Raw genomic sequence first — 135,119 nt, forward strand, 5'->3', positions numbered from 1 at the left:
CTCTCAGCCAACCCTCCCTTATCCCCCATCAGCCTGAACCTTTACTTCAGCCTCTCCATCTGCTACCCTCCTCCCTACTCCACCCTAATCCCAAGCGTGCATTGTACCCCGATGTGATCCTTGGGTCCTCTCCATCTTCTTGTCCTCATCCACCCTCCCCCACCATCTCCCTCTCCCACCCTGCTGCTCCTGCTCATTCATCCATTCATTCCCTCATTCGCTCACTTAACATTCACTGAGACCCCTGTGTAGCCCCTTTGCTCCAGGCACAGAGAAAGTCAGATCCCCTCCTGCCTTGGGGAGCTTCATGGGCTGGAGAGGGACCCACCCAAGGGTGAGACCCAAAGGATGAAGTCGGCGTTGTAGAGATACGAAGGAGGGAGAGGCTAGAGCCCAGTCTGAGGAATCCTCATCTGGCAGATGGTTAATTTATTCATCAGATTTTACCCAGCCCCTGCTGTGTGACTGAGCTGGCACTGGGCATTGGGACCCAGAGAGGAATCAGGCACAACCCAACCTGTGAGGAGCATCAATTCTGTGCCCAGCTCTGTGCTGGGCAATGCTGGGGGACTAGGGACTCAGCCCCAGTCCAATGGGGGAGATGGACTCCTCCATTGGACTGTCACCAGGCAGGGACATCTCAGAGTGCTCAAGGCTGTAATGAGGGAAGCTCAGGCAACATCAAGCCTGGGATGGGGGTGGCTCAGGGGATGCGGGAGTCCAGAAGAGGAGCCTGACACAACCTGAAGGGTCAGGGAGAACTTCCGAGAGGTGGGAACATGAGAGTTGAGACCTGAGGGATAAGTGAAAAGACAGGGTAAGGATGGGGAAGAGTGTTCCATGCAGCAGGACCAGCCTTTGCAAAGCCCTAGAAGGAAATGAGAAGATGGTACTTCTGTTGGACTCTTAGAAGTTTGAGAGCTCTGAGAGCAGAGGCAGTGGGAAGAGATGAGGCTGGAGAGGTAAACAGACCAGAATATTTAGACTTTAACTTTTTTCTTTTTTTTTGCGGTACGCGGGCCTCTCACTGTTGTGGCCTCTCCTGATGCGGAGCACAGGCTCCGGACGCGCAGGCTCAGCGGCCATGGCTCACGGGCCCAGCTGCTCCGCGGCATGTGGGATCTTCCCAGACTGGGGCACAAACCCACGTCCCCTGCATCGGCAGGCGGACTCTCAACCACTGCGCCACCAGGGAAGCCCTAGACTTTATCTTAAAGACAACAGGGAGCCATTGAAGATTCATTACCTGTGGAGAGACAGAGGCAGATTTGTGTTTTGTGAAAGTTATACAGGCTCTTGTTGTGAAGAAGCTGGCTGGGAGGGAGAGGTGGAAGCAGGAAGACTGATAAGATGGGAGCAGTGACTGTCCAGATGTCTATGAGAGGCGTGGAGAGGCACATACGGGAGATGACTGTACTCCGCTGGGGCTACAGGAGGGTTTTAAATGGGGAGAGATGGTACCAACATGCTCTTTCCCTAATTCACCCGTGGGCCCTGCTCTGCCAGCCCCCAACCCCAGACCACACACGAAGAAGCAGACCTACCCTCAGCCCAGCCTTTACCTCCCCCTGACCTACCCCTCTTCTCCCTGCTCAGGGCAGTGTATGGAGCAATTCGGGCCCGCAGGCCCAGGCTGACAGATAACAATGCTCCCGTTGTCTCTCTGCTCCCATCTCTGGGGGCCTCTGATTCTTCTTTCTGCTCTACAGGCTCGCAGCACTGACAGCCTGGATGGCCCAGGGGAAGGCTCAGTGCAGCCCCTGCCCCCAGCTGGGGGGCCCAGTGTGAAGGGCAAGCCTGGGAAGAGGTGAGAGGTGAGGGAGAGGCTCAACTTAGGAGGGGAACCAAGCGCAGGAGCCACTAGTGACCTGTCACCTGTCCCCCAGGCTCTCGGCTCCTCGAGGTCCCTTTCCCCGGCTGGCTGACTGTGCCCATTTCCACTACGAGAACGTTGACTTCGGCCACATTCAGGTATGGGGGCAGCACCAGGTGGGTAGGCAAGATCCCACCCAGCCCTGAAGCAGTATCAGCCACTTTACCGCTGAAACCTACCCTTGGGACTGGCTGCTCAGTGGCAGGAGCTGCAGGGCAGAAGGGGAGGGTTGTTCATTCATTCATTTGTTCCTTTATTCATTCAGCAACAACTTTTTGTTAGGTGTATGCTTTGTGCCAGGACCCTGTACTCTGACTAAGACATCACGAGGCCCTGCTTTTGGGGAGGCTTAGGAGGGGGACACAGACCCATCCTTAGATAATGCCGATCTGGAGAGGTCAGGGCTGGAAAAAAGTGAGACCCTCACCTGGACCTTTGTTTCCCTCTACAGCTCCTGCTGTCTCCAGAGCGTGAAGGTCCCAGCTTCTCTGGAGAGAATGAACTGGTGTTTGGCGTGCAGGTGACCTGTCAGGTGAGGCCACCCACCCCTGCCTCTCATCGAGCCTGGCGGACTGGTTGCCACAGTCCTCAGCTCAGGGTAATGGAACCATTGCTCCCTCCTGTCCTTCCCGCTCCCACAGGGCCGTTCCTGGCCAGTTCTCCGTAGTTATGATGACTTCCGTTCCCTGGATGCCCACCTCCACCGGTGCATATTTGACCGGAGGTTTTCCTGCCTCCCAGAGCTTCCCCCACCCCCAGAGGGTGCCAGGGCTGCCCAGGTAAACTACTTGTTGTCCCAGCCCCTACCTCAGCCAAGGTGTGTCCTCATCAGAGATGTGTGAAACCATCAAGGCAGGGGAATAGATAAATATTTAAGCACTGGTATGGCCCGAGTCCCAGCCAGTCAGAGGCCTTAGAGCTGCAGCAGGGTTCTGGAGACTCCCTTTAGTTGTAGGATCATAGGGAGTTCCCGGGGGTTCCATGGAAGGGTCAGAATGGCCAGACCAATGGGGGCACACGGGGACTTAGCATAGTCTATTTAACCAATTGATATAACAGCATTTCAGTACTTAAGAGCGAACGGAGCAGCACCCATGCGTACAAGTTGAATTTCGGCTCTGCCAGAGGCGAGCTAGGGCAGTATAGGAGGGCAGTGGGCTGTCTTGGGTGGGGTCGTCTCACATAGTCCACTCTGACCACCTGCCCCCAGATGCTGGTGCCGCTGCTGCTGCAGTACCTGGAGACCCTGTCAGGGCTGGTGGACAGTAACCTCAACTGTGGGCCCGTGCTCACCTGGATGGAGGTGGGCCCGGGCAGGAGGGCTTGGAGCTGGGAGTGAGTGAGGAATGTCTGGGGAGCAAGAACCAGCCTGGGAGGGTGTGTGTGGGCACAGGAAAGAAACGAGTAGGAGTGGAGGAGACGCTGGTATTTCAGTGTCTGTGTGGGCGCTTGCCTATGAGGAAAAAATGTGTGTGCGCGCATGCGCGCACAGGTGTTGAGCTGTAGGGATGTGAGAATTTCAAGGTATATTGGTTAGAAATAGGTTTGGCTGTAGCTCACAGAATGCCGGGCTAAGAGTGGCTTAAAGCAGCAGGGTTGGTTTTTTTTTTAATTAATTAATTAATTTTATTTTTGGCTGCGTTGGATCTTCGTTGCTGCACGTGGGCTTTCTCTAGTTGCAGGGAGCAGGGGCTATTCTTCGTTGCGATGCACGGGCTTCTCATTGCGGTGGCTTCTCTTGTTGCGGACCACGGGCAGGCTCTAGGAGCGCGGGCTTCAGTAGTTGTCGCACATGGGTTTCAGTAGTGTGGCCCACGGGCTCAGTAGTTGTGGCTCGCGGGCTCTAGAGCGCAGGCTCACTAGCTGTAGCGCACGGGCCTGGTTGCTCCGTGGCATGTGGAATATTCCCGGACCAGGGCTCAAACCCATGTGCCCTGCATTGGCAGGCGGACTCTTAACCACTGCGCCACCAGGGAAGCCCTAAGCAGCAGGTTTTTAGATAGCAGATGTGCAGTGTCTGCTATGGAGGACGAGGGTGCATGGGTGTATCAGAAAGACTTCGGGCAGGAGAGTCCTGGGACATGGAAAGGGCTTTGTTTTGGGAGGGGCAAGGATGTAGGTGTTTGACCAATAGCTCTGAGTGACAGGGGCTCTTGGGTGGAAGACAGGTGGTGGCCTCCATTGGGCATGGAGGAACCTTCTCTGTCTTTATTATTGCCTTTCTCTGGCCTCTCCCTGCCACATTCTCTTCCATCTCAGCTGGACAACCACGGCCGGCGACTGCTCCTCAGTGAGGAGGCCTCACTCAATATCCCTGCGGTGGCTGCTGCCCATGTGGTGAAGCGGTATACGGCCCAGGCACCAGACGAGCTGTCCTTTGAGGTGAGGCTGTGGAGGAGCAGACTCCAGCTGGGTCCCCGCTTCCCCTGCGCCTTCTGACCCTCCCTTCTCACACCTGCCCACTCCCAGGTGGGAGACATTGTCTCAGTGATCGACATGCCGCCCACGGAGGATCGGAGCTGGTGGCGGGGCAAGCGGGGCTTCCAGGTGAGCCTGGCTTGGGGTGGACACGTGGGGTTGGGGCACCGCGCCAGCTCAGATGGCCCAGTCACTGACCCCAAACCCTCCTCAGGTCGGATTCTTCCCCAGCGAGTGTGTGGAGCTGTTCACAGAGCGGCCGGGTCCAGGACTAAAGGGGGGTGAGTGTCTTGGGCAAAGTGGGGAGGCCCTCCTGCATCCTTTGTCTGCCATCCATCCTTTCCACCCCTTGTTCGCCCCACAGATGCCGACGGTCCCCCGGGTGGTGTCCCAGCTCCCCAGGGTATCTCCTCTCTGACCTCAGGTAATGCAAACGAGGGGCGAGGCCCCTGCCTCCCACCCCATCAGACCGGGGGCTGCACTGACCCTGTTTGACCCGCCTTTACACCCACAGCTGTGCCCCGGCCGCGTGGGAAGCTGGCCGGCCTCCTCCGCACCTTCATGCACTCCCGCCCTTCCCGGCAGCGGCTGCGGCAGCGGGGCATCTTGCGGCAGAGGGTCTTCGGCTGTGACCTTGGAGAGCACCTCAGCAACTCAGGCCAGGATGGTGAGGCCCGGGCCCACCTGCCCTGCCCGATCCTCCCAGCCAGGCTGCAACCTGCCCAGCCCTGACCCCGCTGTTTCTCCCAGTGCCCCAGGTGCTTCGCTGCTGCTCTGAGTTTATCGAGGCCCATGGGGTGGTAGATGGAATCTATCGGCTCTCGGGTGTGTCATCCAACATCCAGAGGCTACGGTAAGGACCCTCCACCAACCCCTTCCCTCTGCAAACATTTATTGAGCATCATCTCTATTCCAGGCCCCGTGCCATGTGCTGGGGACACAGAGTTATTGGGAGGGCACAGGGTAGGGTTGGACCGGGGTGGGGGCAGGGAAGGCTTCCTTGAGGAAGTGACACCCCAGCTGAGGTCTGAAAGGTGAGAGCAGAGCAAGCACTCAAAGCAGAGGGGTCGGCCTTCACTGAGCACCTGCCACATCCAAGCGCTAGGCACTGGGGACGCAGTGGTGAATGAGACAACCAGAAAATCCTGCCCTCACGGGGCCCACGTGCTAGAGGGGGAGCCAAACAAGGAAATGAGAGAGTTTACAATAGGTGACAAGTGGTATGGAGGAAAAAAGACAGGGGTAAGCAAGATCATAATAAGAAAACGGGGGGGGGGTATTGCGGTTTTCAGTAGGGTGGGCGGAGAAGGCCTCCTGGGGGAGAGCTCGCTGTGGAGGAGGTAGGGAGCGAGCCATGTGCTTGTCCACGTCGGAGGGAACAGCCAGCGGGAGGGGAAAGCAGCAGGAGATGATGTCTGCGAAATGATTAGGGGCAGAGCATGCAGGGCCTTTTTTTTTTTTTTTTTTTTTTTTTTTTTTTTTTTGCGGTACGCGGGCCTCTCACCGTTGTGGCCTCTCCCGTTGCGGAGCACAGGCTCCGGACGCGCAGGCTCAGCGGCCACGGCTCACGGGCCCAGCCGCTCCGCGGCATGTGGGATCTTCCCGGACCGGGGCACGAACCCGTGTCCCCTGCATCGGCAGGCGGACTCTCAACCACTGCGCCACCAGGGAAGCCCCATAGGGGGCCTTTTTGATGACTGTTAGGATTTGGGCTTTTACTGGGAGTAAGAGGGGAGCCACAGGATGGGTTCTGAGCCTAGGAGGGGCAGCATGCATAACAACAGTCAAAGAGGTGGGAAGCAGTGAGGCATGGGCTTCCAAGCTGACAGGAGGCTGTGAAGCAAGAGCGTGGAGCCTGGGGCAGTGAGAGGTGAGGCCGAGGTCACGTGCATAGAGCTTTTACCTGAGAGGGTGGGACACCGCCAGGTTGTGAGCAGAGGCCGCTGGGATTTCAGCTGCATTTTCCAGTGTGGCCTCTTGGAGCCAGGAAAATGGCACAACTTTGTGGACAGAGCCCTGTCACACTGTGGAGGCAGGTAGCCTTGGGTAGTTACAAGCAGGGCATCTCCCGCCTGAGCCTCAGTGTCCTCCTCTGTAAGTGGGGTGCCCTTGTCTTTGGCACGTAGGGTTGCTGGGGGCAGGGGGCTCAGTAAGGCTCTGAGAGCCTCTGAAGAGCCCAGCACAGGAAGAGGATTGCACCCACCTGGGGACACTTTGGGGGGCGGGGGAAGGACACGGCCAGGTGGGCTAGCTCTGACCCGAATCTTCCTCCTCCTTGACCTGGTGGCCTCAGGCATGAGTTTGACAGTGAGAGGATCCCTGAACTGTCTGGCCCCGCCTTCCTGCAGGACATCCACAGCGTGTCCTCCCTCTGCAAGCTCTACTTCCGAGAGCTGCCGAACCCCTTGCTCACATACCAGCTCTACGGGAAGTTCAGCGTGAGTGAGGGTGCTGGCAAGGTTGGAGGGTGCTGGGAGGCGTGCGGCCCCCCTCATTCATGCTCACACAATCTCAGGAAGCCATGTCAGTGCCTGGGGAGGAGGAACGCCTGGTGCGGGTCCACGACGTAATCCAGCAGCTGCCCCCGCCGCACTACAGGTAAACCAGGAGGGGCAGGGAAGGGCTGTGGTGGGCTCCCAAGGGAGTTGAGGCTCAGGCGTCCCCTCCGCTTCCACCCCCAGGACCCTGGAGTACCTGCTGAGGCACTTGGCCCGCATGGCGAGACACAGTGCCAACACCAGCATGCATGCCCGCAACCTGGCCATTGTTTGGGCACCCAACCTGCTACGGTAAGCTGGCAGCTCACCAGCCTGCCCCCCTAGCTCCCTCCCACAGGCTGGGCCTTGAGTCTCCCCCTCCCCCTCCCCCACCCCAGGAACCCACCCAGCTTTTGCTCTCTTGTTCATTTCACGTATTTCTTAAGTGTTGGATGCCAGTATGCCAGCCCCTGTTCTCAGCACCGGGGACACAGTAGTGAGCAGGAACCTGTGCTCTGGGCTCACATTCTCATGCGGGAGATGACAGTGAACCATTACAAGAAAAACCCAGAGCGCTGTCTGATGGTGATGAGTGGCAAGGAGAAAGATTACAAAGTGGGGAAGGGAGATCTGCAGGGCCATGGCATTTGAAATGTTTAGATTGGCAGTGAAGGATTCAGGAAGAAGTCTTCCATGGCCAGCAGCAGGGTAAGCCCCAGAGGATTTGATGGTGACCAAGACAGGCAAGTTCTCTGTTCTGGAGGAGTTCAGTTCTTCTTGGGAAACAGATAAGTAAATAAATAAAATAGATGGTACATGGTAGGTATAAGAACTACAGGAGAAAAAATAAAGACAGACCTGGAATATAGAGGTTTACAATTTTAAATGAAGTGGGTGGGGAAGACTCCATTGAGAAGGTAACATTTGAGTTGATACCTGCAGAAGGTGAGGGAAGGACCCATGTGGATATCTGAGGAAGAGCAAACTAGGCAGAGGGAATAGCAAGTGCAAAGGTCCTGGGGCTGGGTCAGGGCCTAGTGTTTTGGAGGAGCAGCAGAGGGGCCAGTGTGACTGGAGCTGAGTGAGTGAGGGAGGGGTTGAGGGGGAGGAGATGGTAAGGTCAGAGAGGTGATGGACCAGGTAGGGGAGGGACTTATGGGTTGTGGGTCATAGTGAGGACTTTGGCTTTTACCAGGAGTGAAATGCAGCCAGAAGAGGGCTCTGAGCCAGGAGGGCCCTGATCTGACTCAGGGGTTCACAGGCTCCCTCTGGCTGTGTGTGGGGAGCAGACTGTAGGGGCGGGATGGGAGCAGGGAGACCAGGGAGGAGGTTGTGTGATGGTCCAGGAGGGAGAGCATGGAGGCTGGGCCAGGGTGGGGGTAGTGGAGGAGCAGAGTTTAGATTCTGGATAGACTTTGTGGGTGGAGCCAACAGGGTCTGCTGAGACTGGATGTGGGTGTGAGGGAAAGACGGGCCAAGGACAATTCTAGGGTGTTTGGCCTGAACCACTAGAAGAAGTACACTGACTGAAATGGGATAGGCAGGGAGGGAGCAGGTTTGGGGAAGGGTTGAGAATGCAGTTTTAGTTTGACAGGGTCAGAGACATTGAATGATAGTCATTGCTTCCAAGGCTCCCTACCTCGCCTGGCCAGAACCCACCAGCTGGGGCTCGAGGCACCGGGCCACCCTCCCCGTCCTCCCATCCAGGTCCATGGAGCTGGAGTCAGTGGGGCTGGGGGGGGCAGCAGCCTTCCGGGAGGTGCGGGTGCAGTCGGTGGTGGTGGAATTCCTGCTCACCCATGTGGACGTCCTGTTCAGCGACACTTTCACCTCTGCTGGCCTTGACCCTGCAGGTATGCCCATCCACCCCCGATGTCCTGACTACTGCCCCCTCATTGTCCGGGCTGCAGCGGGAGGGCAGGTGGGCTCCCAGCCCCATCCCTATCCCACTGAAGCTGGACCTCCCTTCTGGCTCCTTGAGGACCCCGCCCCGGCCTCTCCCTCCCCTCCCCCCCCTTCTCATTTCAGCTCCTACGCTCAGGATCCCCACTTCTTGGCCCGGACATCGTTCTTCCTTCACCCCTTGTAGCTCCTGGGGGCGCTCGGGGCCTTGGGTCCACCTGGGAGGAGGTGGGAGGTCCCCAGACTTGACCCCGCCCCAGCCCCACCCAGACTCCCCGCCCTGCCCCGGACCCCAGCCCAGTCAGGATTCAGCACGTCGGAGGGCCCTCTGGCTCGAGGTAACTGAAGCCAGAGCCGCTGTCCTCGCTGGCTGCTGGGAGCTGCCTCCTCATCAGCTCGTTCTGCCTCACGCCTCCTCCTCACCTGCCTGCTGCCCACCCGTTCCCGCCTGATCCGCCCTGGCCCCCTGCCTTGCCAGCCCGGGTGGGCACGCTGCTGGGCCGGGGCTTGGGCTGTAGCGCTTGGCTTTGCCTGTGGCCTTGAATGGTCCCAGAGCTGACGGCTGCCCCCTTTCCCGACTTCCCAGGCCGCTGCCTCCTCCCCAGGCCCAAGTCCCTTGCGGGCAGCGGCCCCTCCACTCGCCTGCTGACGCTGGAGGAAGCCCAGGCTCGCACCCAGGGCCGGCTGGGGACGCCCACCGAGCCCACAACTTCCAAGGCCCCAGCTTCACCTGTGGAAAGGTGAGTGGGAGGCCTGGAAGGGGAGGGGCTCGCCGGGGGGCCCCAGCTCTCAGCCTGCCTCCTGTGTCTCACCCAAACTCCAGGAGGAAAGGGGAGAGAGGCGAGAAACAGCGGAAGCCTGGGGGTAGCAGCTGGAAGACCTTCTTTGCCCTGGGCCGGGGCCCCAGCATCCCCCGAAAGAAGCCTCTTCCCTGGCTGGGGGGCACCCGTGCCCGACCGCCACCTTCAGGTCAGAGGCCGGGCAGCTGGCGTGGTGGTCAGAGAGGCACTGCGTAGTGCCCCCCGTGACCCTTCTTCCTCTCCCTGCAGGCAGCCGACCTGACACTGTCACGCTGAGATCTACCAAGAGTGAGGAGTCTCTGTCATCGCAGGCCAGCGGGGCTGGTGAGCACAGGGCAGCGCTGCCTATGCCCAGGTGGAGCTGGGAGGGACTGGGGCCCTGAGCTGGCCTCCAAGTGGTGTTTTCAGATTTGGGGGTCTTGGGTTTTTTTCGTTTTTAATCTGGACATAGGTACAATAAGTTGGATAAAGCTTCACCCTTGTTTCCTGATGCACTATGATCACTGGTCCATGCAGCGTCCTTTCAAAGTCCTTTATTCATCCCTTTTGAAAAAAAATTAAATAGTATAATGAACACCCATGAACCCACTGGCCAGAACTAAAAGAGTGCCACTGTGTTACCTGCGAACTCTCCCCCCCCCCACCTGCTGCCTCCCCACCACAGGCATCCTCTAAATTTGATAGTCTTCATCCCTTTGCATTTACAGTTTTATCACATACGGGTGCAGGCGTCAGTAACATACTGGGAAGTTCTCGTTGTTTTGAAACTTTAATTAAAGGGTACCATTAAAAGCGGTATCGTGCTGTATGTGGATTCACTCACCACCACATTATAGGCTGCCGTCCGCGCTGCTGAGTATAGCTCAGCCTCCTCTCCGTCACTCTCTAGTGTTCCATGTGTGGGTGTCCCCTTGGGAGTTGCTTGTCCATCCTCCTCCTGATGGATCTGGGGGCTCTGATGAGCTCGCCCAGGAGTGGAGGTGCATACTGTACGGTATGCTCACGTCCAACTGTACAAGACAAGGCCCAAGTATTTCCCAGACGTGGTCGCCCCACGCTGTACTCCCAGCCACTGTGTATGAGATCTTGCTGGTCTCATGCTCACAGCCAGTGGGGTCGTCAGACTTCATTCTTGCCTTTGGGTCTGGAAGGATTCTCTTCATGGACTTGCCATTTATTTCCTTTATCACCCATGAGTCTGAACAGCTCTCCCTGGATTCCCAGCCATTGTGACCCTGTCCAGGGACGTGCCTCTTCATGTTATTTCCCCAACTTACTGGGTGGTGTGTCCTGTTCTCACTGATATATATGGGTATGTAAAGTTCTGACCCCTGACCCCTAACTGCGCCTCCCATACTGCCCTTCCAGGCCTCCAGAGGCTGCACAGGCTACGGCGACCCCACTCCAGCAGTGATGCTTTTCCTGTGGGCCCAGCACCTGCTGGCTCCTGCGAGAGCCTATCATCCTCCGAGTCCTCTGAGACCTCCGAGTCCTCCGAGACCTCCGAGTCCTCCGCAGCTGGGCTGGGGGCGCTCTCCGGTTCCCCCTCACACCGAGCCTCAGCCTGGCTAGATGATGGGGACGAGCTGGACTTCAGCCCACCCCGCTGCCTGGAGGGGCTCCGGGGGCTTGACTTTGATCCCCTTACCTTTCGATGCAGCAGCCCCACCCCAGGGGACCCTGCACCTCCCGCCAGCCCGGCACCCCCGGCCCCCGCCTCTGCCTTTCCACCCAGGGTGACCCCCCAGGCCCTCTCGCCCCGTGGACCCACCGGCCCTGCCTCACCCATTGCCCTGGACATCTCAGAGCCCCTGGCTGTATCGGTGCCACCCGCTGTCCTGGAGCTGCTGGGGGCTGGAGGAACACCTGCCTCGGCCACCCCAGCGCCAGCCCTCAGCCCCAGCCCAGGCCTGCGCCCCCATCTCATCCCCCTGCTGCTGCGTGGAGCTGAGGCCCAGCTGAGCGATACCTGCCAACAGGAGATCTGCAGCAAGCTGGCACTGCCTGGTCCCCGGGGAGCCCAAGGCCAGCATGGTGAGTACTGTCCAGCCCACCTGATCCCGCACCCTCACAGCCCTGAGGCTGCGCCCAAGACCCTGCCGACTCCTCTTCCCACTCCTCTCCTAGGTGCTGGTATGGATTCACCGCTGCTGCCCCCACCCCTGTCCCTCCTTCGTCCTGGGGGGGCCCCGCCCCCGCCTCCCAAAAACCCAGCGCGCCTCATGGCCCTGGCCCTGGCTGAGCGGGCTCAGCAGGTGGCTCAGAGACAGAGTCAGCAGGAGCAGGGCAGCACCCCGTCTGCTTCCCACTCCCCTTTCCATGGCTCGCTGTCCCTGGAGGTGGGCAGTGAGCCCCCAGGGACCTCAGGGAGTGGGCCACCCCCCCGCTCCCTAGCCCACCCAGGTGCCTGGGCTCCGGGACCCCCACCCTCCCTACCAAGACAACAAAGCGATGGGAGCCTGGTGAGGAGCCAGCGGCCCACGGGGACCTCAAGGAGGGGACCCAGGGGCCCTTCCCAGGTCAGTGCCCAGCTCAGGACAGGTGGGAGGTACAGGGATGTGCCAGAGATGGCAGCCCACTTCCTGTGTTCTGTCCCCCCACAGGTTCCTACCCCTGGCTTCTTCTCAGCCCCCCGGGAGTGCCTACCATCCTTCCTCGGGGTCCCCAGACCAGGCTTGTACCCCCTTGGCTCCCCATCCTTCCAGCCCAGCTCCCCAGCCCCAGTCTGGAGGAGCCCCCTGGGTCCCCCTGCACCACTGGACAGAGGAGAGAACCTGTACTATGAGATCGAGGCAGGCGAGGGGTCCCCTTACTCTGGTCCCACCCGGTCCTGGAGTCCCTTGCGTTCCATGCCCCCAGATAGGCTCAATGCCTCGTATGGCATGCTTGGCCAATCACCACCACTCCATAGGTCCCCCGACTTCCTGCTCAGTTACCCACCCCCCCCCTCCTGCTTTCCCCACGACCACCTTGGCTACTCAGCCCCCCAGCACCCTGCCCGGCGCCCCACCCGACCTGAGCCCCTCTATGTCAACCTAGCCCTAGGGCCCAGGGGTCCCTCACCCGCCTCTTCCAGCTCCTCCTCCCCTCCGGCCCACCCCAGAAGCCGCTCTGATCCTGGTCCCCCAGCCCCCCGCCTCCCCCAGAAACAGCGGGCCCCCTGGGGCCACCACACCCCTCACAGGGTGCCTGGGCCCTGGGGCCCTCCAGACCCTCTCCCCTACAGGGCAGCCCCACCAGCCTATGGAAGGGGGGGCGAGCACCACCGAGGGTCCTTGTACAGGAATGGGGGGCAAGGAAGGGAGGGGGCTGGTCCCCCACCCCCCTACCCCACTCCCAGCTGGTCCTTCCACTCTGAGGGCCAGACCCGAAGCTACTGTTGAGCCAGAGCTGGGAGAGACCTTCCTCCTTTCTCTTCTCCCTCACTGATCTTGGTCCAACCTAATCCCTTGTTTTGTATTTTCTTGAGCTCCTGACCCCTACCCCAGGTTTCTAACTTTGTAACTTGCCTCTGATGTGGGTCCCTAACCTGTTATCATAGCTTACCTACCCTGGGCTGAAGGGCATGCCCATCACCCCACCACCCTCCATCCTGGGGGCTCTTGCACAAATCTGAGAGGGTTAGGCTGACTCCCTGTCCTCCCTTTCTCTCCAGGAGTTCCCAGCATGTCCTGTCCTGTGCACAGGGGGTGGGGGGACAGCTCCTGCCATCTCCCCCCACATACCCCACTAAACCATCTGACAAAATTAATGAATAAAAATGGTGAAAATGTGGCTGCTAGTGTCATGCTGGGGCCAGGCTCAGTGAATAAAGAGGCAGTAACAGATGGGTTGCTTTCTCATTTTATCATTTCAGCAGGTGCTAAGTGGCGAGTCACTCCTGGGAGACTCTGAGGGGTAACATCTGCAGAGAAGGGCCATGGGTGCCCGGACAATTTGTGTCAGGAGTGGGATTGAGCCTGGGCCTGTCTTCAAGTTGGCATCCGCCTTGTAGCTCTGCTATGATCTCCAGCAGATCCATCCTGGGGGTGGGGGACGGGGTTGGTGGCGGGCAGGTGAGGGTTATCTCAGGGATGAGGAAGGGGCCTGTGGCCATCCCACCAGTGCCCCATTTCTCACTTCTGCAGGCTGGAGAAGAGACTTCCTCTGATCAGCTCAGGGCTGGGCGCCTGCAGGAGTAAAAGACTAGAGCTGCCACCCGGTGGCCACGGAGCTCAGGATGGCCCTGGGAGGGTGGGGTGGGGCAGGGGCTGGGCTCAGGGTCCTCTGCTTCACCTGCCCACGTGGCCTTCCCTGCCAGCAGTCTCCAGGGTGTGGGAAGCCTCCCTGTGGGTCAGTAGGCAGGGGGTGGGCTCACAGGGCTGGGGGTCAGCAGGGCAGCCCTGTGTGTGTGCCACCGCGGCCCCTGCAGGGCTTGGATCTTGGCTGAGAACTTCCTCTCAAACTGCTCCTCAGAGCTCTTGAGTCCCCAGCAGGGAGGCTGAGTCCTGAAGGCTGGAGTACAGGGCAGGGCCCTGGGGGAAGCAGGGTTGGTTGGGGGTCACGGGTCATCGAGTGGACAGTTGGGGGTCCCAGCGGGTCCCTGGTCAGAGGAGAGGCAGCCAGGGAAATTGGGGTTGGTGACAACTGGAGGGAGGGGTCACAGGTGAGCAAATGGTTGGTGGCACAGGGCTCAGGGCGTCCATACTGTTGATCTGGGCTCCAGGCAGCGGTCCAGGCTGACGCTGGCTGTGGGGCTGTGCCCTGGGCAGAGGCTGGGGCTGGGACTCGAGCTGCTGCCTAGAGAGTCCCAGGCTGCACCCCTCTGGACTTTGCTGTGGCCCGTGACCTGCAGAGAGCGACGGCAGAGAGCTGGCATGGTTGCCCAGGTGCCCCACAGCTCCCTTGGTCCTCCACATGCCTGTCCTGGCTCCTACCTGGGATGGGGAGGGGCCTGGGGACATCACAGGGGGCACAGGCCTGAGTGCAGTCTTGGCTCTGGGGGAACAGACCAGTTGGTTGGAATGGGGTGGGGTCACAGCTGACCTGTGCTTAGCACCTGCTACCATCCCCTCCTTGCCCTCTAACCTGGTGGAGACCCCTGGGGTGAAGGGCACAGTGTGGTCCAATCCATTGGGGAGCTCACCTCAGAGGCTGAGTCCTGTGGAGAGGAGGCTGGGTGTGGGACACGGGCCCTGCCTGAGGTTCCAGGGCTACCACCCACCCTGGCCGACCCGCCCTATACCTGAGCCATGGCCTTCCTCAGCGGGTATTGTGTACTCGGCAGGCTGCCCCAGTGGTCAGCAGGCCCTAGACCCAGCCCAGCCCGAACCAGGGCCTGGTAGGGGGCTGGCACCAGGGGGTCCAGAGCTGGGCTCTCACCGGTCTCCAGTTCAGGCCCTTCTCTTCCAGCCCGGGGAAGCTCTCTTGTGAGGAAGCATGATTGGGGGACCCAAAAGGGTGGGGGCCTCACTGGGGCAGGGAGCGGGGTCACTCGCTGACCAGTGAAGACCTCCTGGGCCAGGATGCAGAAGCTGTAGAGGTCTGAGGTGGCGGCAGGCGTGTTACCGCAGATGAGCTCAAGTAGCAACCACGGGTACAGTTCGGGAGGTGGGGGCAGCCCTGGGCCTGGACCTGGGCCTCCCCACGGGTAGCCCTGCTGTGGCCTGTGGAGGCCAAGGAACCTGGTGAGCCAGTGGCCGCCGGACAGGGACGCAGGGGCAGGCAAGTGAGGCAGGCGCTCACCTGGGCCGCAGCCAGGGTTGGTGCCCACCTTGGCCAGGCCTGGCTGCATCAACTGCACAGCATGGGAGCTGAGGCCTCCAGGAGCATGCCAGCGGCCTGCAGGAACAGCAGGGCCTCCAGCACCTGCAGCGGCAGGTGGCCAGGCAGCAGGCCGGCACAGGGCAGGGGCCCCCTCTCTTGGTCCCAGCCACACGGGTTCGAAGAGAAGGCACAGCCCCGACGGGTCGGCCGAGGGGCTCAGTGCCGTCAGCAGCAACAGGCTGGGGTGGTGCAGGGCTCTGGGCAGGCAGAGAGCAGGCCACTCGTGAGGAGGACCCAACCCACACGGGGCAGGGGGCTGCCCTCGGGCACAGATCACCACGCACCAGGGGCTGACGATCTGCCTCAGCCACCAGACGGAGGGGAAACCGAGACCCCGGGTCACACAGCCTGGCAGTGGTAGAACCAGCACCCTGTCTGTGGTATCCCTCCCTACGCCCGCCTCCTCTCAGAGGCCTACAAGACAGTGCACAGAACTGGGTACCCACTTGCCCATGGGGAGGGGTCACACCAGTAGGAGGGCTTCATGCCAAGCGCTGGCCCAGAGGTGAAGACTGTAACCGCGGCCACTGCCACACTCCCTGCGCTTCTGTTTCCGAAACACTTGAGTCGGGAGGACAGGCAGGAGACTGCTCTGCAGGACTGGGCTGGCCTGGCGGGAAGGCTGGGGTGACGTACCTGCAGTGCTGAAGGTCAGGCAACAGCACGTCAGGCTGGGCTCCAGGTGCCTTCAGCTGCCACACGGTCACGGTCACGGTCACGGGGTGGCCCCTCCACAGGAGGCTGGAGAAACGGGGAGGGGGAGAGAGTGTGGGTCTGAGACAAGGGGGTTTTCCCTGTAAGGGGAGAGGAGAGCTGGACTCTCCCCCGAGCTCTGCTGCACAGCCAGGCAGGCGTGTGGGAGGGGTCTCTCTCTCACTTGGCCATGAGGGTGTGGGAGCTGCTCTCATAGGTGCGGTCGGGCTCGCCCCGGGCTGGCAGCCGCTCCTCGGGGTCCACCTGTTACCAGCCCCAGTGGCCACAAGCTGCTCCGCTGGGGGTGGGGAGCGGGACCATGAGGCAGGAGGAGGACGGAGTGGTCCCCGCTCCCTCCAACATCTCCCGCTTACCTGGCCAAACCCTACGGCTGGGATTTGGGGGGTTCTCCTGATCTGCCCCGGCCTCCGTGCCCTGGGGTGAAGGGCCGTCTGAGAGTAAGTCCAGGGTAGCTGGGAGCGGCGGGTGGGCAGGCTTCGGGATGTGGGCTGTTACCTGTCGGCCTGCATCAGCCGCTCACCGCCACACAGGCTCTGTCCAGAGCTGGCCTGCAGCTGGCCCAGCGGGGCCGTGGGTGCCAGCTCACTGCCATGCACCAGTGCTGATGTGTGGGCACGGCAGAGCTGTAACGGCTCCAGCACCCGGACAGGGGGTGGCCCGTGGGGTGAGGCAGGGTGGGGCGCCCACCCTGACGCCCTCACCCCACCCCGGCCACGGCTCACCTCCCAGCTCTGCTTGGCACCGCCTTGCTCTGCCCACTCCCGAGGGGTGCGACCCTGCTGGTCGTGCAGACGCAGGTCACCCCCCGCCTGCAGCACGTGCAGCATCACCAGGCTGCGGCCCGAGAAGGCGCCCGCGTGCACAGGTGTGCTGCCGTCCAGGCAGCGGCTGCAGCAGAACGATGAGAACAGTAATGGATTAGGAAAGGGACAGGAGGTGGCAGGGTGGGAGGACTGAGGGATAAAGGGGTCACTACGATCATGGGAGGTGGCTATCAAGATGGGGGGCTCACTTGGGAACACAGTGGAGTCTGAGAGGGTGAGAGGATAGCGGTGAGCATGGGAGGCAGTGGGAGAATGGGAATAGTCACTGGAGGATAAGAAGGGGGGAACTGAGAGAACAAGGTGGGGGCTGGTCACTGGGGATGGGAGGGTCATCAGGGGATGGAAGGGGGTCTGAGGGAGAGAGGCCTCTGGGGAAGACAGCCCTGGCTCTCAGGTTCCCTGGGACTCAGACTCAGGGCGCTGGGAGTGTGGGGCATCACCACCTGTCCACTCACTGGTTGGGGCTGGCACCAAAGGCCAGCAGGAGCTGCACGGCAGAGCTGTGGCCCAGCAGCACCGCGAGGAAGAGCGCCGTCTGCCCAGCAGAGTTCTCACCATCTACCTGGACAACGGAGGGGCAGCAAGGTTGAGGATTACCCCTGCCCTTTACTCCGGGGGCAGAGGTCCTCTCCCAGTTCCCTGCCCCCACAGCCCCTCCTTGACTGGGTGATCCTTGACTCCAGGTTCCGTCTCTATGTCCTAGAATGCCCACCTTCCAGCTGCTGGGGACTCTGCCTCAGAATCCATCTCAACACAGTCCTCACCATTAAGTCCACAGAACTGGAACAAGGTGACATCTACCTGCTATGCCAATATCCATCCCCCATCCCAGAGGTGTCAAAATCACACCAAGGTACCCAGGGGCCAGGAGGAAGTGGACTTCATGGGCACTTGGGCTTATAGGAGCCTCGTGCACCGTCTAGGGCAGGCAGGCTCCACCCAGCTCTACCTCACTATATGAATACGGGTCCCATGTGGTCAGTACCAAATTCAAGAAAAGCAAACTCTCTGGATTTTGTCACGAAATCTCTCAAGTTTATTTTTGAACACTGCATTTAAGAGCTGAATCCAGGTAGTAACCTCCTCTGGATTCAGCCTCCATGCCCTTGCCAATCCCCTACTCACCGTCATCCTGCTCAGAGCCCCCCTCCCAACCCTTCATCTCCACACCCATCATGTCCCAAGCCCTGTTTCTCTGCATGCATCATCCCTGAGTGCCTCTTCCTCCAGACTCTATCCCATATACCCATGGTGTCTCTGTCCTTGCATTCCTATGTAACTGGCAGACACAGCTAATTAATCATGTACTTGGTCCAACCTAGCTTGGTCTCTGCCGCAAAATCCCTCCAAATGTGGTCCTTCAGGAACCTCTGAATATCATATTTACTGCATCCTATTTTACTCAGTAGCCTGCCATCTTTTGCAATGGCATCCTAACTGGTTTTCTGCATTTGTTTGGCACTGCAGAGGGACATCTTAAAACACAAATCATTTCACAATATAATCATTACGATAATCACTTCATTTCACATATAACCTTATACAAGTTGTTCCAAAACAGAAAAATAGAAAAAGAGGGCAAGGCTCATTTTTATGAGGCTAGTACGACCTTAACTCCAAAACCAGATGAGAATTTCCAGAATCAGAACTGAAGCTATATATCAATTCAATTTATGATCATATACGCAAAGCCCCTAAATAAAGTAAAAAGGGTAACCCAATCGATTTATTCCCAGAAAGCAAGGATGATTCAACAAAAGAAAATCTATCAATGTAACAAAACACACTCATGAATTAAAGGACAAAAATCACGTACAACTGCATCAGTAGAAAAAAGCACTTGATAAAATTCAATACCTACTTATGATTAGGGAGAAAAAAAACCCACCGCAGAAAACTAAGACTAGATGGGAACTTCCTTACTTGATAAAAATTACAAACCAAAACCCAAAGAGCAAGCATGGTACCTAGTGCAGAAACATAGGCTCTTCTCTTTAATATCAAGAACAAGGAAAGAGATGTCCATTGACAGCAAGGTTTGGGGGTTCTGGCCAGTACCTTATGACAGGAAAAAGAGATTGGAGTTTAAAGATGGAATAGCTGAGACCAAACTGTCACCGTCTGCAGATAACAAAAAAGGAAAAGAATCAACACACAATTACAACTATTAAGCAAGTTCAGAAGGTGGCTGGATACACAATCAACTTACAAAAATCAATGAAAAACAGAAACTAAATTTGATAGTGTTAATTTCCTGCCTGCAACTCCGATGGTTTCCAATCACACACAGAACAAAATCCAACAAAATTCGCACCCCTCTTAAGGCCCTTTCCTGTCTGTACCTGCTGCCCCCTCAGCTTCAGTTCTCTCCCTGAGTCCCCTTGCTCCTTGCTGCTACTTACACATACCCAGTGTGTTTTGACTTCAGGGTCTTTTCACTGGCTATTCCATCTTTCTGAAGTACTCTTCCCCCAGCTGTCTGCATGACTGACTCGTACTGTGGGACCCAGGTATCACCCTATCTGAAAGGCCATCCCCTTTACCTCTCCTTTCTACGCCATTCTCATCACTCTCTTAAATTCTCATATTAGATTTCATTCACAATGACCCAGAAGGTCATGTTTACCCATAAATCCCCATCGCAGACAACAGAGCCTTGGCACACGATAGGTGCCTGCTACACAATTGTTGACTGGCCAACTGAAGTCGCACCCTCCGTTCTGCCCCTTGATCTTGTCCCCCCAGGCAGTTCCAGCAGCCAAACTCTCACCTCTCGAAAGGAGCCAGGTGAGGCCCCAGCCTGGGCCCCTGGCCATAGCCAGGCGATGCAGACGGCCCACCTGGCCTCCTGGATCCCGAACGGAGCCCAGCTCCACGGGGAAGCGAGAACGCAGTGAGGGCATCTGTGGGCTCTGGACTCAGCTCCTGGCCAGGGATCAGCTAGCGGGTCTCATGAGGGCATGAGGAAGTGAAGGACTAGACCTCTGGGGGGCAATAAAGACAGAGCTGGCTGGGAGTCCAGGGGGGCAGACTGAGAAAAAAAGGCAATTCAGAAGGGGTCTGCTTGGGAGAGAGGCATTAGAATGAGAAAAGGGGTGGGCTCTGGGACAGCTACGGAACAGGTCAGGGGTCCAAGGGAGTCTGGGAGTGAAGAGGATCTATGGAAATCTGAGGGCTGGGCACTCCGTCTGGGAGAGAGGGTGTAAGGGCTACGGGGATAGGATTTGGGCCAGGGAAAGGAGTCTGGGGGCTTGGGAAGAGGGTCTGAAGACTACCTAGGGGCTGGAGGAAGAGGGGTCTGAGGGTTAGGACCTGAGAGGGGCTGGGGTCTACGGGCTGTGAGAGGGAGGAGTCCAAGGGAGGAGGACAGTCTGAGGGCAGGGTCTGCAGGCTTGAGGAGGGATCTGAGGGTCTGAGGGTAGTGGCTGGGGTCTGTCACCTGGGAGAGGGTCTGAGGGTTGGGGGCGTGGGCTGAGGTTTAGGGAAGCGTCTGTATGCTAGGATGGGGTCTGTGGATTATGAGAAGGGACGGAGGGAAAGAAGGGGTCTGAGGACTGCATCCGTGGGCCGAGGGAAGGGAGCGCATAATGAAGACAGGGTCTGATAAAGGGGTGGGTCTGAGGGCGTAGGAGGGGTGGGAAGGACGGGAGGAGTGTGAGGGAGGGGGAGGTCTGAGGGCGGGGGTCTGTGGGCTGGGGAAGGGGCCTGGTGGACAGCTGAGGGCCCAGTCGCTGCAGCTTTGTACCTACCGTTGGGCTCCGAGAGCGATCCCCACGTGGCTGCCACGTGACCCCGTGCACTAGTTCTGGCGTTCTGAGCGGGAATCCTAGGCTCCTGCGCACCAGCTGTCTCTGGCCACCTGTGCGCTTGCGCAGTAGCCTCCCTCCCCTGAGAGCTGCTCCTGCGGCCCTGAGGTGCCCCGGTAGGAGAGACAGCAGTGGCCACCCCAGAGCTACTGACTGCCCCCTAATGTTACCGCCTTCTTGTTTGGGCTGGCGGGCCCTTTATGATCCCTGCCCTTGGCTGTCTTTCCATGCTTTTCACCCACACCCATGGGCGGTTTCCTCCATCTCAGCCCCAGCCTCTCTTCTTTGCCCCACAATGTCCTGATACTCTGCCTCTCTCTGGACGTTCCCTGGGGCCCTCACACCCACTGGGTCCCACGCTGGCCTCAGTATCTCCCCCAAACTGCATCTCCTCCCAGATCCCCATCTCAGAGTTGGACCCACTGTCCCCTCTTTAAGCCAGAGCCCTGGGCCTGGCCCTGAATGTCTCCCTCAAATCCAGCCTATCAGCTCCACGGCCCTTCCGCTCAGCCTCCTGATTGCTCTTTCCACCAGCCCCCTCCTCCCTTCCCCACACCCTGCCCTGCTCTACCCACCTGCCAGGATTCCCTACCCCAGCTTCCCCTGGGCTCTCAGGCGGAAAGCTCGAGGTCCACTCGCCGTGCTGCAGCCAAGGGACTCTCACTAAAGCCCAACCTGACTCTGTCCCTCCCCTGCTTCAAAGCCTCCTTACTCCCCAGTGCCCTTGGGACAGAGTCGATACCCTGCAGTGTGGCACTAAAGACTGCATCTTCTGGCCCCCCAGTCTCCATCCTTGTCCCCCGACTCTGCAGTCTGTTTATGCACATGCCCTTGTCCTGGAATGCCCTTCTCAGTATTTACTTGGTTATTCTTATGAATTCTCTGGGACGCCCTCTTGATCACCAGGTGTCTCCTCTGGCCTCCTACAGCCTCCAGGCTTTTCCCAACGTTGCCCTGATACTCTGCCTGGGCTCCCCTCATCACAGCCCTGACCACCCTGGGCTGTTGCTGTCTGAAGATGGGTCTGTCTACCCCTACTGGACTAAGAGCTCTGTGAGGCCAGGCCTGGGGTTGTGTTTGGTCACTGTTGTGTCCCTAACACTGTTCACCTGGAAGCCTAGCTCAGAAGGAGATTCAGTAAATGCTTATTAAATGAGAGAGTGGCTTGGTTCTTCTCTCTGTCCCTACGTGGACGTGCGGCCTTAGCCCAGCCTCTAGATTTCAGTGCCTCAGTGTCTGCTCTTCATCTGTGCTCTTCACCTGGGCGTCCACTGGAGTAAAGAAAATTCCCACGTGAGTCACTAACTGGCTGAGTAGAGCTGACCCCAGGCCCATCGCAGGATCGTCTGCCTCAGGGTTGGTGGGGGAGCTCATTAGTCTTTGATCAATGCCCTTGCTATGCTCTAGGGTCATCTAAAGATCTCTCTTGAGCCACAGAGCCCCCTTAGCTTGGGCTGGCTGAGGCTGAGATGAGCCCTTCCCCAAGGAGGTAGCTTCCATACAGGGCAGCTGCCTGGGCAGCAGCTCAGGACCTTTATTGACCATATGACCCCTGGGGGTGCTAATGGGGTACCCTCAGGCCCCGCCCCAGCAGCCTCCGCCGAAGTTCTTGGCTGAGCAGTTCCTGTTCCCTGCGGGCACCCCGCAGTACACTTTGGTTCTCCTGGGCCCTCCGGATCAGGTAGGGGATCACTTCCTCCAGGGAGCCATAGGGGATGGACTTGTACACAGCATAGCCAGCCTGCCCTGGAGGGAGAGTATTTGCAGGGTGTGGGCTGGTGTTTGGGGAGAGGCTCCCCCAGGCCCCATCTGGAACAGAGATTTCCATTTCTTGAGAACATGGCAGACTAGGTGGGTTGGACAAAATCTCCCACTGAAAAAACTAAAAATCCTGGAGTAAACATTAAAAAAAAAATCTTCTCAAAGTTATGAAAATGCTGCCAAGAGAATAAGGAATTTACTAATCCAAGAATTAAGAGAAAGTGAGAATCCAGAGAAGGAAGGGTTACACAAGAAGCATTTCTATCCTGAAGGCAAAATTGAGCTGCTACTTAATGACTTCAAAGCTGAGGGGGTACAGAAATGGAGGCCCAAAGCCTGACCACGGTAAGAGTTATAAAGGAGAACTTCCCCAGATTAAGTTGGAATCCAAAAATCTAGACCCTCAAAGTAAGAGATAACAAGAAGTCAAACCTCCCACCCTCCCTCACTCCCGGGGAATGGCCTTGACCATGAGCAGAGCAAGGAAAAAAATAGAGAAATCCATCTCTGATAGGTTGTGGCCATGGGTTAGTCCCCTAAAATATTTGCAGCCTCAATTTGCATCCCTGGGATATCTCAAAAAAAACACCTCAAGCTGTGAAGTTAGGGTACACTGACTTTGTACCCCTTAGCACCTGGCAGAAGAAAACATAAATCTTCTGGTCTCAGGCCCTGGTGAAAAACACAGTAAAGATAACAAAGCACACAGGCGACAAGATACCATGATGAAGAACCAACAAAAACAACAGACCGCAGACACAGAGACACAGGCCCGCAAGGCCTTCAGCTATGGGACAGATCTATCTGGAAGGGTCTGGCGCTCGGGCCGGCTGCAGGCTCTGGATGGGAGCCTGGCCAGGCATTGTCTGGGAATGGAAGATGGGATCTCTTTGGGAGGGAATGAGGCCTGGGGCTGACTGGGTGGGATGTGGGAGTGGGGCTGGGAGGGACAGATCATTCACATACCCAGTGCCAGGGAGACATGGTCACACATCCCCAGAAGTTGTCCAAAACAGACAGGCCCATCCAGAGGAATGCCCAGCTCCCACATGCTACAGAAAAGGCCACATCATCAATCCAGACAGTGGCTGGATCCAGAGCTGAAAATCAGCCGTGATGCACTCGTATGGCTGTGCTAGTTATTCAAATGTTGAAGTACTTCCAAACTCACTGATAAATAACCACTGCCCTGGGCCCCCTGAAGGATCCCCAGTGAGTCCCCACTTCTTCCCTGGAGCCCTGGGACCTCCCCATGCCCCCAGCAAATAAGGGGCAATGCCTTGTTCAGCTGGGGCCTATGGGACCTGCAGGTGTAGCAGGAGTTAAATATTTTGAATATCCTCCCCAGATCCCCTTTGAACCTACTGGCCCACACTGTCCCTCCCCTTGTTCCATGTCCACCACCCTTTGGCCACCTATTTCCCAGTCCCCTACTTCATACCGCTTGGTTGCCTGGTGAACAGAGTCCTCATTGTGGGAAGCCACCATGAGGGGGCACATGGGGCCACGATGGGACACCTGGGTCAGCATCAGCTCCAGACAGCGGCTGTAACTGAAGGGAGATGAAGGTCTGGCATATGACACCTGGTAAGTGAGAGTTAGGCCCCAGGGACTGGGGATTTCTGTCCTTGGGAGGTGGGGTGCCTAAGGGCAAGGACCCTGAAGTCAGGAAGTACCTGCATCCCACCTGCCTCCGCTGCGAGAGACATCCCCTCTCTGAGCCTTTTTCTTCTCTTTAACAACCCACGTTCACCTAACAGTGTTGTTGTGAGGATGGAGTGAGATGAGGGTGGACATAAAGCCTCTGGCACAATGGCACTCTCACAGCAAAGGGCCACATCACACAAGATGACATTTATCCAAGGTCATTCACTGCAGCAGTGTCTACAGAGCAGGGTTAGTAACAACCCAAATGACTGTAAGTGGGGGACCGGCTAAATGGACACCCAGAGGAGAGTGGAGTGCCCCTGCGGGGGCAGGGAGACCCCGTGATTACATGGTGATGTGAGTGGACATGAGCTGTGTCGGTGTGTTCATTTTCGTATCATTTTGATGTTTGAATCATGTGAATGTATTATTTATTCAAAATCTCTATTAAAACATTAATGGTACTGTGCTGGAGAAGATGTGGAGAAATTGGAACCCTCCCACCGTGCTGGTGTGAGTCTAAAATGCTGCAGCCACTTTGGAAAACCATCTGGTAGCTCCTCAAAAAGTTAAACATGGAGTGACCATATGACCCAGCGATTCCAGTCCTAGAGAACTCAACTTTTAAGAGAATGAAAACTGTATGTTTACACAAAAATGTGTACGTGAATGTTCATAGCAGCACTATCCACAATTGACAAAAAACGTGGAAACAATCCAAATATCCATCAACTGATGAAAGGATAAATCAAATGTGGACTCTCCATACAATGGAATATTATGCGACCATAACAAGGAATGAAGCACTGACACATGCTACAACGTGGTTGAACCTTGAAAACATTATGCTGAGTGAAAGAAGCCAGGTACAAAAGGTCATATATTATATGATTCCATTAATATGAAATGTCCAGAATAGAGACAGAAAGTAGATTAGTGGTTGCCAGGGGCTGAGCGGGGGTGGGAATGGGGAGTGACTGCTAATGCATATGGGGTTTCTTTTTTTTTTTTTTTTTTTTGCGGTCCTCGGGCCTCTCACTGTTGTGGCCTCTCCCGTTGCGGAGCACAGGCTCCGGACGCGCAGGCTCAGCGGCCATGGCTCACGGGCCCAGCCGCTCCGCGGCATGTGGGATCCTCCCGGACCGGGGCACGAACCCGCGTCCCCTGCATCGGCAGGCGGACTCTCAACCACTGCGCCACCAGGGAAGCCCTGGGGTTTCTTTCTGAGGTGATGGAAATGTTCCGGAATTCGATAGTGGTGATGGCTGCACAGCCTTATGAACATACTAAAGGTCACTGAATTGTACACTTTAAAATAGCAAATTTTACGATATGTGAATTATATCTCAGTAAAAAAAAAACAAAGATGGTGCCAAATGATTAAGCCTATGGGACACAAATGTGCCTAGGAACCTTCATGGGCTTGGATGCAAGCTTAGCCTTCGTGGCTTGGCAACTTGCTCTGGAAGCTTGGTAAGTACTTGCAATTCTACAGACCTCTCCTTGGTCCACTGTGAAATGGAATTGGGCTTTGAAAACTCCATGAAGACAGGGCCTGGTGGCCACCTTGGTTGCCACTGCAACCAGGGTGCAACACAGTTCCTGATCTGAATCAGGTGGTCAGGGACTTCCCTGTTGGCACAGTGGTTAAGAATCCGCCTGCCGATGCGGGGGACAGGGGTTCGAGCCCTGGTCCGGGATGATCCCACATGCCGTGGAGCAACTAAGCCCATGCACCACAACTACTGAGCCTGAGTTCTAGAGCCCGTGAGCCACAACTACTGAGCCTGCGTGCCATAACTACTGAAGCCCGTGCGCCTAGAGCCCGTGCTCCACAACAAGAGAAGCCACCGCAATGAGAAGCCCACGCACAGCAACGAAGAGTAGCCCCCACTTGCTGCCTGAGCGCAGAAAGCCTGAGGGCAGCAACAAAGACCCAACACAGCCAAAAATAAATAAATAAATTTAAAAGAAAAATAAATAAAGTGGTCAGCAAGTATGCATTGAAAGAATAAATTCTTTTTTTTTTTTTTTTTTTTTGGCTGCGGCCTCTCGGCTTACATGATCTTAGTTCCCCAACCAGGGATTGAACCTGGGCCCCTAACAGTGAAAGCCCAGAATCCTAACCACTGGACTGCCAGGGAATTCCCTGAAAGAATAAATTCTTTCTTCCCAGGGCCATGGGATGGTGGCTCAAGGAACTCACAATGATTTGAGGTGAGTAAAAATGTGGGTTCTAGAGCCAGTCTGCCAAAAATCTTGGCCCTGCCACTCACTAGCTGTGCAACCGTGGGTAAATGATTCCACTTCTCTGTGCCTCGATTTCATCCTCTGTGAAATGGGGATGATAATAATAGTATCTACCGCTTGGGTTGTTTATTCATTCTTTCAACAGATCTGTACCAAGCACCCACCACACAGCAGGTGCAATTTTAAGCACTGGGGGTTCAGCAGTGAACAAATCAGAATGCCCTGCCCTCCTGGGCCCACGCTCCCGTGGGTGAGACGAATAATGAGCAACCGAATGTGAAACCTCAACTGCTGATAAGTGCCGGAAGAAAAATAAATCTAAGAAGTGAGTGGGTGTGGAAAGTTCTAGTTTTTGATAGGGAGGGCAGGAAGGTCCCCTGAGAAGGTACCAACAAGTAAAGATCTAAGGAGTGAGGGATTGAGCCACACCACTGTCTGGAGGGACAAGGTTCTGGGCAGTGGGAACAGGAAGTGCAAAGGCCCTGGGGGTCATCAAGGACGCCAGTGTGGCTGGAGTGAAGTGAGCGAGGGGACAGGATTGCAGGCCGCTGCAAGGATCTGGGGTTTCTCAAGGGTGCACTGGGAGCCATGGGGGGATTTTGAACTGAGGAGGGACAAGATTTGAGGCAGGCTCCCTCTGGCTGCACATGGGGACCGAATGGGGAGGGGGGATAGAGAAGGGAGCAGGAAGCCCAAGGAGGAGGCTGCTCTTCAGGTGGGAAGTGACGGTGTCCTGGACTGGGGAGAGGGAGTGTTGTGTAGACCCACACAGGACACTCAGCACCCTGGGGAGTGAGCTCTAATGAAAGGTTAGATGCTAATATTATTTGTCTCAGAGGCCAGCCTGCCCCAGTCCCACCTCTGACTGGTAGCCTTGTAGTCAGGCTGAGTGGGATCTTCGGTACCCTGGAGCCGGGCCACCTCTCTCTCCTTGTCCAGATATGCCCCTCGTACCAGCTTCACCCCGAAGGCCAGGCCAGCCCTGTCTGCGGCCTCAGCATCCCGCCTCAGCTGCTCGTAGGTGTCCTGGCAGAGCACAGGGGCAGCTTCGGGTCAAAGTGCTGGGACCCCGGCCTGCGGTCCCCTCCCCCGGACCCCCCCCACCCGCCCCAAGTGCACCACACACCTTCAGATAGGCCTGGTAAGTGTTCCACACCCAGGGCCCGCCTTCCCTGGGGCTGTTCCAGCGAGTGGCCAGAGCGGCCACCAGCAGAGAGAGTGCAGGGTTCAGGGAGGTATACTCAGCGTCCACCAGGAGCCTCACATGCTGGGCCCGGGCGTGCTGAGGGTGAGAGGGACTGTGGTCGGGCCCCCAGGAGTGACCAGCAAGCAGGTGCAGTGGAGCCAGACCGCGGCCGCAGGTGTTACCTGTACCACCCGGTGCAAACGGCTCAAGGAGGCCTGGAGATGCCGGGTTTGCTCGACATTGAGGCAGGAGACCTGGAGGTCCTGTGGGGGGTAGGGGGTGGCAAGAGCAGTTCAGGGCTACTGGACCCTTCCAGAACCTAAGTCTTCTCTCCCCCACCAGCAGGAAGGGAAAAACAGTTCAGAAATTGTTAGAAATCTGAAAAGTAGCTGTATCACATTGATATTATTTATCGAGGTATAATACAATGGTTGAGAGCTCAGAATCTGAGTTTGAATCCTGGCTCCACCACTTACTGTGTGGCCTTGAACAAATCATATAACCTCTCTGGGCCTCAGTGTTCTTCTCTGTAAAATGGGGGTGATAATAATAACTACCTCATGGAGTTGCTGTGTGGATAAAAATGGGTTAATATATGAGATGTGCCTGGACATAAACAGGACAGGACAGTGCCAGAATATGGTAAGCACTCAATACCTGTTATAATAACAGGTGGCTTCAAATGCCATCTTACGTATTTAATCTTTACAATGATCCTAGTAGGCAGATGTTATTCCAAGCTCCATTTTCCAGTGGGAGAGTGACGTGACTTGGAATTAGCATCTAGAAAGTGCCTGGAACAGTAGCTAGCTCAGAATAAGAGCCATAAGTGTTACCTCGCATTCGTCTCTTGGGACCTCAGTTTCCTCATCAAACTTTGAAGGCCTCATTGCAACTCACTAGGCTCCCCTGGTCTGACCCCTCTGCTCTCACCTCCTCCCACCCTCCACCTGACTTCCTGCCCTCCAGCCTCACAGGCCTCCCTGCTAGTCTTTGAACATGCCAGGTACCTTCCCACCTCAGAGCCTTTGCTCTGGCTGTTCCTTCCGCCTGGAACACTTTTTGCCCAGATGTCTACTTACTTCACTCCAACCTCTCTGCAGGGTCTTTATTTCAATGCCACCTTCTCTATGAGGTTTTCTCTGGTTTGAACTTGCAACTCCCTTCCTGGGGCTTTCCTTTCCCCTTCCTCAGCCTTATTTTTCCCTACAATGGCTGTCTATACTTGTAACATATCGGCTTTGTTTTACTATAATTAAACATTTATTACATTTTTTCACACACTTAGGGATAGAGTAAAGAGAGGGCAATGTTTCTCTGTGTCTGTCTCTGCGCCACACTCCCCACCTGAATCCAAGATTACTTGATTGTAAGGGAGCAATAAACAGAAACCTTTCAAAAGAGCTCAAGTGAAAAGGCGGTTTACTAATATGGGGAAGCTCTCAGAGCCCAATTTCTTTTTTTTTTTTTTTTTTTTGCGGTACGCGAGCTTCTCACTGTTGTGGCCTCTCCCGTTGCGGAGCACAGGCTCTGGACACGCAGGCTCAGCGGCCATGGCTCACGGGCCCAGCCGCTCAGCGGGATGTGGGATCTTCCCATACCGGGGCACGAACCCGCGCCCCCCGCATCGGCAGGCGGACCCTCAACCACTGCGCCACCAGGGAAGCCCTTGGAGCCCAATTTCAAAAGCACCTACTTTATCTGCATTAATAAATTTGATTCCCTAAAACAATTAAGTAAATATTATTCCCAATTTCCAGATTAGGAAACTGAGAGCCCAAGGGGTACTAGAACCTAAACTTGAAAAAGAATGATTTTCCTGGCTCGGTGCGCTGCCCACCCCCCCCCCCCCCCCGCCGCCCTGGCACGAGGCCCTGCAAGCCCCAACTGGTCTTTGGTTTTAACAATTGAGTGTCTCTTGCGCCTCCCAGACTAGCAAGTAATTACCTCGAGGGCAGAGATTTTGTTTATCTTGGTCATCATCCCCACCCCTGGCACAGCACCTGGAATGTGGTAGATGTTCAACAAACGTTTAGAGCATTGTTACATTTGTAATGTGGAAATAATAACTATCCCTAGTTCAGGGTCCTCTTATGGGGGTTCAAGGGTGAATGTGAGCTGCTGGTGACTCAGGGAGTCCAGCTGGGTTCAAAGAAATTGGGAAGTTAAAGAAAGAGGAACAGGTGGAATTTAGGGCTCCAGTATCGTCAACAGGATGGATATGGATCCCATCCTGGGGGAGAAGACTCTCCAGGAGAAGGGAAGGGTGAGGGGCACCTGCGGAGTTCTTCTCCTCAGTCAGAGAATTGTCTCCCTATGGGGCATCATCCCAGGAGAGTTATGGGGTGTGAGCAGCTGGTGGAACCACCACCCTCACAGAGGGTCGACAGGGTGCCACATGCAATTTCAGGTCCTCATTTACCCTTCACCACCCTCTGAAGTAGGGACTATTGTCATCCCCATTTTACAGAGGGGGAAACAGAGGTGAAGGCATAGAGAGTTGAAGTCATTCGTCTAAAATCACACAGCTTGGGACTTCCAAGCTGTGTCTGGTGGAGAATGGTTAAGAATCCGCCTGCCAATGCAGGGGACACGGGTCCAAGCCCTGGTCCGGGAAGATCCCACATGCCATGGAGCAACTAAGCCCATGAGCCACAACTACTGATTCTGCACTCTAGAGCCTGTGAGCCACAACTACCGAGCCCGTGTGCCACAACTACTGAAGCCTGCATGCCTAGAGCCTGTGCTCCGTAACAAGAGAAGCCACAGCAATAAGAAGCCCACGCACCTCAACGAAGAGTAGCCCCCGCTTGCCGCAACTAGAGAAAGCCCGCACGCAGCAACGAAGACCCAACGCAGCCAAAAATATAAATAAATAAATAAACTTATAAAATCACACAGCTTGACCTGGCATTTAAACCTCAGCATCTTCAGGCAGAGAGTAAATGCTTCCCTTGAACACATACAAACCACTTAGGACAGTGCACGTGGTGAGTGGTAAGTTCTCCACCATTAATTTTCTGTTTCAGACTCACTTGCTCCATTCATTTACTCATTTATTTAACATATGTTTATCACATCTTGTCTAGGTGCCATGGCCTGGGATATGGCCGTGAACAGGACAGTTATGAATCGTGCTGTGGAGCCCGTGGCTGTGAAGACCAAGGATGGGTGGGGTCTGGGATCGGGATGGGGGTGGTAGGACTGCTCTGAGATGGGGACAGGAGGAAGGGGCAGGTTTGGGGAGACACAGGCCAGTGTGGGACCCAGTTGGTGTGAGGGGTCTGGGGGACGACCAGGCGGAGGTTCCAGAGGGACTGGAGACAGAAGGCAGGCATCATGAGTGCAGAGCAGGGAAACAGGCTGTAGGGGTGGGTGCGAAGGTCCCTCGGAGGGGAGTAAGGACTGAGAGGGGAGTGAGCCGGCACCTCGCCCTGAGGAACCTCCATATTTAAGAGTCAGGCAGAATAAAATCTAACAAAGGTTGAGAATGAACTGGCAGAGATGGAAAAGGAACACCAGGTCTGATGGTGCTGGGGAAGCCAAGGGAACCTAGTGACACAGAGGGATGAGGGCCCCTCTGTCATCGTGCAGATGCCAGCCTGGCAGGGGCTTTAGTCTTTAAAACCACCCTGGGAAGCAATTACTGTCACTGCCCTCACATGAGTAAACTAAGTTCATGAAGAGGTGAGATTCGGTACGCTCCAGAGCTGATCCTTTGAAGCACTAAGTCCTGCTTCTATGTGTTCTGTGACATATATTAAAAATTACGAATTAAGAAAAGAAACCTCAGCAGGTCCCAGGCAGCATTACTTGGGGTGACGGAGACTCAGAAACCACCCGGATGTCCATCCCAGGAGAGGTAAACCATGTGGCCAGAAGCAGCCATTAAAAACAACGGATTAGGGACTTCCTTGGTGGTCCAGTGGTTGGGACTCCACACTCCCAGTGCAGGAGGCCCAGGTTCGATCCTTGGTCAGGGAACTAGATCCCACATGCTGTAACTAAGAGTCCACATGCTACAACTAAAAGATCTCGCACGCGGCAACGAAGATCCCGCGTGCCACAACTAGGACCCAGAGCAGCCAAACAAATAAATAAATATTTTAAAAAATGGATTAGATGTACACAGAGATGCTTGGAGGGATCTTAAAATCAGAATGCTCAGTGAAAAAAGTAAGAAACAGAATGCCATAGATAACATAATGTTACTTGTGTGCGTTTAAAACTATACCCTCCACCGCCCACCCAGCCCCATTGATGGAGAAGGGCACAAGGGAACTTCCTGCAGTGATGGAAATGTTCTATACCTTGATAGGGATTTGAATTGCTCAGGTGTGTATTTGTCAAAGCTCATCATCAAAGGGTACATTTACAATGTGTGCATTTCATTGTACGTAAATTTTACCTGAAAAGAAATAAATACAGAACTCTAATTAGTGATGTGCGTTCTGAAGCATTTGGGGGAGAAGTGTGCTGATGTCTGCAACTTACTTTGAAATGCATCAAAAAAATGTGGATTGATGGATGGATAGAGGAATGGATAGAAGGATAGATACGATTTAAAGCAAGTATAAGCCCAGTGGCATGGACATACATACACTACCAAGTGTAAAACCGATAGCTAGTGGGAAGCAGCCGCATAGCACGGGAAGATCAGCTCGGTGCTTTGTGCCCACCTAGAGGGGTGGGATAGGGAGGGTGGGAGGGAGGGAGACGCAAGAGGGAAGAGATATGGGGATATATGTATATGTATACCTGATTCACTTTGTTATGAAGCAGAAACTAACACACCATTGTAAAGCAATTATACTCCAATAAAGATGTTTAAAAATAAATAAATAAATAAAGCAAATATAGTTAAATGTTAACGGCAGCAGGTATATGGGTGTTCACTGTAAAATTCTTTCAACTTTTCTGTATGTTTGAAAATTTTCATAATAAAATGTTGGAAAAATATGCCCCCAAAGAGCATATACTTGGCAAAACAAAATCACAGTAACAAAGAGATACATGCTGCTGATGGCAGGGAAGGTAGAAATAAGATATGGAAATAAAGAATAAATGAAAGAGGGACTTCCCTGGGGGCGCAGTGGTTAAGACTCTGTGCTCCCAACGCAGGGGGCCCAGGTTCGATCCCTGCTCAGGGAACTAGATCCCACATGCATGCCGCAACTAAGGGGCCTGCCGGCTACAATTAAGAGCACACGTGCCACAACTAAGGAGCCCACCTGACACGACTAAAACCCGGCGCAACCAAATAAGTAAATGAATAAAGTAAATATTTTTCAAAAGTTACAGTTAATTAAAAAAAAAGAATCAGTGAAAGAACAAATGAGTGAATGAATGAACCAAAACCCATTGGTCTAATCATAGCTTCCATCTAGTTAGCACACACTAGCATAGCTGAGTCGATTGATAAAATATTGATTACTTTCTTCTAGTTGGTAAAGAGCTGCTGTCTCAGTGTCTCCTCTGAGAGCTCCCAGCCCCCAGGCCCCTCCCCTAGAGTCCCCAGGTGACCCATATTCCATTTATTCCAGCCATGCCCCAGGTCTGTAGCCACACTTATTCTGATCATTCTAAGCCTGGAAAGTAGAGGTAGTTAAACATTTTGAACATGCCGCTGGCGGGTGCCTGCTACCTCCAAGTCCAGGGGGCTCTGCTTCCCCCACATTCCCCACCAACCATTCAATCTCCCCCAGCCTGAGCTCCTTACCCGCCCAGAGTCCATGGCTTCAGCCAGTCTTTCGGGGCTCAGCTCCAAGGAGCCCCCTGGCCTTCGGACGCGTGAGGTTAGCTCCTTCTGGAATGGGGTGGTAGGTGGGGTAGCGAGGGGGACCTGGGGGGCGCCCACCCCCTCCCCTCCCACCCTGCCCGTCCCTTACACAGAGCCGAGTGCTCATCAGAGCCGTAATCTTCAGCTGCATGAGGATGTTTCCAGTCGGGCCGGGGCTCTCCAGGAGGCCTCGTGACAGGTCCACACATCGAAGCATAGCGCTGAGGTTCCCCTCATACCAGGCCTCGCTGCCCAGCCAGCAGGCGTCAGGGTTTGGAGCCCACTAACCCCCTTCTTGCAAGCCTCCCGGCCACCCTGGTCCCTGGCCCCCTACTCACCCGGTCTTGACAGCTGAGTCTGGCTCCTCCTCAGTGGGCACCGCCAGCAGGGGCCGGAGGCCTAGGCTCTGCAACTGTTGGACACAGCCCCTCACCTCCTCTGTGGTCTCACCAGCCACAAACTGCCCGTAGATGGATGCTCGGAGAAGCGCGCCCGAGAGCTGGGACCCCAGGAGTCGCTGAGACCAGGCTTGGAGCTGGGGTGACAGGGAGAAAGGGCTCAGAGCCTGGCCCTGGGGACCCCCTGGGCCAGTCCCCACGGTCACTGCTCACCGCCAGGCCGTGGGTGACCAGAGGGGGCCAGGCACACAGCCGTAGCACCAGCAAAGCCCGGGTCAGTTCTCCTGTGCCCTTGAGGTGGAAGGCCCCACCATCAAAGCTCAGGGGCTTCCAGCCCCCAGCGGAGGACCCCGCTTGGGAGCAGAGCACACGACAGGTCCAGAGCATCAGGAATCCTTCGCCACTTCCACACCAGGTCAGGGGGCTTCGGAGGCAGCTGGTCCACCTAGTGCCCCTTGCCCGGCCAGGGCCAGTGACTGATTAACCAGACAGTAACCAGGGAAAGGTAAATCTTTAGGATCACAGGCTCCTTGAGGGGCAGTTAATTATTAACTTATGGGGACATAGTTCAGAATAATGGGGACAGGAAAGGAACCCCCCCAAAACAGCCCCCAACGACCCTCAGAATAACAGCTCACAATTATTAGGTGCCCATCATATGCCAGTGGGTGTTAAGTGAGAATGTGGGCTCTGGGAGCAAGGCTTTGTGTGGCTTTGTGACCTTGGGAAAGGTATTCACCTCTCTTGTTGCAATTGCTTCATCTTAAAATGGGAGAGAGGGTAGTGCTGCTGAATAAATTTGAAAATGCACATAACCTTTTACCTATCTGTTCCCTATTAAGTATATATCTTAGAGAACTTGAACATGGGCATCAGGAAACATGTACAGGAAGAAATGTTCCCAGCAGCATTGTTTGTAATAGTCCCAAATGGGAATTTCCATCAACTGGAGAATGGATAGATACATTGTGGTATCGTCATACAACAGAATACTACAGAGTCGTGAAAGGAGCGTAAACTACTGATACGTAAAAGCACATGGATAAATCTCACACACGTGGTGTGTGAAAGAAACCAGACATCAAACAGCCAAACAGGACATGCTGTCCTATTCTATTCAAAAAACTCAAAAGCAGGGATAATGAAATGGCAATATAGTATGGGGGATACATACATCGGTGGTCAAACTATAAAGAAAGGCAAGCAAGGAAATTATTATCACGAAAGTCAGAAAGGTGGTTACCTCAAGGGATTAGAGGAGTTGTAGCTGGGTAGGGGCTCATGGGGACTTCTATGTCCTTTTTATCTTAACCTGATGAAGATTCACAGTTATTCACATTATAAGTATTTTTTAAAGCCATACATTTATATTTTACACTCCTGAATGTACAGTACATTTCACAATAAAATAAAAACAAGAAATTAATCATAGTATCAGCCTCACGGAGTTGTTATGAGGATCCAGTGAGCTCGTGGACACACACAGCCTGGTATACAGTATGTGCTCAATACATACTGGCTGTGATCATTAAGTTTTGTGTACGTACAACCCCATTGGTGTCTATGCCCCTGAAGAGGTATATGACATTAATCACCCCTGTGTTTAGGGATCCCCAAAACCACATCAGGCTCACCGATTTGCTGGAGGGACTCAACTCAGAAAAACTGGTTTACTCATGGTTATGATTTATTACAGTGAAAGGATACAGATTAAAAATACCAAAGGGAAGAAGCTATGGGACATAGGAGACATACGACCTGGAGACACCAAGACAAGACATAGGTCCTGGAGACACCAAAGCAAGCTTCTCATTGCCCTTTCCCAGCGGAGCCCAGTGAATGGTGCTCAATTCTCCCAGCAACAAAACATGAAAACACACATGGAGTGCTACAGCCAGGGACATTCACATGAGCTGTGGTGTCCAGACTTTTATTGGGGGTCAGTCACATGGGCATGGCCTACCTCCCACATGACTGACCTTAGTCTCCAGCCCCTCCAGGGGTCAAGCTTATACTGCACAGCCCAAGGACCCCAGGTAAACAAAGATACTCCTAACAAGCAGGATATTCCAAGGGATTAGAGGTTACCTCCCAGGAGTTGGACAAAATTAATCCTTTAATGCACAACCTCCCATTCACAGATAGTAAAAGTGGAGCCTCAGAGAGGTAAAGATGTCTGAAGTCACACAGCCAGTGGCCAAGTGTGGATTTAATGTCCTTGTCCCCTAAACCCCAGGAATAATATTTTAACCACCCTTTTTGCAGTCTTTTCCTCAGTACCTAATTCACAGAATCAAGGGACAAGAGTCAGACTATAAATCCAGAAAATCCTGGGTTAAAAAGTCTTTAAACTTTTCTTATTACATGCACAGTTCATATTTTAAAATTAAGATAATACAAAAGGAAAAGGAGTGAAACAGTTTCTCCAACTCCTCAATTCACGCCTCTAAAGCAACAGGGTATCCTTGCAGAGGGTAGTTTGTGCATAGAAACACACCTATATAGCTATTTTTTGTTACATAAATGAGAAAATACTACTTGTCCCTTTGCACATTGATTTTTTTACTTAATGTATTTTGAGGGATTGTTTCCATCTGAGCACATATAGCTGGATCTCAGATTTGAAAGATTTTATGTTATTTCTCTCTTTAATCTTTAATAGATTTCACCAGCGAAGCCATCTGGGCCTGGAGCTTTCTTTGTGGGAAGGATTTTAATAATAAGTTCAATTTCTTGAATAAATATATTTTCTATTGCATCTTGAGTTGCTCTCATATGTTGCGTTTTTCAAGGAATTGGCATTTCATCTAAATGGTCAAGGCCTTGACACAAAGTCGTCATAATATTCACTTTACATCCTTTTAATGGTGACAGAATTTGTAGTGATAATCTCTCTTCCAATCTTGATATTAGTAATTTCTGTTCTCTCTTTTTTTTTTCGTGATCAGTCTAACTGGGGATTTTATCAATCTTGCTGATTTTTTCAAACTTTGTTCATTTTCTCTATAGTTTGCTGATCTGCCTCATTTTTAACATTTGCAGATCGTTGTGTTGAGTGCATTCCCATCACTGATAATTTCTTCACTTTCCCTGACATTTTATCATGAAAATTTGCAAACAAAGTTTAAAGTTGTCTTACAGAATGTCCTACATATTGTATTTGCCTGATCATTGTGATGTCATTTAATGTGTTCCTTTATCTTCTGTATTTCCTGTAAACCAGAGTTTGGGTCTAAAGTCATAAATTTTTAAATTTATTTTTTTGAAGTATAGTTGATTTACAATGTTGTGTTAATTTCTGCCATACAGCAAAGTGATTCAGTTATACATATATATACACATCATTCTTTTTCATATTCTTTTCCATTATGGTTTATCACAGGATATTGAATATACTTCCCTGTGCTCTACAGTAGGACCTTGTTGTTTATCCATTCGGTATATAATAGTTTGCATCTGCTAATCCCAAACTCCCAACCCATCCCTCTCCCACCCCTTGGCAGCCACAATTCTGTTTATGTCTGTGAGTCTGTTTCTGTTTCATAGATAAGTTTTTTGTGTCATATTTTTGATTCCACATGTAAGTGATATCATATGGTACTTGTCTTTCTTTTTCTGACTTATTTCACTCAGTATGATATTCTCTAGGTCCAACCACGTTGCTGCAAATGGCACTATTTCATTCTTTTTTATGACTGAGTAGTATTCCATTGTATATACGTACCACGTCTTCTTTATCCATTCATCTGTTGATGGACATCTAAGTTGTTTCCACGTGGATAAGATCAACTTCTTGAGTCAGTGCTGATCCGGCAAGAAGTAGAGGAGGCCACAAGAATCACTCCCTCAAAAAAGTCATGATCTGACAGGGGATAGAGTAGGGGGCAGCTGGGAGAGGTAGAGTTGCTCTAACAGTGGTTTTACTGACAGTGGCGCTGCTTACCAAGGTGCCGTGGTGTTGCACTCATCGCTCCACTAGAGGCGGTGCCAAGATCTTCCCCTCCCTCATGAGAGGCTCTCATGACAAAATTAGTTATCCAGGTGTGTTTGACGTTTTCCAAGGATGTTTATGCTGGAGGGTAGGCAGGCAGGCCCTGACTGCTCTTTAATTAAGTTACAAGGAGATATATAGCAGTGGGAAAACTCAGTTCTGGGTGGGAAAGGCACCTTAGTGGGATTTGGAGAAGATATTTTTTATTTCTCAGCTGGCAGATCTTACATTTTTCCCCCCTTGCTTGTTCTTAAGGAGATAGAACCAGGACTTCCCTGGTGGCACAGTGGTTAAGACTCCACACTCCCAATGCAGGGGTCCCGGGTTTGATCCCTGCTCAGGGAACTAGATCCCACAGGCATGCTGCAACTGAGAGTTCACACGCCACAGCTAAGGAGCCCGCGTGCCACAACTAAGGAGATAGAACCAAGCAGCAGCAGGTGAACTGCTTGCATTTAGGGATCTCAAAGGTTAATGGGGATAGAGGGAGATTATTGAAGGGAGAATGAATTTGCTCCTTTCTCAAATTAGGCATAGGTGAGCCACACTTACACTGAACTAGTGATGTGTGTGGTTGTATCAATTTCCCATAGTAGGAGGAAACTAGCCTGCTCCCTGACCTCTGACAATGTGTTAACCAATCGAAGAATTTAGTTCTTCTCCCAGGGTAGAGATGTGGGGGGTGAACTGGGGCGTGGTGATGAGATTATTATCAGTCTGATGTTGATATTTACAAATGTGAAAAGTACAGACTGTCCCAGGATGGGGCCATCCAAGACTAGGGGTGAGTTCTTTAGGGTTATCGAGTAAGAGGGATGAGAAATGGGAAATCTCATCAGTAGTTAACTTTGAGGTCTGTCCTAAAAGAGAAGATAAATCACTCTAAAATAATGATGTTCCAGCCTGGTAATATATAGAAAAATAAAATCACCAAGCACACAAGAAAGTAAGCCACTGTGAGTGAGGGTTAGCAGAAGCAACTGCTCCAGTTAACAACTGTTGCAAAGTAAACTACCCCTAATATTGGTAGCTTTTAAAAATAGCGATAATTTATTTTGCTTACAATTTCCCAATTTGGGCAGGGCTCAGTTCCATTGTTTGTTTCTGTTCCATGTAGTATGAGCAGGGTTGGCTCAACTTGGGGCTGGAGGATGCACTTTCAAGATACTGTACTCACGTGCCTGACAACTTGGTGCTGGCTGTTGGCTGGAGATTCGGTCAGGTCTGTGGGCTGGGGGCCTCAGTTCCTCTCCATAGGATGCTTGGATTTCTTTGCAGCATGGTGGTGGAGTTCTTAGAGAGAACATGCTAAAGGAATCAGGGAGGAGTTGTACTGCCTTTTATGACCTAGCTTTGGAAATCACAATGTCACTTCTGCCATAGTCATAAACTTGCCCTGTGTCAAGTCATGTTGTAAAGAGCAAATCTTGTTTTGGCCATCTTTGGAAAAATACAGTATAACACAACAACAAACAAAAGATTCGGACCTGCAAGAATTTCAGATATTGGAATTGTCAAAATCAGACTACAGACTAGCCCTTTGTAAAATTTTTAAAGAAATAAAATATACAATCACAAATGTAAGCAAGCAACAAGAGAGTATCAGGAATGAAAAAAGTGGATTTGAAAAATAAAAGATGAAACTTTTAGAGATTAAAAATATAACAAATGCAATTCCCACAATAAAAATTAAAACAGTGGATTAGACATAGCTGAAGACAGAACTTTTGAACTGAAAGATTTATCAGAGGAAATTACATAGCACAAAGAGACAAAGAGATGGATATATGAAAGAGAGATTAAGATACATCAAATATCTAATAAAAGACCAAAAAGCAGAAAATAGAACAGAGGAACAGCAATCTTTGAAGAAATGATGGCTGAGAATTTTCCAGAACTGATGAAAAACATGAATCCACAGTTCCAAGAAGCAAGTATATCCTAAACAAGATAAATAAAAATAAATTCATGCCTAAATACATCAAAGCGAAATTGCACAACATTGAAGACAACCAGATCTACTATTTATCTCTGCATCCTCCAGAGTACAGCATGGACTAGATGCCCCACAAATTCTTACTGAATAAAATGGGTGGGCATACCAGGTCGAGATCACAGACGATTTAAAGACAAGGAGGTAAAGCATTTCTTCTTAACTACCTGAAACACAGAACTAGGATTGGTAGAAAGTGAAGTTGAAAATGACAGTGCGGTGGGGGGCAGAGGCTAGGTGGGGAACCTTGAGCTCCTGGCAGAACAGGCAGAACACAACAAGCCGCTCAACAGTAGCTAGGGAAGGTTCTTGAATGAAGTTTCCAGATGGTCCTTCTGTGGGTGACCACCCACTTCCTGCTGAGAGTAAAAGGGGCTTTAATATTAGCTCAGAGGCAGGGCAGAGTTCTAAGGGGGAGAACAACTGCGGGGGTCAGAGTCCTCTCGCTGGTTCTGACTGGGTCACCTGATGACCCGTAAGCCAATCACTGGGCTTTAGAAAATAAGACGCTCGGGTTGGTCAGTTCCCAGGGCTATCCCTATTCGTGGAGCCCCAGGTAGAGTGGGCTACATACGAAGCACAAAGCATATCTGAAGTAGGAGACCAGGCACCAATGCTTCCCGAGGGGAGACTGCAGGTCACCAGGAAAAGGGTGAATGAACTCTGGATGACAGAACAACTGAGCTCATGAGTAATTCTGATGGTTCCGGAAGAGAATACATAAAAAGAACTTAGAAAAGGGGTTGGCATGTGGAAACAGCTAATAAATGCTGTCTGTCCGTTGTTGCATTTCAGCTATTTAGTGGCTTCGTATCACCCATAGGATAAAGTACAAACGCCATAAGATGACCTTCGTGATATATCTTTGCCCATCTCGCCAGCCTCAATTCCTACCTCTCCCTGCCTTGACAGTTATTCTCCAGCGACAGTTTTAAGAAAATCCCTCCGCACGCTGTGCTCCTGCCGTCCCCTATGTCTTGATGCCCTGCACAGCTACTTAGCCTTTAATATTGGGGCTCAGTGACCACTTAACATGCAGAAGACACTCCCACCACCACCACCAAGTTATTATCTCCAGCACAGACCCGTCCCCTGAGCTCCCAATACACAACAAATCTGGTAGATTGGTTCTTCCCAAAAGGGAAGTGCCGCCCCCTGGTGGGAGTTTTGGAAATTTGCGCAAACGTTTTTGGTTGCCGCGTTGACGGAGGGCGCTACAGACATTTTTTTTTTAACATCTTTATTGGAGTATAATTGCTTTACAATGGTGTGTTAGTTTCTGCTTTATAACAAAGTGAATCAGTTATACATATACATATGTTTCCATATCTCTTCCCTCTTGCGTCTCCCTCCCTCCCACCCTCCAGACATTTAAGAGGCCAGCGTCAAGGCATGCTGCTGGATATTGCGTCCGCGTCCTGAACAACTTGAAAACATCGTTAAAGGCATTCATACGGGTAAAAAGATAAGTTTATAATTATCTTAAATTAATATAAATACGCATGTATGAAAAATTTTGGTATGGTTTAAAATATACGAACTTTTTTTCTGAAATGAAACTATACAGTAAATAGAGTGACAATTATAATTTATTTGTTCAGAACGGTACCAAGCATTATTAACCATATCAGAAAATTATAATTCCAACCATAATGCCAGATATGAGATATAATGTAAAAAATTTAATGATATATAACACACATAAAGAAATGTGCCCATATCACAAGTATTGTGTGATAAATTTTCAAAAAATGACAACACCTGTGTAACTAGCACCCAGGTCAAGGAGCAACATTATCAGTCTCGTAAAAACCCTCCTTGTGTCCCTTTCCAATCACTGTCTCCCTCTCCCCCAAAGGTAACAACCACTCTTGCCACAAATCAGTTTTGACTGTTTTTAACTTTAAAGAGATGAAATCATACAGTATGTTCTCTTTTGGGTCTGACTTTTAATTCAACACTGTCCATGTTGTTGCTCTAGATAGTCTTCATTTCCCTTATGATCTCCTTTTCTTAACCCAGCTTGAGCCAATCCGATTTGATCTGTCTGAAATTTGGAATAAAGGCACTACATTTCAGAGTCAGGCAAGGGTGTGGTGCTCTAGAACTGGGGCAGTCAATTCCTGGACAAGCAATAATTATGGACAAAGAGGGAAGCTAGGTATCTACAAGGAGAGAATGGAGGAAATCTGCTGAGGGATGTAGACAAAAGATGATGGGACCAATGAAAGATAAAAAGAACTGGATAGGGCTTCCCTGGTGGCGCAGTGGTTGGGAGTCCGCCTGCCAATGCAGGGGACACGGGTTCATGCCCCGGTCCGGGAGGATCCCACATGCCGCGGAGCGGCTGGGCCCGTGAGCCATAGGCCGCTGGGCCTGCGCGTCCGGAGCCTGTGCTCCGCAGCGGGAGAGGCCGCAGCGGTGAGAGGCCCGCATACCACAAAAAAAAAAAAAAAAAAGGAACTGGATAGATTTGCACAACCCATGAGACCCAGTTGTACTTCCGACTCTTTTCTTCCATGACATTGTCATGCACCTTTACAATGCACTTTTTAAAATCAACTTTTATTTTGATGTGATATCAGGCCTCCAGAAAAGTTCTGAGAAGGATACAAAGCATTTCAATACAGTTCACCCTCATTCCCCAAATGTCAACATTTTACCTTTGTTTTATCCTTTTCTATCTCTCTGTATAAACACACATTATTTTTCTCAGTTGTTTGAGAGTAAATTGAAGACATGATAACCTTTTACCCTAAACGATTAAGTGCACATTTCCTAAGAACAAGGCATTCTCTTACCCAACCGTAGTGTAATAGAATTAACATTGACACAATATTGTTATCTAATCTACAATTCTTACTCAGTTTTGTCAATTGTCCCCATAATACCCTTTATAGAAAATATGTGTTGCCCTCAGTTGCCATGTCTCTTTAGTCTCCTTTAAGCTGGAACAATTCAGTCTTCTTTTGTGTTGTATGACCCTGACATATATGAAGATTACAGGACGGCTATTTTGTGGAATATCCTTCAATTTCAATATGTCTCCCTCATGATTAGATTCAGGTTATGCACTTTAGTCAGGAATATCAGTGACATGCTGTTGTACCTTCAATATTTCATATCAGCAGGCCCATGATGTCAATTTCTTACATGCCTGGTAATGTTAACTTTGATCATTTGGTAATTACTAATTTTCCCTTAGTAAGTAATAAAGTAAATGCCTTTTAGCTCTACTAATTTGAGTGAGTTTCTTCCCCTTGTAAATTATTCATTTCTGTATCAGTTTACTAAAGACCCCATTCAAACTGGCTTAAGGGAGAGGGTAATTTATGGTTGCAACTAACTAACTGAAGACGCCATTCAGATTTACCTAAGGGAAAAGGGGAATGTATAGTCCAGGAGTGGCTCTGACTTTGGGTATAGCTGGATCCAGGGGCTTAGCATAATTAGGAACTTGTCTTATTCAATGATATCTATATAAATTAAGAGGGACTCGATTCTGGGCAGACAGAAGCAATAGATATCTGTTACATTGATTCAAACAGTAGCAAAGAGGAAGTAAAAAGTCCGTGAAGAGACCCAACCACAGCCTGAGGGGTTCCTTTGGTGAGCCTTACCCAAGTGGTTTATGTGGTTCTGAGCAACCCAGGACCTGGATTATCCACATATTTTGTTCCCTGGCCATAATGATTGGTTCAGGGATGGACGTAAGACTCAAGCTGGGCTGATGAAAGACAGCCCCAAGACCTTCCAGAACTATTGGCAAAAGATGTACTCTGGCTCCTGAGCTTCTGGAATGCCAGCCTAGAACGGCAAGTGCTCATCTTTGTCCCCAAATGAAGGCTCTACCTGAGAATGAAGTCAACACAGAGAACAGCAAAGCCAAGAGATACAGAGAGATAGACCCCTCATAGTTTTGTTTCAATAAATTCACCTTTTCTCCTTAGCCAAAGTGGAAACAGAATGTTGTATGTTTCTCCTCCTTCTCCTCCTCCTCTTCCTTCTTCTTCTCCTTCTCCGCCTCCTCCTCTTCCTCCTTCTCCTCCTCCTCCTCCTCCTCCTTCTTCTTCTCCTCTCTCTTTTTTTGGGGGTGGGTGGGTGGGTGTGGGCCACCCGGCTTGGCTTGTGGGATCTTAGTTCTCTGACTTGGGATTGAACCTGCGCCCTCAGCAGTGAACGCGCAGAGTCCTAACCACTGGGAAGCCAGGGAATACCCTGTAGTTTTCTTCTTTGAACAGGAAAAATATACAATTAGAAAAATTCTATTCTTAGGAATGGAGTATTTTTTTAATTAAAGGGAAATCAGTTGGACTCCAATGTATTTGCGTATTCAAGTGCTGTGGTATAAAAACTTATTTTAGCCTATGCTGATAAAAAATAATATGTGGACAAACATTTGTGGGTTTTTAAAAAATATTTATTTATTTATTTGGCTGTGCCAGGTCTTAGTTGCGGCACGCGGGATCTTCGTTGCGGCATGCGAACTCTTAGTTGTGGCCTGTGGGATCTAGTTCCCTGACCAGGGATCGAACCCAGGCCCCCTGCATTGGGAGCACAGAGTCTTAGCCACTGGACCACCAGGGAAGTCCCTGGACAAATATTTGAACTAAACAGTTTTGACAATATGATTAATAAAATAGAACTGGGGGCCTAAAGAAAGATTATTCCTAACTATACTCTGTTCTCCATGGAAATAGACAGCTTCTCAGTTATCTTTTCCTGCTTTTCAGTACAAAAAAAATAAGAGACTAATAGGAACCTGCTGTATAAAAAAATAAATAAAATTTAAAAATATAAGAATTCTCTTGCTGGGCTGCTTTACTATAGTGCCTTTTTAAAATAGATTTATTTATTTTATTATTTATTTATTATTTTTGGTTGTGTTGGGTCTTTGTTGCTGCGTGCGGGCTTCTCATTGCGGTGGCTTCTCTTGTTGTGGAGCACGGGCTTTAGGTGTGTGGGCTTCAGTTGTTGTGGCTCGTGGGCTCTAGAGCGCAGGCTCAGTAGTTGTGGCGCACGGGCTTAGTTGCTCCGCGGCATGTGGGATCTTCCTGGACCAGGACTTGAACCCATGTCTCCTGCATTGGGGGGCGGATTCTCAACCACTGCACCACCAGGGAAGCCCCTATGGTGCCTGTTTTTAAAGTCACTTTTGTTGAGGTGTAATTTATGTACCATAAAATGCAACGATCTTAAGTGTAGAGTTCAGTGAGTTTTGACAAATCTATACATTCATATAACTACCACCACAATCATCATAAAGAACATTTCTATCACCCCCTCAAAAATTTCCTCATACTCTTTTTTCATCAGTTCCTTCCCATGGCCCCAGGCAACCACTAATCTGGCTCTGTCACTGTAGATTAGCTTTGCCTGTTCTAGAATTTCTATAAGCGAAATCACATAGCATGTATAATTTTGTGTCCAGCTTGTTTCAATAAAGGCTGTTTATTTTCTATAGAGTCTATTTATGTTTACATGTGTGTCATAGTTTATACATTGTGTTGTAGATAACTATGGAAAAGCATAAACCAAGCTATTTCAGATGCAGTTGAACTCAAAATGAACTGAGTTTTTAACATGTCTTTTCCCACTTCTGAAATGTTTACTTTAAAAAGCATGAAGACCCTCAGACTACCTTTTCATTATTGAGATGTCTTTTACAATTCATGTGTCCCTAGGAGAACTCTAAATCCAACCCCAGGAGGAGGCTTGTTTATACTTTGACACCAGCTTGAACCATCTTCTGTCACTTACACACACCCCTCCACTTCCCTTTCTGAAAAAGTCCAGTCCCTTTGTGTCCAATGGAGATCACTTAACAAGCTCAGCCTAGGCTGGAATAAAAAGGACAATTGGGATATTATGTCTTGCAGGTGTAGGAAAAGGGTGTTGAGAAGCCTCTCACACCAGCTGTCCCCTCAGCTCAAAGGGTAGAGCATCAGGTTCCATAGGGTCCAAATCTCCTGCCACCTGATCATAGATTCCTCTTGCATCTTCATACCTGTCTTCAGGCCAGTAGAGGTCACAGGAGCCCTGACAAGCAAAGGTGGAGTTAGAACCATAGAGAGATGCTCTGTGTGTCATCATTGCAGCTCTGGGGGATACAACCTCCTGCTCTACTTCATAGAAAAAAATGTTTTAGCTTCTAATTATTGGGGAAATTCCAACATAAACAAAGAGGAGAGTGATTATTATGTACCCCCGTGAGCCCATCACTTAGTTTCAACAGTATCAACCTTTGGTCAATCTTTATTTATCTATATCTCTATCTTCTCATTCCCCACCCCACCCCCAACTGGATTATTTTTAAGCAAGTCCAAGATATCTTGTGATTTACTGTCAAAAAAGTAATTTAAATGTCAGACATGTGAAACTTTTAGTTAGCCCACGATATCAGATATGGGAATTGTGGAATGTGAGTCTTGATTCTGTCAGTCTTATGAAGGTCCAAAACATTCCCTCATCAAAATAGAAGAGATAAAAGACCATGTAGGGTGGTCGCTACTGGGGTTGTGCTTTCCCTAGATTTGGGAGAAAATGGTTCTTTTTGATCAGCAAACTTTAGAGCAGACTTGCCCACGGGCCAGATATGGCCCACTGTATTTTTTTATTGCCTAAGAATAGTTTTACATTTTTTAGTTGCTGGGAAAATATCAGAAAAGAATGATACTTGTGACATGTGAAAATTACATTAATTTCAAATTTCAGTGCCCCAAAATGAAGTTTTATTGGAACTTAGCCACAATTGTTTGTTTATCTATTGTCTATTGCTGTTTTTATGGCAGAGTGAGTAGTTTCTAGAAAGACACTATATCCTGCAAAGCCCCAAATATTTACTAACTGCCCCTTTTCAGAAAGTGTGCAGACTGCATCTGTGCTTTAGAGGGCTCGTGTGGTTCAGCACCATGGACAGCATTGTGCACTTTATTTCCACCTTTGTGGGGAGAACAGTTCCCCACCTGGACAAAGTTACAGAGGGAAATCTTTGGCCCACTGTAGCCAGAGCATTCGTCAAGGCCACACAGAAAGTAGGGGTTCTGCCCCACCTCCCTTACTGTGAGGCAGTAGGTGGGGCTTAGTTTGTGGCCAAGGTCCCTGTCGGCTGCTTTTGCCTGCCCAGCCACAATCTTCATTTCCCTCTGGGCTCTCCATCCCTCTCCCACGCTCAGCCCAGTGGATTGAATGGGGCTGGCCCCTACTCCCTGATGCCATGGGTGGGCACTGATTCAGACCTGTCCGATTAGCATATTCTACTCCCCACTTCAGTGGTTCAGCAATGAGTATGAGCAAAACTAAGCCAATAAGCACCTGCGTTGGGGCTTTGGAGCTACTGAAAAAGAGGCATTCCCTTTATTTGAAGGTTTCTAGAGGCATTCCCTTTATTTGAAGGTTTCCAATCTAATAGGATACGAACCTGAATTTGTTAGGGACATCTTTAGAGAGGAAATTCTGGGTGGGCCTGAAGACATTTCTATCCCTTGACTTTTCCATTGAGTAGGCCAAAAAATTATTTCTCTATATCTCTCTGCTTAACCAGTATAGTGGAGATGGCTAATTATCCAACCAAATACATACCTTCCTCCTTCCACAGTAACAGAATTGTAGTAGGGGATATAGCTGCCAAATAGGCTGCATTTCTCGGACTCCTTTGCAGTTAGGTGTGACTATGTCCATATTCTCACCAGTGGAATAAAAGCAGAATGCACCGTTTCTGGGCCTGTACCATGAGTCAGGGTTGTGCCTCTACCATGCTCTCTTTTTCCCTTTCCCACCGGTTGAAACCCCCAGGGAACTGTCCCATCCATGTAAACTTGGTCAACTTACTAGAGGATAGCAGAGGAACACAACAGAAAGAACTTGGGTTCCAGAATAATTGCATGCAGCAGGGCCACTCACCTCTGACTGCTATGTGAGAAAGAAATAGACTGTCTCGTTTAGGCCGCTGGATTATGGCCAAGGCCTCTTTGCTACAGCAGCTGGCTTACCCTAATTAATACAAGCAGTAGGAGGTGGGTTTCTAGCACTGGCCAAGAAATATTTCTGCTGATACAAATCTCCTCACCACTGGTACTTCATCGTAGAGGGGTCCCCAGGCCCCAGACGGGGCATACAGTCTTTCCAGCTCATCATACACGTGCCCAGGAAAAGCCATATTCTCCTCCTTAAGACCTGTGACACCTGGAAGGGAGAGATGATCAGGACACCAGGTCCAGATGTCAGGGTTACTTATGGGGGGGGGGTTCCGCTGTGCTCACCACTCACCGTGGGGATAAGACACCTCCTCCAGCGTGGGGGGAAGCTGGGGGCTGAAGTCCCTCATGGAGTGGTAATATGGCTCTACATCTGTTGTGCTAACCTGTCAATGCCCCCCCCCAATAAAAACAGATAAAGTCTTTTCCATACTTTGACTCCATCATTCCTGGAAAGGGCAATGATTAACGTGAAGCTAACACTGGAATTTTAGTCACTGTCGATTCCCTGTCAGGGGAGTGTCAGGACCACCCCCACTCACCATGGAGCTTCGAGTGTCACGGTCTCCAGTCCACTGGCTCTCCTCGTATTCGTTCCTGACTCGGTCTTCCTCCGACCTTCCAGGATGGAGGCATGGGGGCAGCTGGGTGTTGACCCTCTGACAGCTGTCTCCCTCAAACCTCCTCCCCCAGAGGCTTCCTTACAGAAAAATATACCCACTTACCCTGCCTCTGTCTTCTCTGAGATGCCTGAGGGAAGTAGGGAAAAAAAGGGTCAGAAACATGCTCCTGGAGCCCACTTGGCCCTGGGATACCTTCAATATGCAGCCAACCCAGGGCTCCCATCACCCTTGGGCCTCCGTCCCGGCAGGGGAAAGGTCCCTCCTCACCCTCAGCAAGACGCTTCAGTCTCCGCTGCCAGAGGAATCCCCCGACACAGGAGGCGTTAGAAAGCAGCAGAAGACCCCCAACAGCAAACAGCACAGGCAGCAGGGGCAGCCTTGAGGGTCCTGTGGGGACAATTGGTTTTAGACTTCAATTGGGGTTCTCTGGAAAAGCCTGTCCCTGACCAAGCAAAGTCCTCCCCCTAGGTCAGGAAAGCAGATAGGCAGGGGTTTCCATGTCCACTCCTTTTGCCACCCCAGGGAAGGTGGCTCCTTTCTCAAATCAGGCCATTAGCAGTGGGTCCTACCTTTGCCCAAGCCCCTTGTATGGACTCAAGCAGGAACTTCAGCTCTTTAGCTGGGCATTCAAGGCCTTCTATGATCTGGCCTCTTTCCATGTCCCCACTCTTGTTCACCAACTACGGACCCTCCAGCCACACAAAACTAACAACTGGCTGTTTCCAAAATCACTGAGACAAACCCACACTTCTAAGCTTTCAAATAGTCAAGTGTCTGTCTTTAAATGTCCTTTCATCTCAAGCAAACTTCTCTTCTCCCTTCAAACTCCGTCTCGAATGACTTCCTCTTTGCACAAACTTCCATCCCAGACAATATCAGAATCCCCTGCTATATCCCTGAGGACAGGACTAAGTCCCTCTCAGCAGACATCTGCTTAGCACTCATTTCCCCAACTTCTGCTAACAGGACTCATTTTCCTTTGACGGTGGTTACTCCCTGCTCTCCTCAGTCTGGATGGCTCCGCAGGACTCCGTGGAGGACACGTGGCCTGACCTGGCCAATAAGAGCACCCATCCCTCTTCCCACAGTGATCAGTTCAGAGACTGGCATTTAACCTAAGGTGGATTTTTGCAAGAACATCTAGGACACTCTTCTGCTAGCTGCTAAGAAGTGAAATAAAAGCTGAAGGTGTGGGAGGATTTCTTTGCCTCCTTAAGAGAAGAATCCGAGAAGGAAGTCATCAGAGTTGAAGGCAAAGTTGAGAGAGTGAGAAACTGATCCTTGGTGAAAATTTTGAGCACCTGAATCCAGGCACACTAAGAGGTTTCAATTTCATGAGCCAAGCCATTCTTTTTATTGTCAACGACAGCTGAATTCCTGTCACTTGCAACCTTCTCAGACTCTAAAGGGGATTATTTGCAAAAATGATCATAATTGTCTCCCTATATGCGTACCCTTGAGATTTTCCCTTCCACACTGACTCTGAATTGAGCCATGTCACTTACTTCAGCCAATGAGACAGAATCAGAAGCTTGAAGAGTGCCTGTAAGTTGGAACTTGCCCTCTCCTGCTGCTCTTGGGATTCCAGTGACCACCTCCATGTGAACAAGCCAAGGAGACACATGAGGCCCACTTACCTCCATTGTCCCAACCAAGAGCCAGATTGTCAGATGTGCGAGGAGGGCCCCCCCTAGACCAACCAGTCCCAGCAGAGCTGCTACATGACTATAGCTCAGACCAGAACTGTTCAGCCACTCATAGAATCACAAGAAATAATGTTTGTTGCTATAAGTGTGCATATTTGGAGTGGTTTGTTACGCGGCAAAAGCCAACTGACACAGGCTCTGCACAGGGCATGGAATCAGCTAGTTTTTCGTTTTGCTTTGTTTTTCAGAATTAAACTGAATTAGGAAGAGAGAAAATTGATCACATCCAGGTAAGAGGAAGAGCTAAGGATATGGGTGAGGGCCTACAGGGCAGACCTAAGTCTTAAAAGGCTGTGGCCACAAGGAAGAGGAGGTGGGGTTAGAGACCAGAACGTTTTTTCCGGGAGAGAGAGGGTGTTTGGGGATTGAGGACTTGCCTGCGGGCTGCTCTGTGGGCAGCTGGTAGTCAGGTTCTCCAGAAGGTTGGTCTAGACCTGGGAGGTGAATATAGAGAGTGCAAATTAACACCATTAATCTGAGACAAGCCTTAAATATTTCTCAGCCTCCTATTAAGCTTTGCAACCCATTTTGAGACTCATGGGAACTAATTTATGACTTCTTAGGAATATTTCAAAGAGAACTGGAAACTGCTGATGACAATACTATTAATAGCCATTCTAACGCTAATGCTAATAATAATAATGCTAATAATAAAAATAATAATAATAAATTATTGATGAGAGCTTTATGGTGTGGAAGGTTCTTTTAACCTGAATTGTCAAATTTGGGGATTAATCAAAAAAGATGCTGGGTTCTCAGGATGCCTTAATAGAGGTATAAGTTCTAGAGCAAGGGAGGTAAGTATAGTACTACTTTATGCTTTAGTGCTTAAAGGGAAAACTGGAATGGAGGTGGGGGGAAGGGGAGGGAAGATTGTAGGGATGGGAAAGAGTCCTTACTTCCAGGAGGAAAAAGGCTGCTCTGTCAGGAAGGGAAAGACAGAAAAAGGGAGCTTTCATGGGGCAAAGTAAACAGAAGGTGAGCAGGGGGCATTTCGTTAAATTAGCATCTACATAGCACTTACTTTGTACAGGGCCCTGTTCTAAGAGTTTTAGATATATTTTATTTAATCCTCACAACTGTCTAAGATAGACCTTATTTTCAGAAACTGAGATACAGAGGCTGGAGATATGCCTTATCTTTAGAGCCTGAGGCTCAAAGATTATACTGAGTCTTAAGTGACTTGCCTAAGGTCTCACATCTAGGAAGTTGCAGAGCTGGGACTTGAACCCAGGTTTGTCTGAACCAGGCTCTGTGTGATTAGCCACTACACTGTAGTGTCTACCAGAGTCAAAATGTTCTCAGTCATATAAGAATTTATCCGTGTCATCAAGTTGCTGAATTTATTGACATAAAATTGTTTGTAATACTTCCTAATTTCCTTTAATGTCTGTAGGATCAGTGGTAATGTCCCCCTTTTCATTCCTGATATTGGTTAAGTGGTGTCTTCTCTCTTTTTTGCCTTGATTAGCTTTATAAACATTACTGATCTTTTCAACAAGTCAGCTTTTGGTTTCATTGATTTTTCTTTATTGTCTTTTGATTTTCTAGTTCATCAATTTCTGCTCTTTATTATTTCCTTCCTTCTGTCTACTTTGGATTTGGATTTAATTTGTCTTTGTTTTTCTAGTTTCTTAAGATGGAAACTTAGAGAGACAATTTGAAGTCTTTTTAAAAAAACCTAATATGAGCACTTAATGCTATAAATTTCTTGCTAAGCACTGCTTTAGCTGCACCCTACAATTTTCATGTTTTCATTTTAATTCAATTCAAATTCTCTTATAATTTCCCTTGTGTCATCAATCACATTCCAACAGTAGAGTCTAGTGGCAAATACTAGTCTTTGGAGTTCATCTGCCTGAGTTTAAATCTGAATTGAACTACTTCTCTGTAGTTCCTTCCACCTGTGCAAGCTTTGACAGTTTGTTTAACCTCTCTGGGCCTCAGTTTCTCCATCTGCAAAAAGGGAATAATAGTATTGACTTCACTATACCACCCTATAAGTTCTCTGAGGAATTTTGCAACCTGCCCAAGAATGTCCCTTCCCACCTGGAGTGGTGACTGAGATCTGGGACCCTTTGTCAGCTATTCCACTGTCGCCCAGGGCATTGCTGGCCAGCAACCAGACCCTGTATCGTGTAGAAGGCTGCAGCCCAGTCAGTGTGAAGGTGGTGGCCTGGGGTGGTAGGACATTCATGTAGAGGAACCCTGGAGTCCCCAGAGCCTCATACCTGCATGAAAGGGAGGGCAGTCATTCAGGGAGGTGCCCCAGTCCTATTGGCTACCACCCCTTCCTGCCATGACAGGGACCCACCTGACTTGGAAACTTTGTGGCAAGCCCCCATCAAAGCCAGGCTTCCACTCCAGCCCCACCGAGTATGGGGTCATGCTCACGACCTTCAATCCCAATGGCGGATCAGGGCGGCCTTTGAGGTAAGGGATGGGGGACATAGTCAGAGGATACAGAAGGATTCTGAAAGATTCCTTCCAGATTCCTTAAGCATGATTTTAAATATACAGTCGATTCTCATTATTCATGGTGGTCATGTTCTCTAAAATCACTGTGAACCCTCAGCGAGCAAATACCAAACCACTGCTTCTAGGGGAAATGCAGGCGTAGATTCCCATGAGCCTCTAGTCACATTTTCATCAACCAATTAATACATGATCTTGTGTTATGCATGTTTCTGCTTAAAGACATCTTATTTAATATATCTTGTTGATTCATTAACATTGAACTCACAGCCAGTGGTGCTATAACTCACACCTGAACGAAGCTTATCCAAAACAAGTATTTTCTCCAAATGGCACACCACAGACTTCTTGAGCTTAGGAACACCAGACAGAACTTTAGTGCTGTGCTTGGGGGCCATTTTATTTAGCACAATCACTAACAAAAAGCACGAAGGTGCAAAAATATGAGAGCTGTAAGAAAGCAGAGTGTTGTCTTGCTCCACCGCAGCTGAGAATGTACTCATTGGGTGACTCAAAGTTTTCACCCGCTCTGTACAGTCCCCTGAATGTCTGAGAGAGCAGCATGAGTATTGATTTGAGGGTTATGAATAAATTTTAGCAGGCAAACGTGCAAATACAGGCTCCACAAATAAGGAGGATTGACTGTATAATATATGTTTCTTGTAGTGGATTTTTGTGCCTATCTCATATCCATTGCCCTCATTTCTTCTGGTTACAGAACCCTGAATATCCATTGGAGAACCACTTGCCCACGTTCTCAGGCCACGTGCTTCTGATGGAAGTGGCTCCACTCCTTGTAGGATGGACATGTGACTAGGCCTAGCCAACGGGAGCAACAATCAGATCAGGTTGTCTTCCCCTCACCACCTGATTGGATCAGGGATGGGCTGGGAGCTAAGTGGAACCAATGGATCTTAATTCTAGCACTTTCACACCACTGTTAGGAAGCCTTACTTTACTGTAAAGCTTCTCATAGTGGTTGTTAGATGTCTAACAGACATCTCACAATAAGGCCAACACAGAGAAAAGCGGTCCTGAGAGTTGAGGAGTTCTTGATGACGGCTGAACCTAGATCCAGCAACTCCTGAAAATCTACTTTTCAGTTACTTGGGCCAATAAGAAACCCCCTCCATTTTTTCCTTTGTTGTGGGTTTCCCTAAAAATCCAGTCTCCATTGGGATTTCGGGGCAGGCAAAAACTCCATCCTCATTCCTAAACATTTCTCAGGTTTCAGGAACACTGCCATTCTGAGAGCAACCAGAGACTTGGGGACTGACCTAGGGGAGCACCCTCCCAACACCCTCAGAGCCCCCTCCCACCATACTGATGCTGACGAGTTGAATATCGGTGTGGTCCGAGCCAAGGGGGTTGGTGGCTGTGCACGTGAAGAGGGCATAGTCCTGGGCTGCGGACACGTTGGCAATGGTCAGGAGGCTGCTGTGGACACCACTCTGGTGGTATGTGTGCTCTGTGTACCTGGAGAGGAGGTGTGGCAGGGACTCAGGGAGGGTGACTGGGGCTGGGGGATCAAAGTTAGGGCTGGACTGTTACCTGGCTGGGCCTGGGCTCACCTGGGATCCTGGAGATCCAGAGGGACCCCATTTTTGGTCCAAGTGAAGACGATATTGGGGACACCTCGGGCACGACAGTGGAGGGTGGCAGAACTAGTGCTGTCTCCAGCTGCAGCCACCTTAGTTAGAGGAGAGGGATGCTCCACGTGGGGGGCAACTAGAGGGGTTGGAGGTCAACACGAGGTGTATGGAAGGACATGATATGTGGATTTAGTGGCAGGCGTTGAAGTTAGGGCTTTGGTTGTTACTCACATCTAACAACAAGACGGACCAGCCCTCTGGCTGGAGGTGCCACCCCATTGTCCACAATGCACTGGTAAGCACCAGCCTGGGTCAACTTGGCATGGTGAATCCGAAGACGCCCTGTGGACCCCTTTGATATCTTCTCCATGTCATCCAAGCTCTGGTCCTCCTCCTCTTCTCCCTGGAGGCACAAGACTCAGGAGATGGTCCCCAAATCTGGCCCCAGCTCCATTATCCTCCAAACTGGGTCCCCTCTGTAGCCTCATTCTCCCAGCCACAATCACCCTTTCTAGCAAAGAAAAAATTTCTGCTCTCCTCCACCCATGCACCCATCCATCCATTTATCCAAACATTCATGCATGGATCCATCCATTCATCCATCAATCCATCCAACCACTCACCCAACCATTTATTCAACCATTCATGCTTGGAACCATCTACCCACCCATCCATCCATCCATGTATTTAACCATCCTACACATCAACCTCCCATTCCATCCATTCATCCATTCACCCATTCATTCATCCAACCATCTGTCTTCCTTCTACCTGTCCATTCACCCTTCCATCTCTCAACCCATCCACCCCATCTATTTCCTCATAGACACACACACCAATAAATACATGCATCTGTTCATCAGTGCATCTAGCTACCTATTTATCTATCTGTCCATCTCTCCATTGACTTGTGCACTCACCCATCCATCCATCCATCCATTTACCCATTATCCTTCCACAGACATCTTTTCCACTGATGGTGTATCTATCCATCCATCTACTCTCTAGTCTAATCTACTCATTTCTCTCATTCAATCATCTAACTGCCCATTTATTGATCCATTTATCCAGTCATTCACTTGTTCATTTGTCCATCTGTTCTTCCATCCACTCATTCATCCATCCACCTATTCATCCACCCATATACCTATCCATCCACCCATCTACCTATCCATCCATATATCCACCCACCTGCCCACACACTCACCTGGTTATCTATTTACTCATCCACCCATCCATCTGCCATTCAACAGTTATTTCTTGGAGCATGCCCGGACAAGTACATAGTTATAGAAGGTCATGTAGACGTGACCCCTCCTCCCAAGGAACTCACAGTCAAGAAATCACATCCCCCCAGGCCCCTCCATTTACTAAAGGTTGGATCCTCACCAGCCTCTCCCAGTTGAACATCTCAGGAAGGATGGGATTGGCATCAACAGTGCAGACTATGTCCACAGAGCCCCCAATATTCACTTCAGTGGGGTCTTGGAGAGCTCGGATGATGGGAGCATCTAGGGAAGGGAGGAGCTTGGGGAAGGCACTTGGGCCCAGACAGGCCATGGTGGAAGAGGGCCCCAGGTGGGTGAGGTGTCTTAGAGGTGCCCGAGAAAGTCATGGGTGGGATAAAGTCTGCCTTTAGAGTAAAGTTCTCAAGGTTAATGAGGTTGTCCCCACCCTTTACTATACCACCGTAGTGACAAGAGTAGGTGCGGTGGACTTCCAGAATTGTGTGGCAGTGGGGCTTCCACAGTGGGCTTGGCTTCCTGATGGGAGTAGGTGGGCAGAGATTCTACATAGGGTCTCTCTAGTGGGCAGATTTCCCGAAGTGGACGTGGCTCCATCACAGTGGGGGCTCCCAGAGTGGGAGGCTTCCAGGATGGGTGAAAATCCCTGGGTGGGTGGAGCTTCCACAATGAGGAGACTCCACAGTGGGCAAGATTCCCTGGGTGGGTGTGGTTTCCATGGTGGGCGGGGCTCCCTAGTTGCCTAGGGTGACGAGGGGGCTCACAGTGTACGTCCAGCCTCACGAGAGCTTCGGCGGTGCCCTCTGAGTTCTGGCAGTGCAGCTGGTAGAGGCCATCGTCAGCGCGGGTCACGTTCCATAGTTGCAGAGCTCCACCAGACAGGATACGATGCCGGGGGCCGCCAGCTGGGGGAAGTAAAAGTTGAGGGGCTTACCAGACCCTCCCGTCCCGGAGTCCCGGAGACCCGCGCTCCTCTTCATTCCCCTTCCCTGTACCTGGGCTGAGGCGGTAGCCGCGGAAGGTCCAGTTGAAGGCCTCCGGGGCGGGGTTGGCAGACACGGACACGGGTAGCAGTGCCTCGCCCTGCTCCACCGCGGTCACCATAAGCACCTGCTCACCCAGGAACTCTGGAGGGTCTGCGGAGGAGGCGCCGCTGGGAGTCAAGATTGTTAAGGTTCGGATCCGGGGAGGATTTGAGATCAGGTGCAGGCATGAAATGTTAAAGTCGAGATCATGACTAGATTTTAAGGTTGTGGACAAGGTAGCAATTAAGTTCAGAGCTGAGATGGGGGTTAGGTTCAGGAGAAGCCAGAGTCAGCTTTAAGGATGGAAAGAGGGTTCGGGATGGGGGTGATGGTCAGGGGTAAGGATAGAGGACAAAAGGCAGGATGGGGGTTGGGCAGGATAGGAGCTGGTGCAGGGACGGGTGTGAGGATAAAGGTCAGGAAAGTTTCAAAGTTTAGGATGGAAGTCAAAGACAGTATCAAGATGAAGACCCACGTAGTATAGGGTCAGGAGGGAATCAAGAGGGATGCCACGCCTGCGTACATACACAACACGTTGAGGCGGTAGAACGCGCTCACAGTTTCCCGTAGCTCGGTGCTGTGGGCACGGCAGGTCACGCGGTGGCCGTGGTCGCGGGATGTCATCCTCAGAAGGACGCTCCTAGCGGCAGCGGAGCCTTTGAATGGAGCACTCCGGGGCGTGGCGGCCACACCCTCCAGCCTGTGGACCGGGCAGGGAGTAGGACCAGAGCCAGAGTCTGGGTACTGCGCAGGGTACTGGACAGAACGGCAAGTCGGGCGGGGGCGGGATTCTGACTGTCAAGGAGCGTGGCCAGAACCAGGGAGCGATGGGGCCACTCGCACTCTCACCTCTCCCCCTCCTTGTCCCACGACAAGTTGACCGGAGGGTTGCTGCTAACGCTGACGCACGTCAAGTTTAAGGCATCCCCGGGGCGCAGCGCTGACGCGTTGGCCAGGATCGTCACATTAGTTGGGGGGACTTCGAGAACCGGTGGGAGGAGCGAGGCTCAGAGGTGAGGAGGGGGCCCGGCCTGCTTCCGCCTGGCAGTGACCCAGGCCCCGCCCAGCCCCGAGCGCGCCGGGGCTTTGCGGCATTCACCCCTCCCCCAGCCGCCCCCCATCCCCAAGCCACCAGCCACGGCTCCGGCTCAGTTACCCGCCGCGGCCCAGCCCTCGCCCCCAGCCCGGCCGTGCGCCCCCTCACACTGCACCACAAGCTGCGTGGACGCGCTGAGCTGGCCGGCTTTGCACGTGAACTTGGCCTGGTTGTCCGACGGACCGGTGATCAGTACCAGTTCTCGGGAGAAGGTGCTCCCGGACTTCTCCAGACTTCCCAGCTGCACCCGCCGTGGCTCCTGGGGCGGCCGCGGCTCGGTCACTGTGCGCGAGTCCTGAGGGCCGAGACTGACTGGGGGACGGCGGGTAGCCCTGCCATTCCCCGCGAGACGCCCCACTGGGTTGGCTGCCAGCCCAGATAAAGCTTTTGTGTGATGAGGAAAAGGCGCCCCCTTCCGTGGGCACCAGCTAGGGTAGAGGAATGGGGACTGGAACTGAGCACGTCCTACCGGAATCTCTCCCACCGACTGGGCCCCCGGAGCCCCGAGATTTTGCTGTCTGATTCCGCCTCCAGTCCCACGCCTCACCACCCCCGCCCCCCGCCTCCTCTGCTCTCTGGATGCCCTTGGCCGACCCTCAGCCCCGCTCCTCAAAATTCATTCCAACTATGTTTACCAGACACCCTACGCCAGGAAACTCCCTTGGAATTCCCAAACCTTTCCCAGAATTCCTTCACTTTTGCCTATCCTTAGTTCTTTTTCTTAAACTCCCCACCTTCCTCAAAGATTTCCTTTGATCTTTCCCTTAATTCCATTGGCTGGTCACAAATTTCTAAATCCTTCCCCAATATTCTCTTATTATCCTAATCTTTTACTAGAATCCTTTGTATTGTCCCAATTCGTGGTATTTCTCCAAAATTCCATCCAATTAAATGGAATTCAATTTTGTTCCTATAATGCCTAGTCTTTCCCCCAGAATTTCCACTAGATTCCTAATTTCCCGAAAGTCTCCCAGAATTCTGCCAGAATTTTAAAATTTTAATGGAATTTCATTTTCTTACCCCCAAGTCCCAAGAATTCAATTTAATATTAATGGATTTTTCAAATGTGCTGGAGAATTACTAGTCTTTCCCCCCAAATTTCTAGGCTTTGCCCACCATTGTCTTTGTTTCTGGAATTCTTAGTCGTTCCCTAAAATTCCTGCCATTTCACCTGAATTCCAAGGTTTCACCAGAATTTCCTTTAATTTTAATGAAATCAATTGCCTTATCTCTAGAATTCCCCATCCGGATCCAGAATTCTTTCTTTTATTCTAGAATTCTCACTGTTTTCCCAGAATTTCCTCACTTTTTCTAAGGTCGCATTTAATTCTCATGGCGTTTGTCTTTTCCAATTCCCTGCCGAAACTCAAAATCTCCAGTATTTTTCAAGAAATTCAGGTTTCCCAAGATTTCCCAAGAGGAGGAGAGAAGGGGCTTCATCTTTCCCCCACATTCCCAGCCACCCCACAACCCTTGCTTGGCACCAACCTTGTACCAGGTGAGGGAAGGGTCTGGATTGCCTCCAATGGCCAAACATACCAGCCTCACCCGGGTCCCAGCCCGGAGACGCTGCCCCTCTGGGGGGCCCTCAATCCATAGCTTCTGGGCAGGATCTGTGGGGAGAGCCAGGAAGAGTGAATTTTCTCTCCCAGCTGGGGCCTGAGGGTGGGGGTCTCTAAGGCATGGGGCACCCCCGGGTGATGGTGGAGCCTCACATTTCACATTCAGGGCGAGTGACTTCTTGAAGGTCTCCTTGGTGAAGGCCTCACTAAAGGCCTCACATGTGAGGGTCAGACCATTGTCCTCCCGTCGCGCCAGGAATGTCAGGTTAGACATGGAGATGTAGCCACCATGCAGGCCCTGGCAGGGAGCAAGCTTCAGACTGGGGGAGTAGGGCACCCCCATCCATGGTACCAGTGACTTGGGTCCACCCCAGACCCCAGCAGGGACACATGAATCATCTCCACCCTCTCCTCTGTTAGACCCAGGAGGCCCTGGGCCCCAGTCCATGCTTGCTCCCCAGGCACCAAGGCATCCCAGCCGCCAGACCCCTCCTCTCCCAGATCCAGGAGTTGTGCCCTCAGCTCCCTCCTCCCTCAGACCCAGAAGCCCGGCCCCCGCCTCACATCAATGACCGTCTCCTCTGTGGACAGCAGCTGCCGCCAGCCCAGCCACCATCGCAGTAGGACCCTTGGGCGACTGGACTTGGTGATGCAGGAGAGTGTCACGTTCTTGTTCTCAGACTGGGATGCAGATCCCAGGATGGTAACGGCACTGGGGGGAACTGCAGGGATGACCGACGGAGGAGAGACACTAAGCTGGGCCGCACGGCTCACAGATGAGCCCAGACAGAGAGGAGACCGGGGACAGACGACGAGGTTTTTGGCATCAGACAGGCATGATTTGGGGGCACAGACAGATGGTTCTCCGGGGCACAGACTGACAGATGGGCAGCTGGCCCCAGGACTCACAGGTGACCTGCAGCGTGACCCCGCGTTCCTGGGTCCCTGTAGATACGCTGTTGTAGGCCTCGCAGCTGAGCCTTGCCCCATGGTCTTCCGGCCGCACGATCATCACTAACATACTGCGGGCCACTGCCTGAGTGTGCTCTGTGCCCCAGGCTGTGGACACTGGCTGGCCGTTCTGGAGACAGGGACAGGCCTGGCCAGCTCAGCGCCGGCTCCTGGCCCTCGCCCCTTCCCCCATCTCCAGACCTGCCTCTGCCCTCACCTTCAGCCACTGCAGTGTGGCTAGCGGATTCCCCCCTCGGGCCATGCACAGCAGCTCCAAGTTCTGCCCTGCCCTCGCGTGCCCCTCGTCCAGGCCTGGCCACTCGATGACAGGGGGTCCTGGGGGGACTGGGCAACAGCAGTCACGGGCCTGGGGACCCCATGCATTCTTTCCAGGCCCCACAACCTGCCTCTGAACCCCTATGTTTCCCCCTTGAGAGTCTGAGCCTTCCATAATCCCTGTGCTCCCCGGGCCCCCCAATTCCTGCTCCCCATTCTTAGTGCCAACAGTTGACTCAGTTCCCCACTTACACAGAACATTCATGGTGACTGAAGCCTTGATAGGGGTGTCCAAAGCTGGGCTGGACCCCTCACAGACCAGTAACTGCCCGTTATCCGAGCTCTGGGGTGTCACCCTGGGGTGGGAAGTGGGGGTTCTAAAGTCAGGGTCATCATCTGAAATTTGGGCAGTCAAGGTGAAGAGGTGGGCGTGCCAGCTCCCCACACCTGGCCTAAGTCTCTATGATGATTTCCTTTAGGATTTGGATAGAGTTCCATGGAAGAGATTTCAGGGTCAACAGCGAGAACTGGGGTCCCAGAGGCCCACACCTGGCCAGAACCTTTGTACTTGATCCTCTGGAACTGGGATTCCATGAAGAAATTTTAGAGTGTCAGGGTGAAGAATTGGGTCCCGGATGTTCCTACCTGACCCAAGTTTCCATGCTTGAACCCCTAGGATATGGGGTTTTCATGCAGAAATTTGGGGATCCGTCTGCGGGGAGGGCACCCCAATTTCCATACCTGGCTGTGGCCTCTGTGGTGAAGAGTTTCTCCTGGGATCCCTCATTCACATTAGCAGAGATGTCAGAAATTGTTTGTCCACCTTAGGGTAACAAGAAGGCTGCAGGGGTGCCAGGTTTCCCCCAAGGTAGATCCTGGGAGCATGGCCTGGAATTCCTCAGGGTGGACATACAACCCCTCCCTCCTGGTTCTGGAGGAAAAACACTATATCCATTCCCTCCACACATTCCAGCCTCCCTGAATCCTGGAGTCCTCACTCAGGGCTGAGTCCTGGCCTGGGCCTCACCCCTCCTCTCTTTTTTTTTTTTTTTGGCTACGCCATCTGGCTTGCAGGGACCTTAGTTCCCTAACCAGAGATCAAAGCCATGCCCCCTGCAGTGGAAGTGCGGAGTCCTAACCACTGGACCGCCAGGGAAGTCCCTCTCCCCTCCCCTCCTTGCTGGGCTGTATTACCCACCCCCATCACCTCAGCTTCTCGTTGCTGCACCAGAAGGACACCCGTATCTCTGTCTGGAGCCTCGGCCTCTCCCCTGAGTCCCGGCCTAGCAGTCCTGTGAACTCCTTGGTACCTTTCCTGGATGTCCCCTCCCATCCACTGGGTCCCACAGTGGCCTCAGCATCTCCCCAAGCCTGTTCCTGCATCCCATCTCAGGAGAACCCTGGGCAGGGACACATCCCCTCCCCACTCCAGGGGCTTCCCGCTGCCCCCGTCAGTTCACCCACACTCACTCAGAAGGAAGGTGATGTCAGGTGCTGGCTTTGCATCCCCAGACACACAGCTGACCAAGTACTCCTGCCCAGCTACCCACGTGACCATGCTCCCTGCCTCGGGGGTCAGCTGAAGCACCTTGGGGGGCACTGGTGAGAAAGGGTCTGGGATAAGCCAGAAGCACCCAGAAGGATATGAGGATTTGGGCTTCGTGTCTCATTGCTCAGGAAATGAGTTCTGCACCCTGGGTCTAAGGAAGGGGGTGGTGGGGAACTGGGGGCTTGGACTCCTGGACCCTGGAGCTGGCGAGGGTGGAAGTCCAGACTCATGGGTCCTGGAGGTCTCTCACCCGTACCCAGGATGGAGAGGATCACTCTGGGCGACACGAGCTCAGGACCTGTTTCTGAGCGGCTGACCTGGCACTCATACCCTGCGTCGTCGCTGAGGTCACATGCTTCAATATGCAGGTGGAATTCACCTGCAGGGAGGACCCCAGATCAGGGCCGCGGTCAGCCTCTGCTGGTGGCTCAGAATCTCAGGCTCTTGTCCCTTACCTTTCGTAGGGTCCCCTTGCAGGCGATACCGTGGGAAACTGGGGATCCTAGGATCGGGGCCTAGGAGCAGCCCATCTTTGGCCCATTGGACTGTACTGCCAGGGGCGCTGACCCCACACCACAGCTCAGCGGCAGCCCCCTCCACCACCGTCAAGTTTTCAGGCAGAGCCCAGAAGCCTCGCGGGGCTGAGGCAGGGACTGGCACCTGGGCCAGGCCTGGGGACACAGAGGTATCAGTAGGAGAGGGCAGAGGGTCTGCCTGGAGAATGTGGGTGGAAAATGAGGGCCACCTGGCTCTGGTCACCGGCCAGGATCCCACTCACCTGTCATCAGTAGCCCCAAGAGGAGCAGCGACGTCCTGATGGGGAGCCTCAGAGCCAGCCCAGGTCCTCTGCCTGTGGCTCCCACAGGGACCACTGCCCGCCTCCTGCGTCTGCCTCTGTCTTTCTCTGGGTTTTCCATGTCTCCGTCCCTTACTTTTCTCTTTGTTTCTCTTTTTCTTCTTCTCCTTCTCTGTTTTTCTCTCCTCCCAGGAGTCAGTCTCCCCTCCCCCACACTGTCTTTCTCTCTCTCTCTTCCTGCCCTAAGTCCCCTCTGATCTCCCTCCTGTATTCTCTCTATCGTGCTCTCCTGGTCTAAAGTTCCCTCTCTTTCTCTCTCTCTCTCTCTCTCTCAGTCTCTATCTCTTTCCCCGAAGTCAGTGTCTATTTCTCTTTCTTCTCCTGTGCCACTCCCACCCCTGGTCTCCTCTCACCACTCATAGCCCCTCAGGGAGGACCCACTGCTGAGTCGCGCAGGCCCTGGGAGCCCAGGAGAGCGAGGATGCGGTCAATGGCAGAGCTGCGTCCAGTTCTCAGTCGAATCTCGTCCTCACACTGTTACCTCCCCCAGGCACCCTCCTGCGTCTCCAGCTTCAGGCCTCTGCCCAAGAGGCTCCTTCCGGCACAGCTGGAGCAAGAAATCCCCTGTCAGCACATGCCAGGCACATTCCTCGGTGCCTCCCCAGCCCCCACGACCCCAAGGGCCTGGCTTGGGCCAGGGGTAAAGGAGGAGCAGTTCAGACCCAGGAGGCCCCAGCTCAGTATGGGGAGCTGAGAGCTGGACCCAGCGTGGGGGTAAGACTCTTCGACTCTTCCCACCCTGGTACCTGACCTTCAAGTCCCTTCCTTCTTTGAGTAGACGTCTCCCTCTCAGTGTAGACGTCTCCCTCTCAGTGACGCCAGGGGTCTCTGCTGAGGACTGTGCAACAGTGTGTGAGAGGGGCTGGGAGAGTGCCGATATCTGTGTGCACACATATGTGTGAAGTGCTTGTGAGTGTGTGAGCATGCGTGTGAGCCTGGGGAAAGCGAGAGTGAGCTGTGATCTGTGGAAGTTTGTGCAGTGTGTGTGTGTAAATGTCTAAGGTGTTAAGTGTGCCTGGCAATCTGAGTGGGTAGGAGTGACAGGTAGGGTCCGAGGCCACAAGCACTGAGCCCAGTGTGGGAACACTTTGGCAAGGGCCTTGTGAGTTCTAGTTCACGTAGCTTCCCTCTATCTCTTTCTGTCTCTTCTTGCCTTCTGGGTGTCTGTCTCTCTCCCTCCCTCAAGCCATCTCGATTTATTTTCCTATCTTCCTCCATCGCTTTGAGACTCTCCCTCTCTGACTCAGTGTCTTTCTCCCCCTCTCTCTCTCCATTAGGTGGTTACATGTCAGCCAGCCTTTAACTCTGTCACTGTCTGTGCCTGTATGTTTCTCTGTTTTTCACTTTCTGTCTCTGTTCTCATCTCTATCTCTCCCCCACCCCATACTCTGTCTCTCATGCACACCAGGAGCTCAATAAATATTTGTTCTCAGTCAGCCTTTGACTGTGTATCTTTCTTTCATTTGTTTCTTCATCTCTGAGTCCACCTGATTGTTCACATCTTTGGATTTTATAACCATATGCTGGTTGGCCTGCCCTCCCCACTCCAGTGTGTGCATACACACCCACATGGCATAAGCTTCTTCTGCCCGCTTATCTCCTGCAGGAATTGGAACTGCTCGTTTTCTCTCTCTCTCCCCCACTATGACCCCCATCTGGTCCTCATCCAGAAACAAGATGAGGCATCTGGCCTGAGTCCCCACACCTCCATCCTTGATGCTCCCTCTAATCTTTCTTCTTGCCTCCCATTCCTGACTCCTTGCCCTCCTCCCACATTCCCTCTCCCAATGCCCCCACGCCTCCTGGGGAATGGGCTGGATGCAGAGCTGGAGGTTCTCTCACAGCACCGTCACCAGATGGTGTCCCTCGGGGCCAGGGCATAGAGCTGTCCATTGCTGGGACCTTTAATTAGCACAAACCTTCCACCCTCCACCTTGGATGTTTTCCTTCTCTGGATATTCCTGGGACCTCAGGCTCTCCATCTTTCCATGCTTGTGGCCCCAGAGAGCCAGGAAGGGGAAGTGATGTCAGGTGTCTGGAAAAACAGCCTTACTACCTGACTTCCACCCCAAGACTCAGGAGTCCTGGACCCAAGCTCATCCTGTTTCAAAATCCAGGGGCTGGATCCCCAAAACAAAAGCCAAGAGTTCTAGAAGTCTGGGCCCCCAGGATCTACCCTCTCAGACTCAGGAGTCGAGGCCCCTTCTTCCCAAGGACCTGGGAGTTCAGGCCTCCAATCCTTCCCACCCCCCCCACCCCCCCATGCACACACAGGAGTTAGGGCAGATGTTCACTGTCTGCTGATTTTCAAATCCTTCTGGGCCTGAGTGGGGGTGGGAGAGAGATTGGTGGTTAAATCCACTGACTCTAAGATTTAAGGCCAGATTTTCTGACCCCAGGTCATCCTTTCCCAACTGCACTCTTCTGTAGGCAGGGGACCTAGTTGAGTCCCCAACTCCTCAGAAACTTGGCGTTCAGGCCATTAGCTTCTCAGTCCTCAGAGGTCTGAACCCCTAGTCTTAGAATGCTGGGGATCCATGCCCCTGCTATTTAGGGACACAAGAATCTGAGCTCAGGAACAACGGAGTGTGGAGCCCCAGTCCCTACAGGCTCAAGAACGTCAGACCCAGGGTCCCAGGCCCCCAGTCCCCGCTCTGTCGGCTCAGGGTCCCTCCCACCTGCCCGGCCAGCTGCGCAGCGCACCGCGGGCCGGCAGCGTGGGAACGCCCCAGCTGGGCGGCATGTAGCCGTCAGGACAAGCTGCGTGGTTCCCAGCCTCCCCGCCAGACTCAGCCCGGACACCGCCGCCTCCCAGCCGTCGCCCGGCAACCACGGCCGAGTGGGGCGAGGGGGTGGTCCCGGAACGCAGGGTCCTGGGAAAGGAGGGGCCGGGGGCCTGGATTCCTGGATCTTAGGACGTGCTATGGTTTGCAGCGGTAGCAAGGCAGGCAGAGGGATATTTTGAGAAGGGGTTTTGAGGTGGGGAGAGCTGAACCCCCCTTCTCGGAGGGTCCCAGCTGCCCCCCAGGCAAACACGGCGCCCTCTTCCTGACCCACCAGGCCCAGAGGAGCCCCGGGCCCCGCTTCTCCGGGGCGCGGAAACTAGCGAGTCTCCAGGGGTTCCCATTTATAGCTCCGTTTCCACTCAGCGCGGTCCCTCCAGGACCCGGGCTGAGCAAGTTTCTTCCACTCCCTCCCCTCCCTCCTCCTCACCCCCAGCTACCCCCCAACCCCGGCAGGGTGCAGGTGTCCAACCCAGCCGGTACCCCCTCCTTCAACCCAGGTGTTCCAGCTCCCAGACTGAAAGGGCGCTGGGGTGTCCTCCCGCTGGGGGGACCCGGCCCTGCATGCCCCCATTCATCCGCTTCTGGGCCGCGGGAGTTTCTCAGCGGGAAAAGGGCGGGTCTCCCAGAAGGCGGGCCGGGGCGGGGCGAGGGGGATCAGGCCCTCAGTGTCTCTCCGAGACCGAGCGCGCGGAACTGGCCTGCGTTTCAGAGCCGCGGAGCCTGCGGCGGAGCAGGCTAGAACTCCGGGCCAGAGACAGGGGGTGCTGCTAGCCTGGAGCGAAGAGTTGGGAGCGAAGGGGACTCCAGGCTAGAGTGGTGGGAGGTGTGCTGCCGAGGAAGGAGCTGGCAGGGAAGCCAGTGCAACAGCAAGTCTGCTGGATCTTGGGGGACACACACTCAGGATGCTGGTCCCCGCACTCCTTGTCCTTCTCTTCTGCCTCAGAGGGCGTGCAGGTACCGCGAGGGGCAGGGGCAGATAAATACAAGAGAGGGTTGTTTGCCAGTTGTCGCTTTACTGTGGTAAGTGCAGCTGAGGGTTCAGACTCCTAGATCTGAGGGACCCTGGGCTTCTGGATCTGAGGGCAGAGGGGATTGGGGACTGAACTCCCTCCTGAGTGAGGGAACTCTTGAATGTGCTAAGCTCTGCTCTGCTCCTCCGCCCCATTCTCCTAGGCCTGTCACCCCACTTCCTGCAACAGCCAGAAGACCTGGTAGTACTGCTGGGGGACGAGGCCCGTCTGCCCTGTGCCCTGGGCGCATACTGGGGTCTGGTTCAGTGGACTAAGGATGGACTGGCTCTAGGGGGCGAAAGAGACCTGCCAGGTGAGGCTGTTCTATCTATTCAGGGAGGGGCTGACTCCAGGGTGAGGGTGTTGGGCTTGGGCTATAACTGAAGTTTCTATTTTGACGTTTTCAAGTTTGGGAAATGAATGGGCTCAAGGAAACATTTGGGAGTTCAGAATTTTCAGCTTCTTCTTTAGAGGTGACCCAGGGTTTGGGAATTTTAATTTTTATTGTAAAATATTGCATAAGTGCAGAAAGGCTCATAAAGCATAAATGGAAGATTTGCCAAATAATTCTAAAATAGACAGCCATATAACGACTACCCAGGTCCATTGCCAGCTCCCCAGAAGCCCTCCTTATTCCCTTCCCCTATCATAGCCCACTCCCTCCTCACCCAGGAGGTAGTATCTAATCTGACTTTTATGACAATTGTTTTCTTGCTTTTTTTTTTCCCCTGAATTTGTCACACACACACACACCCCACCCCCCCCCCCCGCAAGTTTGCAGCGACTCTGGATTGGGAGAGGATTAGTGTCTCTCTGGCCCAGCACCCACTTTTGGTAGTGTCTTTCTGGTGTGGGATGTCTGGGGTTGGAGGCCTGGGGCCAAGAACTCAGAACCATGGTGTGACTGCCTTTTCCCTGACTCCAGGGTGGTCCCGGTACTGGATATCAGGGAATGCAGCCAGTGGCCAGCACGACCTCCACATTAGGCCCGTAGAGATAGAGGATCAAGCGTCCTACGAATGTCAAGCTACACAAGCAGGTCTCCGCTCTCGACGAGCCCAACTGCACGTGCTGGGTGAGGACCCAGCCCACTTGTCCCTGGGGAGCCCAGGCAGACGGCCAGTGCTAGCTGGGAATATGAGAGTCTGGGGAGAACGGAGGAGTGGTCGGTCGGAGCTGGGAAGATCAGGGTCTCTGGGCCCAGGATCCAGCTCTGACCCCAGATCCACCCTACAGTGCCTCCGGAAGCCCCCCAGGTGCTGGGTGGCCCCTTTGTGTCTCTGGTTGCTGGGGTTCCTGCGAATGTGACCTGTCGGAGCCGTGGGGATGCCCGCCCCACCCCTGAGCTGCTGTGGTTCCGAGATGGGGTCCGGCTAGATGGGGCCACCTTCCGCCAGGTCAGGTCCCAGTCTCTATGCCAGCCCTTGCTCATTCAGGGAAATTTGGGGGTCCACTCAGACCACAGGCTCATCCAGAGGAGGCATGGGAGGGCAGGGATTCAAGGCTTGGGATCCTTGGTACGTACTTAAGTATAAGGGCTCTAGGGCTAGACTACCTAGGTTCAAATCCTGGCTCAGCCACTCGTTAGTTGATCTTAACTTTTCCGTCCCTCAGTTTACTTATCTGTACAATGGAGTTAATAGTAGTATGCACCTCTAGGATAGTTGTGAAGATTAAATAAAGTAATATTTATAAATGCCTAGAAGAGCGCCTGACATAAAGTAAGTACTACCTAAGGGTAGATGAAATCATCATTATTATTCATAACCTACAGACCCTGTTGAAGGAAGGAACCACTGGGTCAGTGGAGAGCATCTTATCTTTGACCCCTTCCAGCCACGATGATGGAGCCATCTTGGTTTGCCGGGCTCGGAGCCAGGCCCTGCCTGCGGGGAAGGACACAGCTATCACACTGAGCCTGCAGTGTGAGTGCAGTTGGACACTGGGCCTTGAGCCTGAGGTCCTTGGGGAAAGAGGCAGCTGGGGCCTGGACTTCAGGGTATGAGAAGGGAGAGGGCTGTGGACCTCGGGTCCCTGGGGGAATTGGGTACTGGAAGCCTAGACTCCTAGCTGAAAGGGAAGAGGGGACTGGGGACTCAGACTCCTGGGGTGGAGGACCTGAGAATTAGATCACTAGGTCATCAATGGAGGTGCTGCATGTCCTTGCCCACCGCTGACCATTGACTCACCTCTACAGACCCCCCAGTGGTGACTCTGTCTGCAGAACCACAGACAGTGCAGGAGGGAGAGAAGGTCACTTTCCTATGCCAGGCCACAGCCCAGCCTCCTGTCACTGGCTATAGGTGAGGACACAGATCATTTCTCCCCAGCCGGGAGAACCGGCTTGGGGAGGGCTGGGGCTAGGACGTGAGTAGGTGTGCTTCGGGAGCAAGGACAACACAGCCCACCACCTTCGCAGGTGGGCAAAGGGGGGCTCCCCTGTGCTTGGGGCCCGCGGGCCAATGTTGGAGGTAGTGGCGGACGCTTCATTCCTGACTGCACCGGTGTCCTGCGAGGTCAGCAACGCAGTGGGTAGCGCCAACCGCAGCACAGCGCTGGATGTGCGATGTGAGCAGGGGCGGGGCCGTGGGTGTGGCCAAAGTGGGGTGAGAGAAATGGGACTGGGGCTACGGTGAGGCGCGGCTCTGACGGACTGCGGGAGGTGGTGGGGCCGAAGTAGGATTTAGGCGGGATTTGGCTGTGCTGGATCAGTACCAAAGTGGAGTAGGGGCGGGGCGCGAGCGGGGCCGGGGCTTGTGAGCCGGACGTACGAGCTGATTTGTGAACCGGGGGCTTAAACCCAATGGCCCTTGGGAGTGTCGTTTCTGAGTGGCTAATCCCAAGTCAGAAGTTGCATCCCTCCCTGGTCATGTGACCCCTCCTCTGTCTCCTCCAGTCGGGCCGATTCTGCAGGCAAAGCCGAAACCCTTATCCGTGGACGTAGGGGAAGACGCCTCCTTCAGCTGTGTCTGGCGCGGGAATCCTCTTCCACGGGTAACCTGGACCCGCCGCGGGGACGCGCAGGTGAGGCCAGACCTGGGGCTTGTGTAGATGGGGCTTTCTCCCATGGTCGTGTCCCTGACGCCCCTTCCCTATCCCAGGTGCTGGCCTCCGGGCCCACGCTGCGTCTTCTCGCGGTGGGGCCGGAGGATGCAGGCGACTACGTGTGCAGAGCCGGGCCGGGGCTCTCGGGCCTGCGGGGTGGCGCTGCGGAAGCTAGGTTGACTGTGAACGGTGAGAAAGCGGTGCTTCCTAGTGGACCTGGCATGTCCTGGGATAAGAAGTGGGCAGAGGGGGCGAGGGCTAATGGGAGTGGGCGTGGCCTCGAGAAGGGGAGCTTAGCTGACGGCTGGGGCCCTTGGATTGAAGCGGGACCTAGGGAAGGCAAGCCTCAGAGGGGTTCGAAGTTTGTTAAGAGGCTTGGCCTAGTTGGTCGGGGTTAGTGGGGAGTGCCCAGGCCTGGCCTCGCCTGCTTGAGAACGGGCCTTGGGTGGGCGGGGCCTCTCCTCTGATTGGTCCACAATCTCCAAACCAGCTCCCCCAGTGGTGACCGCCCTGCACTCTGCGCCCGCCTTCCTGAGGGGCCCCGCCCGCCTCCAGTGTCTAGTCTTCGCCTCCCCCGCCCCAGAAGCCGTGGTAAGGAAAGTTCCCACTCTCATGACCCTTCCAGCGGTGATCCCAGACCTCCTAGCCGGACTCCCAAAACTGCTGGGATTATCTGTGACTTTCCCGACACCTTGACCTCCTCTTCCCGCCCTCCTTCTTCTCAGTGACCCTCCTCTTCTGTGCCCCCAGGTCTGGTCTTGGGATGAGGGCTTCCTGACGGCGGGGTCGAGGGGTCGGTTCCTGGTGGAGACATTCCCAGCCCCAGAGGGCCGCGGGGGACAGGGTCCAGGCCTGATCTCTGTGCTGCACATTTCGGGGACCCAGGAGTCCGACTTTAGCCGGGGCTTCAACTGCACTGCCCGGAACCGGTTGGGCGAAGGAGGCACCCAGGTCAGCCTGGGACGTAGAGGTGAGACCCTGGGCCCGAAGACCCCAAATCTGAATATTTCAAGCCCCCAAAATGCCACAACCCCCAAACAGAGGACCCTCAAGTGCAGAGACCCCCCAAACCTTGGGAGCCTCAAAACTATGAGTCCATTGAATCCTGAGATCCCCAAACAATAATTTCCCTCAAATACGGAATCCTAAACTAAGAGACCCCTCACACTTAGGGGCTCCAAAGAAGGCAACCTCCAAATACAGGCAAAGTAAAAATACCCTCAAAGTCTAAGACTCTCTAAAGCCAGGGAGTTTAAACTTGTGAAACCTCAAGTTCATGAGTCCTTAAACCCAAGGGACCCCAAGCTAGGGGACTGCAAAACTTGGAATCCCCAAACTTGGTGACCTTTGAACCCAGAGATTCCCTACAAAAGCCCCAAGCCCTGTTCCCCAGTTCCTGCTCAGCATCCTCAGGAACCCCCTCTTCTTCCCACAGACTTGCTGCCCGCTGTGCGGATTGTGGCTGGAGTGGCCGCTGTGGCCATGACTCTCCTTATGGCCGTCACTGGGGTGGCCCTCTGCTGCTGGCGCCACGGCAAGGGTCAGTACCTGAGCCCCACCGCAGGCCCATACACAGGCCCTGCCCACTGACTGGCCTGGCCTTTGGACCTGGTCCCAGTCCTGCCTCTCTAGACCCTCACTGGCCTTGGCTCACATTTAGGACCTGATTCCCTGCTCAAGCTCTAACTCCATCTCCTCAGGGTCACACACCCCTTACTCTCCTAGGCCAGGGTTCTCTCCCAGTCTCCCGACCTGATTTGCCCCAGTCCTCTCTCTTCCTGCGCACTGGTCTCCACAGACCGTGATCCAGCCCCATTGTTTACCTCTGCCCCCACCCCCAATGTCCCTGGCCTCAGCCTCTTTCTCCAAGCAAAAGAATCTGGTGCGAATCCCAGGGAGCAGCAACGGCTCCAGTTCGAGGGGTCCCGAGGAGGAGACAGGCAGCAGCAAGGACCAGGTAGGATGCCAGGGTCCCCAGACCTGATGGTACCTCAAGACCCAAATAGTAACCCAGTCCCAGTTGTGATCCCAGTCGCAACTGGGTGCCCCAAACTCATAAAGAGCCGTAGTCCCAACAGTGATCCCCAGATCCAAATATTCCCCAAATCCAAATACACCCAATATGACCCAATTATTCCCTAGACCCAATATGTCCCTAAGGCTCCTTGTTGTCCTGAGCCCAGACCCCAGCTCTCAGGTGCCCTTGGTCCCTCCTGCCTGGCCTCAGATGTTCAACTGAGGGTCTCTGGGGTCTGGCACTGGGGCCAGAGGGTCCTCTACACTCCCTTTCACTAAGCACCCTACCCCAGGGCCCCATCGTGCACACAGACCACGGTGACCTGGCTCTGGATGAGGACGGAGCTCTGGAGACCAAGGTGAGTGTTGGGAAAAGAGGGGCTCCCTTCACTGTATCTCCAACTCTCTCTCCACTTCTTTTTATTTTTTATTTTTTTATTTTTGGCTGCGTTGGATCTTCGTTGTTGCGCGCGGGCTTCCTCTAGTTGTGGCGAGTAGGGGCTACTCTTCCTCGCGGTGCGTGGGCTTCTCATTGCAGTGACTTCTCTTGTTGCAGAGCACGGGCTCTAGGCACGCTGGCTTCAGTAGTTGTGGCATGCGGGCTCAGTAGTTGTGGCTCTAGAGCACAGGCTCAGTAGTTGTGGCACACGGGCTTAGTTGCTCCGTGGTATGTGGGATCTTCCCAGAACAGGGCTCGAACCCGTGTCCGCTGCATTGGCAGGTGGATTCTTAACCACTGCACCACCAGAGAAGTCCCTCTCTCCACTTCTGTTCCCTCCTTTTTCATTCTGTTGCCCCCAGAGCTGGCACCTAACCCCCTCCACCCACTTCTTGCTGCCTCCTGGGCTGTCTCACCCACCTCCAGTCTCAGTTTGTTTATCTGCTGACTGTGCCCACATATCAGCCCCAGCCTTGGCCTCCATCTTGAGCCCCAGATCAAAGTTCAGTCTGCTTGTGCTTTCCCCAACACAGTCATGTTTCAGGCCTCCTAGATGCCTCTCCCTGGTTGCTTCACCCAGGCCCCTTCTACCTACCAGTTTCCACACTGGCCTCACATTTCCCCAAACTTGTACATCCTTTAGGGTCCCATCTCTTTTAGGCCCCACTGACCCCAGTCCCCAATCCAGAGCCCTTCTCTCTCTTCTCTGTACCTGGTACATGCTATTCTCTTGGCCCGAAACACTCCTACCTTTCTTCCCATACCTACCTAATTCTCTCCATTATTCCTCTGGTCTCAACTCAAACATTTCTGGTTCCAGAAAGCTCATGCTTCCCTCCTCGTAGCCCTGATCATTCTGTCTGTGTTTCACCTGTCATAGCCATGACCACTGTGAGCTAGGCTTTCCCCATCTCAGTCTGAAGATCCCCCCATAGCTGTCCCAGTCACTTCCTCCATCACAACCCTGACCTTCCTGGCTCTATCTAGTGATTCATCATTTCTCCTTTGGCCTGGATCTCCATGAGGACAGGGCTAGGTCTATCCTAGTGAGAGATGTCTAGGCATGCAGCACAGGGCATGACTCAAAATCAAAGCCTCAAGGCTGCTGGGCAAATGAATGAATGACTGTCTTGATCTCCATTTCTCTCTCTTGTTCCCTCTGCATCTCCTTCCACACCGCCACCCCTCAGCAGGCCTATATCCTTCTGTCTCTGTCTTTCTCTGCCCATCTCCTCTGTCCCTTCATCTCTTGTCACTGTTTTTCTGTGTCACTTTGTTCTTCTACCAGTCCATATGTCTCTGGGTCTCTGACTGCTCCTGTTTCTATCTTTTCGTCTCCCCCTAGGTCTGGCTCTATCTCAGTGTGTCTCTCCATCGGTGACCCTCACCCCGCTGTACCCTTATATACCTTACCAAGTCCCATTTTGTCCCCACAGGACCCAACCAATGGTTACTACAAGGTCCGAGGAGTCAGTGTGAGCCTGAGCCTTGGAGAAGCCCCTGGAGGAGGTCTCTTCCTACCACCCTCCTCCCCTCTTGGACCTCCAGGGACCCCTACCTTCTATGATTTCAAAACACATGTGGGCATTGTCCCCCCCTGCAGGTTATATAGGGCCAAGGCAGGTTATCTCACCACACCCCATCCTCAAGCTTTTACCAGCTACATCAAACCCACATCCTTTGGACCCCCAGATCTGGCCCCCAGCACTCCCCCCTTCCCATATGCTGCCTTCCCCACCCCCAGCCACCCACGTCTCCAGACTCATGTGTGACATCTCTCCAACTGAAGAGTCCTGGGATCTTCAACTTGCCATAATGGATTGTCCTGATTTCTGAGGAACCAGAACAAGTTGGCGACCTTACTCTTCCAAAATTGAACATTGAGGGGAGGGAAAGATCGTTACAATTGTCTGGGTCATTGATATACAGTCAGCTCAGCCAAAGGGGATGCCCCAAGTGGGAGCAAGAAGGCCACTGTGCCTACCTCTTCCCCTGTGTAAAAGAGATGCAAGATGGCACATGGACCCTTTGCAGAGGGATGGGGGGGGGGGCAGGGGGTGATGGGAGTTAGGGGCAGAGAAGGAAGTTGTTTCCCAACACTGAAAGAAGATATTTCAAGATGACCACCTGCATTGAGAAGAAAGGCAACATAAGGCAGATTAAGACGGAGGACCTGTCCTGGCTCTCCCCAAGGGACACTTTGCTTCACCCATGGAATTGCAGCCAAAATGCCCATTCACTCCCTGGGAATCCAAGATGGTCACTATCTTGATTTTTTTTCCCTTCCTTAAAGGCCCTGGAAGAACTGGACCCAAGGAGTAAGGATAGGGTGAGAGCTGTTGTGGGGTTGGTGGGGGTGAGGGGGTGGTGTTGGAATCTGAGAATGAGAATATTTATGTTTAATAAAAAAAGTTGCGAAGTGAATGTCGTAGAGATTCTCCTGGCATTATTACTGTCTATCAAAGAAGGGGTCCATCGAAGCTGCCCCAAGGCCCTTCTTCTTACCCTAGACTATGAAGTGGCTGTAGAAAAAACCGTGAGCCACCCCCCAGCCCTTTGCTACCCATTGAGCACTCCAGGCTCTTTTAAGATACATCTACACAAACATACATGCACAGATGCACACACATGACAGGACTGCCCCAGTCAGCTTGGGGAAGACAATTCTACACTGCATTTTGAGGAGACAAAGAAGTGAGCCCTGAAGGGGAGGGGGCGAAGGAGAGGCTAGGGGTGGGAGAATAGAAATGCCCTGATCCTTACAGCAAGGATGGGGGTCAACTCTTATCTTGAGGTGCTGGCTACCTGACTCAGCTCATCCTTAAAGAAAGGGTCTGGGGGCTTTGGTTCGTGAATCCTTGATCTAGGAGTTAAAGGTCTAGATGACTGGGGTTCCTGGGAAGCAGAGCAGAAGGCCTGGACTCGTGGGTCTTAGGGAGAAAGGGCTGAGAGCTTGGTCTCTGGTCCTGAGAGAGAAGGTACCTGGGACCAAGACTCCTGGATCTGAGAGAGAAGGGGACTGGGTCTCAAGTGCTATGTTTTTTTTGTTGTTGTTTTGTTTTTTGCGGTACGCGGGCCTCTCACTGTTGTGGCCTCTCCCGTTGCGGAGCACAGGCTCCGGACACGCAGGCTCAGCGGCCACGGCTCGCGGGCCCAGCCGCTCCGCAGCATGTGGGATCTTCCCGGACCAGGGCACGAACCCGTGTCTCCTGCATCAGCAGGCGGACTCTCAACCACTGCGCCACCAGGGAAGCCCAAGTGCTATGTTCTTGATTGGGGAAACTTTGGAGGCCTGTATTCCTGGGACCTCAAGAGACGATTTGGGGGTGGGGGCCGCTCTCCAATGCTTGCATCCCTAGAGGAGAAGGGAGATGATTTGTGGCTATCTGTATCCGAGGGAGGGGAACACTGGTGGTGAGAGTCTTGAGGGAGAACTCAAAATCCCCAACCAGGAAGCCCGTGACCCAGACTCCTGGCTAGGCGCTTGCATGGGGTGGGACGCCTAGAATCTCAAGGCGGCGGGGGCCTGGCGCAGGTTCCCACCCGGGGTTTCCAAGCTTCTCCGCTGTGCGCAGAGCTGCCACGCTATTGTCCTGACCAGGAAGGCGGGGCCAGCGCGGGGCGGGGCTGGCGGCGCCGGCGCAGCCCGGGGGCGGCGGGAGGAGGAGGAGGCGGCGGCGGCCGTGGCGCTGGGAGCTCCTGTCACCGCTGGGGCCGGGCCGGGCCGGGCGGAAGTGCTGGGGACGTGAGGGCGCGAGGGCCGGGACATGGGACCCGCCATCCCCGCCGCTCGCGGTCTGGGCCCGCTGCCGCTGTTGCTGCCACTATTGCTGCTGCTTCTGCGCGCGCAGCTCGCCGTCGGGAGTCTGGCCGGTGGGAGTCCCAGCGCTGCCGAGGTGAGGCCCGGCCGGGTCCAAGGGGATGGGGGAAGGGGCGGGACCGGGCCTCTGGACCCCGATGCGGACAGGTCCAGAGCAGAAAGCGCAGTCTTTCCAGCTAGGTGGCCGGGCCCCCCGGCGCCGCTAACTGCACTAGGCATTCAGAAAACCGCAAGTCCAGGCCCCATCTCCTTCATCATCTATCGTCCCAGTCCGCTCCAGCCCCCAGCGTAGGAACTGGCTTTTCCAGAGCCCCTGCTCCCAGAAGTCCAGCCCCCTCAGACCCTCTCGACCTAGGTGACTCAGCCCCAGACCCTTCCCACCTGAACAGGACCCACCAGGCAGCAAGGCACCTACAGCCAAGAATCTGGGCCCCCTGCATCCTCTGGATCCATATGAGGCCTCCCGCAAGGCTCCTAGGACCCAGAAGTCTAGGCCTCCAGCCACCGCCCCCCAACCCAGGATGTAGCTCTCCATCCCTCAAGGACTTGGTGTCCAGGCCTGCGGGGCGCTGAAGCCAGGCCTTGTGGTCTTTGCACCCGAGAATGCGAGCATGAGCTAGGGATGGAGGGAGGAGGGGCCAGAACGCCTGGGTTCTGACCTCCTCCCCCGCCATTCACGTTTAACCCTTTCAGCTCTAGTGCGGCTGAGCTGGGGTGAGGGCGGAGCCTGTCTCCGCGGCAACAAGGCCGCGAGAATCCCGGGGGACCCGGGTCGCCATAGCAACGGCAGAGCTGGGGCGCCCCCGCCCTGTGGGAGCTGTTTCCCGGGGAACCGAACGTCTATGGAGGCGGTGCGCGGTGCTTGGTGGAGGGGGCTGGTGCTGGGGGTGTGAATATCTGGGTCCTAGGGAGCAAAGGACCAGGGGACTCACATGCCCGCGTCCCCCGTGCCCTCGCTGACCCCTCCGTCGCCACCCCCAGGCCCCAGGGTCTGCTCAGGTGGCTGGACTATGCGGGCGCCCAACCCTTCACCGGGACCTGCGTACCGGCCGCTGGGAACCAGACCCACAGCTCTCACGACGCTGTCTCCGGGACCCGCAACGCGTGCTGGAGTACTGCAGACAGGTAGGCGGGACCTACTGGGAGGGGCGTGGCCAGCAAGAAAGGGGATCCAGCTTGGGACCGTGTCGCGCGTGAGAAGCTAGTCGTGCAAAGGCAAGGTCCAGGGAGATGAGGGATCCAAGAAGGCATGGGAAACTAGGGGACGTGGCCAACAAAGAGGCGAAGTTAGGATAGGACAGGACCTGTTTCTGAGAAACTAGGTCAGGAAAGGGGAAGAACCGTGCAAAGACGGCCCGCTGAGGAAAGTGTCCAGTGAAGAGACAGAGTTTAGCAATAATGTGGTGGACTTCTTAAAGAGCAGGTGTAGGTGGGCGTGACCAAAGGAGACGCGGGGCTAAGACAAAAAGACCTTTGGACCGGCGTGACTGGGAACGGGGTGGAACCCAATGGGAGAGTGGAAAGCTAGGAGGCGTGGCTATGAAAGCAGGTCTAACACAAAGAAAGGATACTTACTGAGAGGCCAGAGAGAGAGCCGAGGATTAACGAAGGGAGGAATCTATGGGGAGATAAACCTGATAGGGGGAAGGGGCAGAGGCGACTACAAGAGAGGTGGGCTTAGAGGGATTGAGTTTTTGGGCAATGGAGGGACCTTCGTAAAGAAACTGGACAGGCAAAGGGGCGGAGCCTAAGGATGGCGTGGCTTAAGGGAGAGGTACTAGGGGGCGTGGCCAACGGGCTTGAGGGGCTTAGATATCTAAGACCTGTTCTACAGAGAAGCGGGGCCTAGGGAGGAGAGGTCCTTATGAATGCTAGAGACTTGAAAAGGGACGTGGCCAGTGCAGAAGCGCAGGCGGGCCGTGGGTTGATCACCCCCACCCGGTGCCCCCAGATGTACCCGGAGCTGCAGATTGCGCGTGTGGAACAGGCGACACAGGCCATCCCCATGGAGCAATGGTGCGGGGATGTCCGAGGTGGCCGCTGTGCCCACCCCCACCACCAGGTTGTGCCTTTCCGCTGCCTGGGTGAGTCACAGGCTGGGGGAGGGGAACGGAAGGAGGCGGGGGTGGGGGGGGCGTCTCCGAGGGGTGAGATTCTGGCCCTGGTTTCAGGCTCACATTAGGGAGATGGATGCCTGGGTCCAGAGTGGGACAGAAAAGCCTATGAGGATAAGAGATCTGGATTCTGAGGAGGGTAGGGCTAGTGGTTTCGGCAGTGTCTCACATCGATGACCCCCATTTGCCAGAGGGTGAATTTGTGAGCGAGGCCCTGCTGGTGCCTGAAGGCTGCCGGTTCCTGCACCAGGAGCGCATGGACCAGTGCGAGAGTTCAACCCGGAGGCGTCAGGAGGCACAGGAGGTCAGGACCCAGCTCACTCATTCTCGCCGCCCCCCAGAACCCAGGGATCCAGTCCTCTAACACCCTCCTCCTCCAGAACCCAAGAGTCTGGGCCTCAGCCTTCTCTTCCCAATGGGACAGAACCAGGAATCCAGGCTCCCAGCCCCATCAGCCCCCAAGACCCAGGCATCCAGGCTACCCCCTACCTTCTGTTACCCCACAGTCCTGGCATCTGGGCCCACTCTTCCCGCAGGCCTGCAGCTCCCAGGGCCTCATCCTGCATGGCTCGGGCATGCTTTTGCCCTGTGGCGCGGATCGGTTCCGAGGTGTGGAGTATGTGTGCTGCCCCCCTCCAGTGACCCCCAACCCGTCTGGGACAGCAGTTGGGTGAGTGGGAGGGAAGCCTCCATGCCCAACCCAAGACTCCTGAGGCAGGAGATGGAAGCCTGGGGGCCTGGGCCCAGGTTCTCATTGCCTTGAGTCTTCTGCTCCCTCAGGGATCCTTCCACTCGGTCGTGGCCCCCCGGGGGCAGAGTTGAGGGGGGTGAGGATGAGGAAGAGGAGGAATCCTTCCTACAGCCAGTAGATGATTACTTTGTGGAGCCCCCACGGGCTGAGGAGGAAGAAGAGGAGGAAAGAGTCCCACCCTCAAGCTCCCATCCCCCTGCAGGGGTCAGCAAAGGTGAGGCAGGCTCTGAACCCCCAGTCCCCTCCACCCTTGGGGGAGGATGATTTAAGGGAGCCTTGGTATAGGGGCCTCTTTGGGAGGGACCTGTGGGGGAGAAGCCCTGTTGGGGAAAATGGGAGGGATGGGAATGGCTTTGAATAAAGTAGAGGTGGAAGGGGCAGCCTGTGAGGAATGCAAAGGGGGGAGGGTGGTTTGGGGGTGCCCGCAAGTGGAGGAGTCATTTGGCAGGTCTGAAGGATTACTGGGGGGAAAGCTTAGAGGATAGTGTAATGGATTCCTAAGCTTTACAAGAACAGGCCCAGTTCAGAACCACATTTCGCATGATGCCAGGCAGCAGCTATGGCTGAAGTGAGCACATGAGGGTCTCCAGTGCGCTCTAGGAAATGCAGTTCTCTGGGAAGGGAAGGAGACCTGGAGCTGAGCTTCTGGCTGACTCCCTGGTTCCTGGCCTTGCAGTGACTCCCACCCCAAGGCCCACGGATGGTGTGGACGTGTACTTTGGCATGCCTGGAGAAATCAGCGAGCATGAGGGGTTCCTGCGGGCCAAGATGGACCTGGAGGAGCGCAGGATGCGTCAGATTAACGAGGTGATGGTGCCGGGGGCCCCAGGACCCCCCATAACGCAGAGCTCCCTAAATACCAGGAAATTCCTCAGGGACACATTGAGACTCCCTCTAAAGAGTCCCCAAGTCCCCATTAACCCCCAGTCCTCAACACCACCCCTAAGAGGACCAGGGATCTCTGACCCACCTAGAATCCCACTGAGATGCCACCAGATTCTATGGAAACTCTGATGCATGGTACCCTTCCACTTTAAATTCTCTCTGAATCCTCTCGGGAATCCAAGAGGCAGAGGGACTTAAGGGATCTGGAGACTCTGAAGAAGGATGGGGGCAGGGGAGATTCAGTGGGTAGAGCAGGGTGGATTCTAGGATCCTGAAGCTCCCCTTGTCCCCAGGTGATGCGTGAATGGGCCATGGCGGACAACCAGTCCAAGAACCTGCCTAAAGCCGACAGACAGGCCCTGAATGAGGTAGGACAGCCTCCAGGGTGTCCTACTCAGGCCTGTCCACTACCTGGGGCACACTGGCTTTGTCTGGCCTCATCCAGTTTCACCCCTTCCTACTTGCACGGGCCTCTCCGGGCCCCACCCTTACACTTGGCTTGGCCCCTCTTGGCCTACATCCAACCTGACTTTGCTTCCCTCCTCTTCCCACTGGCCATGTTTTGCCCTGTCTTAACTTGATCCTAGCCTCTGAGGGCTGGCTCTGGAGGCCTCTCCCACGCTGGGCCCCTGCAGACACAGCCCAGTCCTTCTCAGCCTCTCTTTGATGCTTGGCCCTGCTCCCTGACTCTGATCCTGCCCCTGTAATCTCCCTTTTACTCAATCCCTCCTCAGTAGTCCCAGCCTCATGACTCTCTGACCCACCTCTCTCAGCCTCACTTTAGTACAGCCCTACCCTGTGTAGATCCCACTTGGCTGCGCCCCATTACTTGACTCTTGCTCCTACCCAGCTCAGTCTTATTTAGTTACAGCCTGTCTCCGGTGGGTCCTGCCCAGGCCTGAGCCCTACCTTTCCTACAATACTTGGCTCCTTTCATCTCAACACAGGCCAGCTCTGTGCCTAGATTGTTCCCACCCATGTAGTGAACACCTTCAGCGGGGCTCCCAGCAGGCCTAGCCCTGCCCCCACTCTACCTGGCCCTGCAGCCCCAGCTCCACCAGTCAGTCTCCTGTCATCTAGTCCCACCCCAGGTTGACTCTGCCCAGGCCTGGATCCACTGCACGCCTCCCTCTCCCCCGCCACTTGACCCTATAGCCCTACCCTTCCAGACTGCCTTTAACCCGGGTTTCACCCCACTACGCCTCTCCTGGCCCTGTGCCCACCCCCTCGCCAGCACTTCCAGTCCATTCTGCAGACCCTGGAGGAGCAGGTGTCTGGTGAGCGACAGCGCCTGGTGGAGACCCATGCCACCCGAGTCACTGCCCTTATCAACGACCAGCGCCGGGCTGCCTTGGAAGGTTTCCTGGCGGCACTGCAGGAGGATCCGCCTCAGGTGCGGGAGCCGTGGGGGCAGAGGGCAGGGGGTGGAAAGGGCTGGGGCAGGCCTGGGCAGCCTTCATCGCTTCCACAGCCAGAGCGTGTCCTGCTGGCCCTGCGGCGCTACCTGCGAGCAGAACGGAAGGAGCAAAGGCACACGCTGAGGCACTACCAGCACGTGGCTGCCGTGGACCCCGAGAAGGCCCAGCAGACGCGCCTCCAGGTGCTCAGGTTCTTCCAGTTCCCAAATTCTCAGCTAGCCCTCAGACCCCGGCCTCTGGGACCCCATCCCTCAAACTCTTCTCTTGCCCCTCATACCCTCTTTCCATCCCTTGGACCTCCTTCGTATCCCTGGAACCTCCCCGTTCTGTGCTTGGGACCCACTCCAGTCCCTCAGATCCTTACTTCTTGACCCTGGAATGCTGCCTCCCCGACCCCTGTGCCTTTGACCCCTTTCTTGAATTCCCACTCTCTGTCCCTCGACCCCACTTCTTGTCCCTTGGATTCTTCCTTTCCTAGAATCCCCCTCCTGTGCCTTGAACCCTGTTCCTGCCCCTCAACTCTCCTTTTTCCCTAACCCCACTTGTTCTCCCTGGAACCCTTGCTCTGTGCCCTCAGATCCTAATTCCTGTTTCTTGGATGTCCTCTTCCTGTCCATTTAAGCCATTAAGAATACTCCATTCTATGCTCTTGAACTCCAAGTCTTGCCCTTGAACCACATCATTTCTATATGACCCTCCAATTCTTCCTTCTTCAGAACCTCCTCAAGCCTCACTTCCTATTCCTCAGACCCTACTCGCTGCCCCTCCTACCCACTTACCATCTTCTATACCATATTCCTTGTACCCTATACTTACCTTGTCTCCTGTGCCCCACCTTTCCTAGCAGCTACTCCTTTTCCTTCTTCCTTACTTTCTTTCCCAAGACTCTCACAGCCTGTCTTCTGTACATCTTTTCCTTTTCATTGTATTCCACTTCTCCTTCTCCAGTTTCCTTCCTCCCATGGCCAAGTTCCTGCCCTTGTACCCTACTTCCTGTCCATTGTGTGTGCTAATTTTGCTTGGACCCTCTTGACCTTCCTCCTTCACCCTGCCTCCGTTTCCCCATCTCTAGCCTGCACTGCTCAGTTCATCCCTCGTACTCACTCCCCCACAGGTGCAGACTCACCTTCAAGTAATCGAGGAAAGGATGAATCAGAGCCTGGGGCTGCTTGACCAGAACCCCCGCCTGGCTCAGGAGCTGCGGCCCCAGATCCGTGAGTGCCCAGTCCTGACCCCCAGCCTTTGACTCCCCTGCCATTTCAGCTATCTATTCCTGTGTAACAAACTGCAAAACTTAGTGGCTTAAATCAACCACTTTCTTTTCTTTTCTTTCCTTCTTTTTTTTTTTTTTGAGTTTGGAAAACCAAGGTTTATTCCAGCCTTTCTTTAAATTTAAATGGTCCACAGTCCTTCAAGGACCTTCATTAGCATCACTTGAAAAGTTTGTTAAAAATCCAAGTTTAGGGACCTCACTCCACACATAACGCATCAGAATCTTTTGAGACGTGGATGGAAAATTTGCATTTAACAACTTCTTTGAGTAATTCAAATGCACACTGAGGACAGGAAATCTTCATCCTCTGCTCATAGGACAGCTTGCACCAGGTATTATAACTATTAAATCAACCATTTTCGTTGCTTATGATTCTGCCGTCTGCTCTGGGTTCTGCTGGGTGCTTCTTCTGCCGGTCTTGTCCGTAGTCAAGCGTGTCACTACATTTGGCTAGCAGGTCAGCTAAGGGCTGGGACTCTGGCACGAATGAGCCTCTCTCCCTCTCTGTGTAGGCTCGGGGCCTCTCTTCTCCGTGGAGCCCCTCCACGTGGTCTCTCCAACAGGGGAGCTGGACTTCCTACATGGTAGTTCAGGCTCCCCATACCGTGCAACTGGAAACTGCCGGGTCTTCTTAAGACTTGGGCCCACCTTCTTCTGTAGGTTAAAGCAAGTCACAAAGCCAGTCCAGATTCAAGCTGCAGGGCCTTCACAAGAGCATGAATACCGGAAAGTGTAACCCCCAGATCTACTGCGACTTCCTCCTGGATGTCCCATGCCAAACCCTAATTCTCCTGCTCTTTAAGGAGGCTGTTCTCTTGAACTTCAACCTCCATCCTCCAACACTCAGCTCCACTTCCCCGGGTCACACGTATGGCTCCCCCACCCCGATCACTCTATTGTTAGGGTGCCATCCATTCACCCATTTTTGTTTTGTGGATCCCTATGCTCACAACCTCACCACCTTTCTGCATGTTCCCCTCAGAGGAACTCCTCCACTCTGAACACCTGGGCCCCAGTGAATTGGAAGTCCCTGCCCCGGGGGGCAGCAATGAGGACAAGGGTGGGCTGCAGCCCCTGGATTCCAAGGATGGTGAGTTAACCCAAATCTACATAATCCCAGACTTTGGGGTACAGGTCCCCAACCTCAATTCTAATCCCCTAAAATCTGGGGGTGTCTTAGCCACCACAGTGAGAGGAAGAGGGTGGGAAGGAATGTCTGAGGTTGTAGAGGCCTCTGTAGGATCCTCGATCCTCCTTCCTCAGCCCCTGGGAGGGGGCTTCCCCACACTATCTTTGGTGATGCTCTCCTCTCTTCACTGTTCCACCTGTCTTGCCTCCTCTGGCTGCCAGCAGACACCCCCATGGCCCTTCCAAAAGGTGAGTATCTCACAGAGTAGCCCCCAGCCACCAAACCCCTCTGAGTCCTTGAGCCCAGAATGGAAGAGGGCCCGTACACGGGGAACCCCAGGCCTCCTGGGGTGGAGTCTGGTGCCCCTTCTGACCCCCTCTTTAGGCGGGGGTAGCACCATTCTGGGCTCTCAGGAATGAGATAGGATTTGGGGGGTAGGGTCCACAGAACAAGATGCTGCATCCTCTGAGAAAGAGAAGATGTCCCCCCTGGAGCAGTATGAACGAAAGGTAAGTTAGTCGGACCCACGGGCATCGGAGGGAGGATGGGCCAGGGGGCCTGGACTCCTAGGTCTGAAGGAGGAGGGTGCTAGGGGTTTGGGTTCCTTGGCCTCAGAGGAAAGAAGGGACTGAGGACATGGACTTCAGGGTCCTAGGGAAGAAGAGGGCTGGGGGATGCCCTCTTGGGGCCCAGGGGAGGGGGAGGCAGGGGCCCAGACTTCTGGGTCCCTGACACCTCCTGCTCCCCCAGGTGAATGTGTCTGTTCCAAGGGGTTTTCCTTTCCACTCATCGGAGATTCAGAGAGATGAGCTGGTAAGAGGAGGAATATTGTGGGTACTTAGGGGAAGAGGTCAGAGGTCAGTGGCTAGGCTGTGACTCCCAAAGCCACACAGGGCCCTGGTGAGCCTCCAAGATGACCCTGGCCCCATCTCCTCTCCCTGCAGGCACCAGCTGGAACAGGCATGTCCCGAGAGGCTGTTTCTGGTCTGCTGATCGTGGGAGCAGGTGGTGGCTCCCTGATCATCCTCTCCATGCTGCTCTTGCGCAGGAAGAAACCCTACGGGGCTATCAGCCATGGAGTGGTGGAGGTGAGAGGCAGAGACCTGGAATGGGGAGGACTTCCAGAGCCTGGGAGTAGAGTGGCTGTGAGGTCTGCGGTCAGGCCCCTGTGGCCCACTCTGCCTCCCCTGCCCCTATTGCAGGTGGACCCCATGCTGACCCTGGAGGAGCAGCAGCTGCGTGAACTGCAGCGTCACGGCTATGAGAACCCCACCTACCGCTTCCTGGAGGAACGACCCTGAACCAGCCCCCTTCACCCCTTTGGCTGAGCCCAGACCTTCCCTCTTCCTGGAGCCCCAGAACCCCAACTCCCAGCCTGGGAGAGGGGTCTTGAAAAAGTTCATTTCACACCCTTTGTGAGGGGGCTGGAAATTCTTATTTCCCCTGTCCAATTCCAAATTTAATCCCTAAGAAATCCCCAGGTATTCCCAGCTGCCTCCCCACTTGGGACCTCCTCACTTTAATTTATTTTGTACATTTATGTATTGTTCGTTAAGGTGACCACCAGTTGGTCCCACTGTCTGTTGTTCCCTGGAATTCACCCTCCCACGTGTGCCCCACTAATATCCCAATAAAGTCCTCTTCCCCACCAGGCCATCCTCCGTCTCTGTGGGGGAATCAGGGTGCAAGCCCGCCCAGACCTCCTTCCTCTTTAAACTGTTGGAGAGATCTTTAAATCTGGGCGGGGCCTTGGGAAGGGGCGGGGTCCAGAGATCTAGGCTAGGCTCCCACCCAGGAGCTTTCCGTGGTACTGAACGGGCAGCCACTTCTAAGCCTGTATCAGCTGGGTTCCAGGGTGGACTCCAAGGAGGCTGGGCTCTAGCAAGTTTCCCCTGCCTCCCACTCACCCTCATACACAGTCACATACAACATCCACCCCCAACCTGTGAACTCGATGAGGGACAGGGAATCTTGAACTGCTCTTCCCATTCTTGAGTCTTAAGCCCTTCTGGGGGAGGTGATAAGAATCCCCTTGGAGTGTGGAAATCCAACCATGTGTCCCAGAGAGGGTTATGTGATGTCTGCAAGTGCATCGCATTTTGTGACATGTCAGAGTTGTCCCTCTACACATACTGTTACCTGTCTCAAGAGGGTTGTTATGAGGATTAAAAGGAGTGATATTTGTTGGGACATTAGAATTGTGCCTGGCACTTCGCAAGTACTTGTTGAATAAATTCTAAAATGACATGGCAGCAAACATTCATATGGCACCCTGTGCCAGGAACTGCTCCAAGGGCTTTCACGCACTGGCACACTTAATCATTATTTCTACCCCGTGAAGTAGGTACTATGACTATTCTCATTTATAGATTAGGAAAGGGAGGCAAAGAGAAGTTATGTCACATTCCCAAGGTCACCATCTAGGAAGGGATGAAGCTAGGAATCCAACCCAGGAAACCTGGCTCCAGTGCCCATACTCTAGGCCATTTTGCTAACCTCCTGCCTAATAATTCATGGCCGTCCCATATGGTGTTTGGGTTGCTCACTGCAAAATTTTAAGTGATACCATTCATCTCCTAGACATTGTAGATTTGCATTTTTACCACAACTTCCCAGCAGACAGCAGTAGTGTGCCATGTTCTAATAATATCAGGATAGCACAATTTTCTGACAGATGGCTAAGGGAGGGAGCACGTATTTTTAATTCTTCCAACGGACCGATGAGCTCACAGTGATGAGCTCTACATAATATATACATGAATTATAGGTCATGTATATTAAATATAGACGTGGTAGGTATTGGGAGGAAGATGCCTACATGATGCAAGTTGGATACAATGCCACAGCTTTATTAAGAACCCAGTTTGCAACATCATTCTGATACTGGCTTTACCATCAGGTATACTCAGACCATTCTAGTAGAAATCTATAGCTAGCACCACAAGCAGGGGAAAAACTGCCTTTGTATTTTCACAGCCAAGGGTGATTAACAGGCTAACAATAGGTAAGGCACTCCAAGCAGGTGGGATAGGAAATGAAAGGCCATTTGGCTCAATACGCTCAGTGCATGATTCCCTAATAATATTTGCATTTTAATGGCAATACTTAGAGTAATTAGTTTAAAAACACTGTTTTTATTGAAATTCCAGCAGGAAAAATAACTTTACTATTGCTCATTTGATGCTCTTGTGCCCCTAAACCACTCTTCTTTTCCCACTGAATACGATTTAATTCTTCTTTTAGTAAAGCAAAGTTTCCTAGAGACTTGTTATCACGTTAGTGGTGTGTGTGTGTGTGTGTGCGTGTGTGTGTGTGTGCGTGCGTGTGTGTGCGCGCTGATACGTGTCGGGAAACACATCTTATATGTCAACAGAATCTAAGATGCCATCAAAAATAAGAAATACCGGGCTTCCCTGGTGGCGCAGTGGTTGAGAGTCCGCCTGCCGATGCAGGGGACACGGGTTCGTGCCCCGGTCCAGGAAGATCCCATATGCCGCGGAGCGGCTGGGCTCGTGAGCCATGGCCGCTGAGCCTGCGCATCCGGAACCTGTGCTCCGCAACGGGAGAGGCCACAGCAGTGAGAGGCCCGCGTACCGCAAAAAAAAATAATAATAATAAGAAATACCACTATTTTATGTACCACAAGGAAAACTACGCAGACATTAAACTATGCCACCTAATTGTAAGATGAATTCCAATTAAGTTCTCCCTAGAATTAATGAAATACAACATACTATTATGAATTTTTCATGGGTCAGCTGCCACTATGTGAGTACCCACAGAAGAGCACACTCATGCTGGTCCAAGGCAGCTGAGGCGGGAGACTTGTGCTGGCACCACCAGTAATTCCACCTCCCAATATTCTTGTTCTAGTGCAGTACCTTCCTCCCCACTGATTCTGGGCTTGGCCACATGGCTGACTTTGACCAATGGGGTATCAGCAGACATGATGCAAGCAGGGGCTTTTTCTCTTGGAATATTCCCTCTTGGAGCTACTGCATGAGGAGATCCTCCTACCCTCCTGGAGGGACCACAGGGAGAGGGATGCTTGGCTCGCTCTCAGAAGTTCCAGCCATCTCAACTGAGCTATCAGACACGTGAGTGCTGTTGTCTAGGCCAATCGGGCCTCCAGCTGACTGCAGCCACGTGTGTGACCAAAGCAAGATAGCAGAACTGCCCAGCTCAGCCCAGCCCAGATCGCAGAATCATGAACAAAATAAGTGGTGCTGGACTTCCCTGGTGGTGCAGTGGTTAAGAATCCACCTGCCAATGTAGGGGACACGGGTTTGAGCCCTGGTCCAGGAGGATCCCACAGGCCGTGGAGCAACTAAGCCCATGCGCCACAACTACTGAGCCTGCGCTCTAGAGCCCACGAGCCACAACTACTGAAGCCCGGGTGCCACAACTACGAAAGCTTGCATGCCTAGAGCCTGTGCTCCGCAACAAAGAGAAGCCACCACAAAGAAGCCTGCGTACCACAATGAAGAGTAGCCCCCACTCGCCACAACTAGAGAAGGACTGCGCTCAGCAACGAAGACCCTATGCAGCCAAAAATAAATAAATATATTTATCAAAAAACAAAAGTGGTGGTTGTTTTAAGCCTTAAGTTTTGGGGTAGAGACTCTGGCATATGCCCTGAAGTGTGCTTGGTTTGTTGTCCGTGAGAGGCTCCAAGCAGTGGGGGCTACCGTGCGTCAGAGGGCTTTCTGGAGCGACAAGACTGGGACAGAAGACAGAGCAGAGGCTGTGGGACAGAGGTACAAGGGGGCATTGTGGAGGTCTTCCGTCTTTCGTTTGGGTTTCTCTGGAAGCAGAGGTTGAGGCAAGGATTTGAGGACAAGATTACCTGCAAGGAGTGGAGAACATTGATAGGGGAGCAGGAAGGGACCCAGAAAAGGGAAAGCTGCCAAGAAAGGGTACGTTATCAAGCCAGAACCATGGTGGAGAACCGGAGCTTCGTTCCACTGGGGAGCTTTGAGAGCCCGTGTAGAACACACACTTCCCAGTTATCCCCACGGAGGCAGGGGACCTGGAGCATTTACATACCGCCTCCCTTCAGTCAGTCACTGGTTGAGAGCTGTTGGAGTGGGAAGAGGCATGATCCTCCTGGCATGGAAGTCTTACCACACTCACACCCAGGGCAAAGCGGGCACCAGTGGTCTGAGAATGCCCACAGGCAGAGTCATGTGCCGGCCCTGGCAGTTAAGACCACCAGGTGTTGACAGGGTGAGGGGGACAGGATAGGGACTTGGCACCCGCTGTGTCTGCTACAACCCCCCACCCAGACACATCCACCCAAACACGGCTCCTCAGCCGCTTCCCTGCACAACGATTAGAGATTAGACAGTAACGGTTCTAGTCCAAGCTGAGTTTAATCAAGAGTTTCAGACAGGGGAGGGATTCACTAGAAATACTGAGGTCTGGGTCAGGGGCCTGGCTGTGTTCTGACTTAAAGCAGTAAGACCTAGGGGACTATGATCGAGAGTCCTTCCTATGTCTCAGGGTTAAGGACCTGAAGGGGGTGGGTCCTGGGGAGGTCAGGGGTCATCTTAGGAGCTCTACTAGGATGGTACTGGAAGCTCTTTTGGCGTACTCCAAGTACCATATAGGGGAGTTACATCTGGACCCCACAAGATCCTGGTGGGGAAAGGGTTGGGGGTCCAGTGTGTTTCACAGAAACAATCAAGGGGCCTCGATTTCACAGAAATCATCAAGGGGGCTCCTTGTGGGTGGAGGAAGGGTATCACACCACCCCAAATATTGGGGACTGTTTACCCACCAACAGCCATTTTGGGGTTTTAATGTAAGACCCCGATGGCAGGACATTATGCACGTACATTATCACGGATTTGCAACATTAGCATACGCTGGCTGTCCCACAGGACGGTGGGGACTGGAAAATCAGTCCAGGTTCTGGGTTTGAGTCCTAAGAGGACAGGCCTGGGGGTGCCACACGGCTCCTCTTCAGTAGCTGCCGGAGCTGTGGACAAGACAAGATGGGGGAGACGCTTGAGAGGTTGCAAGGAGAACAGGCACACCCTGTTGGGGTGTGAAGTTGGGGGTCAGAGAGAAGTGAGTAGGGTCAGTTGGGTCTGAAGGTCAGAGGTTCTGAGTCAAGATGCGGGGCTGGGGATGAAGGCTCGTTCACACAATGAATGAAGGCTCCTGAGCAAAGGTGTTGCTGGCTGGGCGTTCCCACCTTGGGATTAGCATTGAGGACTGGGAGTCAAAGGGGAGAAGCAAGGGGCCAGAGTCACATTTGGGGGTCAGAAGTCCCACTCTGAGGTCAGGACTAAAAGTCAGGGGGCTGGAGGTCATGCTTGGGGATCAGAGGTCACACCTTGAGGTCAGGATACAGGGTTGAAAGTAGAGGTCAGGAGGAGTCACGATTACCAGGCAAGGGAGCAAACACTGAGGTCCAGTGTCATTTTTTTTTGGCCGTGCCACATGGCATGTGAGATCTTAAGTTCCCCAACCGGGGATGGAACCCATGCCCCCCGCAGTGGAAGCGTGGAGTCTTAACCGCTGGACCGCCAGGGAAGTCCCTCAAGGTCACATTTTGAAGTCAGGGTTGGATAAGGGCCAAGGTCACCTTCTGAGATTACAAGTCACCCTCTACAGTCAGGAATGTTGGGGTCGGGGGTGCACCCTGTGGTCAGGGTGGGCTCAGTGCTCACCCCCTCAGGGCCCAGCCCGGGCCGTAGCAGGTGGACAGGCTGCTCATTCTCCAGGTTGCGCAACGTTGGATCCGCCCCAGCTGCCAGCAGGCGCCGCACAATGGCCTCCTGGGCCGGCCCAGGGGGCAGGGCGGCCGCCATGTGGAGGGCTGTGTTCCCATGGGCCTGCGGGCGGTGAGGGGGGGCCTGCTGAAGACGCAGGCTCAGCTGGCCTGGGCCCTCGATGGCGCGTTTCATATTCCGTCACACCCAGGTCCCACATGTCCCTCCTCACATCCCCCAGAAGCCCCCTCCAGGGCCACATTCCACACACCCCTCTAGGCCCTACACGTGCCCCGTCCACGTCCCACACAGCAGCCCCTCCCCAGACACAGCCCGTGGGACTCCCAACATCCCACTGCCCGCTCTCTGCCACGTCTCACCCAATCTGCACATTCCAGCCTAGGCCCCTACCTTCATGTTGACAAAGGCCCGCAGGTCTCCCCGTGGCAGCGCCAGCAGCAGCTGAACCAGGGTTGGGTTGGCAGCCTGCACAGCCAAGTGCAGAACTGTCTTGTTGCTCTTGATCTCCTGTGAGGAGGGGAACGACAGAGGTCAGGCCAGTCTTCACACCCAAGCCTCCACCCATGGAACCCAAGAGCCTTTAGACACCCTGTCTCTCTTTTTCAAGCACCCAGGAGTGCCTTATACAGTTGTACGTGCTGTGCACTCTACAGGAATACCAGATTTAAGGGGGTGCCATTCAGATCATACACATCACCGAACGGTACATTTATTAAGACAATTTTCCAGCCCAAGTATCTTTGAGAAAAAGATTTCTTTTCTATTCCTCCAAAGGAGCTCTCTGGACTAGCAGCTGCCCTGGCCAGCCCACATTCTATTAAACACAGTAAAATGCGCCCACATCCCACATGGACTGTATTTTATCTATAAAGATGGGAACTGAGCAGCATTAATCAGTGGCCTATCTAAGCCTGTATCTACTTCCATCCTGAACCGTTCTCTCTTTTTTTTTTTTTTTTTTTTTTTTGCGGTACATGGGCCTCTAACTGTTGTGGCCTCTCCGGTTGCGGAGCACAGGCTCCGGACATGCAGGCTCAGCGGCCATGGCTCACAGGCCCAGCCGCTCCGCGGCACATGGGATCCTCCCAGACCGGGGCACGAACCCGTGTCCCCTGCATCGGCAGGCGGACCCTCAACCACTGCACCACCAGGGAAGCCCCTCTCTTCATATTTTGAAGCAAGTAAAGACATTTTCCACAATGAAACTTTACTATGTGCCTTTAAAGAATTTGTAACGATAATAAACATTAAAAATTGTGTGTTTAGACATAGAAAATAAACTTATGGTTACCAAAGGGGAAAGGGGATGGGGGAGGATAAATTAGGAGTTTGGGATTAGCAGATACAAACTACTACATGTAAAACAGATAAACAACAAGGTCTTACTGTATAGCACAGGGAACTAGATTCAATATCCTGTAATAATCCATAACGGAAAAGAATATGAAAAAGAATATGTGTATATGTGTACAACTGAATCACTCTGCTGTACACCAGAAACCAACACAACACTGTAAATCAACTATTCTTCAATTTTAAAAAGAGTTGTGGGTTTATATAGGGCAAAACAACCTAGCTGGCTCTATCAAAAAAATTATGAAGAGAAAACTCTAAAGGAGGGGAAGCTCTAAATTAAGAGCTTAAAAGGACGTATCACTGCAATGTGTGGGCTTTATTTGAATCCTAGTTTTTTTTTCTAATGAAAAAAATAAATGTATGTCACTTTAAAGCCAAATAAAAATTTGAACACAGGATATTTGATATTATGAGACTGTTAATTTTTTTTAAAAGTGGAATAAAGGTACTGAGGTTAACGAGAGTTCTTGTCTTCCAAAGACAAACATTTATGGGTAAAACTATAAGCTTGGATTTGCTTAAAAATAATACAGGAGAAGTGGATGGGAAAGGACTGGCTATGAGTTGCTGGTTATTTATGTTGGCTACATGGAGTTCATTATACTATTTTCTTTACTTTATCTATGTTCAAAGTTCTTGAACTAAAACGTAAAAATCCAAAACAATGAGTAGATGTTTAATTCTCTCAGCCAGCCTTTGAAGGAGCCACTGTCAGGAAGGAGGAAACTGTATGTATTCACAGCTGGATTCTGGGGTCAGGCCACCTGGGCTCAAATCCCCTCTCTGACACTCACAAGGCAAAGTCCTTGAGCCTCAGTTTCCTTATCAGTGAAAGAGAGAAAGTAATAATAGTATACACATCAAAGTGTGTTTGTGAGGATTCAATTAGCTAATCCATGAAACAGTGTTTGATGAATAGCAAGTGCTTGGTAAATACAAGTTAAGATCAGTAATATTATTCCCAGTTGACAACTGGGGCACAGAGAAGTGAAGTCACATGTTCAAGGTCACACAGCTGGGAAGAGGCAAGTCAGAATTTGTTTCGAGCCCCTGGATAGCCAGGCGCCCCCATCCCACATGCCCTCCTGGAGGCCAGCTGCCCACTGCCCAGCTCACCTGGCTGGTATGATCAGCACCCATGTGCAGCAACATCTTGACGCAAGCCAGCCTGTCTTGGGCCTGGGTACTCAGTACTGCGGGATATAGGTCGGGTGGGTGCATAGCAACGTTGAGGGCCAGGATGGCCGTGTGGAGAGGGGTGAGGCCTGCAGAGTAGAGATAGTGAAGACTCTACATCTGGATCACCGACCCCACCCAGCCCCACCAGCCCCACCCACCCTGCCCACCACCCAACTTACCCTCGAAGTCTCTGGCTTCGATGTCAACTCGAACCCCTGAGTTAATCACAGCCTGGGAGGAGGAGGAGGTAGAGAGCTGGATTAGGGTCTCCCCAGGCCTCCTAGCCCTGAAAGCCAGGATCTAGGCAATCAGTCCATCCCATTCATCCCACCTGCCAGGTGAACATACCGAGAGAACTCTTGGGAGCCCATATGTAGCGGCCACATGTAAGACAGAACGCCCTTGATGGTCAGTGGCGTTGGGTTCCGCTCCCAGGTTCAGTAGATCCTCCACAATCAGGGGCTGGTTGGCAGCAGCAGCCACCAGAAGAGGGGTCTGCAGGAGCCAGGAAAGGTCAGTCTGGGCCCCCAGTCCCCTCCCCTCTGAAAACCAGGAATCCAGGCCTCCAGACCCTCTGCCCTCGGATCCAGGAGTCCAGGCCCTCAGCCCTCACCTTGCCCTTATGCTCACGAATGTCCAGATGTCTGTATGCTTGGAGCATCTCAGCTGCGGCGTATGCGGCCCAGCGCAACCCTCGAGCCGCAAACAGGTGCAGGAGCCTGAGGATAGGTGGAAGGAAGCAATGAGCACAGCACCCCAGCTAAGCAGGAGAGCCTGCAGACTCCATTCCCCTATACTCACGTGTCTCCCTCCTCATCCTGGGCCAGCAGCTTTTGTGGCCCCAAAGCCAGCATGTGAGCACGGGCAGCGTCCAGGGATGGTCCGTTGACCACAGGAGGCAACTGTGGGGGTCCTGAAGGGAGTCCAGAACTTCTCCAGGATCCTGCCTGTGGCAGGGGAGGTTCTACATAGAGCCGAGTATCCAGGGGGTCCTGAAGGGTACAGGTGATGGGGAGAGCCAGTCAGCTGAGAATTCCCTCTTTCTACCACACACACATACACATACAGAGTGCCAGGCAGAGTGGCTGGGCGTCCCATCTGTGCCAAGTGACCTTGGACCTTTGGGCCTCAGTTTTGCCCATCTGAGGAATGGGATCCTAATCCAACCCCAGACATCTCAGAATGCTGCATAAGGGCAACTGGGAATCTTAGGAGCCCTTCAGCACCCAGTTCCCATTCTGTATCTCACCTCCATCCCCAGGGGAAATGAACACGGCCGCCCTGGGTCCGAGTGTGAGTAGAAGTCAGGAGTCAGGAAACCTTCAGCAGCAGAAGCAGGGTAAGAGTAGGGCCTGTCCGTGTAGGCAGCATGCGTGTTGGGGTCCCAGTCTGGAAAGCCCATGGGGGGTGCCAGGCTGCCAAGTCCAGAACCCACAGTCTCCTGGTGTGCTGGGAAGTGAGTATGGCCTGCATGTGAGAGGAGGAGCAGAGGCAGGCCTGGTTACCAGAGTTAGGGAAGTCACAGCCCAGACAGGACCTGTGTGAGGGCCTGGAGTCCCCAAGGTACTGAAAGCTAGTACTTCTGGGGCACCAAGGAGCTGGAAGCTTGGACTTATGGGACCTAAATGCCTGGGACACTGAGGGGTTGAGGGCCTAGATTCCAGGCTGGGAGCCTGGGCCCCTGAAGGACTATGTGCATAGACTACTGGGCTCCAGAGAATCTGGCTCTACTCTGCGGGTCTCAGCAAGAATGAGGGTCTAACTCCTAAGTTCCTGAAAGTTCTAAGAGTTGGGATGTTTGAGTCCCTGAGGGAAGCTGGGGCTAGGAGCTGAGGGAACCAGGTTGAGTTTCCAGACTTACCAGCTGCACCCTCATTCACAGGTGGGGTCAGGGGCTGGGCCAGGGGAGCCAGGAACTGTCCCTGTAGAGGCATAAGCAAAAAGAAACAAGGGTGAATTTACCTGGCAGATTCCTCAGCATCCATTCCCCACCTACAGGGCATCTAAGTCAGGACTACGTCTCTCATCAGCCCTGAGGGCCCAGCAAGGCAGCAAGTCCTTGCCCAACAGGACATGGCCTCACGGGAGTTGTAGTTTACAGCGCTTCATCGGCCTCACCGGTAGCCCACCAGCGTCAGGCTGCTGCTGGCGGCGCCTTTGTTCTTCTAGGAGCTTCTTCACCGTCTGTGATGGGCAGTGGCTGCGCTCATTCCGGCTCACTGCGGGGTGAGGAGGGAGGGAAGTTATCAGGGGTCCTTACGTCACCCAAGTGCGCCGGGGAGTGGATCTGAGCGCCCTCTTCGCCCTCCCGCGCGGAAAAACTGGCACACTGATGCCGCCTGAGAACTCCAAAGCCAATCTAAGATTTCGGGTGCGGCGCCGCCTCCGCGGTTTCCTTCCTTTTGCTCCGCACTTTCCCCTCTGACCCAACTTTCCGCCAGCGTCGTGGAAACTGAGGAAGGAGGTGGAGGGCGCCCTCTGCAGCCCCCCTCCCTCTGCCTAACACTTCCGTGAAAAATCCCACCCCACCCCCAGATCTCCCAGTTCTGAGGGATTCGGGGCGTCGCCGGGCATCACTCCCCAGAGACGCACATCCAGGTTCCCAATATCTCTCTGCCCTAGAAGCTGCCCTGATACTTTTTCCTCGGGATACCAGGCATCCGAGTCCCCAGCCCCTCTCCCTGAGGAACCACGAAGTCAGTAGCCCCCTAGCTCATTAGGAATCCAAAGGTTCAGACCTCGCCCCCCTCTTCAGACCCAGAAGTCCAAGCCCCACCTCACGGGAGTCTGGGAGACTCGCATACCCTTCCCCAGGAGTCCGGGCCCTCAGCCGACTCCCCTCTAGGACCTGGTAATCCCAGTTTCCAGACTCCTTGTTCGCACGACGCAAGAAGGCCGGTCCCTCAGCCCTCACCCTTCCGAGCCCTGCTCGAGCATAGGAAGGGTTAAGCGCCGGAGGGCGGACTCGGAAACCGCCCAGACGCGACGCACTGACGTCACGTCGCTCACGCAAGGGAATCTTCCATCTCCTTCTTCCTCTCCGCCCGGCGACCCAGGTGTCCCGCTCCGAGACGCGATGCGTGGCCAAGCGTGGCGCTCGTGGAATCCCCGCACAAGGGAAATTCCTGCTCAGCCCGGGGACCCGGGCCGGGTGGCGATCGGGAAATCCCAGGGTGGGGCAGGGTCACGGCCAGAGTGCATTCCTGCGGCCAAACTCCGGACCTTGCCCACCCAGACCTTGGCTGATTTCAAACAACGCCCCCAAGGACGCGATCCAGCCTTTTTCTACAGCATGGAGTCCGGGTCCCCAGCCCCCCCTCCCAGGACCCAGGCAGGAGTCGGGGCTCCCAGCGCTTTCATCCCCGGGACCTAGGATTCAGGATCAACAGTCCTTTACCCCACCCCACGCCCCCCCCCACCCCGGGACTCAAGAGTCCAGAATCCCAGCCGCTCCGGGATCACGACCCAGGAGTCCGGACCCTCCGCCCCCTCCAAACACCGGGTACCCTCACTCTCAGCTTGATGCTTCACCCCTCAGTCTTTTTTTTTTTTTTTTGCGGTGCGCGGGCCTCTCACTGCTGTGGCCTCTCCCGTTGCGGAGCACAGGCTCCGGACGCGCAGGCTCAGCGGCCATGGCTCACGGGCCCAGCCGCTCCGCGGCATGTGGGATCTTCCCGTACCGGGAAGAATCCGTGTCCCCTGCATCGGCAGGCGGACTCTCAACCACTGCGCCACCAGGGAAGCCCACACCCCTCACTCTTGATGCTCCAGCTCCGTCCCTCAGAGCCTCAAGAGTCCGTCGCCCAGCCCCTCTCTTAGGGGCCGAGCGTGCCTCACCTCCCCGCCCCTCCATTACCTCGGGGATTCCGTGATGCGGATTGTGGGGCCCCAGGGCCCCGGCCTCGGCGCTGCGCCAGCCTCGCTGTTTCCCCGCGGAGCCGCCGCCGGGTCCCCGATCTTGGGTCGGGTTCCCCCGCGACTTTTTAAACTGAGGTTCTGGCACCACCCAGTCGTGGGGCGGGCCCCGCCCACAAGCCCGGGAGTCCCCGCGTTGCGCTCGAGCAAACTTGGTGTCTAAATGGGCGCGGCTGACTTTAAGAGCCCGACTCCTAAGTCTCCCCGGAAACAGGGATTGGGAACCCCGTGTTTGGTCTGAGGGAGAAGGGGCCTGAGGTAGCGGACTCCTGAAAGAGGAGGGAACTGGGGACCTGGATTTTGTCCAGGGGGGTGTTGGAGGCCTTGACTCCCAGGCCCTGGGCTGGCCGAGGGGCGGGGGGGACGCTGCCAGTATTATTGGGTCCTGAGAGAGAAGGGGGCTGGGGTTCTGAACTCCCTGGTCTCGAGGGAAGAAAGGTCTGTAGGTAAGAGGGATATAGGTGAACTCAAATTTACCGCCTTCCACACATCACCTTTCTCAGAGGCCAGTTCTCATTATTCATTCATCATTAAAAATAATTACTGCAAGGGAGGTACTTTGCTGGGTGCTGTGGTGTAGCTGTGAACTAAGCAGGCAGGAATTCCCAACCCTCAAGCCAACTGACATTCCAGTGGGGGGCTCATTCTCAGTTCCCATCTTGGTGACCATGTAAATCATATTTCTCCCCTGCTCTCAAGACTCTATGCTCTCCTGGTTCTCCTCCCTCACTTGCTGCTCCTTCCGTTTTACTGGCTGTTTCCTCCTCTTCACCCATTCTTGGTGTTGGGAGGAGGTGGTGTTGCTCCTCTGTCTGTACTCACTTCCTTGATGATCTCATCCAGTCTCATGGCTTTAAATACCATCCATAAGCCAGCAATCCCCAAATTTACATCTCCAGACCAGACTTACCGCCTGAACTCAAAGAGGCAGCTGTGGTCATTCAGCTTCTCCACAGGGTGATCTATCAGGCATTTCCAACCCAGTTTGCCCAAACCTTGGCACTCTCCCCCCTAAGCCTGCTTCCCCTCTTTCTCCATCCTGTCAAAGGATGCTCTGTCTTCTCAGTTGCTTAGGCCAGAAGCTTTGGTCATCCTGGACCCCTCTCTCTCATGCACACTCGTATCTACTCCATCAGCAAGTTTTGTTGGCTCTACCTTCAAAATCTTTCCAGGATCTCCCCAGTGCCCACACCCTGGTCCACCTGTCATGTCCCACCTGGACGATCACAGCAGCCTCCCTGATCTCTCTGACCCTCCCCCTAGTTTGTCCCTAAAGGCTGTCAGAGAGATCCATCACCTCTCCCCCTCCCACACACACACAGGAAGCAGGTGGCCTTGCCACCAGCAGAGTGACATCCGCTATTGCTGCCTCTCTACTCCCCATTGTTCCTCGGGACTTCTCTGGACCAAAGCCCTTTGACAGACCTCTTCCAGCCCCCAGCCCACCATGGTTTCTGCAGGCAACATCCTGTTTCTGCTTTTGCTCCCAAGTGAAGCCAGTGGTTATGGGGGCTGTTAGGCAGAGTTTTGTGAAAGGAGTGGCTTGGGGTGGCATCTGAAGGGAGGGGTGCTGAGGATGGGTCCTTCTCCCAGTGCCCTTTCCCTTCCAGAGAGAGACTTCTGGGCCTGGTTCTTTGGGGAGGGAAGCTGAGTTTGGATGGCTGCTGTTCGTCCCCTTCTCACCGCTGGGTGAGATTTCCTGTGAGGTGAGATTTCTGATTTCCTGTCTCCCTCTGTGTCTCTGAGTGCTTCCCTCCCATTTGGTGCCTCTTTCTTATTTGACCTCTCCCGAGTGGAGGCTACTTCTCAGGACATCACCTTTCCCTGCACCCTGTTTTGAGAACCACCTCTCCCCACTGATCTACCTTCCCTCTCCTTCCTCAGTGGCTGCAGCTCAGACGACCCCAGGTGAGAAATCAACACCCTGTCCCCTTTGCAGCACCGCTTCAGGTCCTGCTTCCATCCCTAAAGTGTGGCCTGTGGGTCCTGGATCTCACCTCACATCCCCGAATCAGAGCCCCCAGAGGATCTGCAGCCCTCTCTAGGTCCCCATCTCACTGTCCTCATCACCAAACTGAAGGCCCAGGGACTCGGCCATCCGCCAGCCTGTCTTCAGGAGTACTTACTATGCCCAAAGCACAGTCCTGGGAGCCCTGGGACACCCCCCAGCCTCTCTCTGGACCTCCCTCTCCCCTTTCATTCCCCAGGGAATCTGGGACACCCACCTCCAAAGGGACTTCCTCTGACCCATATGCCCAAAGCCCAGGCCCAAGTGTCTGGAACCCCCCTCAGCTGCCTTCTATCTTGGCTCCCACCCCTTCAGGTTCCTGTTCTGGATGTGGGCCCCTCTCCCTGCCACTCCTGGCGGGCCTCGTGGCTGCAGATGCGGTCGTGTCATTGCTAATCGTGGTGGTGTTGTTTGTGTGTGTGCGCCCACGCAGCAGGCCCACCCAAGGTGAGGGCAGGGACAGAGCTGGGCCTGAAGAGGCATGGTGTCCCTAGGGAGGGGGTCCCCAGGGCGGGCGCCCCCGGGCAAGCCCTTGAGGTTCTGGGGAAACCCTGGGGGCGGTGCTTAGGGGAACTCCTGAGGAAACCCCTGAGGCAGGGGGTCCCCAAGGAAGTGGAGATGTGGGTGGAAGGTGGGTGGTCAGGCCTCGTGATTTCTCTCCCCCACCCCCAGAAGATGGCAAAATCTACATCAACATGCCTGGCAGGGGCTGACTCCCCAGTAACTGCCACACAGGACTTCTGACCCTGTCATCCTGGATTGTGTGTGGCGGCACAGGAAATCCAGCCCTCTTCTGGGCTGGAATAAAGCAATTGAAATACTTCTTGTTCTAATTCTTTCTCAGACAACCCAGGTTCCCCAAAGGCTCCCTCTCATTTAGCTGTTTCTGGGTCCTTGATCCACCTAGAACCCCGCATATCCCCATCCCGTCAGCCCAGGGATCTGGAATAACTCAACATTGTGTGCTCCATGTTTATTTGGGGGCAGTAGTGGGGAGAGGTCTGATGTGTCATTGTGGACACTCTGTGGATCCGTATCTTGGTGGGAGTAGGAATAGAGTGCTGGGCAGGCATCAGGAATGATTGGATCCAGGCATCAGGTTGTTGACTGCCCTGGTCTGGGCTCATTTTTAATATGGCCTCTGTGTGTTGAGGTTGCTGTAGACATCTGTCCTCTGGCCTTGGAGCTCCTAAAGGGATGGACAGGGTGTGGACCATCAGTGAAGGGGGTCCACCAAATAAACTGAAAATAAAATCTAGCCTTCTCCCAGTGGCCTGCAAGGCCCCTGGCAGCTTCTTAAACCTTGTAGCCATGAAAGAGATCTGGACTTTATTCAAGTGCCTTCAGTGTTCCCCCTTCTCCTCTGCCTCATTGTTATGCCCCAGCCAAGGGGCCTTTGTGTGTGCTCTTCACTCTGCCTGAAACATTGGTCCCCTAGATATTCCCATGGGTAGTTCCTTCTCACCCTTCAAGTCTCAGCTCATGTCACTTTCTCATAGAAGCATTTCTTGATTTCCCCATCTATAGTTTCTTCCCCACACACTCGAGTCACTGTCACATCAACCTACTTTATTTCCTTCATGTTGCCTCCCCAAATGATCTTATTTGTTAATCTGCTTCAAGTCTGTCTCCCCAGGACTTCCCTGGTGGTGCAGTTGTTAGGAATCCGCCTACCAATGCAGGGGACATGGGTTCGAGCCCTGGTCCAGGAAGATACCACATGCCACGGAGCAACTAAGCCCATGAGCCACAACTACTGAGCCCACGTGCCACAACTACTGAAGCCTGCACGCCTAGAGCCTGTGCTCTGCAACAAGAGAAGCCACCGCAATGAGAAGTCCGCGCACCGCAAAAAAGAGTAGCCCCCGCTCGCCGCAACTAGAGAAAGCCTGCGCGCAGCAACAAAGACCCAACGCAGCCAAAGATAAAAATTAATTAATTAATTTAAAAAAAAAGTCTGTCTCCCCAACTAGGATGTAAGCTCTGCTGCTGTGTCTCCAGCATCTAGCATATATAGGCCCTCAACAAATTCCACCAAAGGAATGAATAAACTGGGGCTTTGCCCTAAAATTTCACTGTCCCCCACCTCCCCCAGTAACTGGAAAGCCCCTTCAGTCCTCTGGACCTCACAGAGCCAAACTTGAGATTCTTATACTTTACAAAGAGACTTTTTATCCACAAGTGAGGCAAAGCAAAGTTGGCTGCAGACAAGTAAAACAGATTTCACAGAGCAGAGTTCACAATGGGGATGGGGTGGGGTTCTATGGCCCTAAGATGCAGGCCTCAGATAGAATCCCTGAAATCATATACAAATGCCCAGTCTGGAGTTCGTCTTTCTGGAGAGGGTCTGTTTGGCTTCCATTAGATTCTCAGAGGAGGTCATGACCCCCTAAAGGGTTAAGAATGGCATGGACAGGAGGTGGGAGATGGAAAGATGACATTTGCATTATGGTTCTTAAGAAGGGTTTCAAGGATACTTGCACCGCCTCTAGATTATATGCACAATTTTGTACTTTTTGTGTGGATTTTTCTGAAGAGTCTCTGTCTTTCGTCAGTTTCTCAAAGGCTGCAGGGTCCCTCCCCCACAAATTCAGAGCTCCTCTCTTTAGAGTTACCAAACTAGGGTTGAATTATATCCTCTGCCCTTATGAGGACTTCTCTGAGAAATCAGCCTGTCCTGGGCTGGGCTTTTGCAGAACAATTCAGAGCCTGCCTTCTGGCTGAGACAAACTCTCCCTGTATTTCCCCTCCACGCATTTTAAGCTGACCATAAGGTGGTAATTGATCATTGAAAGCAGTTTTGGATGTTTTGTCTTCAAGCTGTTTGAGGAGCTGCTGAGAAAGTGGGCTTTAGGGCCTAGGTTCTGCAGGGGCTGGGGGAGGGGTATTTGGGACAAGACACCCTCAGCGCAGGAGTGAGGTGTGAGAAAGAAAAGCTGGTTTCCTCACCTGATAAGGCGACTCTGTCTCAGTGATGTGCTGTTTCCGGGTCACTGCTTGGGGGTGGGGAACAGCAGAGTTCAGAGACAGACGGGGTGAGAATTGGGACCATTTGGTTGCAAAAGCCGCCCCTCCATCACCTCCTTTTGGGTGGACTGTGACTTGGGAACTTACCCCTCCCCGCCAGGGAAGTCCTCAGAGGGTCCCAGGCCATCCCCGGCCAGCTCCACTCACCCACCGTGGGCCCTCGCCCCCGAGGGACCAGCCGACCCAGGGAGTACATGGCCAGGGCGATGAGGAGGGTCAGCACCAGGTCCCCCAGCACGATCCCCGCCAGCGTGCCGGGGCTCACCGAGGAGCAGCTGCAGTCTGGGAACGTAAGTGGCACAGGAGTCAGACCAGTGGGAGCTGGGAATTGGGAGGTGGTGTCAGTCAGCAGGGGGTGGTGTGGAGAGACCGGGGAAGGGACAGAGGTGGGGTGGTCTTTGGGAGGTAGGGAGGGGGATCGCAAGGTCTAGGCCTACCTGCGTGGGCCTGAACGAGGCTGAGACCTGAGGAGAGAAAAAGAAGGTAAACTGAGACACGTGACTATGACTGGGGGTTGCGCAGAGAAGCTGGGTAGGGTGGGTCCTGACAGGCAGTAGGCGCGGGTGGAGAGCCACGTCTGGTGGGACCTGCGGGCCGGCATCACGGCCACCGGACTGTGTTACTTCTACATCGACGTGTCCTGTTGCAACACCCTCAGAATCCCCTCCCTCTGCTTCTCCCAGAGGCCAGATCTTGCGGGGCACAGGCTCTGGGAGAGACCCATAGGGTTTCGGGCGCCAGGGATCTGCTCCGGTATCAACCCCCACCCTTTGGTTCTCTCTTTCCGCCCTGTTCCCTTTCCTGCCCAGAGCTGAGCCCAGGAGCTGCCAAAGCCCCCAACTCACCACCCACAGTCAGGAGAGACAGGAGCCTGTTGGAAGGTCCAAGGCCCCCCATGATGCAGGCGACGTTGCTGGACACCACAGTCCAAGGCGGGTGGGATGTGACGTAGTGTCCAACCAAGGAAAGGAGGAAGTCTGAGGTGGGTGGTGGCAGGAGGGAGGAGGGGACAATGGGGGAGGAGGAACGGAGACGGAGACCACCAAAGACTCAGGCCCAGACACCCCAGAGGGCCATGCTGCAGCCCCCAATGGCTGGAACGAAGGGCAAAAGATACATGTGTCAACTCGACCTCCGTCCCTAGGCAGGGGTCAGACATTATAACAGGAGGGTCTGTGGCTGACTGTGATTGAAGCTATCTCTGCCTCTTCCTGGCTGGACAACCTTGAACAAGTCACTCAACCTCTCTGGGCCTCAGTTTCCTCATCTGTAAAATGAGGAGTAAAATAGTACCTACTTTATACTATTGTTGTGGGGAATCAAATGAATTAATATTTCTAGAACAGGGTCTGACCCTTGTCAGCTTTTTATAAGAACCAGTTATAATTACTTGACAATCAGAACCGCGTGATGTTCATAGGATATTAAAAGAGAGCCATCAGGATACGGGTACTAACGACGTGCAGGCACCCCGTCCCAAGTGTTCATGCATTTAACCCCCGAGAACACTCTTCTGAGGGAGATGCTCTGATCCCCATTTTACAGAAAGATAAAGACACTTGCCCAAGGTGACACAGAACATAAAGGCAGAAATGGAACCCAGGACCCAAAGACAAATATTTGACCCTTAGAAAGAAAAAAGAACCAAGATGGAGGATAGAGAAGGAGAAAGTAGCGGGAAGGCAGAGAAAGAGGGAGAGGAATAGGCAGTGACACAGATGCACACAGCACAGATGCAGGACTGGGGCTTTGGGGTGAGGCAGGTGGGGGAAACGTGGTAACACTGGGCCAGGTTAGGCTGCTCCCACCAAATGAGGAAGTGGCTGGAAGCGAGCACTGAGGGAGGCCACCCAGGAGATGACAAGGACTTCTAGCCCCAGCAGGAGATGAGCTGGGGCTGGGGAAGGAGGAACCTGAGGTTAGGGCCAGCAGCAGGAAGCCCCCCTCCCCTGTCCAGGCGGAACACCCACAGCTCCCCAGGGGGCCGGGCTCAGGAGAAAAAAGGGGAAACTGGATGCTGGTCATGGGACAGACGCTGAGTGGCCTGTTGCGGGGGCGTAGTATTTGAGTCTGGAAGAGGGCCAGGGCCGAGTCCCAGACAGCACTGGCTGCTAACGCCGCCACTGCCCAGGCCTGGCCGAGTTCCGCCGCAGAAGAATCAACACCCCACCATCACCACCACCACCACCAGGTCTGGAGGGAGTAGGTCCTGCAGGCCCTACTGGCACACCAGGCATCTCAAGGTGGCTGAAGCCCAGCAAGCGGGGGGGCAGTCAGAGACCAGAGGAAGCTCTGAGCCAGGAGGGCTTTGATCTGACTCGGGTGTTCCCAGGGCTCCCTCTGGCTGGGGGTGGGGAGCAGACTGTGGGGGGCAGGGGCAGGAGCTGGGGGCCAGTCTGCTGCAATCATCCAGTTTCTTGTGAGGATTTTGTGAGGTCTGTTAGAATCAGGCTTCCTGGCACCCTGTATATGCTCGATGAATGTTAATCTTTATCAACATCATTGCTGTTACTGTTATTAGTACTTCAAGTCTTCAGTTCTGGGCTCGCCTTGAGAAAAATCCTCCCTCTACCTCTCAGCCTCAGCCTCCTGATCTGATTCTTCCAACTCCAGCCAGGCCCAGGCTGTCCCCAGTCTAACAGCCCCACACCCAGACAGCACCTAGTCAGAACAGATGTGGCCACAGGGCTGGATCAGAGTCCTGGGGCTCCCCTTTGGTTGACGAGATGTGGGGAAGTCTGAGGTGTCCCAAGGGAGCCGACTGGGGTGGTGGTAGATATTTGTGGGATGTGGGATAGAGGCTCTTTACCAACCAAAAGTGAAGTATTTCAATATTTTAGCAACAGGTACAACTTTACTGGTGCAGACCCCAATACGCCAGCCTGGGCTGGTCTCCACTCCCTGGTCTCCATTCCACAGGAAAAGGAACAGGCTGAGACGGAGGGCAGCACCCTCCTCCCAGAGCCAGACTCCAGGAAGCAGGGTTGCCCCCCTGGCCACCAGATCTGTTAGTGTCTCAGTCTCTCCTGGCAGCAGCCCAAGAGTTGGGGAAGGTCAAAGCTGACTTTCCCAGAAGGCAGGCTCTGTGCTGAGTCTGTGACAAGCTTGCCTCTGTGGAAGCTACAGTCCCTCCCCACTCTCCCTGCTTCCACTTTTGCCCCCTACAGTCCATCTTCCCAACACCAGCCAGAGGAAGCTTTCTGAAAAGTGAGACAAACAACCCACTTTTTTAAATGGCCGAAAGATTTGAACAGACACGTCACAAAACAAGAGATGTGACTGGCCGAATAGCATGTGAAAAAACGCTCAACATCGTAAGTCATTAGGGAGATACAAACTAAAACCACAATGAGATACACACCTACTAGAACGACAAAAAAAAATTTTTTTAAGTATTTATTTATTTGGCTTCACCCGGTCTCAGCTGTGGCATGCAGGATCTAGTTCCCTGATCAGGGATCAAACCTGGGCCCCCTGCATTGGGAGTGTGGAGTCCCAAACACTGGACCACCAGGGAAGTCCCTAGAATGACAATAATTAAAAACACGGACCCTACCAAGTGTCAGCAGAGACGTGGAGCAATCGGAAATGTAAAATAGAACCTTGGAAAAGAGTTTGATAGTTTCTTATAAAGTTAGATAGTCACCTGCGCATAGATCCAGCAATTCTGCAAAAGAAGGCATTTACCCGAGAGAAATAAAAACATATGTTCATATAAAGACCTGCCCATCTCTGTGTCCTCCCCTCGGGCCTCTTTTCACCTCACTTCCCCTACTCGAGTTACACTGGTCTTCTTGCTGTTTCTTGAGTAAGTCAAGCTCATTCTCACCGCAGGGCCTTTGTACCTGCTGTTCCCCCTGTCTGTGATGCTTTTCCTGAAGTCTTTGAATAATTGACCCTTTCTCATCCTCCAGGTGTCAACCCAAATGCTACACACTCACAGAGTCCTCTCCTAGTCACCACTGCTCAAGTCGCCTCCTACCAATTTCATTTTCTTCCTGTATTTGTCATGCCTGAAATTCTCTGACTTACGTATCCCTATTTCTACGGTCCGCCACTTCCTCTAGAATGGAAACTCCATAAGAAGAGGAATCTTTCTGTCTTGTTCACTGTTGTGTCCCCAGCACACATAGCAGATGCTCAATAAATATTCTTTGGCTCTTGGCCCTAATGACCACCAGTGGTAACAGGTTGTATTAAACATGGCTCCTCGGGCTTCCCTGGTGGGACAGTGGTTGAGAGTCCGCCTGCCGATGCAGGGGACACGGGTTCGTGCCCCGGTCCGGGAGGATCCCACATGCCACAGAGCAGCTGGACCCGTGAGCCATGGCCACTGGGCCTGCGTGTCCGGAGCCTGTGCTCCGCAACGGGAGAGGTCACAACAGCGAGAGGCCCGCGTACCGCAAAAAAAAAAGACTGGGACTTCCCTGGTAGCCCAGTGGGTAGGACTCCGTGCCATGCTCCCAGTGCAGGGTCCCGGGTTCGATCCCTGGTCAGCGAACTAGATCCCACATGCATGCTGCAACTAAGAAGTCCACATGCTGCAACTAAGACCCAGCACAGCCAAAATAAATAAATAAATATTTAAAAAACCAAAAAAGGTAAAAAACCCAACTACCACTTCTGAGGTGTCAAGAGCAAAAGCAGGATACTGCACGTGGTCCCTGCACACAGCACCACCAAGTGGGTTGGCCAACCGCCTAAGCCAACCCTCCGGCCCGGACCCATGAACCCACCCCTACCCTCACCCAATTTAAGTTACCAGCTCACTCCCCTTCAGGAAGCAAGCAAGGGGAACTGTTACTTGTTTTTGCTCCTTCGTGCTGCAGCACGAGTCCCAGTAGAGCCTTGCCTGAATTTCTCATCTGGCCTCTTATCAATTACTATTGATTAAGGAGTCCAAGAACTCTGGTTGGTTAGATAGATAGAGAGATAGATAGGGATATATAATATAGAATAGATATATATCCTGGGAAAGGGCAAAGATTGGCTCAACACAAATAATCTGCCCACCTCAAAACTGGGGTGAGGGGTGAAATCTGTAAGAAAATGGCAGGATGCATGAGGACACTGAAATGGAGCGGGAGGGAGGAACAGTCCCTAGAAGCAGCGTGGAGGGGATGCTGTTGGTGTCTCACCCATATTCCCTCAGCATTTACCATTTCCAAGCACACAACCTGGCTTCTGAGTGCCTGCACTCTGGCTATCTTCTTGAGGGCTCTTTCTGGCTGTTGCAACCCACTCCGCCCAAGCTGGAAAGGGCCAGGGAGTTAATGCTCCTGGGGGCAGCTCTCTACCAATAACTGATGGGAGTTGGTAGATAAATACCCCAGCTCCTTCAAGCCTTGGATGAACAACTCTAGACTGTTCTACCGTCTTCCAGGATTCCCCAGCAAGATTAAGCTCCAATTGCTCTAGATAACACACCCTTCATTGGCTCATCCTTCCCTGTCTCCCTTCCCCACTCCCTGTTGGTGTTCTTTGAACTTCAAGTAAATGGCTTGCACTTGAATCCTCTTTCAGCGTCTGCTTCTGCGGAACCTACACTAAGACAAAGGGAGTTTAATTTCCAGAAGGAAAGAGGGGCACCGGGTCATCAGTACAATGGATGCCCGTGACATCTCTTAATCTACCCCTTTCTCAAAAGACTTGCTGCTTCCACAATTTGAAAGTAGGTATTATCCATGCACCTGTTATTAAACCAACGTTACACTTGACCCAAACATAGCAGTCAGGGTTCTTCGTTACATACCATAGAAACCAAGGCAACAGAAAAGGAGGTGTGTTCAATGATGTTAAGGAAACCGCTGAATCTCTAGGAGGGCCAGAGAAGCACTCCCGGGGCTACACAAATCCTAATGCCCACACAGAATTTTCTGCTAAGACTTCTGATGTTCACATCAGAATCGATTTTACAGGTTGCCTCCTTCTCACTCTCTTTCAAATCGAATCATGATGTGAGTACCAAAATACTTGCAGATGAAATATGATGTTTGGGATTTGCTACATAACAAGACAGAAGAGGGGAATGAGTGGTAAAGGATGGGCCATGGTTGGCCGGTTGTTGGGTGTAGATAGATTATTGAGGACTCCTCATACTTTTCTGTCTACTTTTCTGTCTTTTCAAAATTTTCCAAATTAAAAAAACAATTTTCAAACATGGGTGCATTTGGTTGGCAGAGTACGGAAAACATGCCCACACCACAGCTGCAAGGAAGGGTGGAAAAGTGGTCTCTGATTTCTAGACTGGGGAGGCCAAATTCATAAGGTAGGAAATTCCTAAAATGTAGAGCTGATGTTCAGAAAGCCCTGGACCTCTGGATAGAAAGCATGAGAATTGTCCAGAATACCAGGGGGACCCATCCATCTGGCCTGCCTTACCCTTCCTAGATAATAGTTTGATTCTTTGGTCAAAATAAAATGGAAAACCACAATGAGATACCACTACACATCTATTAGAATGGCAAACAACAACAACAACACTGACAACATCTAGAGCTGCCAAAGGTGTGAACAACTAGAACTCTTATACATTGCCGACAGGAGTGCAAAATAGTACAGACCCTTTAGAAAACAGTTCGGCTGTTTCTTCTAAGGTTAAACATATTCTTACCATATGACCCAACAATCTCATTCCTAGGTGGTTTTTTGTTTTGTTTTGTTATGTTTGTGGCTGCACTGGGTCTTCTTGCTGTGCGCGGGCTTTCTCTAGTTGTGGTGAATGGGGGCTACTCTTTGTTGCAGTGCGCTGGCTTCTCATTGCGGTGGTTTCTCTTGTTACAGAGCATGGGCTCTAGGTGCGCGGGCTTCAGTAGCTGTAGCAAGTAGGCTCAGTAGTTGTGGCTCACGGGCTCTAGAGTGCAGGCTGAGCTCAGAGCGTGGGCTTAGTTGCTCCATGGCATGTGGGATCTTCCCGGACCAGGGCTCGAACCCGTGTCCCCTGCGTTGGCAGGCAGATTCTTAACCACTGCACCACCAGGGAAGCCCTCATTCCTAGGTTTTTACCCCAGAGAAGTGAAAACTTAAGTGCACATAAAAACCAGTATGCCATATGAATAGTGGCTTTCGTCGTAATTGCCCAAAACTAGAAACAACCCAAGTGTTCGTCAACAGATGAATGGATAAACAAACTGTGATACTTCCATACAATGGAATACTATTCGGCAATTAAAGGGAATAAGCTACTAATACACACAACAGCACAGACAAATCTGAAATGCATCATGTTAAGTGAAAGAAGGTGGACTCAAAAGTCTACATACACGATTCCATTCATATGACATTCTGGAAAAGGTAAACTATAGCGACAGAAATCAGATCAGTGCCTGCCAAGGGCTGGAAGTAGAGGGAGAGGTTGACCACAAAGGGAAATCCGGGAGTGATAGAATTCTATATTTTCATCGTGGTGACAATTACATGGCTGTATGCATTCTTCAAACCCATAGAAAAATACACTAAAAAGGGTGATTTTTACTCTATGTAAGTTCTACCTGAATAAAAAAAATTGTTTTTGTTTTTAATGAAATGACAGCTGTAAGCGCCAAAGAAACTGGTAAAGAGGTTTCACAATCTCTTTATTTCCTATCAGTTATTTCCTATCAGTGGATGACTGCCCAGATGTTTCCCACTCTGGCGTAAGGGAAAGTGCTAGCAAGCACTGTTTGGCTAGAAGGTGAGTGAGCCTGAATTCTAGTGATCTGCAAACATTGTTTTCTCCCCTTCTTCTATTGAAATAGCATTTGGAATTGGGCATCTGGTCCCCTGGCCAAGACTATGTTTCTCAGTCTCTTTGGAGCCAGGTGAGGCCTTGTAACTGTCTTCTGGCCAATGGAATGTGGGAAGAAACAAAATGGGCAACTTCCGTCTTTTTGTTTGTTTGTTTTGTTTTCGGTTTGTTTTTTGGCCACGTTGTGTGGCATTCGAGATCTTAGTTCCCCAACCAGGAATTGAACCCGTGCCCCTTGCATTGGGAGCACGGAATCTTAACCACTGGACCGCCAGGGAAGTGGCCCGGTTGTGTTTCTGAAGGGAAAAGTGTGCCCTGCCCGTCTCTGCCCTTCCTCTTGGCCGGAGTGTGGCCCTGACACTGGCAGTGGGCACCCATCTTAGACCACAACGGCCAAGTTTTATTCATAAAATGAAGGCCTTTTAAATATAATTAAAGCAATACTTGATAGATTTATCAACTGTGTTTTACCCATATCATAAACGCAGTCATTACAAATGAATTAGAACTCTACAAGCTGATTTGAAGGGATTTTAACTGAGAAAAGCAAGATGCAGAGAAGTGAATCTAGTACGATTCCAAACAATGACCAAAAAGAATCCCTTATAAATATATGTATATATGTTTGCATATTTGAGTGATGGTGGAGTAAACTATGTAAGGATACACCTGGGCTGCTAACGCCAGTAATACTTGTGACCTGGATCAGGATAGGAGATGGGGGAGGGTAATCACAAAACAGGGTTGAAAGGAAAGGAACTGGGACATCCCTCGTGATCCAGGGGTTAAGACTTCGCCTTCCAAAGCAGGGGGTGCGCGTTCGATCCCTGATCAGGGAGCTAAGATCTCACATGCCTCTCAGCCAAAAAACCAAAACATAAAACAGAAGCAATATTGTAACAAATTCAATAAAGACTTTAAAAATGGTCCACATCAAAAAAAAATCTAAAAACAAAGTGAAGGAACTATATGAGAACAATGTGGGTATAACATGATGCCATTTACATAAAATGATATAAGTAAAATTGTGTATATCTGCATAGAAAGAAGTATGAATGTGTAGTCAAGTGAATGCCAACTGTGGCATCTCTGGGCAGTGGGATTTAGATTATTTATTTTTTTAAATTAATTTATTTGTTTTTATTTTTGGCTGTGTTGGGTCTTTGTTGCTGTGCATGGGCTTTCTCTAGTTGCGGCGAGTGGGGGCTACTCTTCGTTGCAGTGCGCGGGCTTCTTATTGCTGTGGCTTCTCTTGTTGCGGAGTGTGGGCTCTAGGCATGCGGGCTTCAGTAGTTGTGGCACGCGGGCTCGGTAGTTGTGGCTCACAGGTTCTAGAACGCAGAATCAGTAGTTGTGGCGCACGGGCTTAGTTGCTCTGCGGCATGTGGGATCTTCCCGAACCAGGGCTCGAGCCCATGTCCCCTGCATTGGTAGGTGGATCCTTAACCACTGCGCCACCAGGGAAGCCCTATATTTTCTTACTTTTAAAAATTTGATTTTTTTTTATGGGGAGTATTTTTAATCTATGTAATTGGGGGAAAAAGATATTTCAATATCAGAAAACACAACAAACAAATAAATTCAATTTTGCAGAAGAAAAAATTACAGGACTTCTTCTGCCAGGAATGGTGTTCTAAAGAAATCAGAAACCACCCTCCATTGGAGAACAGATAAAAATGCAGGATGAAATCTACGGGGAAAAATTTACTAAAAGCAGCAAAGCACTAGTAAGAGGCTAAGAAAACAGTACTGAAAACTCAGAATAAAACAAGAGAGGAGTTCAAAACTCAAATGCCTTCATTTGTCCCAAAGGCATTTTCCAACTCAGAAGACAGTCTGAGAGTAGAGGAGCAAAAGTAAAGGCCCAGATCCACCCAGACTGGAGAGTCTGAACCTCAGCTCTTCATTTTAAGCTGAGACCTGAAGGCCATCACACTCAAGGTAAGAATGAGCCCGGAGTCACCTAGCTTTCATGTGAACTTACAGTTTATCCTTATACCCCCTTCACTATGCTATAGCTATACGAATTTTCAAGAAAACGAAACACAAGTTTGAAGTTTTTATCAGGAAACTGGAAATTATAAAAAGTGAGAGAGGTTTTTTTTTTCGGTATTCGAATACAAAACAAAAAGCAATCTAGGATGGAAAAAATATAATCACTGAAATTAAAAACTCAATGAATGTGTTTAATAGAGATTAGACATAGCTGGAAAAAGGAGGTAGGTTAAAAAAATTAAGAAAAAAAACTATCCAGAATTCAGTAGAGGCAGAAACTAACACACCATTGTAAGCAATTATAATCCAATAAAGATGTAAAAAAAAAAAAAAGTATAAATAAATAAATAAATAAATAATCCCCACGGAGGGCATAAAGCAGCTTTCCTTCCAGGGCCCTCATGAGGGACTCCCAGCTCAGCAGAACTCCTGCAAACAAAGATAAAACACTCCTGCACTTCCCACTGTGGCCCCTTGGAACCCTCCTGACACAGCTGTCAGGCTGAGGAAGGGCTGACCAGCCTCCTGGCCCCAGAAGGAGTGCCCGTGTTCTTGCGCGTTCGAAGACACCCCTCCCGTAAAAGGACAGCGCCAACTGCTGAAGGATTACTTCTACACTGGTCCTCCTAACTGGTGGACAAGAGCAAGAGAGGGGACACAGAATGGTCGAGGGATGTCATCATGGGTTACTTTACAGGAATCCCAGAGATGATGCAAGGGCAGACATCAAAGAAGAGAATAGTCGAAGCCTTCAGGTGACAAAAACATTCTGGAAATAGATAGTGGTGATGGTTGCACAACACTGTGAATGTACTTAATGCCCCTGAATTGTACACTTTAAAAATGGTTAAAGGCTTCCCTGGTGGCGCAGTGGCTAAGAATCCTCCTGTCAGTACAGGGAACACGGGTTCGAGCCCTGGTCCAGGAAGATCACACATGTTGCGGAGCAACTAAGCCCATGTGTCACAACGGCTGAGCCTGTGCTCTAGAGCCCGCGAGCCACAACTACTGAGACCGCGTGCTTCAACTACTGAAGCCCACACACCTAGAGCCCGTGCTCCGCAACAAGAGAAGCCACTGCACATATACACACTACCAAATGTAAAACAGATAGCTAGTGGGAAGCAGCTGCATAGCACAGGGAGATCAGCTCGGTGTTTTGTGACCACCTAGAGGGGTGAGATAGGGAGGGTGGGAGGGAGACGCAAGAGGGAGGAGATGTGGGGATATATGTATATGTATAGCTGATTCACTTTGTTATAAAGTAAAAACTTACACACCATTGTAAAGCAATTATACTCCAATAAAGATATTTCTTTAAAAAAGAGAAATACAAAAGATAGGATGAAAGAGAATTTCTAACTTATTTCATTGTAGTCATAGAAGAATGGGGTAGAGGCAATATTTGAATAGATCATGACCAAGTTAGAGTTATAGTAAGAAAGCAAGATTGGTTGAATATTAGAAAATCAATGTAAACCAGCACATTAACAGGTTAAGGGGGGAAGGATATGATTACCTCAACAGATGCCAAAAGTTTTTGATGGAATTCAACATTCTTTCAGAAAACTAGGAGTAGAAGTGAATTTAAATATTTGATGAATAACTATATATAAAATAGACAACTAATAAGGACCTACTGTATAGCACAGGGAACTCTACTCAATACTCTGTAATGACCTATATGAGAAAAGAATCTAAAACAGAGTGGATACACATATATGTATAACTGATTCACTTGGCTGTACACCTGAAACTAATAGAGCATTTTAAATAAAATATACTCCAATAAAAAAGTTTTATAAAAATTTGATGAATAGCACTACCAAAACCGAGAGCTAGCATCACTTATGGTTAAGTATTAAAACATTTAATGGTTAAATATTAAAAGTTTTCCTTCTGGGACTTCCCTGGAGGTCCAGTGTTTATGACTTTGCCTTCCAATGAAGGGGGTGTGTGTTTGATTCCCTGGTCAGGGAGCTAAGACCCCACATGCCTCAGGGCCGAGAAACCAAAACATAAAACAGAAGCCACATTGTAACAAATTCAATAAAGACTTAAAAAATGGTCCACATCAAAAAAAAAATCTAAAAAAAAATGTTTTCCTTCTAAGCTTGGACTAAGACAAAGAAAGATGCCTATTGTCATCACTTCTGTTCAGTTTTGTCCTGGAGACCTTAACTCTGAAGTAAAGCAGGAAAATAAATAAAAGGTTATTGCCACCATTATTCATAGATTATATGATTCTGGCTAAAGAAAATTCAGAAGACTCTATAGACTAATTTATTAGAATTCATAACAGAATTTAGTGAGGTAACTGGATATAAAATCAATCTACAAAAATCAATTTTATTGCTATATACCAGCCATAAACCAAACAAAGGTGGAAAAAAGTAACACTTTACATTAGCATAAATGGCCAAGTAGCTAGTAATAAATCTAACAAACTATATGAAAAGCCTGTACAGGGAAACTCTGTAAAAGACTTTTAAAAAAATCTAGATAAATGGTTTGATATACCATGTTATTGGATTTGGATAGCAGTTTCCCCTGAATTTACCTATATATTCAATCCATTCATAATCTAGATTCTAAAAGCTTTTTTCTGTGGAACTTGCAGATGGATCCTAAATTTTACACTGAAATACAAAGAGCCGATTATAACAAAGATACTCTTAGACAAGAGCAAGATGAGAGGTCTCACCCTACCTGATATCAAGACTTATTGTAAAGCTGCTGAAGGAGTGAGTGGAAGTGGTTTAACCACTTTGGAAACAGTATGGCATTGTTTTTCCCAGTGACTCAGAACTTCTGCCTCTCTACCTGTATCCTGGGGAGACTAGTGGATGGACACCAGGAAGCCTGTGTAAACCTCTTCACAGCTGCGCTATTTGCAAAGCCCTTCAGGGGAACCAACACACATGCCCATCACAGGAGAATGGGTACGTATATTGTAGCACATTCACACAATAATGATAATAAATATCCTGGATCCATAGAATAAACACAGTAGATACTAATTCTTGCTACAACATGGATTTATCTCACAAACAGAATGTTAAGTGAAAGAAAAAAAAGCCATATACAAAAGAGTACATGCAATATGGTCCTTATTTGCATAAAGTTTAAAAATAGTCCAGATTAGACTACAGTGTTTAGGAAGCACAGGTAGGGGGAAAAACTATTAAGAAAAGCAAGGAAGGGATTCTATCAAATCAAAATGGTGGTAACCTGTCAGAGAAGAGGAAGCTTTACGAATAAAAAAGGACAAAACATTTTCTAGACTGCACTGATGACCTCTTTTTTTTCTGTGGTGGTAGATGGTCGAGTGTTCACTCAATGATTCATTGTGCCGTGCATTTGCTTTTTGTTTGGGGGTTTTGTGGGCTCTTTTGATAGGTGTTCTATATGTCACAATAAATAAAATTTAAAAGATCTAATAATGCTTGCTCGTTATGAAAAATTTGAAAAACACAGCAAAATACAAAAAGAAAAAAGAAAAAGAAACTTCACCTACATCTGAGAGACAACCTCATTACAGTATTTTGTTATATTTCCATCCTGTCATTTTACTGGGTATATTTTTATATATTTCTGACCATATCATATATGCAAATTTGCATTCTGCCCATTTTTGCAAACAACTTGTATTAACCTGAAACAAGCAGCTATATCCCCTTTGACTGCTCATTCATGATGTGACCTCACTGTTACCCTCGCTATTTGCCCTGGGAAGAAACCAAAGAGATGACCCTCAGAATAAATTAGACACCAAAGCTAAGATTTTATTTCTCTGTCCACCTATGCTTAGAAAGAGTGGTGGGCTGAGTCTCCATTTCCCTTTTCCCCTTCCCACTGCCTGGAGCATGGATGTGGTGGGAGCCACCTTGGACCACTCAGGCCGGGACGCTCCCCTAGGGATGCGAGAGCCATAGGTCAAAGCAGCCTGCATCTCTGATGCCATAAAGCCTCCATACTGACACCATGAAACCCTGGACTGCTTATGCTTGTTCTACTGGTGAGAGAGAATTAAAGTTCTCCTTTGTTTAAGCTATAGTTATACTGAGTTCTGTTACAGATTCATGTCCTACCTAAAATAGACCCTACCTAAATGCTCATTATATGTGAGCATTTTCTCATGTTCCCAAAATCTCCTTAGAAATATCAGTCTTGGGACTTCCCTGGTGGCGCAGTGGTTAAGAATCCACCTGCCAATGCAGGGGACACGGGTTCGAGCCCTGGCCTGGAAAAATCCCACATGCCGCAGAGCAACTAAGCCCGTGCACCACACAACTGGACCTGTACTCTAGGGTCCACGAGCCACAACTACTGAGCCTGTGTGCCACAACTAATGAATCCCGCACTCCTAGAGCCCATGATCTGCAGCAAGAGAAGCCACTGCAATGAGAAGCCTGTGCATCACAACGAAGAGTAGCCCCTGCTCACCGCAGCTAGAGAAATCCTGCAGGCAGCAACGAAGGCCCAACGCAGCCAAAAATAAATTAATTAATTAATGTTTTAAAAGTCTCTTAAAAAAAAAGTATCAGTCTTAATTGGTTCATAATATTGTGTCCTGTGAAGTTACTGAATTTTTCATTCACTCATGCATTCATCCATTTATTCCATCACATATTTGTTGAGTGCTTACTGGGCCCCTGGATGGGTGATGGGTATGCAATGGTGAATAAAACTGCCTTCCTGCAGCTTACATCCTAGTGGTAGAAGACAGGTGATACACAAGAAAACAAATAAATAAACAAGAGAACCCTTCTCTATGTTCAGATACAGCATGTTCCCAAATGTGTAGCAGAGACTAATTGCTCACTAAAACTGCCCCCCTTTGCCCCTTTGCACACAGCTGGACCACATTTCCCATCCTCCCTTATAATCAGGTATGTGAGCCAATGAGCAAGTGGGCAGATGCGTGTCTGACTTCCAGGTGTGATCCCCCAAACCTCCCACTTAGGATCCTCACCTCTTTTAACATTCACCAGTGGAGAGGACTAAGGGCAGGTGCAGGGAAGCTAAAGGAGCCCAGAGGTGCCAGGTGGGAGGAGCCTGGGTCCCTAAGTGGCTCTGAGGAGCAGAGCTACCCCACCTGCTGTATCACACAACCCTGTGAAAGAAGATAAGTTGCATCAAGCCACTGAGATTTGGGGATTCTTTGGTTACAATTGCTAGTAATTTACCTTGCCTCACACACATGAAGAAAGGGCTCTAGGGCTTCCCTGGTGGCGCAGTGGTTGAGAGTCCGCCTGCCAATGCAGGGGACACGGGTTCGTGCCCCGGTCCGGCAAGATCCCACATGCCGCAGAGCGGCTGGGCCCGTCTGAGCCATGGTCGCTGAGCCTGCGCGTCCGGAGCCTGTGCTCCGCAACGGGAGAGGCCACAACAGTGAGAGGCCCGCGTACCGCAAAAAAAAAAAAAAGAAAAAAGAAAAGAAAGGGCTCTGGTCAACTGCAAAAATGGCTCCAATTTTTCACCCCTCCCTGGCTCCTTATCTTTTGCCGTCTGACTTCACAGCATCTTCCATCAAAGGGTGGAGTCTATTACCCCACCCCTTGAATCTGAGTAGGTCTTGGGCCGTGAGGTGACCAATAGAATGAGAGAGAAGAAATGGCATGATAGTTGCCAACAACTGCTAAAGAACTGAAAATGAAGTCAGAAATAAGTAAATACATTCAGGAAAAAAATGCCTAGGAGGTACCCTCATACAGTTATCATGGACTCTAGCATGTTGAGGAGAATTCCTGCAGCTCACCTAACTTCTTTCAAGCCAGCATTTCCCACATTTATTTTATCAAGGAGCCTTTATTCTCAAATACCAATTAACATCCCATGGATCTTTGTCAAATGCTAGTAGGACACAGTCAAATTATTTCCAATTAGTTTCTGTTCGTTTCGCTATTATTTTTAAAATGGTGTTATAAAAATCCTTGTAGTGAAATCTTTTCCACTTGCTGGATTCTTTCCAGGGGCTAAGTTCCTAGCAGGGTAAATGGTGAATTAACAGATATGCACATTCTCAGGCTTTGGACTCAGGCTGTCCAATCCTTCTCTGGAAGGGTCACTCCCATTCACATCCCAATCATAGTGAATGTGAACAGGGTCTTCCATTTCCCTGAACTCTCCTCACCAAAGGGAACCACATTTCAAACATCCTTGCTGATTTGACAGACAAAGGGATGCATCTCAGTATTTCAAGTGGCAAGTTATTTGAATATTACTGGGGATAAACTTGCCTTTCATCTTTTTTGGCTATTTGTATTTCTTCTTTGAATTGTCTTTTCATATTAATTATTCATCTTTCTTTTGGGTATTGGCTTTTCCTGTTAATTCCACATTAATTTATTAATATCTTTATTACATTAACCACTTTTCTATCATACCTGTTGCAAATATTTTTCTCTACTATTTATTTAACTTCAATTTTAGTCATGCCCTTTTTTTTTTTTTTTTTTTTTTTTTTTTGCGGTACTCGGGCCTCTCACTGTTGTGGCCTCTCCCGTTGCGGAGCACAGGCTCCGGACGCGCAGGCTCAGCGGCCATGGCTCATGGGCCCAGCCACTCCGCGGCATGTGGGATCTTGCCGGACCGGGGCACAAACCCGTGTCCCCTGCATCGGCAGGCGGACTCTCAATCACTGTGCCACCAGGGAAGCCCCGTCATGCCCTTTTTGAACATATGGGATATTTAACTTTTTATACAGTCAAACCCATCAATCCTTTCCTTTGTAATTTGTTCTTTTTTTAACAGGATTTTTAAATTTTTATTTATTTTTGGCTGTGCAGCACGGCATACGGGATCTTAGTTCCCCAACCAGGGATCACCAGGGATCGAGCCCATGACCGCTGCAGTGGAAACACGGAGTCTTAACCACCGGACCGCCAGGGAAGTCCCTGTGATTTATTCTCTTAAAGTTCAGAAAGTCTTTTCCAGCCCAGAGGTTATTAAATATTTATTTCATCTTCAAGATTTTTTTTTCAAGATTTTTATTGTGTAATTTTCTTCCCACATTTTCCTCTAGTCCATCTGGAATTTATTTTCATTTATCATGCAAGATGAGGCTCCAAATTGATATTTTCCCCCAAATGGCTGAGACATAAACCCAGCTGGTATGACATTATGTTTCTGTTCTATAATACATTCTTGCTTTCTTTACTCTGTCTTTGGCCAATCATTCTGGTACATTACCCAGGATGATTGCTCTTACACTGAAATCACACTTTATATTATATGAATTCTATGATTTTGCCTGTCTTTTCACCAGTGTATCCACAGCACCTAGAACAGAGCTTGGCACATGGTAGGATCTCAATAAATATCTGGTGAAAGAATAAATTAGTGAATGAATCAGTGAATGAGTGAGCAAATAAATGAATGCATACAATATGCCAGCCCTGATCTGGGCAGTGAGTGTACAGAGGAATAGGAAATAGTTTACTCAGTGTGTATCAGGTAGCCATTGCTGCATAACAAAATTCCCTACAACTAATGGCTTAAAACAGCAGCCATGTTATTATTTGTTCACTGTCCTGTGTTTCAAGATTTTGAATAGATGCAGAGATGGTTTTTCTCTGTTCCACATGATGTCAGCTCTGGTTAGAACATCCAAGAAAAAAAAGAACATCCAAGAAAGCTTCTTCATTTGCGTGTCTGGTGCTTTGGAAAACGTTCGAATGGCTAAGGGATAACTAGAACAGCTGAACTGGGGTCATGTATGAGGGGCATCGATTCTCACTGTTACCTGGCTTCCTTAGGTCTCCACATGGCCTTTCCATGTGGTCTCCCCAACAAGGAGCTCAGAGCTCCTGAGTACACAGAAGTAAAAACTGACAATCCTAAGGCTTAGCCAATAACTGGCTGGGGGTGACTTCTGTCATATTCTATTGGTTAAAGCAAGTCACATGTCCAAGGCAGATTCAAGGGGAGAGGATTATATGAGTGTGAATAGGGAGGTATATCTCTTTGGGAATTTCAGCATAATTGACTTCCACAATCCATTAAACGGCTGCTTATTAGCCATTCACAAGGGTCAGGCAGAAAGCAGGTGCAATGGCAGGCCACACAGACACAGGCTCCTGAAATGCAGTGAATGTAGGGGCCCAAGCCATTGCTGGGCCCTGAGGCAGGTACCTCTCCCAGTCTGAGAAAGGAAGTGGCTTCCAATGGAGGTAACCCCAGACATGCGTATTAAAAATGAGAGCACAATCAGTTAAATGGAAGAGCATGTACTAAGGTTCACAGGCGAGAAACCACTTAGAGATTGTCTTGGTGAATCCCTAAAGCCCAGAGGCAGAGAGATGAGGTTGGGGCCAAATCAGGGTCTGTATAATTTGGAAAGATGGGAGCCCTGAATGCCACTGTAAGAAAGCTAGCATTCATCTTGAAGAATAGTGATTCCCAATCAGCAACTGGGTATCAGAATTACCTGAGTTTAAGAGGGCAGACAGCAGAAGCAAGAAGAACTACAGTTCTGCAGCCTGTGGAAGGAAAACCACATTCACAGAAAGATAGACAAAATGAAAAGACAGAGGACTTTTTACCAGATGAAGGAACAAGATAAAACCCCAGAAAAACAACTAAATAAAGTGGAGATAGGCAACCTTCCAGAAAAAGAATTCAGAATAGTGATAGTGAAGATGATCAAGGACCTCAGAAAAAGAATGGAGGCAAAGATCAAGAATATGCAAGAAATGTTTAACAAAAACCTAGAAGAATTAAAGAACAAACACCTAGAAGAATTGAAGAGCAAACAAACAGAGATGAACAATACAATAACTGAAATTAAAAATACATTAGAAGGAATCAATAGCAGAATAACTGAGGCAGAAGAACAGATAAGTGACCTGGAAGACAGAATGGAAGAATTCACTGCCATGGAACAGAATAAAAAAAAAGAATGAAAAGAAATGAAGACAGCCTAAGAGACCTCTGGGACAACATTAAACACACCAACATTCTCATTATAGGGATCCCAGAAGGAGAAGAGAGAGAGAAAGGACCCAAGAAAATATTTGAAGAGATTATAGTTGAAAACTTCCCTAACATGGAAAAGGAAATAGCCACCCAAGTCCAGGAATCACAGAGAGTCCCAGGCAGGATAAACCCAAGGAGAAACACGCCAAGACACACAGTAATCAAATTGACAAAAATTAAAGACAAAGAAAAATTATTGAAAGCAACAGGGGAAAAACAACAAATAACATACAAGGGAACTCCCACAAGTTAACAGCTGATTTCTCAGCAGAAACTCTACAAGCCAGAAGGGAGTGGCATGATATATTTAAAGTGATGAAAGGGAAGAACCTACAACCAAGGTTACTTTACCCGATAAGGACCTCATTCAGATTTGATGGAGAAATCAAAAGCTTTACAGACAAGCAAAAACTAAGAGAATTCAGCACCACCAAACCAGCTCTACAACAAATGCTAAAGGAACTTCTCTAAGTGGGAAACACAAGAGAAGAAAAGGACCTACAAAAACAAACCCATAACAATTAAAAAATTGGTAATAGGAACATATGTATTGATAATTACCTTAAACGTGAATGGATTAAATGCTCCAACCAAAAGACACAGGCTCACTGAATGGATACAAAAACAAGACCCATATATATTCTGTCTACAAGAGACCCCCTTCAGACCTAGGGACACACACAGATTGAAAGTGAGAGAATGGAAAAAGATATTCCATGCAAATGGAAATCAAAAGAAAGCTGGAGTAGCAATACTCATATCAGATAAAATAGACTTTAAAATAAAGAATGTTACAAGAGACAAGGAAGGACACTACATAATGATCAAGGTATCAATCCAAGAAGAAGATATAACAATTATAAATATATATGCACCCAACATAAGAGCACCTCAATACATAAGGCAACTGCTAACAGCTATAAAAGAGGAAATCGACAGTAACACAATAATAGTGGGGGACTTTAACACCTCACTTACACCAATGGACAAATCATCCAGACAGAAAATTAATAAGGAGACACAAGCTTTAAATGACAAAATAAACCAGATAGATTTAATTGATATCTATAGGACATCCCATCCAAAAACAGCAGGTTACACTTTCTTCTCAAGTGTGCATGGAACATTCTCCAGGATAGATCACATCTTGGGTCACAAATCAAGCCTCAGTAAATTTAAGAAAATGGAAATCATATCAAGCATCTTTTCCAACCACAACACTATGAGATTAGAAATCAATTACAGGGAAAAAAATGTAAAAAACACAAACACATGGAGCCTAAACAATATGTTACTAAATAACCAAGAGATCACTGAAGAAATCAAAGAGGAAATCAAAAAATACCTAGAGACAAATTACAATGAAAACACGACAATCCAAAACCTATGGGATGCAGGAAAAGCAGTTCTAAGAGGGAAGTTTATAGCAATACAAGCCTACCTCAAGAAACAAGAAAAATCTCAAATAAACAATCTAACCTTACACCTAAAGGAACTAGAGAAAGAAGAACAAACAAAACCCAAAGTTAGTTGAAGGAAAGAAATCATAAAGATCAGAGCAGAAATAAATGAAATAGAAACAAAGAAAACAATAGCAAAGATCAATAAAACTAAAAGCTGGTTCTTTGAAAAGATAAACTAAATTGATAAACCATTAACCAGACTCATCAAGAAAAAGAGGGAGAGGACTCAAATTAATAAAATTAGAAATGAAAAAGGAGAAGTTACAACGACACTGCAGAAATACAAAGCATCCTAAGAGACTACTGCAAGCAACTCTATGCCAATAAAATGGACAACCTGGAAGAAATGGACAAATTCTTAGAAAGGTATAACCTTCCAAGACTGAAGCAGGAAGAAATAGAAAATATGAACAGACCAATCACAAGTAATGAAATTGAAACTGTGATTAAAAATCTTCCAACAAACAAAAGTCCAGGACCAGATGGCTTCACAGATGAATTCTATCAAACATTTAGAGAAGAGCTAACACCCATCCTTCTCAAATTCTTCCAAAAAATTGCAGAGGAAGGAATACTCCCAAACTTATTCTATGAGGCCACCATCACCCTGATACCAAAACCAGACAAAGATACTACAAAAAAAAAGAAAATTACAGACTAATATCAGATGCAAAAATCCTCAACAAAATACTAGCAAACAGAATCCAACAACACATTAAAAGGATCATACACCATGATCAAGTGGGATTTATCCCAGGGATGCAAGGATTCTTCAATATATGCAAATCAATCAATGTGATACACCATATTAACAAACTGAAAATAAAAACCATATGATCATTTCAATAGATGCAGAAAAAGCTTTTGACAAAATTCAACACGTATTTATGGTAAAAACTCTCCAGAAAGTGGGCATAGAGGGAACCTACCTCAACATAATAAAGGCCATATATGACAAACCCACAGCAAACATCATTCTCAATGGTGAAAAAATGAAAGCATTTCCTCTAAGATCAGGAACAAGACAAGGATGTCCACTCTCGCCATTATTATTCAACATAGTTTTGGAAGTCCTAGCCACGACAATCAGAGAAGAAAAAGAAATAAAAGGAATACAAATTGGAAAAGAAGAAGTAAACCTGTCACTGTTTGCAGATGACATGATACTATACATAGAGAATCCTAAAGATACCACCAGAAAACTACTAGAGCTAATCAATGAATCTGGTAAAGTTGCAGGATACAAAATTAATGCACAGAAATCTCTTACATTCCTATACACTAACAATGAACGATCAGAAAGAGAAATTAAGGAAACAATCCCATTCACTATTGCAACAAAAAGAATAAAATACCTAGGAATAAACCTACCTAAGGAGGTAAAAGACCTGTACTCAGAAAACTATAAGACACTGATGAAAGAAATCAAAGATGACACAAACAGGTGGAGAGATATACCATGTTCTTGGATCGGAAGAATCAATATTGTGAAAATGACTATACTACCCAAAGCAATCTACAGATTCAATGCAATCCCTATCAAATTACCAGTGGCATTTTTTATGGAACTAGAACAAAAAATCTTAAAATTTGTATGGAGACACAAAAGACCCCAAATAACCAAAGCAGTCTTGAGGGAAAAAAACGGAGCTGGAGGAATCAGACTCCCTGACTTCAGACTATACTACCAATCTACAGTAATCAAGACAGTATGGTACTGGCACAAAACAGAAATATAGGTCAATGGAACAGGATAGAAAGCCCAGAGATACCATGCATAGAAACCCATGCCCCTATGGTCAACTAATCTATGACAAGGGAGGCAAGGATATACAATGGAGAAAAGACAGTCTCTTCAATAAGTGGTGCTGGGAAAACTGGACAGCTACATGTAAAAGAATGAAATTAGAACACTCCCTAACACCATACACAAAAATAAACTCAAAATTGATTAGAGACCTAAATGTAAGGCCGGACACTATAAAACTCTTAGAGGAAAATATAGGAAGAACACTCTGACATAAATCACAGCAAGATTTTTTTTGATCCACCTCCTAGAGTAATGGAAATAAAAACAAAAATAAACAAATGGGACCTAATGAAACTAACTTTTGCAAAGCAAAGGAAACTATAATCAAGACAAAAAGACAACCCTCAGAATGGGAGAAAATATTTGCAAAGAAATCAACAGACAAAGGATTAATCTCCAAAATATATAAAGAGCCCATGCAGCTCAATATTAAAAAAACAAACAACCCAATCCAAAAATGGGTAGAAGACCTAAATAGACATTTCTCCAAAGAAGACATACAGATGGCCAAGAAGCACATGAAAAGCTGCTCAACATCACTAATTATTAGAAAAATGCAAATCAAAACTACAATGAGGTACCACCTCACACCAGTTAGAATGGGCATCATCAGAAAATCTACAAACAACAAATGCTGGAGAGGATGTGGAGAAAAGGGAACCCTCTTGCACTGTTGGTGGGAATGTAAATTGAGACAACCCCTATGGAGGTGTCTTAAAAAACTAAAAATAGAATTACCACTACTGGGCATATACCCAGAGAAAACCATAATTCAAAAGGCACATGCACCCCAATGTTCATTGCAGTAGCCAGGTCATGGAAGCAACCTAAATGTCCATCGACAGACGAATGGATAAAGATGTGGTACATATATACAATGGAATATTACTCAGACATGAAAAGGAACAAAACTGGGTCATTTGTAGAGATGTGGATGGATCTAGAGACTGTCATACAGAGTGAAGTAAGTCAGAAAGAGAAAAACAAATATCGTACATTAACGCATATATGTGGAACCTAGAAAAATGGTACAGATGAACCGGTTTTCAGGGCAGAAATAGAGACACAGATGTAGAGAACAAATGTATGGACACCAAGGAAAGTGGCGGGGGTGGTGGTGGTGTGATGAATTGGGAGATTGGGATTGACATATATACACTAATATGTATAAAATAGATAACTAATAAGAAAAAAAGAGAATTACCTGAGTTTAGATATTTTGAAGTGTCTGCATAATATCTGGGAGTAGGGATGTCCAGTTGATAACCGTTCTATACATCAAGAGAGGGTCTGGGCTGCAAACAGGGCTTGGAATCGTAGCCGTGTAGCTGGTCATCAAAGCCACCAGACTATAACAGAGAAGATCATCTCAGGAGAATGTCTAGAGTCAGGACAGAAAAGGACTCCTATCAGTGCCTCAAATAACATTCCTTGTAGCAAGTTCCTCACATCAAAAGGTGGGAACTATGTAGCTTCATCTTGAATCTGGGTGGGTTTGTGACTGCAGAAGTGATGCTGTGGGATTTTTGAGGCCAGGTCATAAAAACAAACAAACAAACATACAGTTTCTGCCTGGATCTTTTGGAACACATGCTCTGGAAGAAGCCGGCCACCATGGAAGGTCACCATGCTGGAGTAGCCACATGTAGTTGCTCTGGTCAACAGCCCACCGAGCTCTCAACCGACAGCCAGCAACATTGCCAGCAGTGTGAGTGAGCCACCTTGGACATCAGCCCCTAGAGTTCTCAAATGACTCCACCCCAGTCAACATCGGACTCCAGCCACAGCACAGACACCACACGAGAACAGCCCCACTGAGGTCTTTGTGAATTTCTTTTTTATTTTATTTTATTGATTTTTGGCTGCATTGGGTCTTCGTTGCTGCGTGCCGGCTTTCTCTAGTTGTGGTGAGCGGGGGCTACTCTTCGTTGCAGTGCGCGGGTTTGTCATTGCAGTGACTTCTCTCGATGCGGAGCACAGGCTCTAGGCGCGTGGGCTCAGTAGTTGTGGCTCACAGGCTCTAGAGCGCAGGCTCAGTAGTTGTGGTGCATGAGCTCAGTTGCTCCGCAGCATGTAGGATCTTCCCGGACCAGGGCTCGAACCCTTGTCCCCTGCATTGGCAGGCGGATTCTTAACAGCTGCACCACCAGGGAAGTCCCTTTGTGAATTTATGATCCATGAAGTTGGAAGAAAAAGAAAATGGTTGTTTTAAGCTGCTTAATTTGGGGATAATTTGTTATGCAGCAATAGATAACTGAAACATTGGAGTTGCAAACAGCCCTAACCCTAATCCTACTGCAGCCAGACACGTAATGCAAATCAGTGAGCGAGGCCTGGCGTGGGACAACCAAGTGGGATCCCTGGTGCATGGAGGGGAACCCATGTTGTGCTGCTCTGGGCTGTATTTGCCCCGATCTGTTCCTTGCCCTCCCCTTTCTGCCTGCATCCCAGGCCACAGTTCCATCTCGCCTTCATCTGGATTCACCTGGGGTTCCGCCAGTGGAAAGCAGTGGCAGGAGCCTGGAGGGTAGGAGGAAGAGGCCAGAGCAATTCTCCCCTTCCACAGTAACTCCTCCCTCTCTCCCTGTGGTTGTGCCCCCTCCACAGTCCAGCCAGCCAGACAATCCCACTGGGGTTCCAGCTTCTATCAGGTGACTTTGGGTTCTGGTGACACCACCTCCTCCCTTTGTTCTTCCAGCCTGGAGCAGCGGTGGCTTCCCACTGCTGTTAATTTCCGATGGCTTCACTGGCTCTTGTTTGGCCCCTCAGCACCTCTATCTGCTGCATAACCACCCCGATGTGTTAACGTCCCTCTGTTCTTTGTTTTCTGTATCCTCAGCAAGCCCTCACAGGTATAGCAGCTCCAGCCTACTGGCCCCAAGTTGGAAAGTGGGCTCTGTGTTGTCAGATATCCCAATGTGGCAGAAGCCAGAAATCAGGATTGTCACGGGGAACGTTCTGAGATTTCAAACACCATGGATGCCAACGCTCCTCTGATTTCAGAGTAGGTGGAGGAAGCTAGAGAGACTGAGGAGGAGCAGCTGTAGAAGTTCACATGCTGGGTCAGTGAGAAGACCTTTTTTAAGCACCTACTGTGTGCAGGCACTGTGGGAGGAGCTGAGGACAAAGTGGTGGGCTAGAGAGATGAGTTCCTGCCCCCGTGTGCATACATGATAAGACAAATGAAGAACAGTGTGTGGTACGTGCCATGCTGAGAATGAAAGGTGGGTGACATTGTGTGAACATGGGTGCAGGGAGCCAGGCTTTAATGACACATGGCAGCATGGAGATGAGGACATCTAAGCTGAGGCCCGAAGGAAAAGGGAGAGCCAGTCTTACAAAGAACCGTGTTCTCAGAAGAGGGAATGGCCATCACAAAGTCCCCGAGGCAAGAGAGAGCTGGGAGCGTGAGCAACAGCGAGAAAGGTGGCAAGGCTGGGGCAGAAAGAGCGAAGGGCGAGCTGGGGGACGATGTGAAGGTGGGGGGGCCGCAGGGGCCACAGGAAGGAGTTTGGATTTTATTCTAAATGCAATAAGAAGTCACTGGAAGGTTTTAAGCAGGGAAGTAATGTGATCTGATTTATGTTTTTGGAGGAGCCCCAGAGCTGTGTGTGAGAACTACAAGTAGGGTACAAGATTAGATGCCAGGAAACCAGTTTGTAAGCAACTGCAGTGGTCCAGGTAGGACCGAATGATGCTCAGACCACGGTGCTAACAGTGAAGGGGTGAGAAGTAGGTGGGTTTGGGAGGGTACTGTGTCACAGAAACTGGGAGGGGAGTTTTCAGACAGGAATGGTCTGGAGGACTTGGTAAAATGCAGACTGCTGGGTCCCATCCCCAGAGACTCTGGTTCAGTAGGTCCAGGGCGACAGAGAATTTGCATTTCTAACAAGTTGTCATGTGATGCTGATGCTAACGCCCCTGGTCCAGAGATCACACTTGAAAACCACTGGTCTAGAACAACACTTTCTACTAGAAATGTAATGTGAATCACATAGGTGATTTTAAAATTTCTAGTAGCCACACTTAAAAAGTAAACAGGTGAAAGTACTTTTAATAAAATAGCTCTCTCGTGTATTTTATTATTAATATATCCCAAAACTATCGTTTCAACATGTTATCAATATTTTTTAAATTCTTGAGATATTTTACATTCTTCTTTTTGTAGTCTTTGAAATCGCAGTGTGTATTTTATACCTACAGCACACATCTCAATTAGAACTAGTTAACCTCTCAAAAGCCACTTGTGTGGCTAGTGGCTACCCTACTGGACAGCATAGGACAGGTCCATTATTACAGGACCAGTGAGTTGAGGATGGAGAATTGCCTCTTGAGCTTAGCAACAAGGAAGAGGTTTAGTAATAGGCGCCAACATTTGTGAAATAGAGGGAGAGAGATGGAGGGGAGAGCATGGAGACACTTCCTTCCTGAAGTTTGGCTGTGGTTTCATAATGGATGGATCAGGCCGACAACACTCAAACCCAACACTGAATATTAACATCACACACAAAAAGAAACATCCAGGCAGTATTATGTGCCTCCTGATGGAAGGACTTGTCATCACCCACGAAGCATACTTACCCCTAAATTGAATCTGAATCCGACCCAGCCTCTAGATTTACCAGTTTGCAGGGCATACAGGGGACCGAAGAACATATTAAAGGACACCAAGAAGTGCAACCAGACTGTGAGATAGATGGGAGTGAGGGGGAACTGTCATTGAATAAGACTTAAAGAGGTACCAACAAAATGCAATGCACTATCCTGTTTGGATTCTGATTTGAACAAGCTAACAGTTAGGAGACATTTATAAGATGATCAGGGAAATTTGGTGATGGGTTGGATATTGGATAATATTATGGAATTATTCGTTTTTTAGGTGATAAAGGTGTTTTTTTTTTAAGAACCTTATATTTTAGAGATACATACAGAAGTATTTATGGATGAAATCATATGATGTCTGGCATTTGCTTTAAACAAATTCAGCCAGGGAGGGAAGCGGAAAAAATAAAACAAGACTGGTCATATGTTGATAATTGTTGCATGGGTAGCTGGAGGATCATCGTACTATTCTATTTTTGTGCATGGTTGAACGTTACTATAGTAAGGTGGTTTTTTTTAAAAGGGGGTGTGGCTATAAAAGGAAATGAGAGAAAAGAAGGATTTTTTTTTTCCTCTTAAGACTGGAGCACTGGGACTTCCCTGGTGGCGCAGTGGTTAGGAATCCGCCTGCCAATGCAGGGGACACGGGTTTGAGCCCTGGTGTGGGAAGACCCCACACGCCGCGGAGCAACTAAGCCCACGAGCCACAATTACTGAAGCCCGTGTGCCTAGAGCCCGTGCTCCCCAACAAGAGAAGCCACTGCAATGAGAAGCCCACACACCGCAACGAAGAGTAGCCCCCGCTCGCCACAACTAGAGAAAGCCTGCAAAGACCCAACGCAGCCAAAAATAAATAAATACATAAATTAAAAAAAAAAAAAAAAAAGACTGTAGCGCCAAGGAAATACTAGGGACAGTGGAGATGCAGGAGAGAGCCTGACGGCTGGTGAGCTGGTTCCAGGACACACACAGTGTGGGGAGGGGGGGTGGAGCGGGGGGGGGCGGGGATCCCGCTCTTCCTCGAGTAATGGACTGCATATCCTGCACCGCTGCTTCAACTTCAGCTCCGCGTCTGTGGCTCCAAGGCCTCCCACCAGCTAAGGTCCAGCGGGCGCTACAGGCCACCCACGCCTGCGCAGCAACCCCTCCTTCCCGCGCGGGCCTCAGTCCCTACACCCCATAATCCCCCGCGCCGCTCTGGAAGCGCGCCCTCTGTGGGGGGAGACCTCCGCTTCCAAGATTTGAGCAAGGTGAGGCAGAGGGTGTCGCGTGGCCTTCCGGGAAACGCAGTTCGCATGCTGACCCAAGCCACCGCTTAACCTGCCCTCAAGCCTACGCGCCCCACAATGCGCCGCGCGCGCAGCTGCTGAACGGTGTGTTGCTGCCCCCAAGTGGCGATTGAGCGGTTACGCCCTGGCCTGGGAAGGGTGCTGAAAGGGATAGGGGCGAAGGCGGGACTGGGGACTCCCTGGTCCCTGGGAAGCTCTGGGAAACCTTTCCAGAGGATGAGGCCCTCAGACCTGGGCCAAGGAAGGTGGTGAAGAGATTGCAGGTAGAGCCCGCTATGAGAATTACATGAAATCAGAACAATAACTGTTGGCTGCTTATTATCATTATTATTACAGCTAGTACTTAGCGAGTAAGCTCTTAGATGCCAGGCCCTGCTCCCAGCGCTTTACTTGTATTAACTCATTTAATTCTCCCCAAAGACATTTGATTTACTATCAGCCCCCTCTTTACAGGAATGGAATTTAAACCTAGGCTGTCAGGCTTCAGAGTCTCAGAGTCTTCAGAGTCTTCTTCACTATGAATTTAACACCCTCTGATCATTCTATTAAATTATCCCAAGATTGTAATTAGCACAGGAATCAACTCTAGATGGCCATTAACAACGTGGATCTCTTTGAGTTGATGGGTATCAGCATGTGTTCCTGCCCAAGTTTGTGATTTAGCCCTTCTCCAGGACAGAGTTCGCAATCAACATAGATTTATAATTAGCGCATGAATCAGAACATGGGATCAGATTTCACAGGGATCAGATTTCTGATTAGCACTTGAATCAGCAGTGGCTTGTGTTAGGAACTGGAATCATAGGTTTCTGATTAGCACATGGGTCTGCATACAGGGATTATGTCCACACCTAGAAAGCTCTATCCCCTTTTGGTCCAGGTGACCCCCTCAAATGTTGCCCCCATCCCTTCCCTGAACCCCACCCCCACCGTCACCAACAGAGAGACAGACTTGGTGGTTTCCTTGCCCCTCCCCTCTCTCCCATCTTGTTCATAATGAAATATCACAGCGACAAGCACAGGTTCAGAAATCATCTGTTCTCTTTCTGCCCTGTGAGGAGACACAATTCCAAAGCCTGGACTGTGTCTCATTCATGGGCATGTTCCCAGCATCGGGCCTGACACACAGTAAGGGCTCAATAAATGCTTAGAGAAAGAGTGTCGGGCTCTCACCATTATCCTTCTGCAGTGACCTAAAGGTTTATCAAATCAAGTCAGATTCTCTTTGCCCTCAAAGGAGTCAAATTTGTGGTCACCCACCCCAAAGGCAGGGAACCAGGGTAGATGGGTGGGTGGGTGGTCAGGGTGGGGCTGGGAACTTCTCCCTGGAGCAGGACTCCATGTAGTGGATGGAAGGAGATCTCATAGCCTCTTTCTGCTGCTTCCCCTGAGGTTGTGGATCTGGTGGTGGCTGACGTTGGCTCCATTATAATCCACACTCTCCTTGCATAACTGTGACTGAGAGGGAGATGCCCAGCCTAGAAATATGTTCTCAGCCCCCCTTGCATCTCTCCAATAAGATATGAGCAGAAGGGAAATCTGTAGAATGTCACTTCTGGGCCAAGTTTTTTTAAGAAGCTGGTGAAACTTCTCCACTCTGTCTCCTCCCATTTGCCAGGTAGAAGCAGATAATTCTGAGCCCTAGGAAATAATGGAGGTGCAAGATTAACAAATCTGGCCTGTGAATCAGCAGATGGAGGATAGCTGCCAACCACGCAGGACACCTGTGGCGAGAAATAAACTATTGTATTAAGTCACTGAGAATCGGGGGTTATTTGTTACAGCAGCTGGCATTACATTCACTAACACACTGATCCTTCCTTTCTGGCCCCAGATATCAGTAAAGCTTGAGCCCTCCTTGTCATTCTGTAAAATGAGACTCTAATCCCCAACTGTGGCATTCAGGCTTTCACAGAGCAGGTCTATACAGTGGCCCAAAGTCTCTATGTTTGCTAGTTAAAAGTTTTCGGCATATTTCCCTCCATTCTTTGCACAAATGTAAACCTTTCCCCATGTTCTTATGGAAGTGTTCTTCCATGTTGATAGCTGGAAGTCATTAAAGCAGACCTTGAAAGTTGCATTCCGTCTTCCACGTAGTTCAGCAGAACCTCATGTAGAGGGTCTCCTGGTTGCTGTGTAGAAGTCAGTGCTTGTTTGGGACCCATCAATCTGATTTAGGGTGGTTAGAATGCGTGTACGGGGTGTGGATGGAGAGGATGTACTCATCTCCTTGCCCCACTCTTTTGACCCCTCCACATGGGGGTGCACCTTCAGACATGATCTTTAAAGTGAGTCCCTAGTTCTCAGCTCTGATTCATGTGCTAATTACAAAGCCGAGCTAATTTCAATGAACCCCATTGACTGGACTTGGGTTGTACAAGGAGTTGGTAGGTACTAGTTGAGGATAAGGAGATACCACCTCCATCCCTTCTTGCGCTAACAACCCCCTGACTTGGAAGGGGCCTAAGTTTATTTATAAAGCGACCCCTTTTTGGCAGACAGACTGAATCCGTTGGTTTGAATGTATGTGTGCACACATCTGCATGTGTATGCCCATCCCATGGAGGTGTCTGATGTGACTCTCTGAATATGTTTCTGTGCATATGTGTGGGAGTGTGGCTCACACATGTGTACAAGAGAGAATCTGTGTGCAGAGTGTGTTTCTGCACATGTGACCTCTCACATGTCTGAGTGTGAGTCTGTGTGTGTGTTTTGGAAGTGTGTCTAAGTATTCACTTTTGTATGCCCCTGTATTTGAACATGAGTCCAGGTGATATAAGTTCCATGTGCCTGCTGTATCCATGTGTGTTCTGGTGAGCCTCTGAGTATGTGATGTGCATGTGTGAGTATGGATGTATATTTTGGGGCAGATTCTGTGTGTGGATATGAGCAGTTCCCTTCCCCCCAAGTCTCCCTCAGCTCTCAGGCAATTTAACTTCATTCTTCCTGCTGTGGCTGTTTCCACTGCTTCTGTCCCCTTCTCCAGATGTTGCAATTATGTAAATGCAGCAATTAAGCGGAGTCCCCCAAACGAGCATCCCACCAGGATCCCCTTCCAGGAGCCAATGAGAGATTACAGCACATGCAGACACATACACGGTGCTATTCAAGCACCACAGGGACCACCCCCCCAGACTGCACATGCTGTGGCATGAGGGCACACAAATGGCATAGGGGGTCCCTTTGCCCACCTGCTTCATTCGTACTTATTCTTAAGATCTCAGTATAAAGACCCCCTCCTCCGGGAAGCCCTCCTGACTCCGGGGGTGGGGGAGTTGGGGGGAGAAGGGTTGGACTCTGCCTCTGGGGCCCACACCCTCTGTTTCCCGCATGAGAGCCCTGACCACTGTGGCCTGTGCTTTGTCATCAGAGCCCTTATTATTTTGCCCTGTGCTTCCCCTAGCACACTTTGACCACTATGGCCTGGACTTCTGTCATGACAGTCCCAATCTTTCTAGCCCAAGCTTCTCCCATCCCCACCTTGACCACGCCAGGCTGTCTAGAGATGTGTCTTACTCCCTTTTAGAATGTGAGCTCAGTGAAGCAGGACCTGACGCTGTCTTGGTCACACTTCTACTGCAGTGTCATCTAGCACACAACCATGCCCAGAAATCCAAAGTAAATGTTGAACTAGCATCTTGGCCTCCGCCTTTCTTTGTTGCCAAATCTCTCTTTATGTCTCTAAACATGTTAGTTTCTTTGGCACACATTTGGGGTGCTGCATGCCCTCAATTCGCAAGGTTTTGGCATAGGTGTGGTGGACAGTACCACACACATTGCAGATGTTCCTGGTTTAGCCCAGTGGTTCTCAAAGTGTGGTCCCTGGACCAGCAGCATTACCATCACCTGGGAAGGTAGACATGCAAATCAGAAACTCTGGGACTGGGGCCTGGAGATCTATGGTTAACAAGTCCTCCAGGTGATCCTGATGCAGCTAAAATGTGAGGACCTTGGGTCTAGTTCATGCAAGTCATCCCTCTGCTTTTCCACCTCAGATCTCAGATGGCTCTCAGTACCACCCCCTCTCACCAAGGGAGAGTCATCACCAAAGGGGGCAAGATTCTGTGGACAAATGCCCCAGCCTCTCTGAACTTTGCAGCAGGGAAGGAAGGGAAGGAACGACAATTCTGATGTGTTCTACAGGGTTCCTTAATGTTCCCCAGCAGAACTGAGCCCCAGTTGCCCAAAGAGGTAACCCATTCCTCGTCTGCACCTTCTATTAACTTTGTTCCTCCTCTGCCTCACTCTTCCCCCTCCCTCCCTTGCCTATTTCCTGGGGCCATACACCAAATCAGCCAGATCCTCTGAATTCTAATCCCAGTCTGTTTGGGATTGTCTCCAAGTATTTTCCTCTATCTCCCCCACCTCCACCACTTCTGCAGCGTCTCTGAAATTTCTCACCCTTTTTCTGAGCTTCTAAGAAACCGTATCTGCTGTGCTGGGCCAGGAGCACTGATGAACTTTGCTAATGATTGGGAAAGGTGGACCCTAGAGCTGAGTTAATTTTAGCTGCAATTTTTCAATACACACAAGTGGAAGGAGCCAAAAGTCTGTTCTGAAACCTTCAGCAGAGCTAGGGATGCCAGGGTGGATGTGCATTCATGCCCCCACCCCCAACAAGGTTACTTTGCTCCTCTGCTCAGTTGGGGGTTCCCGGGGGTGGTTTTTGATCAGGTCCCCCCAGGGTAGGGCCATGACCACAAGCCAAGGCTGTGCCCCCTTCGGACGAGGGTTTGCAAAAGGTTAAGTCCCCCACGCTGCTATAACCTATAGCAACGTTCCCAGGCGAGGCTTGTAGACCACGGCCCACATTCCTCTTCCTGCAAAACCATCTGCCAGGAAACATGTGGAACCCACCCCCCTATCCTCTCCTCCACTATCCTCCACAAGCATCAGCACAGGAAGACACCACTCCTGGTGAGTCATGTGTTAGTACAATTCTAGTAGGATATTCTGTGGGGCAGTGGACCTGAGTTGGGGAGAGGGGAAGGCAGTGGACATACTTTTCTGGGTCAACCCAGCCAACCCCCTGCCTCTCTCCCAATTCCTAATTTCTCCTTCCTCCATGGGATATCTGGCCAGTGTATCTTGAGGTCTACCTCTAAATCCAGAGGGCACAGGGTCTTGGAGCCAAGTTTTCCCCTTGCAGCCAGGGCAAGGAGTCTTGGGACGGAGCAGAGTCTCCCCTCTGGCCTGAAAGATCAGGCTTGTTGCTGGGCAGGGTTCAAGAAAGGAAACTCCACCTGAGGGATGGACATCCCAGAGAGGTGGTGCTGAGGCACAGGGACAGAAGGATACAGGCTTCTGTGGGGACCAGGGGCTCTGGGATGGAGAACCACATTCAAGGCTGTGAATGAGAACTGGACACACACATATATACACGTACCCATCCTCATAGCTGAGTTGCCCCAGGTCAGTCTGTCTCTGTCTCTGTCTCTGTCTCTCTCCCATTTCTCTGTCTCTCTGACTTTATCTCGATCTCTAACTTGTGCTGTCTCTTGTCTCTCTTTTTCTTTCTGGGTCTGTCACTGTCTCTGTATTTCCATCTCTCCTTGAATATGTGTGTCTCTTCCTATCTCTCTGTCTCTCTATCTGCCTCTCTCTCATTCTACTCCTCTCTGTCCCTCAATCTAAGCCTGCCTTTTTATCTCTGTCTTTCTCTATCTCTGTGTGTCTCTCTGTCTCAGTCTCTGTGTCTCTCTCTATCTCTCTGACTCTCTCTTTATCCAAGGATTCTCCCTCTGAAGCAAAGCCAGAACGACTCCGTGAGAGGTGAGGCCAGGGGCGCG

General features: G+C 51.2%; 9 protein-coding genes across 31 annotated transcripts; 4 read left to right on the forward strand and 5 right to left on the reverse strand.

Annotated features, from left to right (window-relative positions):
• The first annotated feature begins 1,697 nt into the window (after positions 1-1,697).
• Positions 1,698-13,292, forward strand: ARHGAP33 (Rho GTPase activating protein 33). 2 transcript variants are annotated; one of them, XM_029242463.1, is made up of 21 exons: positions 1,698-1,807; positions 1,887-1,971; positions 2,325-2,405; positions 2,515-2,652; positions 3,084-3,176; positions 4,133-4,255; positions 4,343-4,420; positions 4,506-4,572; positions 4,656-4,715; positions 4,806-4,958; positions 5,042-5,144; positions 6,585-6,729; positions 6,807-6,889; positions 6,973-7,080; positions 8,476-8,621; positions 9,257-9,410; positions 9,494-9,639; positions 9,720-9,794; positions 10,839-11,504; positions 11,598-11,989; positions 12,074-13,292. In XM_029242463.1, exons 5-21 carry the CDS (start codon positions 3,084-3,086, stop codon positions 12,851-12,853), a joined length of 3,372 nt encoding a protein of 1,123 aa, XP_029098296.1. In that variant the 5' UTR covers positions 1,698-1,807; positions 1,887-1,971; positions 2,325-2,405; positions 2,515-2,652; the 3' UTR covers positions 12,854-13,292. The 2 variants fall into 2 exon arrangements, with proteins under 2 accessions (XP_029098296.1, XP_029098289.1); XM_029242456.1 differs by having other exon boundaries at positions 1,702-1,807; positions 11,598-13,244.
• Positions 13,293-13,302: 10 nt separating this feature from the next.
• LOC114907118 (inactive serine/threonine-protein kinase TEX14-like) lies at positions 13,303-21,819 on the reverse strand. Of its 9 annotated transcripts, XM_029242430.1 has the most exons (12): positions 19,584-21,819; positions 18,781-18,934; positions 17,269-17,375; positions 16,153-16,877; positions 15,912-16,016; positions 15,195-15,472; positions 14,695-14,993; positions 14,538-14,610; positions 14,387-14,447; positions 14,158-14,298; positions 13,590-13,639; positions 13,303-13,492 (listed from the first exon to the last, which is right to left on the reverse strand). In XM_029242430.1, exons 4-9 carry the CDS (start codon positions 16,158-16,160, stop codon positions 14,413-14,415), a joined length of 798 nt encoding a protein of 265 aa, XP_029098263.1. In that variant the 5' UTR covers positions 16,161-16,877; positions 17,269-17,375; positions 18,781-18,934; positions 19,584-21,819; the 3' UTR covers positions 13,303-13,492; positions 13,590-13,639; positions 14,158-14,298; positions 14,387-14,412. The 9 variants fall into 9 exon arrangements, 8 of the variants coding, with proteins under 8 accessions (XP_029098263.1, XP_029098280.1, XP_029098271.1 ...); XM_029242447.1 differs by lacking the exons at positions 13,303-13,492; positions 13,590-13,639; positions 14,158-14,298; ... (1 more) ...; positions 14,538-14,610; positions 18,781-18,934 and having other exon boundaries at positions 14,710-15,115; positions 15,195-15,290; positions 16,153-16,266; ... (1 more) ...; positions 16,485-16,877; positions 19,654-21,819; XM_029242438.1 differs by lacking the exons at positions 13,303-13,492; positions 13,590-13,639; positions 14,158-14,298; ... (1 more) ...; positions 14,538-14,610; positions 18,781-18,934 and having other exon boundaries at positions 14,710-15,115; positions 16,153-16,266; positions 16,343-16,403; positions 16,485-16,877; positions 19,654-21,819.
• Positions 21,820-21,896: 77 nt separating this feature from the next.
• Positions 21,897-34,114, reverse strand: PRODH2 (proline dehydrogenase 2). Of its 2 annotated transcripts, XM_029242359.1 has the most exons (10): positions 33,854-34,114; positions 33,581-33,777; positions 33,352-33,490; positions 33,183-33,269; positions 27,646-27,726; positions 27,404-27,559; positions 27,137-27,303; positions 23,822-23,932; positions 23,347-23,432; positions 22,133-22,365 (listed from the first exon to the last, which is right to left on the reverse strand). In XM_029242359.1, the coding sequence occupies exons 1-10, from the start codon at positions 34,025-34,027 to the stop codon at positions 22,181-22,183; spliced, it is 1,383 nt and encodes a 460-aa protein (XP_029098192.1). In that variant the 5' UTR covers positions 34,028-34,114; the 3' UTR covers positions 22,133-22,180. The 2 variants fall into 2 exon arrangements, with proteins under 2 accessions (XP_029098203.1, XP_029098192.1); XM_029242370.1 differs by lacking the exon at positions 23,347-23,432 and having other exon boundaries at positions 21,897-22,365; positions 33,952-34,105.
• A 10,576-nt stretch (positions 34,115-44,690) lies between these two features.
• Positions 44,691-63,419, reverse strand: NPHS1 (NPHS1 adhesion molecule, nephrin). Of its 4 annotated transcripts, XM_029210066.1 has the most exons (30): positions 63,307-63,419; positions 62,478-63,102; positions 62,155-62,370; positions 61,956-62,078; positions 61,621-61,749; positions 60,892-60,973; positions 60,403-60,506; positions 60,092-60,219; positions 59,833-60,004; positions 59,488-59,645; positions 59,077-59,221; positions 58,850-58,974; positions 57,470-57,656; positions 57,115-57,244; positions 56,793-56,965; positions 56,236-56,376; positions 56,005-56,145; positions 55,386-55,507; positions 54,228-54,399; positions 53,976-54,132; positions 53,729-53,880; positions 52,244-52,355; positions 51,979-52,160; positions 50,307-50,363; positions 48,491-48,610; positions 48,326-48,350; positions 48,143-48,218; positions 47,893-47,986; positions 47,693-47,808; positions 44,691-45,663 (listed from the first exon to the last, which is right to left on the reverse strand). In XM_029210066.1, exons 2-30 carry the CDS (start codon positions 62,614-62,616, stop codon positions 45,532-45,534), a joined length of 3,810 nt encoding a protein of 1,269 aa, XP_029065899.1. In that variant the 5' UTR covers positions 62,617-63,102; positions 63,307-63,419; the 3' UTR covers positions 44,691-45,531. The 4 variants fall into 4 exon arrangements, with proteins under 4 accessions (XP_029065899.1, XP_029065915.1, XP_029065924.1 ...); XM_029210074.1 differs by lacking the exons at positions 44,691-45,663; positions 47,693-47,808 and having other exon boundaries at positions 47,916-48,049; XM_029210082.1 differs by lacking the exons at positions 60,403-60,506; positions 62,155-62,370; positions 62,478-63,102; positions 63,307-63,419 and having other exon boundaries at positions 60,092-60,210; positions 61,956-62,074.
• KIRREL2 (kirre like nephrin family adhesion molecule 2) lies at positions 62,977-73,882 on the forward strand. Its single transcript, XM_029235884.1, has 18 exons — positions 62,977-63,121; positions 65,222-65,399; positions 66,243-66,295; positions 66,515-66,664; positions 67,277-67,426; positions 67,588-67,748; positions 68,126-68,276; positions 68,549-68,654; positions 68,771-68,919; positions 69,248-69,375; positions 69,453-69,585; positions 69,887-69,987; positions 70,147-70,366; positions 70,832-70,934; positions 71,245-71,353; positions 71,706-71,771; positions 73,288-73,326; positions 73,596-73,882. Exons 1-18 carry the CDS (start codon positions 62,977-62,979, stop codon positions 73,665-73,667), a joined length of 2,214 nt encoding a protein of 737 aa, XP_029091717.1. The 3' UTR covers positions 73,668-73,882.
• A 1,534-nt stretch (positions 73,883-75,416) lies between these two features.
• APLP1 (amyloid beta precursor like protein 1) lies at positions 75,417-84,897 on the forward strand. Of its 4 annotated transcripts, none has more exons than XM_029213200.1 (17): positions 75,417-75,747; positions 76,653-76,796; positions 77,623-77,755; positions 77,977-78,089; positions 78,322-78,455; positions 78,566-78,750; positions 79,213-79,343; positions 79,715-79,789; positions 80,656-80,814; positions 80,893-81,021; positions 81,954-82,053; positions 83,095-83,202; positions 83,463-83,489; positions 83,680-83,750; positions 83,992-84,054; positions 84,186-84,329; positions 84,444-84,897. In XM_029213200.1, exons 1-17 carry the CDS (start codon positions 75,619-75,621, stop codon positions 84,540-84,542), a joined length of 1,944 nt encoding a protein of 647 aa, XP_029069033.1. In that variant the 5' UTR covers positions 75,417-75,618; the 3' UTR covers positions 84,543-84,897. The 4 variants fall into 4 exon arrangements, 3 of the variants coding, with proteins under 3 accessions (XP_029069033.1, XP_029069043.1, XP_029069050.1); XM_029213210.1 differs by having other exon boundaries at positions 83,466-83,489; XM_029213217.1 differs by lacking the exon at positions 83,463-83,489 and having other exon boundaries at positions 75,553-75,747; positions 84,444-84,889.
• Positions 84,898-88,196: 3,299 nt separating this feature from the next.
• On the reverse strand, positions 88,197-96,454 carry NFKBID (NFKB inhibitor delta). Of its 5 annotated transcripts, XM_029213497.1 has the most exons (12): positions 96,373-96,454; positions 94,635-94,735; positions 94,378-94,438; positions 93,766-93,983; positions 93,318-93,508; positions 93,130-93,235; positions 92,865-93,011; positions 92,696-92,747; positions 92,454-92,602; positions 90,372-90,488; positions 89,919-90,083; positions 88,197-89,221 (listed from the first exon to the last, which is right to left on the reverse strand). In XM_029213497.1, the coding sequence occupies exons 4-12, from the start codon at positions 93,916-93,918 to the stop codon at positions 89,168-89,170; spliced, it is 1,134 nt and encodes a 377-aa protein (XP_029069330.1). In that variant the 5' UTR covers positions 93,919-93,983; positions 94,378-94,438; positions 94,635-94,735; positions 96,373-96,454; the 3' UTR covers positions 88,197-89,167. The 5 variants fall into 5 exon arrangements, with proteins under 5 accessions (XP_029069330.1, XP_029069327.1, XP_029069326.1 ...); XM_029213495.1 differs by lacking the exon at positions 88,197-89,221 and having other exon boundaries at positions 89,850-90,083; XM_029213494.1 differs by lacking the exon at positions 96,373-96,454 and having other exon boundaries at positions 94,378-95,907.
• A 1,359-nt stretch (positions 96,455-97,813) lies between these two features.
• Positions 97,814-99,260, forward strand: HCST (hematopoietic cell signal transducer). The gene is made up of 4 exons (XM_029236842.1): positions 97,814-97,921; positions 98,316-98,339; positions 98,755-98,886; positions 99,112-99,260. Exons 1-4 carry the CDS (start codon positions 97,879-97,881, stop codon positions 99,150-99,152), a joined length of 240 nt encoding a protein of 79 aa, XP_029092675.1. The 5' UTR covers positions 97,814-97,878; the 3' UTR covers positions 99,153-99,260.
• Positions 99,261-99,399: 139 nt separating this feature from the next.
• Positions 99,400-102,516, reverse strand: TYROBP (TYRO protein tyrosine kinase binding protein). Of its 3 annotated transcripts, none has more exons than XM_029208275.1 (5): positions 102,312-102,516; positions 101,904-101,930; positions 101,614-101,748; positions 101,389-101,432; positions 99,400-99,628 (listed from the first exon to the last, which is right to left on the reverse strand). In XM_029208275.1, the coding sequence occupies exons 1-5, from the start codon at positions 102,361-102,363 to the stop codon at positions 99,569-99,571; spliced, it is 318 nt and encodes a 105-aa protein (XP_029064108.1). In that variant the 5' UTR covers positions 102,364-102,516; the 3' UTR covers positions 99,400-99,568. The 3 variants fall into 3 exon arrangements, with proteins under 3 accessions (XP_029064108.1, XP_029064098.1, XP_029064089.1); XM_029208265.1 differs by having other exon boundaries at positions 101,389-101,435; XM_029208256.1 differs by having other exon boundaries at positions 101,389-101,435; positions 101,554-101,748.
• Positions 102,517-135,119: the final 32,603 nt, after the last annotated feature.

The sequence above is a fragment of the Monodon monoceros genome, unplaced genomic scaffold, assembly GCF_005190385.1.
Source record: "Monodon monoceros isolate NGI ecotype Baffin Bay Population unplaced genomic scaffold, NGI_Narwhal_1 Super_Scaffold_10, whole genome shotgun sequence".
NCBI classification, from domain to species: domain Eukaryota; kingdom Metazoa; phylum Chordata; class Mammalia; order Artiodactyla; family Monodontidae; genus Monodon; species Monodon monoceros.

Excerpts from the sequence above, each read along its gene's own strand:
- HCST (XM_029236842.1), top strand. The coding sequence starts at position 97,879 with ATGGTTTCTGCAGGCAACATCCTGTTTCTGCTTTTGCTCCCAA. Across the intron at positions 97,922-98,315 it reads GTTTCTGCTTTTGCTCCCAA|TGGCTGCAGCTCAGACGACC; the intron begins GTGAAGCCAGTG and ends CTCCTTCCTCAG. Across the intron at positions 98,887-99,111 it reads ACGCAGCAGGCCCACCCAAG|AAGATGGCAAAATCTACATC; the intron begins GTGAGGGCAGGG and ends CCCCACCCCCAG.
- NFKBID (XM_029213493.1), bottom strand. The coding sequence starts at position 94,450 with ATGCCTCTACAGGGACAGTTCCTGGCTCCCCTGGCCCAGCCCCTGACC. Across the intron at positions 93,509-93,765 it reads CATTTCCCCTGGGGATGGAG|GACCCCCTGGATACTCGGCT; the intron begins GTGAGATACAGA and ends TGTACCCTTCAG. Across the intron at positions 90,084-90,371 it reads GGGCCTTTGTCAACATGAAG|GCCCATGGGAACACAGCCCT; the intron begins GTAGGGGCCTAG and ends CACCGCCCGCAG.
- TYROBP (XM_029208256.1), bottom strand. The coding sequence starts at position 102,363 with ATGGGGGGCCTTGGACCTTCCAACAGGCTCCTGTCTCTCCTGACTGTG. Across the intron at positions 101,749-101,903 it reads CCTCGTTCAGGCCCACGCAG|ACTGCAGCTGCTCCTCGGTG; the intron begins GTAGGCCTAGAC and ends TTACGTTCCCAG. Across the intron at positions 99,629-101,388 it reads AGACAGAGTCGCCTTATCAG|GAGCTCCAAGGCCAGAGGAC; the intron begins GTGAGGAAACCA and ends CCATCCCTTTAG.
- ARHGAP33 (XM_029242456.1), top strand. The coding sequence starts at position 3,084 with ATGCTGGTGCCGCTGCTGCTGCAGTACCTGGAGACCCTGTCAGGGCTG. Across the intron at positions 9,411-9,493 it reads CCAGCTTCACCTGTGGAAAG|GAGGAAAGGGGAGAGAGGCG; the intron begins GTGAGTGGGAGG and ends CCCAAACTCCAG. Across the intron at positions 9,640-9,719 it reads TGCCCGACCGCCACCTTCAG|GCAGCCGACCTGACACTGTC; the intron begins GTCAGAGGCCGG and ends CTCTCCCTGCAG.
- APLP1 (XM_029213200.1), top strand. The coding sequence starts at position 75,619 with ATGGGACCCGCCATCCCCGCCGCTCGCGGTCTGGGCCCGCTGCCGCTG. Across the intron at positions 80,815-80,892 it reads TGCAGGAGGATCCGCCTCAG|CCAGAGCGTGTCCTGCTGGC; the intron begins GTGCGGGAGCCG and ends TCGCTTCCACAG. Across the intron at positions 84,330-84,443 it reads TCAGCCATGGAGTGGTGGAG|GTGGACCCCATGCTGACCCT; the intron begins GTGAGAGGCAGA and ends CCCCTATTGCAG.
- LOC114907118 (XM_029242401.1), bottom strand. The coding sequence starts at position 19,716 with ATGCCCTCACTGCGTTCTCGCTTCCCCGTGGAGCTGGGCTCCGTTCGG. Across the intron at positions 17,376-19,653 it reads TTCGGGATCCAGGAGGCCAG|GTAGATGGTGAGAACTCTGC; the intron begins GTGGGCCGTCTG and ends TCCGTTGTCCAG. Across the intron at positions 16,017-16,152 it reads TCCCACACCCTCATGGCCAA|CCTCCTGTGGAGGGGCCACC; the intron begins GTGAGAGAGAGA and ends CCGTTTCTCCAG.
- KIRREL2 (XM_029235884.1), top strand. The coding sequence starts at position 62,977 with ATGCGGTCAATGGCAGAGCTGCGTCCAGTTCTCAGTCGAATCTCGTCC. Across the intron at positions 69,586-69,886 it reads AGCTAGGTTGACTGTGAACG|CTCCCCCAGTGGTGACCGCC; the intron begins GTGAGAAAGCGG and ends TCTCCAAACCAG. Across the intron at positions 70,367-70,831 it reads GGTCAGCCTGGGACGTAGAG|ACTTGCTGCCCGCTGTGCGG; the intron begins GTGAGACCCTGG and ends TTCTTCCCACAG.
- NPHS1 (XM_029210066.1), bottom strand. The coding sequence starts at position 62,616 with ATGGAAAACCCAGAGAAAGACAGAGGCAGACGCAGGAGGCGGGCAGTG. Across the intron at positions 59,646-59,832 it reads GGTCACGCTGCAGGTCACCT|TTCCCCCCAGTGCCGTTACC; the intron begins GTGAGTCCTGGG and ends TCATCCCTGCAG. Across the intron at positions 58,975-59,076 it reads ACTCGCCCTGAATGTGAAAT|ATCCTGCCCAGAAGCTATGG; the intron begins GTGAGGCTCCAC and ends CTCTCCCCACAG.
- PRODH2 (XM_029242359.1), bottom strand. The coding sequence starts at position 34,027 with ATGCTCTGGACCTGTCGTGTGCTCTGCTCCCAAGCGGGGTCCTCCGCT. Across the intron at positions 23,933-27,136 it reads TACAAGGCTACCAGTCAGAG|TTACAGCCGCTGTCTGGAGC; the intron begins GTGGGACTGGGG and ends ATCTCCCTTCAG. Across the intron at positions 23,433-23,821 it reads GTTCACCAGGCAACCAAGCG|CATGTGGGAGCTGGGCATTC; the intron begins GTATGAAGTAGG and ends CCTTTTCTGTAG.